This window comes from Artibeus jamaicensis, unplaced genomic scaffold (assembly GCF_021234435.1).
Source record: "Artibeus jamaicensis isolate MK-2021 breed Jamaican fruit bat unplaced genomic scaffold, CSHL_Jam_final contig_687, whole genome shotgun sequence".
NCBI lineage: Eukaryota > Metazoa > Chordata > Mammalia > Chiroptera > Phyllostomidae > Artibeus > Artibeus jamaicensis.
This window is the reverse complement of record NW_026521925.1, coordinates 15965-156675: the sequence shown is the minus strand read 5'-3', so window position 1 is coordinate 156675 and position 140711 is coordinate 15965. Positions and strand designations below refer to the sequence as shown.

General features: G+C 39.6%; 1 protein-coding gene across 5 annotated transcripts; it reads right to left on the bottom strand.

The window, feature by feature from the left end:
* Positions 1–28230: 28230 nt before the first annotated feature.
* On the bottom strand, positions 28231–90605 carry ZNF25 (zinc finger protein 25). 5 transcript variants are annotated; one of them, XM_053671436.1, is made up of 7 exons: positions 90030–90605; positions 88307–88419; positions 41396–41504; positions 37615–37741; positions 37229–37324; positions 33764–33824; positions 28231–32392 (listed from the first exon to the last, which is right to left on the bottom strand). In XM_053671436.1, exons 3-7 carry the CDS (start codon positions 41405–41407, stop codon positions 31336–31338), a joined length of 1353 nt encoding a protein of 450 aa, XP_053527411.1. In that variant the 5' UTR covers positions 41408–41504; positions 88307–88419; positions 90030–90605; the 3' UTR covers positions 28231–31335. The 5 variants fall into 5 exon arrangements, with proteins under 5 accessions (XP_053527411.1, XP_037014212.2, XP_037014211.2 ...); XM_037158317.2 differs by lacking the exon at positions 41396–41504 and having other exon boundaries at positions 90030–90237; positions 90461–90605; XM_037158316.2 differs by lacking the exon at positions 41396–41504.
* Between the last annotated feature and the right edge of the window lie 50106 nt (positions 90606–140711).

Genomic DNA, 140711 nt, shown 5'->3' with positions numbered 1-140711 from the left:
TAAACTAATATTTGCGATCATCTTTATAAAATGAGGGAAAAGCAAGCTAGCAATTTGGTATTAATACTAAAAATTGCCATTATGTAAGAAACTTTGTATAAATTGGAGGGCACACACCATTTCCTGAGACCAACTGAAATTTATCTGACACCAAATATATATTTTATGTGTACATCCTCCTGACATTTTAGCACGGTACAATCATGTGACCATATTACTATTTTTTATTATTTATTTTTAGAGAAGGGGAAGAGAGAGAAAAAAAGAGAGAAACATCAATATGTGGTTGCCTCTTGCATGTCCCCTACTGAAGCATGGCCTGCAACGCAGGCAAGTGCCCTGACTGGGGATCTATACCACACCCTTTGGTTCGCAGGCCAGCATTCAGTACTCTAAGCCACACCAGCTACAGTGAATTTTTATTGAATTTACTGAGGTGACATTAGTAATAAAATTATATGGGTTTAAGGCATACAATTCTATATTATCTGTATATTGTATTGTGTGTTCACCACTGTAAGTTCAGTGAACACACAATATGTTCCGTCACTCTCACCGCCTTTACCCTCTTCTACTTCCCCACTCACCTTTCCTTCTGGAAATCACTATACTATTGTCTGTGTCTGTGAGGGGTTTTTTTTTGGGGGGGGGCACATTTTATGATGAGCTTTCTATGAAACAAAATATAGTGAACTGTTTTTGGTCAATGTCATTTTTTAACTTTTTAAAAATTTTTTAATAACTGTAGATTTACAGAAAAGTTACAAAGCTAATAATTCCCATATGCTCCTTACCTAGCTTCTCCTAGTGTTAACATTTTACATAACCATGGCACATTTATCAAAACTAAGAAAGTAATCCAGGAATAATTATTGTAATTGTAAAAGGCAGTTAGGCATGAGCAGAGAAAAGAGGGATAAGCCAGGTACAGAAAGTCACCAGGGCAGAAAACTCTGGGTGCATAGCAGCAATAGGCAAAACTGGGAAAACAAGGACCTCACCCCTATGGTGACCTTTTTTCCCCTAGCATATCATGGGTCCAGCAGTTTAGACTTTCCCCTCACCTTTCACTGGCAGTCCTAGTCATGTGATAGATTCTCCTTAAAGGAGGAACCGAGCTGGAGAATAGCTTCGAATAACTCCCATATGAGCGTTGCATGACCACTCCCTTAAACACTAAGTTCTAGAGATAACATTCAGGCCTCAGTTGTGATTTTAGCTCCAGGTCCAGAAAAGTATCATGGCCAGATGGGGAAAGGACAAGTGGGATGATGACATGGTTGATATTAACACCAGTGTAGTAGACCGCTCTGCCTAATTTTAGCAACTGTATCTCTACCCCTTGTGGCTAAGGGTGATAGATGACCTTTGGAGTGCCAGCCGCAGGAGACAAAGCTTGTCTCTGGTAGCAAATGCTGCCTCAGTTCCTCTCCCTGTCCCCAAACCTTGGTCAGAAGTCAATGATGGGTAAGACCCCTCACAGCGGGGGACAACCTAAGCCAGTCTCGATCACTTGGGAGGCCTTCATGGAAGGACTTGGGGGGCTGCAACAAAGAGGGAGCAATGGACTCTCACCCCCTGGCTTTGACATAGCCCAAGTCCCCATGTTCTCTGGGAGTAGCACTTCCTGGCTCTAATCCCCTTAAGCTTGAATACCTGTTGGGGAGAGGTGCAGCTCCTTGCCTTGCTAGAGCGTGTCCTGGGGAAAAATCTGGCATCACAAAGACTTGCTGATAAACCTGGGAAATCTGCTCTGCTAACAGTGCTTTCATTCATATAATAAGGGTCCGAGAGGAAATGAGTATGTCTCCCAAAGTTTCTGCAACTCTCTTCCTGACAGACACTGACTCAGACTCTGAAGCCCCCAGATATCTTTGAAGTGTTATCTACTGTTTGATCCTTGCTGCCCTGTATTCCTGTGTATTACAACCCAATAAAAGGCTATGGAAGAGGACGCTCAGGGCCTTTTCCTCCTCAGAGAAACTGGCCACTGCTGGCCTTTGTCTCCCCAGGGAGACTGGCCACAGTTCACTCCTCCTCTCCAAACAGATCTCAGCATGCCTTGGCCATATTTATTCATTCATGCGTGTCCGTGGAACCAGGGGGACTCATGAAGAAGTCGCCCCCACACACCAGCTGCAATGACAAATGCCCCCTGCCCTGGCACCAACCAGTCAGTGGAGACTACAACCCGAAAGGACATACCTGGAATGCTGATGAACATTCTACTGTGCTTTTCCGCTGGAACTACTTCTATGTACCTGCCTTTGGAAAGCAGATAAAAACCCTCAAGACAAAGGATTCCATGCACTCCTTTTCTCTCTGGAACATTTCAGTACCTTTCCTCTCCCTCCTCCAGGAGTGTTCTCTCTGCCTTTATTTTTCCTAAGCTCCAAGGACTCTTGCCTCTGTAATTTGTTTTCTGAGCCCATGTAGCCCAGCTGGCTTACTTCTTCCATGGCTCATTTCTTCTACCTCTGTGACTTTCTACATAAACTATTGCTTGTATTTGAGTCTTGGCTCTGAATTCTTTCTTAGCCAGAACACAATTACCAAGGCTGCTGAGCTGAGGTATGGTAATGTCTGGTGCCCTTTCCTGCTAACATAACTAAACATTATAGTTTATTGAGATTTCACCATTTTTTCCACGAATATCCTTTTACTGATTCAGGATTCAATGCAAAATATCACATTTACACGATCTCGTTTTAGTCTCCTCCAACCTGTAACTGTTTGTTCTTTCCTTGACTTTCATGAACATTAGATATTTGAAGAATAATGATCAGATATTTTGAAAATTACTGCATCTGAGATTGATGTTTTTTCCTAATTAATCTCAAAATTACAAATTTTAGGAGGAATACCACAGGAAGAATGTTCTCTTTCCCTCTCTCACTCTCTTTCTCATGATATCATGGGGACATACAATATCAACATGAGTTGTCTTATTAACCTTGGTTACTTGGCTAAGATGGAGTGAACAGCCAACAGAATCCCAGATGATATGAAGTTTGGAAGCCAAAGTGTGCAGAGGATGCTTAAAAGCAGAAAGTAAGGAGATTTTGTAGGCCAAGGGGAAGGTCCCCTGGCTGTGCACCAGAGATCACAGCTACTGCGGGAGCATTGGAGGAGATCCAGGTCAGTGAAAGCCACCTAGCAGCTCCCTTTCCTCCCAGAGTGGGGACGTCCCAAACCTATTAGAAAACAGAGGTGTGGGGGGGCAATATTTGGCCCACCCAGGGATGCCAAAAACTGTTATAAAACAACAGGGTCCCCTCCCAAGGACGGTATACTAATACCTACTGGGCTCGTCTGTCCGCCGCCAGAGGAAAGACATCTCTCAATGCCAGAGATTTGTGAAAAGGAAAGGTAAGGTTTAATTAAAGCTATACACAGACTTAAAGTAGTAACCCAATGCCCCCCATTAAAACATCAAAGTCCTTTAGGATAACCACAGATGCCCACAGTCCTTCCTTCTCCCTCCTGCCCTAATTTGGGGTACTGTAACTCAAGAAAAGAAGCACATTTCCATGTTTCAGGCTGCTGGCACCGTCCAGTGGGTCGCTGTCCAGGCAGGACCTCTAATTACTCCAAAGCCATGTGGCATCTTCTCATGGTCTACTGGCAAAGAGTTCTTCCATCCTTTTTCCAGGCAAAGTCTCTTCTTTCCTTCACCAGAGCTGCAGAGAGGGTAGGGTTGCCACTCTGGCAAAACCATATGGTTCTTTCCTTCACATGGCTGCAGGGGTCCCCACTCTGCCAGAAGCACATGGCTTTCTCTCTGCACTGTCACAGCCACTTGGTCCTCACTCTGGCAATACGGGGTGGTACTCCTCCAATGGCTGCCATGTCTTCGTTTAAATCCCTGCGCCAGTCCTCCTTTGCAGCCCCATTTCTGACTCCTCCCACAACCAGCTACATCTGCCAGCACTCCCATATATTCCAAGTTTACTGGGCTGCCATTGTGAGTCTTGGCAGGCACAGCCTCATGGTGTGGAGCCAATCATCTCCAAGCTCTCATGCAGGCACTGTAACCAGGGGGTGTTGCCTCCCAGTTACATCCTGGGTGGAAGTCATCCCCTTCTCCCTGGCTCGAAGCATTGCCACAGCTATTTAACATATCTGTGAAACCAGTTAAAGGTTATAGATATGTTAAATGACCATTCTACAGGTTATCTGTGAAACCGTTGCTATGCAAAACAGCTCTCAATGGCCCCTCTCCATTTGTCCCTACCCCCAACTGGTACCTGTGGGGGGCAGGGGTAAGGGGTGTGGACATCTTATATGTCTTTCTAATATTTCCTGGACACCCTGAGTTCTGGACCCCATTCCAAATACCTTTTTGGGGGCCCCCTCTTGGCTGCACCCTGTTATTAACCCACACCAGGAGAGACCTGGACTTGTAAAGTGACTGGAGGGATAAAAAGGCAGTATGCAATGCATAGCCAGCAGTGTACACCATCTGGAGCAGTGATAACCTGATGGGACAGTACTAGAGAAATTAGGGAGATGGTGACACCTGGAGCTGGGAGAAGAGATGGGCCATGACTAGCCATGGCCAGATAGACTCTGGACTGGTCAGGGAGTTGGACAGTGTGGAAAGCTGGGTGCTTATAGGGAGCAGCAGGAGGTACCCAAGGGGATTTTTCTCCAAAGTGGAACTTAGCCCCTGTGCAGGGACCACACACACAGCAGCCAGGCCAGTGAAGACAGAGAAGTGTGGACACCATTTGCTCCCACTCAGGGTGCCTCACAGATTGATCAAGGGGGTAACAGGGGCTCAGAGAAACAGTGGCACCCAGAGATATTTTTTAATAGGGGAAATGAGCCACCCTGCAGGGATTTAGCACTTTCCCAGTGGCATGAACAACAAAGAAGGAGGAGGGTGGGGGTCAATTTACTCCCACTCAGTGCACCTCATGGACTGATCAAGGGGTTGTAAAACAAGGTGGATTATCGACTCTGGCTGGCAAAAATGCACAGAGTGGACAGTGTGGACCACAAAGTGCTCTGAGGGTGTGGGCTGGAAACTGGGCACCTGTGATTATTGTAGCCCAAATTGAGCCCCCACCCCACCCCTTGAAGAATCACAGGAAAGGAACAAATGGAACCCAGCCCCCTTCTGCCTTAAGGATCCTGGAACACCAGCAAAACTAGCTTAGAAGGTGCAAAATCAGTAGGAGGCTTCTTTTTTCTTTTAAGTGTAAGACAATAAGACCTTCAGCTGTGAGAAAACCAGAGACAGATCCAGAAAGAAGTCAGAAGGCAGACACCAACTGAGTCAAATATCACTTTGCTATCCTTCAGAGTATAAATATTTTTTATTTCCCTTTTTTCTGTGTATTTAATTTTGTTTGTTTTTTATTTAATTTGTTTTTTCTCCCATTCATATTGCATTTTCTTGTTATTTCTTTCACTTCACTCATATTCCAAATAACACACTATACTGGGTCTTCTACTTTTTATTCTTTTTACTTAGATTATATATTTCTTCTCATACTATTGTTATTCCAAATGCCACATATCACCCTTCCCTGCTCTTAATCCATTTCACCATTTTCCAGAGCTTTATTACTGTTGTGGTTAACTTTATTTTCTCTCACACTACGCCAAGTTTCTATCCCTTACTCTCATAATTTCTCCTCTACACAACCTCACATAAGCACTCATTTCTTAAGTCAGCTCACATCTCTTTCCCTTCTAATAAGAGTCTTATTTCTTTTTCACAGTGGCCAGGTGGTGAAATACCATGGTTATTGCTCTACTTCTGTAAAGGAACACCTACTTGTTCAATGGCTGCTTGTACTTTAAATCCCATAGAATAACCTGCTGTCTTACTCCACTTTGCCTTTGCCATGCCCCTGATCAGTTGAGTAAGGAATTTTATTTCAATATTTTCTCCCTTTTTCTCTCTTTTCCCCCAAATTTCAACCTGAGTTTTACTCATCACTCTTATTAAGTTGTTTCCCCCAGCCACTCAAAATCACTTTCTTTACTGTAGACATCTCATATTTAGTTTTGCTTTTCCATAATATTCTTATTCTCATTCCACCTGTATTACATTTTATTCAGCTGTCATTGCTACAGACCCTGCTGTGATTTTTCTGCAATTTTGCTCCCATTGATCCAGTACCACTTCAATTCTACTTCCAACTTCATAGTATATTCTTCCTTCTTCTTACCCTATTGTTCTCATCACCTTTTCATGTTTTACTTACATTGTAAATTTTTCTCTCCCCCTTTCTTCACATCAGTTCTATCCCAAATCTTATCAATTCTCCTTCCTCTTCCAACACATTTCCCCCTTTTTTAATTATCATATTCCCTTTGCTATATCTTATAATATCCACAATCTTTCTTCATCTTTATTAATCTTAGTTCAATTGTGGTTGAGATTGCTGATGTGTTAGGGGGGTTTCTTTGCTGGAGTAGATTTGGTTGTCTGGTAATACTGCTTTGTTAACCAAAACAAGTACAACAGAATACAAGACTAGGTGGGAATTGTCAATACCAATAAGTCAGCTGGAGAGGAGAACCCACCAACAAGGGAGCCACCATCACATATACCTAAGTACAGCAAGAGAGCCCACACAATTGGAAGAAAAGGCAACCTTAGATCATCCAGATAAGAAGATAAAAGAGACCACTCCACTGAGTCCCACAGAAGTCCCACAGAACCCTACCACAGAAGTTCGCCATGCCAAAACAGCTGACCAGAGTATCTGCAATCGCAGAGACAAAGTCACCTAAAATGGGGAGACAAAGAAGGAACCTGCAACCTGCAACCAAAAGGAGTGGAAGACTCCCCACTAAAAAAGCTAGATGAAATGGAGGCAAGAAAACTATCAGACACAGAATTCAAAAGAATGATTATAAGGATGCTCAAGGAACTCACTGACAACTACAAGAACCTGAGCAGAACTACATCAGTATGAAAAAGGAAATAGAAACTATAAACAAGAACCAGGAAGAAATTAAGAACACAATATCTGAAATAAAAAATAGTCTACGGCCATACCACCCTGAACACGCCCGATCTCGTCTGAAATAAAAAATACACTAGGAAGAGTTACAAGCAGGCTGGATGAAGCAGAGGACCAAATTATTGAGCTGGAAGAGAAGGTAGAAAGAAATACCCAGGTAGAGCTGCTGCATGAAAAACGACTAAAACTAATATGAAGATAGCTTGAGGAAACTGCAAGACAATATGAAATGTAACAACATTTGAATAATAGGAATACCAGAAGGAGAAGAAAAGGAGAAAGGGATAGAAAATCTGTTTGAAAAAATAACAGAAAATTTCCCTAACCTGGAGAGGGAAAAAGCCACAAAATTTTGAAAAGGACAGAGGGTCTCAAACACAATGAACTCAAAGAGGCCAACTCCAACAAACATCATAATTAAAATGGCAAATTTTAAGGACAAAGAGAGAACCTTAAAGGCAGCAAAGGAGAAACAGGAAGTAACATACAAGGGAGCTCCTATAAGGCTGAGTAATTACTTCTCAACAGAACCACTATAAGCCAGAAGGCAATGGCAAGAAATATTCCAAGTAATAAAAAACAAGGGCCTGCAACCAAGACTACTCTACCCAGCAAGGATGTCATTTAAAATGAAGGATAACATAAGGAGTTTTGAGGTAAAAAGTGGACTAAAAGAATACACCTCTACCAAACCAGCATTGCCAGATATACTAAGAAAATTGCTTTAAGAAAATGAATGTATAGAGTGTGTGAGAGAGAAGAACATGGGCACAAAGGGGGAAAATGGCAATGAATAAGTACCTATCCACAATTACCTTAAATGTCAATGGATTAAACACTCCAATCAAAAGAGATAGGGTAGTTAAATGGACAAGACAACATGACCCACACATATGCTGCCTATAAGAGACCCACCTCAAAAATAAAAGGCCTACACAGACTAAAAGTGAAGGGTTGGAAAAAAATATTCTAAGCAGGACTTCAGCCAAGATGGAGGTGCAGGTAGATATACTTCACCTCCTCATACAACCAAAAAAAGGACAAAAATTTTAAAAATAGCAACAAGAAATGCCAGAAAATCAAACTGTATGGAAGTCCAACAACCAAGGAGTTAAAGACAAACATTCACTCAGATAGGCAGGAGAAGTGGAGATAGGCAGCAAGGGTTGTGACCATGTGTGACAGGGCGGTGACTGGTGCACCAGAAAGGCAAGGTGGAAGCTCTAGGACTGGGCATTCTGACATTTGTGTGTTGATGAACCAGGAGGAAAAACTGGAGAGTAAGACAAACTGCACAACTCAAGTTTCCAGCATGGGGAAATGCATCCTCAAAACCTCTGGCTGTAAAAACCTGGTAGAGTTGCAGTGGTCAGACAAACTTCTAGCCTCACGGGAGAGCTTCTTGGAGAGACCCACAGGGTCCTAAAAGTAAACAAACACACCCACCTGGGAATCAACATTAGAAGGGCTGAATTTCCTTGTGGGTAGCAGGGGAAGTGAGCGAAAGCTGGCCAAGAGCCTAACAAGCAGCATTGTTACCTCTATGACCACTCCCCCAAATACAGCTATGCGAGAGGCAAAGAGGATTGCCCTGCCCTGATGAATACCTAACACTCCACCCATTACAACAAAAAAGGCATGCCAAGACAAAGAAATATGGCCTAAATGAAAGAACAGATCAAAGCTCCAAAAATAGAACTAAGTAATGAAGAGACAGCCAACTTATCAGATGCAGCATTCAAAACACTAGTAATCAGGATGCTCACATGGTCCTGAAATAGAGGGAAAAGTGAAGGCTATGCAAAGTGAGATAAAGAAAAATGTACAGGGAACCAATAGTAATGGGAAGGAAACCAGTACTGAAATCAACAATTTGGAGCATAAGGAAGAAATAAACATTCAACCAGAACAGAATAAAAAAACAAGAATTCACAAAAATGAGGAGAGGCTTAGGAACCTATGGGATAACTTTGAACACTCCAACATGTAAATCATAGGGGTGCTAGAAGCAGAAAAGGAAGAACAAGAAGTTGAAAACTTATTTGAAAAAATAGTGAAGGAAAACTTCCCCAATATCATGAAAGAAATAGACTTCCAGGAAGTCCAGAGAGCTCAGAAAATCCCAGAGAAATTGTACCCAAGTAAGCACCCACCAAGGCACATAATTACATTAGCCAAGATTAAAGATAAGGAGAGAATCTTAGAAGAAGCAAGAGAAAAGGAGACAGTTACCTACAAAGGAGTCTCCATTAGACTATCAGCTGATTTCTCAAAGGAAGCCTTATTTGCAAGAAGGGGCTGGATAAAAATATTCAAATTCTTAAAAGGCAAGAGCCTACATCCCAGATTACTCTATCTATCAAAGCTATCATTTAGAATGGAAGGGCAGATAAAGTGCTTCTCAGATAAGGTCAAGTTAAAGGAATTCATATCACCAAGCCCTTATTATATGAAATATTAAAGGGAATTATCTAAGAAAAGGAAGATGATCAAAAATATGAACAGTAAAATGGCAAGAAACTCACAACTATCAACAACTGAACCTAAAAAAAACATAAATAAACAAAGCAAACAACTAGAAAAGGAACAGAATCAGAGAAAGAGAGATCACATGGAGGGTTATCAGAGGGGAGTGGGAGTAGGGAGAATGGGAGAAAAGGTAAAAGTATAAGAAGCATAAATGGTAGGTACAAATAGACAGGGGGAGGTTAAGAATAATGCAGGAAATGGAGAATCCAAGGAACTTATGTGTCCAACCTATGGACATGAACTAAGGATGGAGGACTGTTGGTGGGAGGTGTGGTGCAGGGCAGAGGGTATTAAAGGGGAGAATAAATGAGACAACTGTAATAGAACAATCAATAAAATATACTTCAAAAAGGAAAGAAAAAGTAGTCCAAGAAAATTGGTGGAAAAAGAAGGTGGGGTAGCATACTTACACCAGACAAAAGTTACTACAAAACAAACTCCATAAAAAGAGATTTAGAAGGGCACTAACAATACTCAACAGAAGAATCCTTCAAGGAGACATAAATATTGTAATCATATATGCACCCAACATAGGAGCACCCAGACATATATGGGAAATCTGATAGGAATTCAAGAAAAATATAGATAGCAACAAACATACAGTAAGGTATTTTAACACACCTGTGTCAAGAATGAATAGATCTTCCAAACAAGGATATCAGCAAGGATATTGTGGAACTGAATGAAGCACTAGATCAAATTGACTTAACTGATATATATAGAACCTTTCTTCCCAACATTCTTTTCAAATGTCCATGGAACATTTTCAAAGATAGATCACATGATAGGACACAAAAACAGCCTCAACAAATTCAAAAAATAGAGGTCATATCAAGAATTTTCTCAGACAAGCAAGGGCCTGAAACTAGGAACCAACCTAGTTGGGAAAAAAAAAACCACTCACACTCATGGAGATAGAATAGAATGGCATTAAACAATGAATGGGTTAATGATGTGGACCCTGGCTCCTGGGGTCCACAACATTGTGGATGAGATCCGAGACAAATTCACACAGACTAAGTCCTGTGGAGGAAAAGGGATGGTGCAGTCACTCTCTCAAGGGGGGAGTGCTTGGACTCTTGCCTTGAAAGGCTTTTATTGGGTTCAGTTTGCACAGGAATAAAGCTCATTAATCATTGTCAGGCAGAAATGATTAAACAATAGGTAACATTCAAAGAACTCTGAGGGCTTATTCTGAGTCAGATAAAGGGCCATAAAACTTTGGGGGACAAACTCACTTCCTGCTTGGTCCCTTATTTAAATCGATGGTATTAGCAAAGTAGTTTTCATAGGATTATATGTGTTCTTTCTTAGGCCTGGTCACCCTAGGGAACCCACCCTTTCCAGCACAGAGTGGCACCTACCTCCAGCTTTGTTTCAGGCTTAAGGCATTGATTGTTTCAGGCTGAAGTCAAGCAGGGGAAGTAAGGCAGCCAAAAGACTAGGAGACTTCTTGCAGACAGAATGAGGACTCGGGCTATGTCAAAAAAAAAGGGGCAAGGGTCCATCACCCCCTTTTTTCTATAATCCCCCAAGTTCTTCCCTGAGGGCCTCCTTATGATTGTGCCTGTCTTACATCGTCCCTTCTTTGAGGAATCTTACCAGTCATTGGCTAACCAATCAAGCACTGGGGGCCAGGCAGGGTGAAGTAAAAAGAGCAGAGGTGGTGCCCCTGCCAGGGAGATAAGCTTTGTCTTCTTAGTGGCTTATGGTCCCAAGGTTGCTCACTCAGCCTTAGCTATGGCAGGGTTACAGCTTCTGAAACCAGGCAGGGCAGTTCCCAACAGTTAATAATGAGATCAAGGAAGAAATCAAAATCTTCTGGAAACAAATAAAAATGAACACACAAAAGTCCAAAACTTATGGGACGCAGTGAAGGCGGTCATGAGGGGGAAGTACATTTATGATAAAAAACACTCATAAATAGGTAGTAAAGTGGGAGAAAAGGGAACATACATCAATATAATAAAGGCCATGTACAAGAAAACTACACCCAACATCATACTCAACAGGCAAAACTTAAAGCTTTCCTACTAGGATAAGACAAAGACAACAGGGCCCCCCTTTCACCACATATATTCAGTCAGACAAGAGAAAAAAAAGGCATCCAAATTGGAAAAAAGGAAGTAAAACTGCCACTGTTTGCAGTTGACATGATGGTGTATACAGAAAACCCCCCAAATTCCATAAAATAAACTACTCAACCTAATAAGCGAATTTGGCAAAGCAGTGGAATACAAAGTCAATATTCAGAAATCAAAGGCATTTTTGTATATGAACAATGAATCAGCAGAAGCAGAAATCAAGAAAAAAATCCCATTCCATATAGCAAAAACAAAAATAAAATATCTGGGAATAAACCTAACCAAGGAGGTAAAAGACCTGTATGCAGAAAACTACACAGCCCTGAAGAAAGAAATCAGGGAAGACACAAACAAATGGAAACGTATACCTTGTTCATGGATTGGAAGAATTAACATCATCAAAATGTCCATACTACCGAGAGCAATATACAGATTCAATGCAATACCTATTAAAGTACCAATGGCATATTTCACAGACATAGAACAAACACTTCAAAAATTTATATGGAATCATAAATGAGCCCGAATAGCAACTGCTCTTTTGAGAAATAAGAACAAAGTAGGAGGGATCACAGTACCTGATATCAAACTGTATTACAAGGCTACTGTAATCAAAACAGCCTGGTACTGGCATAAAAACAGGCACATAGACCAATGGAATAGAACAGAGAGCCCAGAAATCAACCCAACTCTCTACAGCCAATTAATATTTGACAAAGGGGGCAGTAACATAAAATGGAGTAAAGATAGCCTCTTCAGCAAAAGGTGTTGGGAGAACTGGACAGCTACGTGCAAAAAAATGAAACTTGAGCACCAACTTACACCATACACAAAAATAAATTCAAGGTGGATAAAAGACTTAAATATAAGCTGTGACACCATTAAAGTCCTAGAGGAGAACATTGGCAAGAAAATCTCAGATATTCCACGCAGCAACATTTTTACCGATATGTCCCCTAGAGCAAGGAATATAAAGGAAAGAATGAACAAATGGGATCTCATAAAAATAAAAAGCTTCTGCATGGCTGAAGAAAACAGTATTAAATTAAAAAGACAACCAACTGTATGGGAAAACATATTTGCCAATGATACCTCAGACAAAGGTTTAATCTCCAAAATATACAAAGAACTTACATGACTCCACTCTAAGAAGACAACCAACCCAATTAAAAAATGGGAAAAGGACTTCAACAGACACTTCTCCAAGGAGGACATACAGAAGATCCAGAGACACATGAAGAGATGCTCAATATCGTTAGCTATCAGAGAGATGCAAATTAAAACCACAATGAGATACCACTTTACACCAGTCAGGATGGCTATCATAAACAAAGCAACAAACAACAAATGTTGGAGAGGTTGTGGGGAAAAGGGGACCTTAGCTCACTGTTGGTGGGATTGCAGACTGGTACAACCATTGTGGAAAACAGTATGGAATTTTCTCAGAAAAATAAAAATCGACCTGTCTTTTGACCCAACAATTCCACTGCTAGGATTATACCCCAAGAATCCTAAAACATCAATTTCAAAGAACCTATGCACCACAATGTTCATAGCAGCACAATTTACAATAGCCAAGAGTTGGAAGCAACCTAGGTATCCATCAGTAAACGAATGGATCAAAAAATTGTGGTACATATACACAATGGAATTCTATGCAGCAGAGAGAAAGAAGGAGCTACTACCCTTTGCAACAACATGGATGGAACTGGAAAGCATTATGCTGAGTGAAATAGGCCAGGCATTGAAGGACAAATACCATATGATCTCACCTTTGACAGGAAGCTAAAGAATAAAACAAACAAGCAAACAGAATAAAAACAAAGACACTGAAATAGAGAACACATGGGCAGCGACCGGAGGGGAGAGAGAAGAAAATTTAAGGGGAAAAATGGGGACGGATTTTGATGAACAAGTATGAAAGACACAGGGATGAGGACTGGGGGTGGGGGGAATGGGAGAGAGGGGGGAGACAGGGCGGGGGGGACTGGGATGGGAGAAATAGACAAAAATGTACTTGAAAAATAACTAAATAAAAATTTAAAAAAAATAAAACACTGGTGATCAGGATCCTCACAGAACTGGTTGATTATAGCCACAAATTAGAGAAACATATGAAGGTGAAACTAATTGAAATGAATGCAATTGCACAGGAAACCAATAGCAATGAAAAAAAACTGGGACTCAAATCAATGGAGTGGACAAGAAGAAAGCAAATAATGGCCAAACAGAAAAGAGTGAAGAAGCAAGAATTAAAAAAAAAAATGAGGAGAGTCTTAAGAACCTCCAGGACATCTTTAAATGCTCCAACATCCGAATTATAGGGGTACCAGAAAGGGAAAGGAACAGCCACCAGTGGAAAACTTATTTGAATAAATAATAAAGGAGGATTTCCCCAATCTGGCAAAGGAAATAGAATTCCAGGAAATCCAGGAAGCTCAGACAGTCCCAAAGAAGTTGGACCCAAGAAGGAACACACCAAGGCACATCATCATTACATTAGCCAAGATTAAAATGAAGGAGAGAATCCTAGAAGCAGCAAGAGCTAAGGGGACAGTCACCTACAAAGGAGTTCCCATCAGAGTGTCAACAGATTTCTCAAAAGAGACCTTACAGGCAAGAAGGGGCTGGAAAGAGGTATTCCAAGTCATGAAATCCAAAGACCTACATCCAAGATTGATCTATCCAGCAAAACTTTCATTTAGAATGGAAGGGCAGATAAAGTGCTCTCAGATAAGATCAAATTCAAAGAGTTCATCATCACCAAGCCCTTATTATATGAAATGTTAAAGGGTCTTATCTAAGAAAAAGAAGATACAAATATGAACAGTGAAAGGACAGCCAACTCACAGTTATTAAGAACCACACCTAAAACAAAAGCAAACTAAGAGGACAGCTAAATCAAGAGTGGAACCATAGAAATGAAGATTACATGGAGGGTTAGCAACAGGGGAGTGGGAGAAGGAGAAGGGGGAGAAGGTACAGAAAATAAGTAGCATAGATGATAGGTAGAAAATAGATGGGGGGAGGGCAAGAATAGTATGGGAAATATAGAATCTAAAGAACTTGAGACATGTGTTCAGAAACTAAAGGGGGGAATGGTGGGGGAGGGGTGTGCAGGGTGGAGAGGAATTAATGGGGAAGTAGAACAATTGTAATGGCATAATTAATAAAATATATTTTAAAAAATAAAAAAAATTTTGACAACTGGAAAAAAAATGAAAAGAAAAGCAAGAAGAAGGAAAGCGAGGATAGTGTAAAGAGCCTTTGGGACAACTTCAAACATATCAATATTCACATCATAGGGTGCCAGAAGGAGAAAAGAGAAAGCAAGAAATTGGAAACCTATTTGAAAAACTAATGACACAAAACTTTTCTAACTTGATAATACTCATCTAGGAAACACAGACAGTTCCAAACAAGATCACCCAAAGAGCCCACACCAAGATGCATCATAATGAAAATGCTAGAGGTTAAAGACAAAGAGATAATCTTAAAAACATCAAGGAAATAGCAGTTAGTTACCTACAAGAGAGCTCCCATAAGTCTTTCAGCTGATTTCTCAAAAGAAACTCTGCAGGCTAGAAAGGAATGGCAAGAAATATTCAAAGTGATGAAAAGCAAGGACCTACAACAAAGATTATTCTACCTAGCAAAGCTATCATTTATAATCAATGGATGGACAAAGAGCTTTTCAGACAAGCAAAAACTAGAGTTTATCACCACCAAACCAGTGTTATATGAAATCTTAAAAGGTCTTCTTTAAGAACAAGATAAAATATATGAACAAAAACGGCAACAAATACATATCTATGAACAATTGATTAAAAAACAAAATAAACAAACGAGCAGAAGAGAAACAGACTAAAAATACAGAGAATATTTTGATGGTTGTCAGTAGATGGGCCAAAAAGGTGAAGGGATTAAGAAGTACAAATTAGTAGTTACAGAATAGTCATAATGATACTAAAGTACAGCATAGGGAATAGAGTAGCCAAAGAACATATATGCATGACCCACAAACATGGACAATGGTATGGGAATTGCCTGAGGTAGTGGGGTGTTGGGTGAAGGGGAGCAAATGGGAAAAATTGGACAACTGAAATAGCATAAACAATAAAATATGACTTTTTAAGAAAGAAAAATAGAAAAAGGAAAAAGGAAGGAAACAAAACAATGAAGTATTAAAAGATATGAGTTAAATAAAAGATATAAAAATTAGAGGATTAAAAATAGAAAGGAAAAATAGAAAAATATTTAAAAGGCTATGAAAATGTAAGAATAACAAAAATAATGAGAAAGAACAAAGTGGAATTTGTCTTAGCAGAGTTTAGTGCTTGCTTGCTGGGTTCTCCCTTTGGATACAGCTCTGATAGTTTCTGAGGCTGGTGTAAACCAATGTCAGTTACTTTCAATGTCTATCCCTTGGCAACCTGTTTGAGGTTATGAGCCATCCACAGTTTATGACCAGATCCTCTGGGCTCGGCTGTGTCCAGTTTGGGCCAAGCTGCTCTGCAAAGTTGGGTTTTATCAGCACTGGGTGCAGAGGTGTATCAGCAAACGATCTAAGCCATCACAGGATCCATTTCTGCCTTTTGCCTGCTGGTCTGCTGTTAGTTTTAGACTAGTCACAGACCCATCTGTTTCTGAGAGGACTTCTGGTAGAATCAGGGGGTGTGGAGAGATGGGAATTCTAGATCTTCCATATCAGACTTTAAGGAAGATGGTGTGTGTGTGTGTTCCCCTGCCCCTGAGTGACTAGCCTGAGTCTGTCTGGGAATTTCCTCCTGTGCTTGGCAGGGCAGGGCCTCTAGTAGGCTAATGGGTGGGGCCTCTAAAGACTAGGTTTTGGGTCTGCTGGAAACTGAGATAGTGTTTCTATGGCTCTTCCATGAGTGGGGATTGCCAGTCTATTTCCTGGGAAAGTGTATGGTATGGTTGCACCCTATAGCCCAATTCTGACACCTCCTGCATTTGTGTATGTTGCTGTCTCAACAGGGATTAAGGTGCAGGATGGGAGAAAAGCAAAAGGAAAAGATAAAAACAGGAAAAAAAGACAAAAACCAGAACTAAAAAGAAAATTTAAAAAGATGGAGGTTGGGTTGAACAGGATTCCACAGGTTGGGGTGGTACACTATCCCACAGGTTAAATGCTTTCCCCCTGGGATGGGCTTGTCTTTCTAAGGAAAGATGGCTACTGGAACTCCCAGTATATTCTGGTACAGAAAGCCACATGACCACTCCCTCCATGTCTCTTCCAAGTGTCTCATGCTGCAGACTCTTCTCACACAACTCCAGTTCATACTGCCCTCATTTCACTAGGTCCTAAAGTGAGTAGTTGTGAACACAAAACCTGTGCTTTGGCACCTTTAAGAATAAAAAAAATAGTGGCTTTGTCTCTAGCAGACTTGTCTCTCTCCAGCAGAGACTGCCATCTTTTGCCTCTGGATGCTACATGTGTTACAGAACAGACCCAGGGCTGGGGGTGAATGATATACTATTACAAAATGGACCCACCCAGTGCTCCAGGGGTCCCCCATCCTGTACTAGGTTCACCTTGCCCACCACCAGGGAAAATGTCTGTCAATGGTAGAGACTGATGAAAAAGGAAAGTGATTATTTATTTAGAGAATTATTCAAACTTCAGAGTAATAACTTAACATCTTCATTGAGATCCCAAAGTCCTTTAGAATACCCACAAATGCACAGTCCTTCCTTCCCCCTCTTCCCAGTCCAGGGTACTGCATCCCAGAAAAAGAAATAGAAGTCCGTGATTCTTCTCTGGGAAAACTGTATGGTACCAAAAAGATGCTGCATGGCTGATGGCCTGGGTTTAAATCCCAGTGCCAATCTTCCTCTGCTGCACCATTTCTAATTCCTCTCACAATTGACCACAGCTGCCAGCATTCCCATATTTTTCCAGCTTTACTGGGCTGCTATATTAAGTCCAGGCAGGTGTGGCCCTGTGATGTGGAGCCAATCACCTCCAAGCTTTTATGCAGGCTCTGTAACGAGGGCGGGTTGCCTCCCAGTTACATCATGGGTTGAAATCACTCCCATTCCCTGGCTCAAAGCATGGCCACAGACAGCTGTGAAACCAGTTAAAGGTCACAGATATGTTAAATGACTGTTCTAGAAGTTATCTGCAAAACCGTTGCTATTCAAAACAACTCTCAATGGACCTGCTCCATGCATTCCATCCCCCAGCTCAGACTTGTGGGGGTGAAAACATCATTCATATATATATTCATATAGGTATAAATATGAATTCAGCATTCATATATATAAATATTATATATATAATATTTCCTGGGCACTGAGTTCTAGACCCCCTTAAAAATCCCTATTTGCCCCCTCCCCTGGCTGCACCCTGTTACACATGGTCTGTTGGTCCCAGCACTGGTGTGTTGGGTGTTGTCCTGCCTGTTTTCAGGGACTATAGTCTCATTAATGGACAATAGGGGTCCCATGGCTAGAGATGAGTGAGAAGGCCTTGGGCACATGAGTCACTAAGGAGACAGAACACTTCTCGGCAGGAGTGCCCCCTGCCTCCCTCACTTTCCCCTGCTTGGCCCCGGGCAGATGACTGGTTATCCAATGACAAGAAAGATCTCTCAAGAGGGAGGTGCAACCTAAGACAGGGACAGTCATGATGGGCCATCCGGGAAGAATTTAGGGGTCTTCAGAGAAGGGGCAGAAAGACCCTCACCCCTTGGCTTTGTCATAGCCTGAGTCCTCAGTCTTTCTGCAAAAGTCTTCTAGTCTCTTGGCTGCTTTGCTCTCCCTGCCTGACTCAGCCTGGGAACAGTGTCAGAGGCAGCTGCGACCTTGTACTGGAACAGACAACTCCCAGGGTGAATCTGGCCAGAAAGAATACATTGTTTCCTTTAAGGTTTGCTCTGTCCTATTGCTATGAAACAGACACTTGAGCTAAAGCCAACCCTGTCCAGAGACAATTCCTGCGTTTCTTCAACTATTATCTGTAAATGATGTCAGTTTCTCATGACTAGCTTTTTGAGCATTGGTTGATCAGCTTTATGTGCATACTATGTATCTCTGTGTAAGGTGAACTCAATAAAGATGCAGGGAAGGAAATGTTTGGGGCCTTTCTTCTTTGAGAGACTGGTCACTTTCCTCCCCAAGCAGATCATGTCTTGATAGATTTATTCTCATCTGAGAGGACCCAGGGGAGCTCTGTGGGAGGACAACCCCACCGCTGGTGCTCTGTGCTTGGGAGCCAGGTTTATGGTCCCAGCTTCTCTCCTTTTAAGGGGACACTTGCACAGCCATGCCACCACCTCAGCCAACTGCTCTTGTGGTTGGGTCTGGCCCCTTTAGCAACCTCACCTTTCCTACCAGTCATGGTGTTCTTTTTCCCCCATCCTTGGTTAAGTGTCTTTTTCAGGTAATCTTTGGTTTATATCAGGTGTCTAGTCCTCTCTTTCACTTTATTTCCAATTTGGTTCTGAGAGAAAGTGCACAATATATCCTCCTACCCTGCCACCATTTTGTCCCTCTCCACTTGCAGTCTTTTTTGTGCATTTGGAATTAAGGAGGGAATGTAAGAAAGATCACATAATCTGGGGAGAAAGCAAAGTAGAAGAATCTCTATTATTGGATTATAGTTAACAAGATTATGAGCTCTCCTGAAGGGGATTAACAATCCCCAGGGATTTTAGACAGGGGTATTTCAAAGTTGTGTTAACCTAGATGCACAAAACAATGGACAGGCCTTGAATACTGCAAAGACAAATATTTTAGTAAAGAAATTGTATGCCTGGAGCATGACTATACATCATGACCTGACCAATTATGATTTTATGATCAGATCACCATGTAAGGTTATTTTATGTCACTGAATTTGTACATAGCTTTTTTTGTTCAGACTATCTTTGACCACCACACTAGTCAAAGGAGTGCTATACCTGTAAATCAGTCAAAAAAAGAAATTATACAGTTTTGAGAAATGAGGAGTTCAAGCATTTGGAGGGATTTTAAAAGCAGGAGTATTGCAGGCTGACTGAATGACTGGCTGTTGTAAAAGTGTAGTTATTGGAGTCAGGGTGTAGCTGATTTGCTGACCTTGCCTAGTATGGTCAGAACGCAGTGTTGATTGGCTTTTGGAACTATGGAAGTCATAAATTGGTTGATCATCATAAGCATGTGTACTCCTGAAATATTGCTTTGTTATCAATGTCTGATCAGTTGTTCCTGATCCATCAATTCTAGTGCCTACTAATTCATGGTTTGAGGTTATGTTGCCAAGAACAACCAGTCCTAAACTTTATTAAATTTGGAGACTAGGAATATTTTATTACTATCATATCATTTATTTTTAAAGTATTTTATTACAGGCTTTATGCTTAATAACATATCTTTTAGTTATTGGACTGTCCCTGAAAAGTACTAATTTTTCCAGCAATGTATTCTTATTTTTATTTTTTACTGTTTTTAAAAATAATTTTATTTAGTTATTTTTCAAGTACAGTTTTTTGTCTATTTCTTCTATCCCAGCCCCCCCCCGCCCCGTGCTCCCCACCTTCCTCCCATTTCCAACCCCTTAGTTCTCGTCCCTGTGTAATTCATATTTTTTCCTCCAAATCCCTCCCCTTTTTCCCCCTTAAATTCCCTTCCCTCTCCCCTCTGGTCACTGTCCCCTTGTTCTCTATTTCAGTGTCTTTGTTTTCATTCTGCTTGCTTGTTTGTGCTGTTGTTTAGCTTCCTATTAAAGGTGAGATCATATGGTATTTGTCTTTCAACCCCTGGCCTATTTCACTCAGCATAATGCTTTCCAGTTCCATCCATGTTGTTGCAAAGGGTAGTAGCTCCTTCTTTCTCTCTGCTGCATAGAATTCCACTGTGTATATGTACCACAATTTTTTGATCCATTCATTTACTGATGGGTACCTTGGTTGCTTCCAACTCTTGGCTATTGTAAATTGTGCTGCTATGAACATTGTGGTGCATAGGTTCTTTGAAATTGATGTTTTAGGATTCTTAGGATATAATCCTAGCAGTGGAATTGCTGGGTCAAAAGACAGGTCGATTTTTATTTTTCTGAGAAAATTCCATACTGTTTTCCACAATGGCTGTACCAGTCTGCAATCCCACCAACAGTGAACTAAGGACCCCTTTTCCCTACACCCTCTCCAACATTTATTGTTTGCTGCTTTGTTTATGATAGCCATTCTGACAGGTGTAAAGTGGTATCTCATTGTGGTTTTAATTTGCATCTCTCTGATAGCTAATGATATTGAGCATCTCTTCATGTGTCTCTGGATATTCTGTATGTCCTCCTTGGAGAAGTGTCTGTTCAAGTCCTTTTTCCACTTTTTAAAATTTTTTAAATTAAATTTTATTTAGTTACTTTTCTTTTTTTTAATATTAAATTTTATTTAGTTACTTTTCAAGTACATTTTTTTTAATCTATTTCTCCCATCCCACCCCACCCCCCCGCCCGGTCTGCCCCCTCCCTCCCATTACCCCCCCCCCACAGTCCTCATCTCTGTGTCTTTCATACTTGTTCATCAAAATCCCTCCCCCTTTTTCCCCTTAAGTTCCCTTCCCTCTCCCCTCTGGTCGCTGCCCACTTGTTCTCTATTTCAGTGTCTTTGTTTTTATTCTGTTTGCTTGTTTGTTTTATTCTTTAGCTTCCTGTCAAAGGTGAGATCATATGGTATTTGTCCTTCAATGCCTGGCCTATTTCACTCAGCATAATGCTTTCCAGTTCCATCCATGTTGTTGCAAAGGGTAGTAGCTCCTCTTTCTCTCTGCTGCATAGAATTCCATTGTGTATATGTACCACAATTTTTTGATCCATTCGTTTACTGATGGGCACCTAGGTTGCTTCCAACTCTTGGCTATTGTAAATTGTGCTGCTATGAACATTATGGTGCATAGGTTCTTTGAAATTGATGTTTTAGGATTCTTGGGGTATAATCCTAGCAGTGGAATTGCTGGGTCAAAAGGCAGGTCGATTTTTATTTTTCTGAGAAAATTCCATACTGTTTTCCATAATGGTTGTACCAGTCTGCAATCCCACCAACAGTGAGCTAAGGTCCCCTTTTCCCCACACCCTCTCCAACATTTGTTGTTTGTTGCTTTGTTTATGATAGCCATCCTGACTGGTGTAAAGTGTTATCTCATTGTGGTTTTAATTTGCATCTCTCTGATAGCTAATGATATTGAGCATCTCTTCATGTGTCTCTGGATATTCTGTATGTCCTCTTTAGAGAAGTGTCTGTTCAAGTCCTTTTCCCATTTTTTAATTGGGTTGGTTGTCTTCCTAGAGTGGAGTCGTGTAAGTTCTTTGTATATTTTGGAGATTAAACCTTTGTCTGAGGTATCATTGGCAAATATGTTTTCCCATACAGTTGGTTGTCTTTTTAATTTAATACTATTTTCTTTAGCCATGCAGAAGCTTTTTATTTTGATGAGATCCCATTTGTTTATTCTTTCCTTTATATTCCTTGCTCTAGGGGACATATCGGTAAAAATGTTGCTGCGTGGAATATCTGAGATTTTCTTGCCAATGTTCTCCTCTAGGACTTTAATGGTGTCACAGCTTATATTTAAGTCTTTTATCCACCTTGAATTTATTTTGGTGTATGGTGTAAATTTGTGCTTATTTTATGTTTTTGTACATAGCTGTCCAGTTCTCCCAACACCATTTGCTGAAGAGGCTATCTTTAATCTGTTTTTGTTACTGCCCCCTTTGTCAAATATTAATTGACTGTAGAGAGTTGGGTTGATTTCTGGGCTGTCTGTTCTGTTCCATTGGTCTATGTGCCTGTTTGTGTGCCAGTACCAGGCTGTTTTGATTACAGTGGCCTTGTAATACAGTTTGATATCAGATATTGTGATCCATCCTACTTTGTTCTTTTTTCTCAAGAGTGCAGTTGCTATTTGGGTTGTTTATGGTTCCATATAAATTTTTGAAGTGTTTGTTCTATGTCTGTGAAATATGCCATTGGTACTTTAATAGGTATTGCATTGAATCTGTATATTGCTTTCGGTAGTATGGACATTTTGATGATGTTAATTCTTCCAATCCATGAACAAGGTATATGTTTCCATTTGTTTGTGTTTTCCTTGATTTCTTTCTTCGGTGCTGTGTAGTTTTCTGCATACAGGTCTTTTACCTCCTTGGTTAGGTTTATTCCCAGATATTTTATTTTTGTTTTTGCTATATGGAATGGGATTTCTTTCTTGATTTCTGCTTCTGCTGATTCATTGTTTGTATACAAAAATGCCTTTGATTTCTGGATATTGACTTTGTATCCTGCTGTTTTGCCAAATTCATTAATTAGTTTGAGCAGTTTTTTGGTAGAGTCTATGGGATTTTCCATGTACACTATCATGTCATCTGCAAACAGTGACAATTTTGTTCCCTCTTTTCTGATTTGGATGCCTTCTATTTCCTTTTCTTGCCTGATCGCTGTGGCCAAAACTTCCAAAACTATATTGAATAGAAGTGGTGAAAGTGGACATCCTTGTCTTGTTCCTGATCTTAGTGGAAAAGCTTTTAATTTTTGCCCATTGAGCATGATATTGGCTGTAGGTCTCTCATAAATGGCCTTTATTATATTGAGAAATTCTCCCTCTCTTCTCACTTTGCTGAGTGTTTTTATCCTAAATGGGTGTTGTACCTTATCAAAAGCTTTTCCCTCATGTATTGATATGATCATGTGGTTTTTGTCTTTGTTTTTGTCTATGTGATGTGTTACATTTACTGATTTGTGAATATTGAACCATCCTTGCATCCCTGGGATGAATCCCACTTGGTTATTATCTTTTTGATATATTGTTGGATGCAATTTGCCAATATTTTGTTGAGGATTTTAGCGTCTATGTTCATCAGCAATATTGGCCTGAAGTTTTCTTTCTTTGTTGTGTCTCTATCTAGTTTTGGAATTAGGATGATGCTGGCTTCATAAAAAGAATTTGGGAGTTTTCCAACCTTCTGGATTTTTTGGAATATTTTGTGAAGAATAGGGGTTAGCTCTTCCTTAAATGCTTTGTAGAATTCTCCTGTGAACCCATCTGGTCCAGGGCTTTTGTGTGATGGGAGTTTTTTGATTACTGCTTCAATTTCTTTTGCTGTTATTGGTGTGTTCAGATTTTCTGTTTTTTTTTCATTAAGTGTTGGAAGATTATATTTTTCTAGAAATGTGTCCATTTCCCCTAGGTTTTCAAATTTCTTGGCATACAGTTCTTCATAGTAATTTCTTACAATCTCTTCTATTTCTGTGGTACCAGTTGTAATCTCCCCTCTTTCATTTCCGATTGTGTTTATTTGAGTCCTCTCTCTTCTTTTCTTGATGAGCCTGCTTAAAGGCTTGTCTATTTTGTTTATCTTTTCAAAGAACCAACTCCTGGATTCATTGATCCTTAGAATTGTGCTTTTAGTTTCTATGTCATTTAGTTCTTCTCTGATCTTGGTTATTTCCTTCCTTTTACTTCCTCTGGGCTGTTTTTGTTGTTGTTCCTCAAGTTCTTGCAGGTGTAGGGTAAGGTGGTTTGTTTGAAATGTTTCTGTCTTCTTTAGGTAGGCCTGTATTGCTATAAACTTCCCTCTCAAAACTACCTTTGCTGTGTCCCATAAGTTTTGGGTTGTTGTGAGATCATTTTCATTTGTTTCCAGGAACTTTTTGGTTTCTTCCTTGATTTCATTCTTGACCCATTCATTTTTTAATAGCATACCATTCAGTCTCCATGATTTTGGGTGTTTTGGTTTTTTTACCTTTGGGGTTGGTTTCCAATTTCAGTCCCGTATGGTCAGAGAAAATGCTTGGTATGATTTCAATTTCTTGAATTTGTTGAGGCTCATTTTGTGTCCTATCATGTGTTCTGTCTTTGAGATTGTTCCATGTGCATTTGAAAAGAATGTGTATTTAGCTTCTGTGGGATGAAGGGCTCTGTATATATCAGTGAAGTCCATTTCATCAAGAGTGTTGTTTAATGCCGCAATATCTTTGTTGATATTTTGTTTGGAAGATCTGTCCATTTTTGATAGTGGGGTGTTAAAATCCCCTACTATAATTGTGTTGCTGTCAATATCTTTCTTGAAGTCCTCTAAGATTTTCTTGATATATTTGGGTGCATATATATTTACGATGTTAATGTCTTCTTGGTGGATTCTTCCCTTGAGTATTGTGAAGTGACCTTCTGGGTCTCTCTTTATGGCCCTTTTTTTGAAGTCTATTTTGTCTGATATGAGAATTGCTACCCCGCTTTTTTTTTTTTTTTGTCTGTTTGCTTGGAAAATTTGTTTCCAGCCTTTCACTTTTAGTCTGTGATGGTCTTTTGTCCTGAGGTGGGTCTCTTGTAGGCAGCATATGTGTGGGTCACGCTGTCTTATCCATTCACCTAGTCTGTGTCTTTTGATTGGAGCATTTAATTCATTTACGTTTAAGGTTATTATTGATAGGTACTTATTCACTGCCATTTTTGACCCTGTGGTCCTCTCTGCCTCTTTCTTTTCCTTCCTTTCCTTAAAGCAGTCCTTTCAGTATTTCTTGTAGGGCTGGCTTGGTGGAAGCATGTTCTTTTAGACTTCTTTTGTCTTGGAAGCTCTTTATTTGGCCTTCTATGTTGATTGAGAGCCTTGCTGGGTGAAGTAGCCTTGGTTGTAGGCCTCTGGTTCTCATTACTTGGAATATTTCTTGCCATTCTCTTCTTGCTTGGAGTGTTTCCATTGAGAAGTCAGTAGCTACCCTTATTGGGACTCCCTTGTATGTTACCTCTTTTTTCTCCCTTGCTGCCTTTAAGATTCTCTCTTTGTCTTAGAATTTTGCCATTTTAATGATGATGTGTCTTGAAGTGGGCCTCCTTGGGTTCCTCTTGATTGGGACTCTCTGTGATTCCTGAATTTGTGTGACTTTTTCTCTTATCAAATTACAGAAGTTTTCCATCTTTACTCTTTCAAATACGTTTTCTATCCCTTGTTCTTCTTCTTCTGGTATTCCTATTATTCGGATATTATTACATTTCATATTGTCTTGCATTTCTCTTAATCTCTCTTCATTCTTTCTGAGCCTTTTTTTCCTTTCCTGTTCTTTCTGCGAGATGCTTTCTACTTTGTCCTGCAAGTTACTAATCCGATCTATGTCTCCTTAACTCTATTTTTAATACTTTCAAATGTGTTCTTCAATTCAGAAATTGTATTCTTCATTTCCTCTTGGCCCTTGCTAATTGTTTCCATTTACTTTTTCATGTTGATATAGTTTGCAGTGAGATTATTGTAGCTCCCCTGTAGTTTCTGGTAGCTCATTGTGAGCTCTTTGAACTTCCTGATAACCAGTGCTTTGAATTCAATATCTGATAGTTGACTTGCCTCTATTTCATCTAACATTCTTTCTGAGGGTTCCTCCTTTCCTTTCATTTGGGAATTGTTCCTTTGTCTTTCCATTGTTTGTGAGACTCTTCTTGTTAGCCTCAGCTTCTAAAATTGATCTGTTCTGACTCCCTGGGTTTATGGTGTGAACTTTTGTGGTGGAATGCCTGTGAAATTCAGTGGTGCAGTCTCTTTAGGTTATCCTGTTGTTCTGTGCTTTCACCTACTCAAATATGCAGCCACTTGTGGCTTCTTTCCTGCAGCGAAGTGCAATTTGTCTCTCTGACTCTACTGTTGGGAGGCCTCTTCTATGGGTCCAGCTCTGGCCTTTTCATATTTTCAAGTTGTTTGTGTCTCTTGTGGGTACAAGAAAGAAAAGACAAGGAAAGAAATAAAAGGAAGACAAAAGGTAGGTAGGGGAATGGAGGAAAGAGTGATAAGTTTGGAAAGAAAGGAAGAAGGAATAAAACAGAAAATCCGAAAAAAGAGGACTAAAGTATCGAAAGATAAAACAGTAATAAACTTTAAAAGAAATAACAGATTATTCTAAAAAAGCAAAAAGATAAAGAAAAGGAAAGAAAAAAGAAAGAAAAATTTTTAAAAGAAGAAAAAGAAAAAATAAAATGAAATAAAATAAAATAAAGTAAAATAAAATAAAAAAGAAAAGATAAATTTAAAAAAAAGAAAAGAGAGAAACAAACAAAAAGGAAATGTTGTTTGTTGTTTTCAAACTGGTCTAACTGGTTTTTCTGGCTGCAGTTGGCTGAGGGTGGATTGTTCTGAGTTTTCTGCCAGCCCTTGCTCAGGAGCCAGACCATTGGCACCTCTTCCGAGCTCCCTACGATGGGGAATTAGGACTTCCTCTCAGCGCTCTTTTCCCAGGGGTTACTGCTGTGGGTTGTGTTGCAAGGCGCGCACAGGTGCTTGTGCTGGCCAAGTTGCCTGGTTCCCAGTGCATCGAGCACAGAGCACAGACCTGCCCCTGTTCTGTGGGGAAGCTCCAGGCCCTCCGCCCAACCTCCAGGTTGGGTGTGGTGCCCACTGGGCAGTTGTGTCTATTGGATTCAGATCCCCACACTGTACTTATCAGATCTCCGGGGTCTGGCAAGCAGAGAGTCCTCAGCACCCTCTCTGTAAACTCTAGCAAACAAGTCTCTCCTGGCACCCAACCTTGCTTTGCCAGAAAGGGAGGGAGTTGAGGATCTCAGCTCTTTCCCCAGGACCCCTAAGCAGGCCCATGGCTTCCAGATAGTCTGAGGGAGATGAACTGAAAGCTGGGAGCCCATCTGAGGGCTGGGCGCAGGCAAAATACTGTGCGCACGCATGTCAAGGCGCGCTGCAGGTTGTGTACTGATCCCCCCGAACTGTGTGCTGGCTGAAATTCCTTCTGCTCCTGTATTTGGGTCCCCAGACAGGCCCAGCCGCAAAATCCTAGGGAGGGAGCAGCCCTGGTGGACTGTCCCGGGCACTGAACGTTAGCCCAAGCGCGCCCGGCAATCGCCCAGACACACTGCGCACCAGGCACGGGACACCCGACCTGTGCGCTGGCTGAAATCCCTTCTGCTCCTGTTGTTATTTGGGTCCCTTGGCAGGCCCCGGCCCAAAAATCCTAGGGAGGGAGCAGCTCAGGGCACTGGCGCAAGCGTGCCCGGCAATCGCCCAGATACACTGCACACTGGTGCTGGTCCCCCAACCATGCACCAGCTGAAACCTCTTCAACTCCTGAGTTTGTTTTGGGAGGCCACAGCCTCCAGACGAATGCAAAATAGGGGTTTGCAAGGGTCACTGGTCCAGAATGCTGGGCGCAAGTCAAGGGGCGCCGTGCACCGAGCACTGGTCCCTGGACTGTGCACCCCTTGGATTCCCTGCTGTTCCTCTCTTTGCTCCCTCCCGGAGACTCTGCTGTACCGCTGCTGTCTCCCTACTCTCTGGTTCCTCTGTGACCATGGAGATTTCTGGTCCCTTATTTTCATATATGCTGGGCAACTGCTGGCTTGCTGGCTTCTCCTCCGCCCACGGGTTTCTCTCCCTTGTGTACAAGGAACTGGAATCTGCTCCGTCCTACTCCGTTTCCATCTTGCCTCTCCTATTTTTTACTGTTTATACTATTACAATTGTTCTTGATTTTCTTCCCCTGTATCACTTCACCCAACACCACCCTCTCTCTTGCCTCTTTCAATTCCCATATGTTGTCTGTGTCCATGAGTCATGCATAAATGTTCTTTGTTTAATCTGTTCACATCTTTCATCCAGTCCCCAACCTCTCCTCTCACAAAATAGAAACAGAATCATAGATATATGGAAAGTACTAATTATTTTTTATTTAGTTTTTGATTGAGAAGCCTGAGGAAGTTATATATGTATTTGCTTTCACAGCAGGTTGAAACAAAGAACAACTAAAGGCATTCAGGTTCCTCTTAAACCTGTATCAAGATAGTACGCTCACATCAGAGCTGAGTAGAATATTGGTAACAATATTTTACCACAGAATATTCACAAGTTATATAAATATAAAGTATACTTTATTCTTAAGATACAAGCAATCACTAAATATCATCATACCAGGTGATCACTAAAGTTAAACATCAGGCAAATCAGAATAAATCATGCTTAAAAAGTTGAACAATATTGAAAGTCATCTTCATTAACAAGAGGGAGTAGGATGGCAGGATTTAGACTGAAGCATCATTTGACAATTATATGAAGAACAGTCAACAAATGTTTTATTAGTGATATAATACTAATAATGTAGATTACTAGTAATATAAGTGGTGGAGTTGTGCATTGAATTTTTTGAGTGTCATTGGGTTACATTAGTTAATATGACCTGAAGATATTATTTTACCACGAGATAATGAAAAAATTATAAAATGATAACGGGAAATCTGGCCACTGATTTGGAATATTAATACTTTGGAGAGGGATCAATTAATGATTCAATTTAGACTGTTTATTTTGTATCTTTACTGCTATACTACACAAGTAAAATTCTTAGTGTTATGAAAAATCATCAAGTAAAGTACATTCATTTGAAAAAATTCCAATGCTTAAATATTTCTCATATAAATAAACTGCACAAAACAAATATACAGCACAAACTACCCAACCATAAACTGATGTATGCATCATTTCTGAAACACATGCCAAATATGGAACAAAAAAAGGAAAAAGGACTCATGGACTTGGACAGCAGAGTAATAATTGCAGTGGGTGGGGGGGATTATAAAAGGACTAAATGGTAATGGGAAAAAACACAATGAAAATTAAAAAAAAAAAAGAAAACAAGTATAAAAGTGTACCTCTACAGTCATTGTGATGTTTTTAGCTCTAAGTAACAGAAAAATGTAACTTTGTAAAGTGCCAGATAGTAACTATCTTAGACTCTATGGGTCATAAGGTCTCGGCTAGAAGTACTAAACCTTGCTCTTACAGCATGAAAGAAGCTACAGGTAAGACAGAAATGAATGTTTTTTTGCATCCATGTTCTAATAAAACTTTATTAATGGGACACTGAAATTTGAATAACACACAATTTTCACATCACAAAATATTTATTATTTTTTCAATTATGTAGAAATAGTTTTTCAGCTAAACATGGGCATTGGGTCCATTCTGAACCATTCAAAGAAAAAATGTACAACCAAACCAAATGACAGCACAGCAATAATGTAGAGGGTAAATATTGGCAGCTGACCTTTTTTTCTGTTTTGCAGAACAATTCCAGAAATACAAATGATAATGATGATAACATCTAACATATAGCTCCCTTTGTGTATCAGACACTATTATAAGTGTGTTAAAACTAACTCACTTGTGCCTCAAAGAAATCCTAACATATTATTATCACTTATCCTAAACAAGGAAACTGAGGCATAGAAAGGTTGTATCATGTTCCATGATGGAATGAGTGTATACCATATTGCTTCTACCAGAAAAAAAAATAGCAGAGAACACTTAGGACTCCCCTGCAAAATACAGATGCAACAATTCTGCACTTTACTGAAACATCAGCAGTAAAACAAATAACATTTTTTTACATAGCATTATGTTTATTCTATAGACTATTTTCAGGTGTTTTCAAAATAAACTCAGGCTTTTCCTATAAATAAATGTGAAATAAATAAATTCCTTAATGTAAAATTTAGCTGATAGTTGAAAACTTTGCAAAAACATTTTTAACTTCTTTCTGAAAGATTAGTTCAACATACATATCCATTTAAAATGATAGAAAACAAGATAAAAGATGCATTATAATGAATAAAATATTGTATTAAGTACACATTATAGCCATGGCTGGTGTGGCTCAGTGGACTGAGTGCTGGCCTGCAAAGCAAGGGGTTGCTGGTTTGATTCTCAGTCAGGGTACATGCCTGGGTTGTAGGCCAGGTCCCCAGTTGGGGGTGCATGAGAGTCAACTACACATTGATGTTTCTCTCCCTCTTCCTCCCTCCCTTCCCCTCTAAAAATAAATAAAAAAAATATTTTAAAGTAAACAATAAATACACATTAGATTAACAATAGGAATCACTGCTGAAACTTAATATGTAATATCTTCATATGCATAAAAGTTACTGAACTAATGTTACATATTACCTATGTATAATTGTGGATGGACTCCACATGCACACCAAAAACCACAATCTGTATTCTGCAGCATAGTCACATACATGCAAAAGTTTTACATACTACCAGAGTCTCCATATATTAGCAATGTTACTAATCACTCAATTTATTTGTACTTTTCAAAAGTTTCACATATCTAAACATTTGCAGTTTTTTAAAAAAAACACCTTACAATCAGATCTCTGTAACATGACTTCTAGAATAACTATTTCCCTCAGTACAGATTCTCTTTGAATTTCCTTTTAAAAAGCTTTCACATACATAAAGGTTCTATCCCAGTAGCAATAATCTGACATTCACTGAAACATCATTTCTGATAAAGGCTTCTGTATCTGTTCCAGGCTTTACAGCTACCCTCTTTGAGTGTTCTAATGTGAGTCCAACTAGTGCAGAAAGACTTTTGAATGATCAGGGCACTGATAGGAGTTTCTCATTCATGTGAACTTTTGAATGTCTAGTCATAGCTGCCCTGGCAGAAAATTTCCTGTTATTCATTTTACCTACAGGATTTTTCTCCTGTGTGATTTCTATATTGTACAATAAAGTATGCCTTCTGAAAGTTTTCCTCATATTTTATCATTTTTAGTGTTTCTGCCATCTACACTGTCTGATATTTAGTAAAATCTGACATATGGTAAAAATTTTACCCTTATAGAGTTTCTCCGTGATGACAGATTGTGGCTAAATTTTTCCATATTGATGATATTCATAAGGTTTTTGTCTTATGGGAATTATCTAATTATTCTGAAGGATGCGTTCAGACAAAATTCCCCAATTCATACTACTTATAAACTCTTTCCCTCTGTGTGTGTGTCTTCTGATGTGCAGTGAGTTCTGATTTCTGGATAAAACTTTTCTTACACTCTTGACATTCATAGGGTTTCTCCCCTGTGTGCTTTCTCTGATGTATAATAAAATGTGACTTCTGAGAAAAGAATTTCCCACATTCCTTACATTCATAAGGTTTCTCTCCAGTGTGAGTTCTTTGATGTAACTTGAGGACTGAATTCACAGAGAAAGATTTACCACAATCATGACATTCATAGGGCTTCTCCCCTGTATGTTTTCTTTGATGTTTAGTAAGGTCTGATTTATAGTAAAAGTTTTTTCCACATTTATTACATTCAAAAGGTTTCTCTCCTGTGTGAGTTCGCTGATGTACTGTGAGGGCTGACTTCTGGTAGAAGCATTTTCCACATTCACTACATTCATAGGGTTTCTCTCCAGTGTGAGTTCTCTGATGAGTTTTAAGATGTGAATTTCTAGAAAAGAATTTCCCACATTCCTTACATTTATAGGGTTTTTCCCCTGTATGTGTTCTTTTATGTACTGTAAGGTGTGATTTCTGAGAAAATGATTTCCCACATTCCTTACATTCATAGGGTTTTTCTCCTGTGTGTGTTTTCTGATGTACCATTAGGTATGCCTTAACATAGAAAAACTTCCCACATTCAGTACATTCATAGGGCTTCTCTCCTGTGTGTGTTTTCTGATGTTCTATGAGGTGTGGCTTCTGGTAGAAAGACTTCTCACACTGATTACATTCATAGGGTTTCTCCCCTGCATGAGTCCTCAAATGTCTACTGAGAGATGACAGGTAGTAGAAAGTTTTCTTACATTCTTTACATTCATAGGTTTTCTCTCTGGTGTAAGTTTTCTCATGTCTTGAGAAGTCTCTACTCCTAGAGACAGATTTCCCACACTCACTGGGTTTATCCTTTGAATGGGTATGCTGATGTACTATTAGGGCAGACTTCTGGCAGTAGAACTTCCCACATTCATTGCATGTATAGATTTTTGCTCTGCTGTAAATTTTCTGATTTGTGAGTTCTCCAGTCCTACAGAAAAATTTCCAAATTCATTAATGAATAAGATTTTTTTTGTCCGCTGTATTTTCCAAAGAACTCTAAGAGTGGTGGGCAGTTAGAAAGACATGAGGAGAGCAAGGATGATGGGCCAGTTACAGAAGTTACCAGGACAGAAAGCCCTAGGTATCTAGCAACTGGCAAAGCTGGGAAAACAAGGACCTCACTCCCAGGGTTACCTTTTCTCCCATACCATATCACTGGTCATGAAGTTTAGATTTCCTGGTATTTCATATCACTGGTCATGTGGCTCTGACCCTCCCCTTGCCTTCCCTCCTTTGGCATATTGCTGGTCATGTGGTGCACCCCCTTGAAGGAGGAACTATGGGCCAAAGAATGGCCTCATGAAAATCACATAGGGACCTTGTATAACCACTCCCTTAAGCATTAATCCCCGGTAATAACACCTAGATCTCAGTAGTGTTTCAGCTCCAGGCCAAGAAAGGCAGCAAAACCACATAAGTGATGCCATGGCTTACATCAGGACTAGATAGATGTATTTACTAATGACTTCCTGCCCTGATGTGACCAAATCAGTGGAGACTACAACCCTGAGGGGACACACATAGAAGGCTGATGAATATTCTATTGGAATCCTCCTCTGTGACCTCCAGAAAAATACCCTCGAGATGAAGTACCTAGCTAGGCTCTAAGGAACACGCCTGTGCCTTTTTCCTACACCTCTTATTTTCTCCAAGTGCATTACCTTTACCTTCTTCTCTCCCAAACCCCAAATACCCCTCTTTTGCCTCTGTAGCTTGTGTCCTGACCCGATTCCTCTTAGGGCTCACTTCTGCTGTCTCTGTGACTTTCTAAATAAACATTCTTTTTAGTTTGAGTTGTGTCTCTAAATTCTTTCTCAGCCATAACTCAACAACTGAGATTGCTGAACAAAGGTCCAATCTGATTTCACTAGTTTAACACCTGGTGCCATTCTCACCGCCAACATAAGAACTAATTTCTACAGATTTTCCCATATTCATTAGATATATAGGGTTTCTCCACACAAGTGTTCTCTGATGTACATTGTGGTTTAACATTTGGTAGAAAGAACCTTCACTTGCATTATATTCACAGAGTCTCTCACTCAACTGCCCAAACTACACTTTGTATAAAGAAATCTCCCTTATTGTACAACTCTTAGGACTCAGAAGACTGCTTCAATATTTGAATCTCCTGATCCATTATGATAAAGGGCTTTCCCATTTGCATTATTTTGTTTGGAATTTGACCATTGCTAACTTGTTTACATTTAGTATTAACTAGTACTCTCCCAATTCTAGTACTCTCATGAAGACTCTTTCTTACACAGCTTCTAATCTTAAAATTAAATTTTGAACTTGCCTTGAATTCTCAGCTTGGTTTTCTTGGTATCTTGCTCCTCGATCACTAATATTCCATAGGTCTACAAAGGAATACAAATTTATTACTATATAAATCTTAATACATTATCATGGTTCTAGGATTGCATTGATTCTTAGGCTTCAGGTCAATGTCCACAAATTAAGGTATTTATTCTCAAATATAAATTTCCTTTACTTCATTGGTATAGAAAAAAACACTAAAAATTGTTATAGCAGAAAGGGGAATGAATGTGGTTCTAAACCCAAGTGCCTCTGATACTTTCCAAATATGACCTAAAAAACTTGGAGGAGAGAGTTAAGACAAAAAAAAAAAAAAAAGAACTGGGAGCAGAAAACAAAAAAATATTTAAAGCGTTGCTGAACAGGAATGTGAGATTCATAGAAAATGCTGCGAGCCTAAAGGACAATGAATAGCAAGTAGAATGATAAAAATTAGTGGACAACTATGTTCACTTGAAATACCAGGGCAAAGATTAAATTGGATTAAGGAGCTAAAATGTTAAAATTATAGGTCTTTATCTGCTCACACTTAATTTATTGTGTTAGGATTCCTAGTAATTAGCAAAGTACGAACTTCTACTTTATTTCCTCTTTACTCATACACAACAATCTAGTTGTCAATACTAAAATGACTTTCAGATCATCAATTTCCTCATGTTTAAAGGAACAGCCCGACAGTTTAGGCTTTCACTCTACATTTAATTGGCTTAATTTTAATTGGGACAAAGGACCCAGGAACATATACGTCCATAAAGAAAGAGTTTTAAAAAGCATGGTGTAAGTAATCTATATAACATGATGAATTTCCCAGTTATAGCACCTGAGATAGTCAATCCTGACTACCAAATACTGCATCTCCAAAGCAATGTTACCAATGACTCAACAATAGTCTTATTCTAGTTTTATATATTGGCTCACAAATCTCTGCTTCAATTTACTACATGGTCTTTAAAGACTAATTATTCAACATCATTCTAGAACCTTTACTGACCTTTATATATATTCATGTTTAAATGCTTATAAGAAAGTCAGTGGGTGTAAAAGACAGAAAACTGTACTTGAACAATAATTAAATTTAAAAAAAAGTCAAAGATGATAATCAGAGGCTTGGGGTTGAAAGATCATGGCACTTTTAGGGGAAACAAAAAAGTTATTTGATAGGGACTTATGCAAGGTTAACTTCAATACACATGAAATGATTCGATTTATGAAAGACACCTAAGAGATCAATGAGGTAATGATTAGCATGTGTTTGGGCCACAAGAAGAAGTGAGATGCAGTAGGTAAGAAAGGGCCAGATTAGTTCCTGACAGAAAATTAACTGTGCTTTGTAATAGTGAGTTAGTATAAGTTTTCAATATTACAGAACTCCTACTAGAATTTAATTAAAAATTAGTTTTTGACCCTGAGAAAGAAGAAATTTAGATCATTGGAACTATTCTATAAAATGGTAAAATATGGTATCAGAATACAAATAAGATAAAAATACTTGGAGATGTCAATTTTAGGAGTTCTCAGCCTAGAAAATAAAACTTTGATCTAGAATAGGTATGTAAACCATTGCAGAACTTACTATAAAGGGCAGAAGATATAAAGTGTCTGTCTCTTGTTAACAAATATCTCGTGAACAATCAATATATACCAGGCATTGTTTCTGCATGTGAGTGTACAAGTCAGAAAATACCTGAAAAGCATTTAAGGAAGCAAAGTGAGATTACTTTTTCATTTGTTTTATTTTTTTTATCTTAGTGTTATTTTAGGAAGGATAATGACTACTTTGTGTACAAGACAAACACCATCCAGAAGAAAGTGTCAACTCTGAAATAATAAAATTGACGAATGGCATAATTGTGATAGGGTGCAGCCAGGAAGATCCCCCACAGAGGGATTTATAATAGGGTCCAGAACTCAGGATGCCCAGGAAATATTAAAAATGTAGGATGTCCTCACCTCCACAAGTCTGAACTGGGGGATAGAACACATGGAGCAGGGACCTTGAGAGTTGTTCTGCATAGCAACAGTTTTGCAGCCAACCTCAGGCATGGTCATTTAACATATCCATGATGTTTATCTTGTTTCATGGATATATTAAATGCCTGTGGCTATGCTTTGAGCCAGAGAGATGGGAGTGACTTCCATCTCATGACATAACTGGGGGGCAACTCCCCCTGGTTACAGTGCCTGTGTGAGAGCTTGGGGATGATTGGCTCCATGCCACAGGGCCATGCCTGCCCGGACTACTATGGCAGCACAGTAAAGCTGGAGAATATGGGAATTCTGGCAGGTGTAGCTGAGTGGGAGGAGTCAGAAATGGGGGTGCAGAGGAAGATTGGTGCTGAGATTTAAACTAGGCATGGCAGCCATGGGAGGGGGTACTGACACAGCTTTGGTGATAGAAGGGGAACCACATGGCTTTGGGTGCTCCCTCTGCCACACAGTTTAGGTAGCTGGAAAGCAAGATGTAGCAGTGATGCAGAGCTCTCTCTTAGCAATTTGGAAGAATGCAGGAGAGACTCAGAGGGAAAGAAAGGGGTGAAAGGATTTTTGCTGGTGGAACAGGAGAAGGTGCCATGCGGGTTTGGATTAAAAGCTGGAGGTCATGGAGGTGACATGGCTGATGGTGCTAGGAACCAAGGAAGGCCTGCCAGCTGAGCACAGATTACTAGGAACAACTGGAGCTATGTGAGCCTCAGACTTCTATTTCTTTTCCTGAGATACAGTACCCCAGACTGGGCAAAGAGTGGAAGGAAGGACTGGGTGTGTTTATGGGTGTTTAAGGGACTTTGGGATTTTAATGAAGACATTAAGTCACTACTCTTAAATCTGTATAACTTTTGAATAAATAATTCCTTTCCTTTTCACCAATCTCTGATATTGAGCGCTATAATTCCCTGGCAGTGGGCAAGGTGAACCTAGCACAGGGGGACCCTGGAAAGAAGAAGGGATCCATTCGGTAATAGTGTTTTGCCTCCCCTGGTCCTTTCTGTAATATAATGACTTATAATCTAATTTCAGAGTTTAAAGAGTGAATAGGAAGTTAAACTAGTACAGAAAGTAATAAAAACATTTTGTTATTAATAAAAGAAGGAAAATGGCATTTGAAAAAATGTATAAGTCAGACTTATAAATACTTTAGGATGATAGTTGCATACTTTGATGGTAGAGACTAACTGGAAATTCTAGAAAAAAAGACAAAATAAAAGTTTAAGTCAAGGCTGGTATATAAGAGAGATAAACCTATAAAAATATTGAGCATGGGGGAATTCCAGTGGAAAGCATGGAAATTGGAGGTGTAATTTATGTTGCTTACATATGCGTATCAAGTGTCCTCATCCATTTCCAGACATGTAAGGCATTTAAAAAAAGACTCCTGAAAAATATTTCAAAAGGCAAATGGCACCAACTACCTCAATACTAATAACAAGGGCTATACTTTTTCACTTACCAGGGTAATTCTGATGTGGAAATTCTACTTCTAATATCCATGGCTCCTTTCCTTGCTTCAACTTGAAAAGTGCATTTGGCTTATTCACACAATAACCTATTAATGGAAATAAGGAAAATAAAAATTGCTTGGAATTTTTATTGCTTGGAATAGGGCCTCTGAAAGACAAAAAGTACAGTTTGCAGAGCAGAACAATGAAGATCCCATTAGGCTTAGCAAATTTAGATTCTTAAATTGGGAGGGTGGAGACACATTTTTTCTGATACTTAAAATGGATTAATCAATTTTGACCCCTGAAACAAAACAAATATTCAAACTTACATGTTTCACAACTGGGGAAGAAAATTGAAACTACTGGGAGTTACAGAGAGGGGAGTTTCTCTCACCCACTGAGACTAGGTGACCATAGTTCTCTTGCATCACTTCCCTGTACAGAGTCCTCTGAGCAGCGTCCAGTAATTGCCACTCCTCCTGGGTGAATTCCACAATAACATCCTTGAATGTTACTGGTCCCTGTAACAACATATTTCAGTTCAAACTGAAGTAATCAGAATAGAGTACCATTTATAGAGTACCATTGAAGAGATATGTATAAACTAGGTCTTACTGAACCAACTATTGAATTTATTCTGGAAAGTTAAGATACAGTGCTACTCTGTACCCTGCTTTATATATAGATAAAATATTTATTCAGTATATATTTACTAAGATATCACTCAGTGTCTGGATTTCTGCTGGAGATACAAAGATAAATGAAAACAACTATTATCAAGAAGCTTACATTCTGGACAGGGATGTAAATTCTTAAATGTAGTACACATAGCAGGTGCTATGACAGAAGTAAGTATAAGATATAAGATGTTCATAAATGGGGCAGATGTTTTGCATTTTGTATTAAGTTAAATTTTATTAGGTGGTCAAACTTACTATGCAAACTTCAGGAATTAAGGAAACAAATGACAAAGGCATCAAAAATGCTTTTACAAAACTACAAATAAGACAGTATAATATGAGAACATGGTATAGAACCAAATGAGTATGTGATAATCAAGTCAGGTTACAAAAGATGGAGTAACTCTGAATTTGTCATTTTGGATATTAAAATATATTTTGCATACATAATAAATGTAAAGAATATATCATATATTTACATCTATAAGTCTTTTATTAAAAATTGACAAGTTTTTATTTATATGAAAGAAAAATATGAATCAATATTCTATTTCACACTATGTGGACTATTTTATACATCTTTGAGATGTTCACCCTTTCACTGTATAGATGCAAATACAGATAATGGGGAGTCACTGAAGAGACAGATGTAAGCACTAGAGTTATAAAAGGAGATTAATAGTTTAGAAGAAAACTAAAATAGAATGGAACATCAGAGAATTGCTAGATTTACAGAAATATAAACAAACATTTACATCAAAGTAGCAGCAGTGGGGGAAAGAAACATAATACAACTTTTTAATTGAAAATCAATAACTACTGGAAGAAAGGGGAAGGGTAATTCACATTGTCTCTGTATGATTTGTTAATGGCTAAAAAGTTATATTGCTAATTATTTTCATTCTTACATTTTGGTTGATAGAGTTGTTTAAAACTATAAAACTTCCTCTTATAATTGCTAGAATCTGAAATGTAGTATTTCCAATTGAAGAATATATTGGCTAGATATAAATTGTAGTTTCATAATTTTTTTCTTGAAAACACAGTTCTACTATTGTTTTATTTATTTCTATGTTGCTAACAACTATGGCACCAACTGTATCTTCTTTCTTTCTTTCTTCCTTTCTTTCCTCTTTCAGATTTTATTTATTTATCTTTAGAGCGGAAGGGAAGGAGAGGGAGAGAAATATCAATGTATGGTTGCCTCTCATGCATCCCCTGCTGCGAACTGGCCTGCAACCCAGGCATGTGCTCTGACTGGGAATCAAACTTCGATCGTTTGATTCACAGGCCTGCCCTCAATCCACTGAGCTATGCCAGCCAGGGCTATTTTCTTTTTTTTTAAAGATTTTATTTATTTATTTTTAGACAGAATGACAGGGAGGAAGAAAGAGAGGGAGAGAAACATCAATGTGTGGCTTGCTTTTGCATGCCCTCCACTGGGACCTGTCCCACACCCAGTCAAGTACCCTGACTGGGAATGGAACTGGTGACACTTTGGTTTGCAGGCTGGTGCTCAATCCACTGAGCCACACCAGCCAGGGCTCAATTTTATTTTCTTTCCTTGACAAGTGACATAGACCTTTTCTCTTGAAACCCAGAGGACTTTTTTCTCTTTACTGTTTTTACATTTTTAAATTTTATTTTAATTGTTGTTCATGTACAGTTTTCTGTCTTTTACTCCCATCCCAGCCCATCCCCCAGTGCTCCCCACCTCCCTCCCATTTCCACCCACCTTAGTTTTTGTCCATGTGTCCTTTATAGTTGTTCCTGTAAACCCTTCCCCCTTTCCCCTAAAATTCCCTCCCCTATCCCCTCTGGTCACTGTCCACCTGTTCTCTATTTCAGTGTCTTTAGTTATATTTTGCTTGCTTGTTTGTTTTGTTATTTAGGTTCCTGTTAAAGTTTAGATCATATGGTATTTGTCTTTCGACACCTGGCCTATTTCACTCAGCATAATGCTTTCCAGTTCCACCCATGTTGTTGCAAAGGGTAGTAGCTCCTTCTTTCTCTCTGCTGCATAGAATTCCATTGTGTAAATGTACCATAGTTTTTTAAATTTATTTTTTATTTTTTAATTTTATTTAGTTATTTTTCAAGTACAGTTTTTTGTCTATTTCTCCCATACAACCCCCCCAGCCCCGTGCTCTCCATCTCCCTCCCATTTCCACCCCCCTTAGTTCTCATCCCTGTGTCCTTCCTATTTGTTCCTCCAAATCCCTCCCCTTTTTTCCCCTTAAATTCCCTTCCCTCTCCCCTCTGGTCACTGTCCCCTTGTTCTCTATTTCAGTGTCTTTGTTTTTATTCTGCTTGCTTGTTTGTTTTGTTATTTAGGTTCCTGTTAAAGGTTAGATCATATGGTATTTGTCTTTCGACTGCTGGCCTATTTCACTCAGCATAATGCTTTCCAGTTCCACCCATGTTGTTGCAAAGGGTAGTAGCTCCTTCTTTCTCTCTGCTGCATAGAGTTGCATTGTGTATATGTACCACAGTTTTTTGATCCATTCATTTACTGATGGGCACCTAGGTTGCTTCCAAACTCTTGGCTATTGTAAGTTGTGCTACTATGAACACTGGGATGCATAGGTTCTTTTGGATTGGTGTTTTAGGGTTCTTAGGATATAATCCTAGCAGTGGAATTGGTGGGTCAAAAGGCAGATCCATTTTTAGTTTTCTGAGAAAATTCCATACTGTTTTCCACAGTGGTTGTACCAGTCTGCAATACCACCAACAATGGATTAGGGTCCCCTTTTCTCCACACCCTCTCCAACACTTATTGTTTGTTGCTTTGTTTATCATGGCCATTCTGACCAGTGTAAAGTGGTATCTCATTGTGGTTTTAATTTGCATCTCTGTGATAGCTAGCAATACTGAGCATCTTTTGAATACATCCAGTTTATTGGAATCTCTCTTGGTGTTTACCATTCTGGGTCAACTCTCTGGAACAAAGACAGCATTTTCAGTATGTACACTCAGTTTTTCTTTTCTTTATACAAAGTTTCCTTGAATCATATTTTTAAATATTAGTTCTCTTCACTATTTAATATTTGTGTTATTTAGAGATTCTGCTTTGTCTGTCATCATTTCTATTATTCCTCATCCTTGTTAATTCTTGTCACCACCCCCACTATACTATCTTTCCATTTCTATCTTGTATGATGTTTATTGTACTTTCATCCATATTGTGTCTCATTTACATGAACTATAATGTAATCTTTTAAAAAGATTATTTTTAGATCTATTTATTTTTAGAGGGGAAGAGTGAGAGAAACATCAATGTGTAGTTGCCTCTCATTTGCCACCTACCGGGGACCTGGCCTGTAACCCAGGCAATGTGTTCTGACTGGTAATCCAACCAATGACCCTTTGGTTTGCAGACCAGCATTCAATCCACTGAGGCACTCCAGCCAGGGCTATAATTTAATCTTTTTATCTGAGATAAATTTCTGTTTTGCTATTTTTTCCTGAGTTAACATGCCTATATTTCATACTTACTTGTTTTCCCATTTCTCTTGTGAATCTTCAGTCTCTGGTTTTTAAGGTTCTTTTCTATTTGAAATTACTTAATATTGGTGAGTAGTGTTTTCCACTACTTTGTGTTTGTCTGGGGAAAAAGTATTTATATTAATTGAAAGTGTTAATTCAAGAGAGAAGTTGTCAGCAAAGTAGGTGGAAGCTGAGCCCACTTGCTTGTGTACCCAACTGAGACACTTAGCTGATCTTCTGAAAAACAAAGTGAACAGCCTACAGAATCTTAGCTGATATGAAGTTTGGAAGCCAAAATGTGCAGAGGACAGTTCAAAATGGATGATAAGGAGGTTTTATAGGACAGGGAAAGTCCCTGGGCCTGATGCCAAAAACCATAGCTGCCACAGATACAACATCGAGGACGGCCAGGTCAGTGATGGCAGTCTAGTGACTCCCTGCCCTCTGAGGGTAGGGAAACAACAGACCTGCCCCAGGAGAGACTTGAATGCAAAAAGTCACCAGAGAAAAAGAGGTAGCACACATGCACACAGGTGGTGGCCAACTGGGAGAGTGCCAGAGAGTGTGGGGGATCCTGGTAGCACCTGGAGCTTAGAGAAGAGGTGGGCCGCCACAGGCTGTGACTGAGATGGACTCTTGAATTGCTAGAGTGGGGATATCATACCCATTTTTACCGAAGGCCACATCAGCCTCGCAGTTACTTCAAAGGGCCAAATGTAATTTTAGGACTGCATAAGTGTAATTACTCCTTAACTAGGGGCAAGGAGCTTGGTGCTGCCACTGGGTAGAAACATGGTGCAGGGCCATATAGGACAACGTAGAGGGCCGGATTCAGCCACTGGGCCTTGTGTTTGCCACCTGTGTGCTAGAGGTTTGGAGTATGTTGGAAAGCCAGGCAGTGGTTCTGGGTGGCAGTGGCACCCACAGAGATTTTTTTCAAAAGGGGAACTGAGGCATGCTGGGCAGGGACGTTGTGCATGTAGCTGCCCAGGCAGCAAGGAGGGAAGACTGTGGGTACAATTTGACCCCACAGCACACCTCATGGATTGATCAAAAGGGTGCAAAACAAGGTGGTTTACTGGCACCAGCCCCATGTAACTGCACAGAGAGGGGAGTGTGGGCCTCAGGGTGCTGGGAGGACAGTGGGCTGGAAACCGGGCAAATGTGATTATGTAGCCCAGACAGAGCCCCCTTCCTCGGCAGAAACAAGGGAAAAGGAAAACTGAGCCCAACACCCCATGACCTCCAGGAGCCTGGAAGAACTGCAAAGGCTTAACAACCAACATGGGGCTTTTTTTTTAAGGGTAAAATAGTAAGACCTGGAGCTGAGAGAAAACCAGGAACAGATCTAGAAAGAAGTCCGAGCGAGGGTTATTTAACATCAACAACTAAAACAAACTTCACATTGTTCTTTGTAAGAACTTGAGTGTCTTTTAAATTTTTCTTCTTTTCATTTTTAATTTAGTTTTTGTTTTTTGTCTGTTTTTTTGTTTTGTTTTTGCTCCCTTCATACTGCATTTAAAATTTTCTTCTTTCACTTCACTCATATTCCAAATAATTCACTACTCTTGGTCTTTTTTCTTCATTCTTTTTATTCAGATTATATATTTCTCATCATACAATTGTTACTCCAAATTCCACACAACAACCTTCTCAGGTCTTAATCCATTTCACCATCTTCCTGAGCTTTATTACTATTGTTGTAAACTTTATTTTCTCTCACACTATGCCCTATTCCTATCCCTAACCTTCACTATTTCTCCTCCATTTAACCTTGCATAAGTGCTCTTCTTAAGTCAGCTTACATTTTTATCCTCTTACAAGAATACTATTTCCTTTCCACATTTTATAATTAGTAGCTAGTTGGGCAAAATACCACAGTTATTGCTGTACTTCTTCAAAGGAACTTCCACTTGTTTGTGCTTCAAATCACATAGAATACTTTCCCCACTCTCACTCCATTTCACCTTCCCCTGTCCCTTACCAGTTGAGTGAGGATTTGTATTTCATTGTTTTTCCCTCTCTCAATGTAGGTTTTACTTTTTACTCTTATGAGCTTGCTCCCCCACCCTTTCAAAATCATTTTTTGTTACTGTAGACATCTCATATTCATTTTTCTTTTTTGTATAACATTCTTACTTGAGTTTCAACTTATTAAACTTCAAACATCTGTCATTGCTATGGACCCTGCTGTGCTTTTTCTGTAATTTTGCTCCTGTTGGTCCAATACTTTGTCAATTACACTTCAGACCTCATAGTATACTCCCCCCCCTTTTTTTTTTTTACCACATTGTTCCCATTGCACTTCTGTGTTTTACTTATGATTTAAATTTTCTTCTCTTCTTTTCTTCACCTTGGTTCTATCCTTACTCTTATCAATTCTCCCACCTCTTCCCACTCAAAAATATCCCCCTTTCAGTCATTGTTGGGAACTGCTCTGCCAGGTTTCAGGAATTGTAAGCCATCTCCCATAGCTAAGGCTGAGTGAGCGACCTCCAGAATGGGAGCCACAAAGGAGACAAGCTTGTCTCTAGTAGCAAATGCTGCCTCTGCTTACTTCACTGCACCCAAAGCATGGTCGGTAGTCAGAGACGGGTAAGACCTCCCAGCGGGGTCAACCAAACCCAGACACAATAACTTGGGAGGCCATCATGGAAGGACTCAGGGGGCTGTGACCCTCGCCCCCTGGCTACTCTGACATAGTCCAGTCCCCATGTCCTCTGGGAGAAGCACTTCCTGGCTCTAGTCCACTAAAGTGTGAAAACCTATAATAGGAAAGGTGGTGCAGCTTTTATGAGCTACCAGTGGGGTCCGGGGTAATCTGGCAAGAGAAAGAATTCCTAACAATCCTGTGAAACCTGCTTTGCTAAGAATGCTTTTAGTTAATTTTTAAAAAATTTTTCACAGTTTTATAGCCTTTTAGTTGACAGACCCTGATTTAGAAGAAGCCCTAATAGTTCTTTGTGTACTATCTACTGTTTACTGTCTAACAATGATTAATAGGTTGTACCTGAATTCTTGTGCAAAAAAACCCAAACAAACAATAAAAGCCTGTCTAGGCAAGGGTTAGTGGCGCTTTCCCCTAGAGAATGGCCTGCCCCTTTTCTCCACAGGACTCGGTAGCCCATGTGAATTTGTCTTAATCATCCATAACTCTGTGGGCACTGCTGGTCAGTGCATGTGTCAAGTCATCTCATATTCCCTTTGTCATATCTTATAATATTCATAATCTCTCTTCACTGTTATTAACCTTTACTCAACTGAGGTTCAGATTGCTGATTTGGTGGGGGGGTTCTTTTTGCTAGGGTCGGTGTGGTTCTCTGGTAATACTGCTTTGTTGAACAACACATGTACAAGAGCATACAAGACAAAGTGGGAGTTTTGACTACCAGTAAGCCTGCTGGAGGGGAAAATCTATCAGCAAAGGAGCCACCAACAAGTAAAACCCAAGTACAAGAAGAGAGCCCACACAAACAGAAGAATGGGAAACCCTAAAGGATTCAGATGAGGGTATCAAAAAGATAATACCACTGAGTCCCACAGAACTCCTATCACAAAAGTACACCCACTGAAGACAGTCAGGCAAAGCAGAGAACCCTGAAAAGCAGAAAAAAGACAAAAAGATTGACTGAAAATGGGAAGACAAAGAAAGACACCCCAGTTGAAAGAAATGAAAGATTCCCCAGTAAAAAATGTAAATGAAACTGAGAGAAGCAATAAATCTGACACAGAATTTTTTTAAAAAAAGGTCATAGGGATGTTCAAGGAATTCAGTGACAACTACAAGAAACAGTGGGAATCAGAACAGCATGAAAAAAGAAATAGAAGCTATAAATATTTGAACAGCAATAGAATTTAAAAGTTTTTTTAAAGAAACTATAAACAAGAACCAGGAAGAAATGAAGAATAAAATATCTGAAATAAAAAAAAATACACAAGCAAGCTGGATGAAACAGAGGACCAAATTAGTGAGTTGCAAGACAAGAGAGAAAAAAATACCTAGCTGGAGCAGCAGCATTAAAAAAGAGTCAAAAAGCATGAGGATAGCTTAAGGGAACTGCAGAACAACATGAAACATAACAACATTTGGATTATAGGAATACTAGAAGGAGAAGAAAAGGAGCAAGGGATAGAAATGCTGTTAGAAAAACAAAGACAGAAAATTTCCTGAACCTGGAGAGGGGAAAAACCATGCAAGTTCAGGAAGCACGGTGGGTCCCATTCAAGCTGAACCCAGAGAGGCCTATTCCAAGACATATCATAATTAAAATGCCAAATTTTAAAGACTATGAGAATATCTTAAAAACATAAAGGGAAAAACAAGAAGTAACATACAAGGGAGCTCCGATAAGACTAGCAGGTGATTTCTCAACAGAAACACTATAAGCCAGAGGGAATGGCAAAAAATATTCCAAGTAATGAAAAGCAAAGGCTTGTAACCAGCAAGACTCTCAATTATACTGGAAATTATACTCTCAATTATACTCTCCTACAAAAAATGAACTGAAGATGGATAAAATATTTAAATATAAGAAGCAACACCATAAAATTCCTAGAGTGAAACATAGGCAGGAAAATACCAGATATCCCATGCAGCAATGTTTTCACTGATACATCGTGTAGGGCAAGGGATATAAAGAAAAGAATAAACAAATGGGCCTACATCAAACTAAAAAGCTTCTGAATGGGTATAGAAAGCATCAACAAAATGGAAAGGGAACCAACTGTATGGGACAAAATTATTTGCCAATGATACCTTGGAAAAGGGTTTGATCTCCAAAATATATAAAGAACTCACATGACTCCACACCAGAAAGACAAACAATCCAATTAATAAATGGGCAAAGGACCTGAACAGACATTTCTCCAAGGATAACATACAGAAAGTCCAGAGACTTATGAAAGGATGCTCAACATCACTAGCCATTAACAATATACAAATTCCCTTTCTAAAAATAAATAAACTCTTTTTAAAAAAGATCTCCCTTAAAAAAAACTGTGGTTCATTTACACAATGGAATATTACATATCAGAAAGAAAGAAGCAACTCCTACCCTTCACAGCAGCATGGATGGAACTACACAGCACTATGCTAAGTGATAAGCCAGGAAGAAAGGACAGATACCATATGATTTCACCTGTAAGTGGAACCTACTCAATAAAACAAACAAATGAGCAAAATAGTACCAGAGACTTGGAAATAAATAGCAAGCTGACAGTGACCAGAGTGGACAGAAAAGGGAATAATAAGGGAAATAAGGGGAAAGGGCAAACAAAGGACATGAATAGAAGACACATGGGCATGGACAGTGAAGGAGGTATTGACTGTGCCTGTGGCAATGGACAGTGTAGAGATGAGAAATGGGGATAAAGGCAGCATAACTGTAACTGAACAACAAAAAATAAGAAAAAGCAACACATAACAAAGTTGGTTTTCTGAAAAATAATGAAAATTGATAAAGTTACACCTAGACTGAGCAAAACCCTATGAAACAGATGTTAATATCAGGTATGAAAGGGGGACAATTCCTACAGACATTACAAACACTAAAAGGATAATAGGCAATAAAATGAACTGTTCTACACCTATAAATTTGAAAATGTAGGTAAAATGGACCAATTCCTTTAAAGAAATATACTATCAAAGCTAACTCAGGAAGAAATACTTAAGCTTAATGGTTCTATAACTATTAATGAGACTCAATTTATAGTTAAAACTTTTCAACATGAGTGATATCATAAGAAATAGTGAAGTAGGACTTTTCTAGAATTTTTCCCTCCTCTGAGGCAGTAATAGGAAAAACAGAGAATCAACTTTTCTGGAACTCTAGGAGTTAATGAAAAACTTATAGAAATGAATGAAGTGTCTATGGCCATACCACCCTGAACGCGCCCGATCTCATCTGATCTCGGAAGCTAAGCAGGGTCGGGCCTGGTTAGTACTTGGATGGGAGAAATCAATGAAGTACTTAAAAAAGAGGCTCCTAAGTTTGAAAAAAAGTATCATATCATTTGTGCTTACACTCCTACTACCATTCCTCTCAACCCAGTTCAGCAGGTTCAATAAGGAAAAGACCCATATTCGTGGTGGTTTGCTGTCCCAGGGCAGAATCATAGAGACCTTTTTCTGAAAAGACTGCTTTGTATTTTTATTTGTCTGGTGGTTTCCTGATAGGCAAATGTAGAAGTTTGCCTTTGTTCTGCCCTTCTAGTGCTGGACTGGCTTCCTGGGTGGGGCTCAATTAAAATCATTTAAGGGTATATACTATACATGGCCATGGAGTCAAGGAACATTGATGGGCAAGCAGCAGACACTCCAACTCCAAATATCTGGGAGTGAGGAAGATGAAAAGGAAAATACAAGGGACAGAAAAGGTGTTAAAGGAACATGGAGTATAAATCTAAAAATTCAGGGAGCAATATGCATGCCAAGGACTGAATACATACTCAGAAAACACCTGAGAAGTCAGTAGGCTGGCACCTCTGGATAATTTTAGGACTCTTGAAAAGCAAGAGGTAAAGTAAAATGTAAATGTACATTTCCTAGCTAAGTATAGAAGAAGTAAGTGCCCCAGCTCAGAGCTAGTATTTAAAAACAAAGTGAATACTTCATTTTTCTGTTTTGAATATTTTATCAAACTTGTTCCAAAAGTTTAAGGAAATCTCTGTTATATCACTGACCATTGAGATAATGGGACTGAAACAGCAGTGACCACACATGACAAGGAATATCATCTTTGAAATAAAGTCTGGAAGTCCTGACAAGGAATAAAGTCTTCGAAAAATAGTTTGGAATAGTAAACAAATAATCACAGCCTTCAGCAATCAACAACAGCAAACCTGGAGGAGGCAGATAATCTGTTGTCCAGAGTAACCACATCAAAATATTCAAAAACATCCAGATTTTCACAAAAAAATTATAAGGCATACAAAGAAACAGATAAGTACAGCCCATTCAAAGGAAAACAAAAAAGAAACTGACAGCACTCATCCTTGAGATAGCCCAGACATTTGTTTACTAGATAAACAATTTAAATCAACTCTTTTAACTATGCTCAAAGAGCTAATAATGGAGACCATGCACAAAGAACTAAAGGAAACTGGAAGAATAATGTATGAACAAATAAAGAGTATCAATAACGTGACAGAAGTTATGAAGAAAAAAAGAATTATAGAGCTCAAAGGGGCAATTACTGAAATTTTAAATCTACTACAAAGAATGAACAGCAGATTTGATCAAGCAGAAGAATCTGGACAATTGAAATGATCCACTCTGAGGAGCTGAAAGAAAAAAAGAATGAATAAGAGCAGAGCCTAAAGACTTACCTATAGGACACCATTAAGCATACTGACAAAAGTAAAATGGGAGTCCCAGAAGCAAAAGAGACAGGGAAAGGGACAGAAATAATATTTCAAGAAATAATGGTCCCAAACTTCCTAAGTTTAATGTGAGGCATCAATCTACACATTCAGGAAGTACAGTGAAATTCAACAGGGAAAATTAAGGAGTTCCATACTCAATATATTAGTTATATTATCAGAAGCCAGAGAGAAAGAATGTTAAAAGTAGCAAGATCCTTAGTAAGATTAAAGCAGATCTCTCAAGAGAAACCATGGAGGCCAGAAGGTAATATTATGACATATTAAAGTGCTGAAATGTAAAGATTGTCAACCAAGAATTCTACATCCAGCAAGTCTATCTTTCAACAATGCAGGAGAAATTAAAAGACATTCAAAATAAACAAAAGTTGAGAGAGTTTGTTGCTATTGGCCTGGCTTACAAGAAATGTTAAGGAAATCCTTCAGCCTGAATTACTAGACAGTTATTCAAGGCCAAACAAAGAACACATGTGAATGTAACTACATAGGTAAATATAAAAGCCTGTATTGTTGTATTTTGTGGTTATAGTTCCCTTTATATTTCCTATATAACTTAAAAACAAATGCATAAAACAGTAACTATAACTCTATGTTAACTAACAATATAGAAAGATAGTTTTTTTATAAGAACAACATAAAGAGGGGTAAGATGAAGGTGCATAGCAACAGTTTTTATGCTACTGAACCTAAGTTGATATGAATTCAAACAAAATTATTATAAATTAGGGATGTTAATTGTAACCCCCAAAGTAGCCACCAGAAAATAATTTTAAAAATACAGAAAATGAGGAAGAAATCAACAGGGTACACTAGAAAAAAATAAGCACAAAAGGAAAGCAATTTTGGAGGTGTTATATGAAAAGGTATGAGACACATAGAAAATAGATGTCAAGTTGAAGAAGTCTTTATTCATCATAAATCAATTTCAATAGAAATGGATAAAGACAGAGATTGGCACATGGGTAATAAAAAACATGACCCAAATATACAGCAAACCCTACTACAAATCCAAAGTCACACATAGCTTGAAAGACATGAAAAACATAGCTCATAAAAACAGTAATTAAAAAAAAGGTAGGCTGACTACATTTAATAAACAAAAAACTCTTGTGTAAAGAATTGATACAAGGGACAAAGGAGAGCATTATACAATATATATTGATAAAAGGGTACAAATGAGATCTAACATTTGTAAACATACTCACTGGAACTCCAAAATATATAAAGTAAACTGACAGTTTTGAATAAAGAAATAGTTCTAAAATTATAGTTAGAGACTACAAGATCTCGTTTTCAGAAATAGTCTAGATAGAGGATTAAGGACACAAAGGTCTTAACACTATAAACCAATTAGATCTAACAAACACATATATGTAGAACACTCTACCCAACAATAGCAGAATACATACTCTTCTCAAGTACACATGATATATTCTCCCAGATAGAACTTTGTAAGGACACATATCTAATCTCAATTTAAAAACACTGAAATCATCTAGCGTATTTTCTCCAAACACAAGGAATGAAGGTTGAAAATGAATAACAGAAGAAAAACTGGAAAAAAAGAAAATTAATACAATCTTAAACAATCAAAGGGCTAAAGAAAAACACAAGGGAAATTAGAAAATAGAGAAAAATGAAAATTAAAAATAAATTAGCCCTGACTGGTATGGCTCAGTGGGTTGGGCATAGTACTGCAAACCAAAAGTTTGCCAGTTCAATCCTCAGACAAGGTACATGCTTGGGTTGCAGGACAGGTCCCTGGTTGGGGTCTTATGAGAGGCAACCAATCAATGTTTCTCTTGCTCATTGATGTTTCCCTCCTTCTCTTTCTTGCTCCCTTCCCCTCTCTCTTAAAATAAATAAACAAGTAAATAAAATATTTTAAGGTATATTTTATTGATTATACTATTATAGTTGTTTTACTTTTTCTCCCCTTTAACCCCCTTCTCCCTGCACAGCCCCCCACCACCATCCAGCATTTCCTCCCCCCTTAATTCACGTCCATGGGTTGTACATTTGGCTTCCACATTTCCCATACTATTCTTAGCCTCCTTCTATCTATTTTGTGGCTACTTATCATGCTTCTTATTCCCTGTGCCTCCCCACCATCCTCTCTTTCCCCTCCCCACTGATAACCCTCCATGTGATCTCTATTTCTGTGATTCTCTTCCTGTTCTAGTTGTTTGCTTAGCTTGCTTTTGTTTTTAGGTTCATTTGATACTTGTGAGTTTGTTGGCATCCTACTGTTCAGATTTTTTATCATCTTCTTTTTCTTAGATAAGTTCCTTTAACATTTCATGTAATAAGGGCTGGGCTATAATAAACTCCTTTAACTTGACCTTATCTGGGAAGCACTTTATCCGCCCCCTCCATTCTAAATGATAGTTTTGCAGGATAGATTAATCTACGATGTAGGTCCTTGCCTTTCTGACTTCAAATAATTCTTTCCAGCTCCATCTTGCCTGCAACGTTTCTTTTGAAAAAGCAGCTAATAATTTTACGGGAACTCCTTTGTAGGTAACTCTCTCCTTTCCCCATTCTGCTTTTAAGATTACCTCCTTATCTTTAATTTTGGGTAACTCAATTATGATGTTTCTTGGTGTGTTCCTCCTTGGGCCCAATTTCTTTGGGACTCTCTGGGCTTCCTAGATTTCCTGGAAGTCTGGTTCCTTCACCAAATTGGGGATGTTTTCATTCATTATTTGTTTAAATAAGTCTTCAGTATCTTGCACGCTGTCTTCTCCTCCTGGCACTACCATGATTCAGATACTGGAACACTTAAAGTTGTCCCATAGGTTCCTAAGCCTCTCCTTATTTTTTCTGCATTCTTGTTTCTTCATTCTGTTCTGGTTGGATGCTTATTTCTTCTGTTTGTTCTAAATCATTGATTTGAGTCCCAGTTTCCTTCCTTTCCCTGTTGGTTCCCTGTGTATTTTGCTTTATTTTACTTTGTGTAGCCTTGGTTTCTTCCTTCATTTTGTGACTGAGCTCAGTCAGTTCTGTGAGCATCCTGATAACAACTGTTTTGAACTCTGCATCAGATAAGTTATCTTTGTCCCCATTGCTTAGTTCTTTTTCTGGAGTTTTGATCTGTTCTTTTATTTGGGCTATATTTCTTTGTTGGTGCACATTTTATGTGTAATGGGTGGAGCCTTAAATATTTGCCAGGGCAGGGCAACAATCTTTGCTGTGTCTGTGGGGTGGGGTCAGAGAGGGAACAATACTGCTTGCTCCACTCTCATTCCACTTTCTGTCATTTCCCTTGCTTCCCACAAGTGAATTGTAAACTGTCCTTTGAGGCTGGATATTTCCCCACAACTGCAACCCTCCCACACACACATTTTTAACATCCAGGGGTTTTGGTCTTTAGTTTCCTGTGCTGAAACCTTGGGTTTCACAGTATGTCTTGCTTCCCCACTATTGTTCTTCCCAACTTGTCTGCAGCTTCCACCTTGCTTGCCTGGTCCTTTAGCTGTCACCTTGCTGTGTGTACTCTCAGCCTCTCCTTCCAGTCTGGATGAATGTTTCTTTAACTTCTTGATTGTTGGGCTTCCATGCAAATTATTTTCTGGCAGTTCTGGTTGTTCTTTGCTTTCAAATTGGTTGTTATCCTTCTTTTGGTTGTGTAAGGAAGAGAAGCATTTCTCCCTATGCCCCTATCTTGGCCAGAACTCAATAAAATCCTTTTTTTAAGTATACCAAACAATGGAATACAATAAAAACCATAGAGACAAATTTTTAGTAGTGAATGCCTAGTTTAAAAAAGAAGATGGATCTCCAATTAATAACCTAACTTTATGTCTTAAGGAAGAAGAAAGTTAAGAATGAACTAAACCCAAAGCTGTAAAAGGGAGAAAATAATAAAAAGTTACAGAAAAGATCAGTGACAGAGAATAGAAATACAATAAAGATCAACAGAACCAAAAGTAAGTTCTTTGAATAATCTAGAGAATTGACAAACCTTTACCTATAATAATTAAGAAAAAAATACACATATAATTTAAATCAGAAGTAAAAGGAGGGACATTGTTATGAGCCTTTCAGAAATAAAAGTATTATAATTGTATACTAATGAATTACATGTTCTAGATGAAATGGACAAGTTCCTAGAAAGACATAAGGTATCAAAAGTGACAAAAGAAGAAATGAAAAATCTGAATAGATCTATAACAAACAAATAGATTGAGTTAAAAATCAAACATCTCTCAACAAGAAAAACATAGGTGGGAACATTTTCTAAGTCATTTTATTAGGCCAGCATTACCCTAATTTAAAAGCCTGACACAAACATCAAAGGATAAAATAACTGCAGAGTAATATCTTTTATGAACATAAAGGTAAAATCCTTAACAAATAACTAGCAAATCAAATCCAGCAAAATAAAAAAAATAGATTATATATCATTACCTTAAATGATTTATGCCAGGAATACCAGGGTAGTTCAACATACAAAGAGTAAATCAATCAGATGAGTCTGGAGAGCATAATGCTAAGTGAAATAAGCCAGTCAAAGACAGACAAGTACCATATGATTTCACTCATATATGGAATCTAATAAACAAAGTAAACAAACAAAATAGAAACTGACTCATAGACAGATAACAGACTGACAACTGTCAGGGAGGAGGGGGTGTGGGGCTGAGTGAAAAACTTTAAGAGGTTAAGAAAAAAAACTCATAGACACAGATGACAGTATTGTGATTACCAGGGCAAAAGGGAGTGAGGTAAGGTAGAAGAGGGCGTAGAGGGAATAAAAGGTGATGGAAGGAGAATTGACTTAGGATGGTGAACATACAATGTACAAATGATGTATTAGAGAATTGTACACCTGAAACCTATATAATTTTATTCACTAATGTTGCCCCAATAAATTCAATAAAAAGGAAAAGAAGTAAATAAAATATACTATAAAGTAAAATAAAGTAACAAAAAAGGAATGTATTTGAATTTTTCACTTAAATGCTGTTGTTTGTATTGATGTAGAAGACCACACCACCTACAAAGTATTTTGAATATCACCTTTGCATGTATGTGGCCTCATGCTTTTTTTCCTTGCAGCCCCTCATTTAGAGGTAGAACAGGTTCTGGAAGTCAGGATAGATTCTTTTCAGTTCTCAGTTGGTTCCTTGATTCCTTATTAGGATTTATCCTATTGCAACTACATTTTTAACTCTTTTGAGTGCCCAGAAGCAGGGGGTAACCTACTCTGTATGAGCTGGATGGTAAAACAAGCAATAGTCTCCAGCGTTAGGTCGCAACCCTAGACCATCTTTTCCTCTCCCGCTGCCAATCCCACTCCACAATTTGCCAATGATTAATAATAGACTTTAGGCTCCTTTCATCTGCCATCAGAGTCCATCAGACCCATGGAGATCAAATGCTCTGGATTTTAAGGGATAGGTCTGATTACATCTAGTCTTTTATCATTTTGAAAAGTGCAATTTGTTTAATGTGTGGAGAAATGTGATTCAATATTATATCTTTGTGAGGACCCACATGACTACATTCACAAATCAAAATAAAGTTTAAAAATCAGAACATAAATCCTATTTATTGCATGATCTTAGCCATCTAAAACATGCATATTTACAGAACTTAAGAGGGAAACAAATATATGTTAATACAAACAATGGGAATTTATGATGATGAGATAATATCTATCCTCTATTTTTGTTTCCCTAAATTATCATATACTTTTGTTATTTTTTAACAGTGAGAAGATATTTTTATTACCCATGTATTTATGTATGTGCTCTGGGGTATTTTAAATCTGGAAATAAAACATTGTAATTTTGGCACAGCCAGTGTGACTCAGTTGGTTGAGCATTGTCCTGCAAGCTGAAAGGTCACTGATTTGATTCCTGGTCAGGGTACATGCCTGGGTTGCAGGCTCCATCACCGGTTGGGGCACCTGCAGAAGGCAACCAGTTAATGTTTCTCACATCAATGTTTCTCTCCCTCCTTTCCCTTGTCTAAAATTTTAAAAAAGAAAAAACTTGTAAATTTATATTATAAAAGGTAATTAAAATTAAGGAAATCAATCATATTAATAAAATAGATGAGGAAAAGTAGATAATCATTTTAATTGATGCAGGAAAAATTTAACTTAAACATTATTTCATGATAAAAATACTCAGGGAACTAGGAATAGAAGGGAACTTCCTTGACATGATGAGTAACAGTTTTAATTCACTCCTCCCCAAGCTAATAGTATACTCAATAGTGAAAGATAGAAAATTTTCTCTCTGTGACCAGGAACAAGACAAGGATGCTTGCTTTTTTCACTGTTTTTCAACATTGCACTGAAAGTTCTAGTTAGAACAATTAGAGAAGAAATAGATAAAATAGCATCAAAATTGGAAAGGAAAAAAACCAAGATTCTCTATTTGCAGAATGCATGAATCTACATAAAAGAATATCCCAACGAATCCACAACTCAGAGCTAACAGAGCTAATAAAGTCAGTAAGTTGCAAAATATAAGGTCAAAGTTCAAAGTACAAAAAACACTTGTGTTTCTATATACTAGCAATGAAAATGTAAAAATAAGACAATTTCATTTAAGGTAGCATAAAAAAAATGTGCCTAGTGATAAAGTCACTCAGGGAAGTTTAAGACATGTCACTGGAGACCACAAATAAATAAATAAATAAATGCTGAAAGTATTAACACTTAAATAAAATAAATTACATTCTTTCTTCACAGAATGTAATACTTAATATAGTTCAGGTGACAATACTACCCACAGGAATCTAGAGATTGGATACAATCTCTATCAAAATACCAATTGCTTTTGCACACAAATAGAAAAGCCAATCCTCATTAACGTGGAATTGCAAGGAGTCCCTCCTAGCCAAAGCGACAGTAGAAAAGAAAAAGTTGGAGACCTCATACATCCTAATTTCAAATCCTATTACAAGCTCCTCTCATCAAAACAGTATGGTATTGGCATAAGGATAGAAATTTTGTCCAATGTGACAGAAATGAGAGTTAGAAATAAACCCATGTATACATCTATAGCCACCTGATTTTAAGCAAAGAAGCAAAGACTAACCATTCAATGGGGAAAAAACAGTTTCTTCAATAAATGATAGTTGTAACTGGAGATCAATGTATAAGAATAAAATTGGACCTCTATCTTATCCCATATACAAAAATTAACTCAAAATAGATCAATGACCTAAATATAAATGTTATAACTATGAGGCTCAAAAGGGCCATGTAGTCCAGATATGACACCACAAGCACAAGCAACAAAGATAAATAAATTGGACTTTATCAAAATTTAAAACTTTTATGCATCATGTGACACTATCAAAGTAGGAAAAAAGACAACCCATAGAATAAAATATTTGAAATATTATATCTAAAGAATTATCTATTTACACATACTACTCAAAATACATTAAATACGCTTACAATTTAATAACAAAATGACAACCCAGTTAGAAAATGAGCAAAGTACTTGAATGGACATTTCTCCAAAGAATATATACCAAATTCTAAACAGCACATAAAAACATACTCAACATTATTAATTGTTAGGGAAATACAAATCAAAACCATGATGATACCACTTTATATTTACTCTGATGAGTATTTTTAGAAAATGGAAAATAGCAGGTGATGAGGATGTGGAAAAACTGTAAACTTCATACATTGCTGGTGGAAATGTAAAATTGTACAGCTGTAATTCTACAGCTGCTATGGAAAAGTTTTGAAGTTCCTCAAAAAGTTAAACATAACTACCATACAACCTAGTACTTCTACCTCTAGAAATATACTCAAAAGAATTGAAAACAGGTACTCAAATACTTGTACACAAAAGTTCATAGCAGCACCATTCAAAAGTCAAAAAGTAAAAACCACCTAAATATCCATCAGTGAATGAATACATAAACAAGTTGTGATATATGAGGCCTGTCCAGAAGGTATCTTGCCATGTAATATGAAAAATAGAGACATTTATTGAAGATACAAGATATAAGAAACAGACTGAAGATGGCAGTGAGGTAGGTGGGAGCAGAGCCCAGTTCTCCCTGTGCCCAGCTGGAACACCTAGCTGATCTTTTGAGGAACAGAGTGCACAACCAATGGAATCCTAGCTTATATGAAGTTTGAAAGCCCAAAAGTGTAGGGGACATTGAAAAATAGATGGTGAGGAGATTGCATTGGGATGCTAAGTTCCCTGGGATCTGTGCAGGGATCCCCAGGGACCTGCCTGGTGCCTGCCACAGGATAAAGGGAGGAGAGTTAGATCACCAGCTGCCTCCCCTATCACAGCAGGGAGGAAAGCCCAGCAACAGGAGGGACCTGGATGCTGGAAGTTGCCGTGGGGGGGAATAGAGATGAAGTGGGAGACAAACAGAGGTGGTGTACATCCACTGGGACTGTGAATGTCAGCTAGGTCATTACCAGAGAGCCAGGTGACACCTGTAGACGGGAGAAGAGTTGGGTCGTGTGGGATCCTGACCTGGATAGTTTCCAGTCTGGTTAGAAAGTTGGGCTGTATGAAAAGCTGGGTGCTTGTTAAGACCTTTGGGCTTAAACAAGAGGCTTTCACTAAAAAAAAAAGGGGCTCCCAGCCACTTTGTAAGGAACTTTTGCAGTGGCTGGCTCACTCTGAGGGTGATTTGAGCTGTGCACCTGCACTTGGCTCAGGTCTCTTGCCTGACAAGTAGATTCAGTGAACCTCCCCAACTTGATGCTCCTCCTACTTGATTCAGACAGCTTGCCAGGCAGCTGATTCTCCCTGCTTGCTCTGAGGCTGATTTGAGCAACTTGCCAGCTCTTGACTCTGGCCCCTAGCCTAGCAGCTGAGTCACTCCACTCACCTGGAGGCTGACAGGGGCCGCTTCCCCTGCAGCTGACTATGGCTGCTGGTGGCACCAGTCACCCCGAGGCTGATATGAGCTGCACTGCTGAGTTCGACTCTTGCTGCTTGCCCAGAGGCTGAGTATCACGGCACACCAGGTGGCTGACTGGTGCTGCTGGGTGGCCGGCTCTGGCCACAGTGCAGTCAAAAAGAGCAGGAAGAGCCACACTGCACAGACCTTGTTGCAACTGGTAGATTAAAGGTTCAGGCCTGGGCAGATATACAGTGGGGGCCTGGCAGCTCACAGAGGACCTGTGCTGGAGGCAGGGCAACTGTGAATATTGCGGCCCAGACCTGGTCCCCATCCTCTCCAAACCATAGGAAAGGAGAAAAGCGAAGCCCAAGTCCAGTCCTCTCTTTCTGTGGCATCCAGGAAGATCAGAAAACATGCTCAATGGGTATAAAGTCAGCAGGAGGCTGATTTTTTTCTTTCCTCTCTCTCTTTCTTTTTCTTTCCCCAAATGAGACAATAAGACCTGGAGTTGTGAAAGCTCCAGAGACAGGGCCAAAGAGGGAGCACAAGGCTATCCCCCAAAACTGACAAATAGAAACAAATGTCACTTTGCTATCCCATAGAACTGGCATTATATTGTTTATTTGTATTATTATTTTTTTCATTATTTTTACTTCTCTTATTTTATTAGTATTTTTTATTTCTCTTCTTTCTGTTTACTGTTCTCTGTTTTGTTCCTCTGTTTAACTGCATTGTTTGGCTGGTTTTCCTTATTCTCTCTTTGATATCATATTTTAATTTTCCTTCTTTCACTTCACTTGTGTTCCAATAACACACTACTCTTGATCAGGTACTTTCTTTTCTTGTTATCCAAATAATATATTTCTAGTCATATTATTGTTGTTCCACTACTACGTAAACAATTGTGGTTCCATACAATTGTAAATACCACATAACACCTCTCTCCGATCTGAGCCCATTTCACTTTGTTCCTGAGCTTTATTGTTGTTGTGGTTAACTCTATTCTTTTGCACACTATGCCTACTTTCTATCCTTTACTCTTACTATATCTCATCATCTAACCTTGCACAAGTGCTTCATTTTGTGGATTCAGCTCACAATTCTCCTCCTGTCTAACAAGAGTCTTATCTTTCTTCCACCTTTCATAAAAAGTGGCAAGCTGGGTGAAATATCACAGTTAATGCTATGCTTATACAAAAGACCTTCTATTTATTCTCTGCTTGTTGGTACTTTAAATTTCATAAAATACTCTCCTGATATCTTAATCCATTTTGCCTAACCCTTACCACTGATCACATACAAGAATAGGTGGAAACTGTGAACATCAGTATACCTGCTGGAGGAGAGAAACCACCAACAAAAGAAACACCAAAAGGTAAAACCCCAAGTACAAGAGAACCCACACAAACTGAAGAAATGGCAAACCTATAGCATCCAGAAAAGGAAATCAAAGAGACCACACCACTGAATCCCATAAAATTCCTACCATAGAAGCTCATCCTAGCAAAGCAAAACATCAGGAAGCACAGAAACAAACAAAAAGAGTCACCTAAAGTGAGGAGACAAAAAAAAAAGAACCTGCAATCAAAAGGAATGGAAGACTCCCCACTAAAAGAGCTAAATGAAATGGAGGTAAGCAAACTATCGGATATAGAATTCAAAATAATGGTTATAAGCATGCTCAAGGAACTCACAGACAACTACAAGGAACTGAGTGAGAATGACAACATAATGAAAAAGGAAATAAAAATCATAAACAAAAACCAGAAAGAAATGAACAATAAAATTTAGGAAATAAAAAACACAAGAAATGGAATTATAGGCTGCATGAAGCAGAGGACTGAATTAGTGAACTGGAAGACAAGGTGGAAAGAAAAACCCAGGTAGAGCAGCTGCATGAAAAAAGACTAAAAAAATATGAAGACGGCTTAAGGGAACTCCAAGATAACATGAAATGCAACAACATTCAAATTATAGGAATACCAGAAGAAGAAGAAAAGGAACAAGGGATAGAAACCCTCTTCGAAAAAATAATGAGAAAACTTTCTGAACATGGAGAGGGAAAAAACCATGCAAGTTCAGGAGAATCAAAGTCCCAATCAAGATGAACCCAAAGGTGCTAACTTTAAGACATATCATAGCTAAAATGCCAAGTATTAAAGACAATCCTGGCTGGTGTGGCTCAGTGGATTGAGTGTGGGCCTGTGAACCAGAGGATCGTGGTTTGATTCCCAATCAGGGTACATGCCTGGGTTGCAGGCCAGTTCCCAGCTGGGGACCCATGAGAGGCAACCATACATTGATATTTTCTCTCTCTCTCTCCTTCCCTTCCCCTCTAGAGAAAAACAAGTAAAATATTTTTTACAAAAGACAATGAGAAAAGCTTAAAAGCAACAAGGGAGAAACAAGTGACATACAAAGGGGCTCTGATAAGGCTAGCAGCTGATTTCTCAACAGAAACACTTCAATCCAGGAAAGAATGGCAAGAGATATACCAAGTAATGAGAAACAAAGTCCAGCAACCAAGATTACTTTACCCAGAGAGGCCAACAATTAAAATGGAAGGTGAAATAAGGATATTTCCAGACAAAAAGAAGGTTTAAAGAATATATTTCCATCAAACCATCCCTACAGGATATATTAAAGAGACTACTATAAGAAGAGAAAGGAAAGGAGTGAAAGACAGAGGAACACAGGTACAAAGAGGAAAATACGAACAAATATCTATCAATAATAATCTTAAATGTTAATAGCTTAAATGCTCCAATAAAAAAAATAGAGTAGCTGAATGGAAAGGAAACATGACCCACACATATGCTGCCTACACAAGACCCACCTCAGAAAAAAGGACATACACAGAATGAAAGTAAAGGGTTGGAAAAAAATATTCCAAGCAAATGGACAGGAAAGAAAAGCCAGGGTAGCAATACTCATATCAGACAACATAGACTTCAAAAGAAGGGCCATAAAAAAAGACCCAGAAGGACACTTCATAATACTCAAGGGAAAAATCCATCAAGAAGACATAAACATTGTAAACATATATGTACCCAACATAGGAGCAACCAAATATATAAGGAAAATTTTGGAGGACCTCAAGAAAGATATAGACAGCAACACTATTAAAGTAGGGGATTATAACATCCAACTATCACAAATGGACAGATCTAAATAAAACATCAACAAAGATATTGCAGCACTGAACAATGTCCTAGATCAAATGGATTTAACTGAAATATATATATATATATATATATATATATATATATATATATACAACCTTTCATACCAAAGAAGCTAAATACACATTCTTCTTAAATACACATGGGACATTTTCAAAGACAGACCACATGATAGGACACAAAACAAGCCTGAACGTATTCAAGAAAACTGAAATATCAAGCATTTTCTCTGACCACAAGGGACTGAAACTGGAAACCAACCTCAAGGAAAAAAATGCAAAAAAACCACATTAAAGCTCATGGAGATTGAATAGCATGCTATTAAATAATGAATGGGCTAAGAATGAGATCAAGGAAGACATCTAAAAGTTTCTGGAAACAAATGAAAATGAACACACAACAGTCCAACAACTATGGGACACAGCGAAGGCAGTCCTGAGAGGGACGTTCATAGTTATATATACAGGCCTATCTAAAAAAGATTTCTATCTTTTTTAGATAAACATTTCAAATAAACAACCTAACCCCAAACTTACAAGAACTGGAGGAACAACAACAAAGACAGCCCAGAGCAAGTAGGAAGAAGGAAATAACCAAGATCAGAGCAGAACTAAATGACATAGAGACTAAAAGCACAATTCTAAGGATCAGTGAATCCAGGAGCTGGTCATTTGAAAAGATAAACAAAATTGACAAGCCTTTAAGTAGACTCATCAAGAAAAAAAAAAGAGAGAGGGCCCACATAAACACAATCAATAATGAAAGCAGAGAGATTACAACTGATACCATGGAAATACAAAGAATTGTAAGAAATTACTCTGATGAACTATATGCCAAGAACACTGAAAACCTACATGAAATGCACAAATTTCTAGAAAAATATAATCTCCCAAAACTAAAGGAAGAAAAAGGAGAAAGCCTGAACAGACCAATAATTGCTGATGAAATTGAAGCTGTAATAAAAAAACTCCCATCATACAAAAGCCCTGGACCAGATAGTTTCACAGGAGAATTTTACAAAGCATTTAAGGAAGAACTAACCCCTATCCTTTACAGACTATTCAAAAAAATCCAAGAAGATGGAAGGCTCCCAAACACTTTTTAAGAATCCAGCAGCATCCTAATCCCAAAACCACATAAAAACATAACAAAGAAGGAAACTTAAGGCCAATATTGCTAATGAACATAGACACTAAAATCCTCAACAAAATCTAAGCAAACTGCATCCAGCAGTACATTAAAAAGATCATTCACCATGACCAAGTGAGATTCATCCCAGGAATGCAATGATGGTACCATATTCACAAATCAGTAAATGTAATATATCACATAACAAAACCAAAGACAAAAATCACATGATCATATTAATAGATGCAGAAAAAGCATTTGATAAGGTACAGCACCCCATTTATGAAAAAAACACTCAGCAAAGTGGGAATAGAAGGAGCATTCCTCAACATAATAAAAGCCATATATGAGAGACCTATAGTCAACATCATACTCAATGGACAAAAACTAAAAGCTTTCGCACTAAGATGAGGAAGAAGACTAGGATGTCCACTCTCACCACCCCTATTCAACATAGTATTGGAAGTCTTCACCACAGCAATCAGACAAGAAAAAGAAATAAAAGGCATCCAAATTGGAAAGGAGGTAGCAAAACTGTCATTGTTTGCAGATGACATGATAGTGTACATAGATAATCCAACCGACTCCACCAAAAAACTGCTTGACCTAATAAGTGAATCTGGCAAAACAGTGGGATACAAAGTCAATATTCAAAAATCAAAGCATTTTTTTGTACACCAATAAAGACTATCAGAAACAGAAATCAGGAAAAAAATCCCATTTGTAACAAGAAAAAAACAAGAAAAATTAAGTATCTAGGAATAAACTTAACCAAGGAGGTAAAGACCTATACTCAGAAAACTACACAACACTGGAGAAAGAAATTAAGGAAGACACAAGCAAATGGGAGCATGTACTATGCTCATGGATTGGTGAATGAACATCATCAAAACGTCTATACTACCCAAAGCAATTTATAGATTCAATGCAACTTCTATTAAAGTACCACTGACATATTTCACAGATACAAACAAATATTTCAAAAATTTATAAGGAGCCATAAACAACCCTGAATAGCTGCAGCAATTTTTAGAAAGAGGAACAAAGTAGGGGGGATCACAATACCTGATATTAAACTGTATTACAAGGCCACTGTAATCAAAATAGCCTGGTACTGGCACAAGAACAGGCACACAGGCCAATGGAACAAAATAGAGAGCCCAGAAATAAACCAAATCTCTATGGTCAATTAAGTATTTGACAAGGGGGTAGCAGTAAAATGGGGTAAAAGTAGTCTCTTTAACAAATGGTGTTGTGAGATCTGGACAGCTCCATGCAAAACAATGAAACTCCACCTCCAACTTACACCATACACAAAAATAAATTTAAGGTGGATAAAATACTTAAATATAAGTCATGACATCATTTTAAAAAGTCCTAGAAGAAAACATAGGTAAGAAAATCTCAGACATTTCACACAGCAATATTTTCACCAACATGTCCCCTAGAACAAAGGGACATAAAGGAAAGAATAAACAAATGGGAGCTCATGAAATTAAAAAGCTTCTTCACAGCTACAGAAAACAGTATTAAAATAAAAAGAGAACCAATCATATGGGAAAACATATTTGCCAATGGTAGCTTGGACAAGGGTTTGATCTCCAAAATATAAAAGAACTCACATAACTCCACTCCAGGAAGACAAACAACCCAATTAAAAAGTGGACATAAGACTTGAACAGACACTTCCTCATGGAGGACACACAGGAAGCCCAGAGACATATGAAAAGATGCTTAGCATCACTAGCTATCAGACAAATGCAAATTATAACCCCAATGAGATACAACTTCACACTGGTCAGAAGGGCCATCATAAACAAATCAACAAACAACAGGTGTTGGAGAGGATATGGAGAAGAGGAAACCCTAGTGCACTGTTGGTGGGAATGCAGGCTGGTGCAGCCACTGTAGAAAACAGTATAGAATTTCCTCAGAAAAATAAAAATGAAACTGAGTTTTGACCTGGCAATTCCACTACTAGGATTATATCCTAAGGACCTGAAACACCAATCCAAAGAACCCATGCACCCCAATGTTCACAGCAGCACAATTTACAATAGCCAAGTGCTGAAAGCAACCTAAGTGTTCATCGGTAAGTGAATGGATGAAAAAACTATGGTACATTTACACAATGGAATACTATTCAGCAGAAAGAAAGGAGCTCCTATCCTTTGTAACAGCATGGATGGAACTGGAGAGCATTATGCTGAGTGAAATAAGCCAGGCAGTGAGGGACAAATACCATATGATTGCACTTTTAAGTGGAACCTAATCAATGGTACAAATAAGTAAACAAAAGAAAGCTAGACATATTGAAATTAATAACAATATGACAGTAACCAGTGGGGAGGTGAGAGGAGGTAATGGAGAGGAAGGGTTTTCAGGAACATGTATAAAGGACACATGGCCAAAACAAAGGGGGTGTTGAAGCAGAGGAGGGAGGTGGGGATGGCTGGGGTGGGGTAGACAAGTGGGGGAAAAAGCTGACAACTGTACTTGAACAACAATAAAATTTTAAAAAGTGGGAAAAAAAGTTACAAGAAACACTGTACATAGGACAATGACACCTCTGTCCCCTTCAAAGTATGCACTTTGGGACCTCACACAGTGCCATCAGCTGTTCCCCTCATATTTTCCTGAATCTCATGACAGTCTGAAATCTCTTCCCTTTTAAAGGTGATTTTAGTTTTAGAAGAAACCAGAAGTCTCAGGGTGTGAACTCTGGGTTGTAAAGGGGCTGAGTCACATGGGTGATTTGATGTTTAACCAAAAAACTGCATGAGATGTGATGCATAAGCAGGCGTATTATTGTGATGAAGCTGATAATCTCCACTTGCCAATAGTTGCAGCCTTCTGAATCATACAAGTAATTTCCACAGAAGAATGTTCAAGCTTAATGCAAAATTTGATGCAGATTCATTGCTCTACTCAGTCATTTTGAATGTGGTGGCCACACAGTACACATGCTCACTCAATGGCATATACCATCACCACTGATTAGTACAGCAAAATTTTCTTTGTTCACGCATATGCTTACAGTCCACTCTCTTTGGCTGTCAGGTTATATCAATGCTGTGCAAACTGTTTTCATTATGTTAACAATGGCTGTAATTTTTCAAGGCAGACCTCATATACATACATATTATTTAACCATAAAAGTGAGGGTAGTAATTGATATATGATACAAGGTGGATGAACTTGGAAAACATTATGCTAAGTAAAAGAAGTCAGATAGGAAAGATCACATATTATATAATTTCACTTATATAAAATAGGTAAATTCATAGACAGAGGAAACAGATTAGTAATTGCCAGGGGCTAGAGGGAAAGGAAATAGGGACTGACTGCTTAAGGGTTATGGGGTTTTTCCTTTAGAACTACGTATTGTGGGGAAGAAGGTGGTGACGGAGTAGGACGGAACGTACTCCAGCTCCCCGTACACGTGGGTGAAAAGCCTGGCCAAGCTACTGAGAAACAGCGTAATTAAGTAATAGATCCACAGCATTTATGAAGTTGGGAGAGCAGCGATTGTGACGGACGTTGAGACTCCAGTCAGCGGCAGGTTAGTGGCGCATAGGGGAGTTGAGTGGGGACAGGAACGGCGGCAAGGTCAGCATCCATGGCCGGGTGGCCCCAGTGCTACAGCCGCTGCAACAGGGCTGGGACCAGCGCAGGAGGCATCCTCCTCGGGAGCAGGGGTACCGAGAGGCCCTGGTAAGTGACCAGCGCGGGGCAACAGTGTTCTCTGCCCCCCCCCCCCCCCCCCCCCGTCTGGGCAGGGTCAGGCAGAGGCCTGTGTGACTGAGTTTACACAAAGAACAGAGAGCAACTCTGGAACAAGGGGCCGAGCTCATCTTTGGATCCTGCTCTATGGTGGTCGGGCTCAGAGACATTGGTCTGGGACCGGCGCAGGAGGCGTTCTCCTCGGGAGTGGGGGTAACAGCCCTGGTAGGCAACCAGTGCAGGGGCAACAGTATTCTCCCCCCCACCCCCTATAAAAACGAAGGGCCGTGTTCATCTGCAGACTCTGTGGTTGCCAGCCTGGAAGAATTGAGAGACGCATTGTTGCTACTGGTCTGGCTGGAGATCGGGCTGGGCGGAGAGGTAGGCTGTCTAGGGAGGCTTTTTTATTATTATTATATCCTTTTTGAAAGTTGACTGAGGTGCCCTCCTGCCACGGCTTGGCATGCTTACCACCCAGCCTGGCAGCAAGAAAGTATTGCGCCAGAGAGCAAGGGAATCAGGCAGACTGGTGGGAGAGCGGGCGCCCGCATCCCAGGCTAGTAGCCTGGCTGTCATGCACTGGCAACACAGCCAACAGACAGGTCCTGCTACAACCAGAAAAAACTGTTTGGACAGTTTAAAACCAACAAGGGAAGTTTTTTGTTTTGTTTTGTGGGTTGATTTTTTTTGGTAATCTCATGTATTTTGAATTTTATTATTGCTTTATCTTTCAATACTTTGATCCTCTTCTTTTCTTTTTCCTGTTTTAGTCCTTCTTCCCTTCTTCCCAAACTTATCGCTTTTTCCTCCCTTCTCTTGCCTTTTTTTGTGCTGTTTTCTTTTATTTGTTTGCTGCTGCATACTTGTATTATTTTTCTTTTATTATTCTCACTTTTCTTATATTCTAACAATATCTTTGTATTCCTCCTCCTCCTGTATAGGCTTCTTAGTCTTGGCGGGTTATATTGTATTATCTGACAGGTCTCCTCTGTTCTTTCCTCCACTATGTATTTCTAATTTTCTATACCTTACACCTCTTGTTTTCCTTTAGCACACTACCCGAAGCTCTACACTCCCTATTCAGACTGACCTCATAGAGGTGGTCACAGGATTGTTGCTCTAATACTACTGTAAATAATAGCTGTTCTATATAACTGTAAATACTTCAAAACAAATCTACCAGAACTTAGCCCACTTTACAAGTTCCTTAATTCTATTACTGGAGTAATTAACTCTATTTGTTCACACAATACACCTATCTACAATTCTGTACTCTCAATTTACCTCAAAATCTGACCCTCTGCAACCTCACTGCTTCTAGTCTCAACTCACAGGCGTTCCCTCCCCAACAAGAAGCTTATCTTTTGTCTATTCTTTCGAAAAGTGGCAGGTTGGGTTGAAGATTATGGCTAACATTATATATAGCCTAAAGATCGTCTATCTCTTCCCTACCGGATGTGATTGCAACTATTATAAAATACTCCTCTGCTGTCATAAACCATTTGGCCTCCCCCCTCCAACTGATTACACACATATGAAAAAAGGAGTAGGTGGAAACGAAGAACATCAAGATACCGGCAGGAGCCTGCACCACTAAAATTCACAGGTATTCTACCACAGAAGTTCACACCATAAACCAAGGGAGTCAGAACAGACCAATTTTAGAAGCTGAGACTAACAAGAAGAGTCTCAAAAACGATGCGAAGACAAAGAAACAATCCGCAAATGAAAGAAAAGGAGGAGCCCTCAGAAAGACTGACAGATGAAATAGAGGCAAATCAACTATCAGATATTGAATTCAAAGCACTTGTTATCAGGAAGTTCAAAGAGCTCAAAATGAGCAACCAGAAACTAGAGGGGAGCTACAATGAACTCTCTGCAAACTATATCAATGTGAAAAAGGAAATAGAAACTATCAGCAAGGGACAAGAGGAAATGAAGAATACAATTTCCGAATTGAAGAACACAATAGAAAGTTTCAAAAGTCGAATAGTGAAGCAGAAGATAGGATCAGCGAGTTGAAGGAAAAGTAGAAATCATCTCTCAGAAACAGCAAGAAAAATACAGAGGCTCAGAGAGAATGAAGAGTTATTAAGAGAAATGCCAGACAATATGAAACATAATAATATACAAATAATAGGTATACCAGAAGGAGAAGAAGAAGAACAAGGAATAGAAAACCTATTTGACACAATAATGAGGGAAACTTCCCTATTTTGATGAAAGAAAAAGTCAAACAAATCCAGGAATCACAGAGAGTCCCAATCAAGAGGAACCCAAACAGTTCCACTTCAAGACACATCATCATTAAAATGGCAAAATTCCAAGACAAAGAGAGAACTGTAAAGGCACCATGGGAGAAAAAAGAAGTAACATGCAAGGGAGCCCCAATAAGGTTAGCTAGCTACTGACTTCTCAATGGAAACACTCCAAGCAAGAAGAGAATGGCAAGAAATATTCCAAGTAATGACAACTAGAGGCCTACAACCAAGACTACTTTACATAGCAAGGCTCTCAATCAAGATAGAAGGCAAAATAAAGAGCTTCCAAGACAAAAGAAGTCTAAAAGATTATGCCTCCACCAAACCAGCCTTACAAGAAATACTAAAAGGACTGTTTTAAGGAAAGGAAGGAAAAGAGAGAGACAGAGAGAAACACAGGTACAAAAATGGAAATGAATAAGTACCTATCAATAATAACCTTAAATGTAAATGGATTAAATGCTCCAATCAAAAGACGTAGAATAGCTGAATGGATAAGAAACCATGACCCACACATATGCTGCCTACAAGAGACCCACCTCAGGACAAAAGATCACCACAGACTAAAAGTCAAAGGCTGGAAACAAATTTTTTAAGCAAATAGACAAGAAAAAAAAGCTGGGGTAGCAATTCTCATATCAGACAACATAGACTTCAAAAAAAGGGCCATAAGGAGAGACCCAGAAGGTCACTTCATAATAATCAAGGGAAGAATCCACCAAGAAGACATTAACATCGTAAATATATATGCACCCAACATAGGAGCACCCAAATATATCAAGAAAATCATAGAGGACTTCAAGAAAGATATTGACAGCAATACAATTATACTAGGGGATTTTAACACCCCACTGTCATAAATGGACAGATCTTCCAAACAAAATATCAACAAAGATATTGTGGCATTAAACAACACCCTTGATGAAATGGACTTAAATGGTATATATAGAACCCTTCATCCCAAAGAAGCTAAATACACATTCTTTTCAAATGCACATGGAACATTTTCAAAGACAGACCACATGATAGGACAAAAAATGAGACTCAACAAATTCATGAAAATTGAAATTATACCAAGCATTTTCTCTGACCATACGGGACTGAAATTGGAAACCAACCCCAAAGGAAAAACCCAAAACACCCCAAATCATGGAGACTGAATGGTATGCTATTAAACAATGAATGGGTCAAGAATGATATTAGGGAAGAAATCAAAAAGTTCCTGGAAACAAATGAAAACAAACTCACAACAACCCAAAATTTATGGGACACAGCGAAGGCAGTCCTGAGAGGGAAGTTTATAGCAATACAGACCTACCTAAAGAAGACAGAAACATTTCAAACAAACAACCTAACCCTACACCTGCAAGAACTAGAGGAACAACAACAAAGACAGCCCAGAGCAAGTAGAAGGAAGGAAATAACCAAGATCAGAGAAGAACTAAATGACATAGAAACTGAAAGCACAATTCTAAGGATCGATGAATCCAGGAGTTGGTTCTTTGAAAAGATAAACAAAATAGACAAGCCTTTAAGTAGGCTCATTAAGAAAAGAAGAGAGGGGACCCAAATAAACACAATCAGAAATGAAAGAGGAGAGATTACAACTTATACCACAGAAATAGAAGGAATTGTAAGAAATTACTATGAAGAACTGTACGCCAAGAAATTTGAGAACCTAGGGGAAATGGACACATTTCTAGAAAAATATCTTCCAAAACTCAATTAAAAAAAGAAGCAGAAAACCTGAATAGATTAATAACAGCAAATGAAACTGAAGCAGTAATCAAAAAATCCCATCACACAAAAGCCCTGGACCAGATGGGTTCACAGGAGAATTCTACAAAGCATTTAAGGAAGAGCTAACCCCTACTCTTCACAGACTATTCCAAAAAATTCAAAAGGATGGAAAACTCCCAAACTCTTTATGAAGCCAGCAGCATCCTAATTCCAAAACCAGATAGAGACACAACAAAGGAAGAAAACTTCAGGCCAATATTGCTGATGAACATAGACACTAAAATCCTCAACAAAATATTGGCAAATCGCATCCAACAATATATCAAAAAGATAATAACCAAGTGGGATTCATCCCAGGGATGCAAGGATGGTTCAATATTCACAAATCAGTAAATGTAATACGTCACATAAACAAAAACAAAGACAAAAACACATGATCATATCAATACATGCGGGAAAAGCTTTTGATAAGGTACAACACCCATTTAGGATAAAAACACTCAGCAAAGTGAGAAGAGAGGGAGAATTCCTCAATATAATAAAGGCCATATATGAGAGACCTACAGCCAATATCATGCTCAACGGGCAAAAATGAAAAGCTTTTCCACTAAGATCAGGAACAAGACAAGGATGTCCACTCTTACGACTTCTACTCAATATAGTATTGGAAGTTTTAGCCACAGTGATCAGGCAATAAAAAGAAATAAAAGGCATCCAAATAGGAAAGGAGGAAACAAAATCGTCACTGTTTGCAGATGACATGATTGTGTACAAGGAAAATCCTATAGACTCTACAAAAAAACTGCTCGAACTAATTAATGAATTTGGCAAAACAGCAGGTTACAAAGTCAATATGCAGATACCAAAAGCACTTTTGTATATCAACAACAAAACAGCAGAAGCAGAAATCAAGGAAAAAATCCCATTTGATACAGCAAAAACAAAAATAAAATATCTGGGAATAAACCTAACCAAGGAGGTAAGAGACCTGTATGCAGAAAACTACACAACACAGAAGAAAGAAATCAAAGAATACACAAGCAAATGGAAACATATACCGTTTCATGGACTGGAAGAATTAACATTATCAAAATGTCCATACTACCGAAAGCAATATACAGATTCAATGCAATACCTATTAAAGTACCAATGGCATATTTCACAGACATAGAACAAACACTTCAAAAATTTATATGGAACCATAAACAAGCCCAAATAACAGCTGCACTTTTGAGAAAGAAGAACAGAATAGGAGGGATCACAATACGTGATATCAAACGGTATTACGAGGTCACTGTAATCAAAACAGCCTGGTAATGGCATAAAAACAGGCACATAGACCAATGGAGCAGAACAGAGAGCCCAGAAATAAACCCAACTCTTACAGTCAATTAATATTCGACAAAAAGGGCAGTAACATAAAATGGAGTAAAGATAGACTCTTCAACAAATGGTGTTGGGAGAACTGGACAGCTATGTTCAAAAAAATGAAATTTGAGCACCAACTTACACCATACACCAAAATAAATTCAAGGTGGATAAAAGACTTAAATATAAGCTGTGAAACCATTAAAGTCCTAGAGGAGAACATAGGGAGGAAAATCTCAGATATTTCACGCAGCATATTTACAGATATATCCCCTAGAGCAAGGAATATAAAGGAAAGAATAAACAAATGGGATCTCATCAAAATAAAAAGCTTCTGCATGGCTAAAGAAAACAGTATTAAATTAAAAAGACAACCAACTGTATGGGAAAATATATTTGCCAACGATACCACAGACAAAGGTTTAATCTCCAAAATATACAAAGAACTTACACGACTCCAATCTAAGAAGACAACCAACCCAATTAAAAAATGGGAAAAGGACTTGAACAGACACTTCTTCAAGGAGGACATACAGAGGATCCAGAGACACATGAAAAGATGCTCAATATCACTAGCCATCAGACAGATGCAAATTAAAACTACAATGAGATACCACTTTACACCAGTCAGGATGGCTATCATAAAAAAGGCAACAAACAACAAATGTTGGAGAGGTTGTGGGGAAAAGGGGACCCTAGTTCATTGCTGGTGGGAATGCAGGCTAATGCAACCATTATGGAAACAGTATGGAATTTTCTCAGAAAAATAAAAATCGACCTGCCTTTTGACCCAGCAATTCCACTGCTAGGATTATATCCTAAGAATCCTAAAACATCAATTTCAAAGAACCTATGGACCACAATGTCCATAGCAGCACAATTTACAATAGCCAAGAGTTGGAAACAACCTAGGTGCCCATCAGTAAACGAATGGATCAAAAAATTGTGGTACATATACACAATGGAATTCTATGCAGCAGAGAGAAAGAAGGAGCTACTATCCTTTGCAACAACATGGATGGAACTGGAAAGCATTATGCTGAGTGAAATAGGCCAGGCATTGAAAGACAAATACCATATGATCTCACCTTTAACAGGAAGCTAAACAATAAAACAAACAAGCAAGCAGAATAAAAACAAAAAGACACTGAAATAGAGAATAGGGGGACAGTGACCAGAGGGGAGAGGGAAGGGAATTTAAGGGGACAGAAGGGGAGGGATTTGGAGGAACAAGTATGAAGGACACAAGGACAAGAACTAAGGGGGGTGGAAATGGAAGGGAGGTGGGGAGCACAGGGCAGGTTGGGCTGGGATGGGAGAAATAGACAAAAAACTGTGCTTGAAAAATAAGTAAATAAAATTAAAATAAATAAATAAATAAGAGAACTACATATTGTATAGGTTCTACTACATTGCAAATGTACTAAATGCCACCCAATTGTATAATTTAAAAGGCCAATATTATACTATGTGAATTTCACTTCAATTAAAACAAAAACAGCCCTGGCTTGTGTGGCTCAGTGAATTGACCACTGGCCTGTGAACCAAAGGGCTGCTGGTTCGAATCCCAGTCTAGGGCACATGCCTGGGTTGTCGGCCAGGTCCCCAGCAGGGAGCACAAAGAGACAACCACACAGTAATGTTTCTCTTTCTCTCTTTCTCCTCTACTTCTCCATGCCTAATAAATAAATAAAAAATAAATAAATAAATAAATAAATAAATAAATAAATAAATAAAATGTTAAAACAAAAACTTCTAATAAATAAACCTTGAGGTCTAAGTGCTTTCACTGATAAATTCTACCAAACATTTAAGGCAGAAACAATAAGAATTATATGCAATCTCTTCCATAAAACAAAGAGGAGAGAACCATTCTTATTTTATGAAACTTACATTACACTGATATCCAGAGCTAACAAAACCATTACCAGAAAACTATAGTGATGGCTGGCACCATTTTGCAACAGATCAGGAGTGCTGATTGTTAAATTTTTAGGAATTAGTTGACATCAATGGTAGTTAAAATTAGCAATGGTAGGAGGATTTATTTATATCACTGAAACTGGTAAGTAGTACTAATCAGGCTTCTTTCCCAATCCCCAAAATCTGATCATTAAACATTTTCTGGCATATTAATTACTAATCAATATCTCCCATGGTTCCAAAAGCAAAAATTCTCAACAATATATCAGCAAATCCATTACTTGAATTCCAGAGTTATTCAAAAGTACAGTAATTAAGGCACAGTTATTAGTAAAAGGATAAATGCACAGATCTATGGTACCAAACAGGGTGTCCAGTAATAAAACTACACATACAATTCTGACAATCATTTAAAGAAAATTTGGTGGATAAAGGATAGTCTTCAAAAACTAGTAATGAAACAAATTGCTATTAAGTAAAAAGACTTTAATTGAATTTCACTAGTTTTTCCCCTAATGTCCTTTTTTCTATTCCATGACCTAATTTAAAATATTATATTGCATTTAGTTGTCATGTGTACTTAGTCTCTTCTAGCCTGTGACATTTGTTCCTTGTTTTTTTTATAACCTTGACAATTTTGAGAAATATTAGTAAGACACTTTTTAAAATGGCCTTTCACTTATGTTTGTCTAATGTTTTCCCTCTTGTTTAGACTGAGATTATAGGCATTTGGGGGGGGGATTGGGGGGTGTTGTTAACCCTGCTAAGAATACACCTGCTGCCCTGGCTGGTGTAGCTCAGTGGATTGAGCTTGAGCCTGTGAACTAAGGGCTTGAGGTTTGATTCCCAGTCAGGGCACATGCCTGGGTTGCAGGCCAGTTTCCAGCGTGGGACACACAAGAGACAACCATACATTGATATTTCTCTCCCTCTCTCCTTCCCTTCCCCTCTAAAGATAAATGAATAAAAACTTTAAAAAAAAAGAATTCACCTGCTAAGAAGGACTCTTTGTGGTTAATTGGGTCTAAATTCATAACCAGCAGCTACTGTAGCTACTGTTTGCAGAGGTCCCTCAGACCTGCTGTGTTTCAGGGAAAGATCACAGGCTGTGTGGCCCGCCTCCTGCACCGTGTTTCTGCCATCTAAATCAGCTCTTGTAAGAGAGCTTCTAGGCCTGAAATTCAGCCAGTAGGACTGAGACTTTCCCTATCCAATTGGAGCTGCACAGCTATAGCCTCATATGCATCTTTACTGACCAATCAGGGTGGGCTCATTCTAACCAATAAGAACAATGCTTTTTGAACCAATCAAATTGTGACAATTTAGAGTCCTCATTTGCACAAAAACAGACCAGTCAGGGACTGGACACAGTAACCCTTCTCTATATATGCCAGCTTCGCCTATCTCAGAATAGCACATTTTCAGTTTCCATTGAAGACTGTGTTTCTCCAGAGGGAGCTACAACACTGAAGCTAGGGCTGTAATGCCAGCTGAAGCTGTAGCCCTGGAAAGGAGCAGAGCATCTTACAGAGCTTCCTCACTAAAATGGAGCTGTCTTGCCAGAGCAGAACTGTGACACAGGAGTTGAAATGATACTGGAATCTCCTTACCTGGGTGACCTCACCCCTAGCTGTTCCACAGTTGAGCTTGTTTCATAATTGAGCTATTTGCACTGAATAAAGTCTAACCCCACCCCTCTATAAACATACCCCAAATTGGAGATTCCTGTGGACATTAAATTGTCAATAATCTTTAGTTTACAGGGGAGGAAAGCAAAAAGCCCTTCTCATCATAATATATAAGGGGTACATAATATATTGTCACTGGTGATGTTAACCTGGATCACTCTGTTAAAATAGTATGTGCCACTTCACTGTATGTTTCTTTTTCATACTTTATTCTTTGAAAGCAAATTTCTAAGTACAGTATGTACTCAAAGATGGAGAGAATATGCCTTGGCCAGGTAGGTCAGATGGTTAGAGCATCATCCCCATATGCCAAGGTTGTGAGTTCAATCTCCATTCAAGGCACATACAAGAAATAAACAATGAATGCATAAATTAAGTGGAACAATGAATTGGTTTCTGTCTCTCTCTCTCTCTCCCTTCCTCCCGCTTCCTTGCATTAATAAAGAATTTTTTACATATGGAGGGAATAAGCTCCACCTCCAAGAAGAAACAATATCTATGTATATTATTTGGAATTTGTCATAAAAAGGAGGAATCCCGTCTTTTCTTCATTTATTTATATATTCAACCATTTACTTACATCAATATGGCCTTAGATATTTAATGCTTTGGGTTAGAATCCAATACCGCTTTACTTTGTTGCCCAAATTGTTTCAGCTTTTCCCATGAGAAGCTCTTTGAGGTTTGCTCTTGTGACCATTTAACACATCCTCATTACTTTGTTTTTGAGCATGCCTTACTTTCGGATACTGCAACATGATCTGTACTTATTTTGCATTTTCCTTGCCTCAACCCTTGAATCAATCAGTTCTCTGTGGAATTCTTATTCATTTTATTGGAGAATATTTAAAAATTAGATTTGTGTGCTGAGTATACTCATTGCTACTGTGGTGTCAGTGTTTACATGCCTTGCCAGCAAACAGAATTAGAAAATCTATGTATTGTATTGACTCATGTATATACATCTCTATAATTGTTTCTGCATCTATCTGTGTATTTGTTAATCTAATACTTGCTAATTAATGGTACTGGAAAAAAAGAGTATCCTTATGCAAAAAAATAAACCTTAGCCAATAACTTACACCTTTATACAAAATTAACTCAAAATAGATAGACCTAAATATAAAATGCAAAAACTACAGAATATTTTAAGAGATAGAAGACATCTTTATGACCTTGAGTTAAGCAAGATTTTTAGACATAACACCAAAAGAAAGTAAAAAGAAAAAATATGGAGCTCATCAATATTTGCTTTCTGAAAACTGAGTCAAAAGAGTAGCCACAGAGAGTGAGAAAAATATTTGAAAATTACAAATACAGGGTAGGGCAAAAGTAAATGTACAGTTGTTAATATACAAAATAATATAATTATTAATAAATAATACAAGAATAAGTTCTGTTCTGTGTAAACCTACTTATACCTTGTATGATAAAGTACATACAAAAAACTCTCAAAATTCAATGTGAAAATAAGCCAGCTAAAAAATGGACCAAAGATTTGAACACTCACAAAAGAAGATAAATGGATAATAAACATATAAAAGACTTTCATTATCATTAATTATTAGGAACATTCAACTTAAAACCATACTGTGATACCATTACTCACCTATCAGTATGATATTAAAAAAAATGACAATACCAAGAAGTAACAAGAATGTGAAGCAAGTGGAACTGCTATAAGTACAAAAATAGTTTAACAACTCTAGAAAACAGTTTTGGCAGTTTCTTGATAAGTAACACCAGCTGTATTACAGTATGACTCAGCAAGCACACACAGAGTTATTTTCCCAAGAAAAAAGAAAATCTGTGTATTTTATTTATTTATTTTTAGGGAGAGGGGACAGGAAGGAGAAAGAGTGGGAAAGAACCATCAATGTGTGGTTGCCTCTCATGTGTCCCCTAATGGGGACCTGGCCTGCAACCCAGGCATGTGCCCTGACTGGGAATCAAATCGGTGACCCTTTGCTTCACAGGCCAATGCTCAATCCACTGAGCCACATGAACCAGCACAGAATGCAAATATTTTTAACAGCTATTTTCATAATTGCCAAAATACCAAAACAACCCAAATGTTTTTCAATAGGTAAATGAATAAATAAATAGGGTACAAACACACAACTGAATACTATTTAGCAATAAGAAGAACAAAGTTGATACATGCAACATGATCAAGCAAAATTATAGGGGTGAAGAACAAATATATAAATTAGTGGTGGGGGAACAAAGGGAATTTTGAGGTGATGAAACTGTTGTAAATCTTGGTGATGATTACATGCCTTTATGCATGTCAAAACTCATTGAAATGTACACCCAGGGTAAATTTTGCTGCAACTTTAAAAAGTAAATAAAAATACACTGTATAAATCAATTACCACTTCAGACTAATTAGAATGGCTATCCTCAAAACAAAACAAAACAAAAAATACCAAGTATTGGCAAGGATGTGGTGAAATTGGTACCCTTGTGCACTGTTGCTGAGAATGTAAAATGGTTCAGCCACTATGAAAAATAGTATGGCAGTTCCTCAAAAGATTAAACATAAAATAACCATATAATTCAGCAATTTCACTCCTACTTAATATATCCCAAAGATTTTAAAGCAGAGACTCAAACAGATACCTGTACACCGATGTTCACAGGAGCATTATTCACAATAGCCACGAGGGGCAAGCAATTTAACGTCCAGCAACAGATGAATAGAAAAACAAGAGGACTTCCGCCAAGATAGAGACGTAGGTGGAGGAACCACCTTGCCTCTGTGCACAACCAAATCTAAGAACAACTATTTTTAACAAAAATCACAACCAAGCCACATGGAAAATCGATAATACAGAGTCCAAAGCCAACTAAATACTCAGCTAAACCGGTAAGAGAAGCGAAACCAGCAGCGGAGCAGGTTAGCAAGAAAAAATTCCCGGGTGGTGCACGGTGCGCAAGCTGCTGAAGGCGCTGATCGCGAGCTAGCTACGGGAGCGCACAGGGAAGAGGCGCTGCGGGCTGTCTGCGTTCGATCGGTCGCGCATCTGCGTGCGGAGAAACCAGTGAGAAGGGAAGCCTGCTCGGGACAGCAGGCTCGCACAATTCCCATCGGATAAACAAGCCCGGGGGCGAGTGGTGTGACTGGATGGGCTGGGCTAGCCTGACAGCGCCCCCAGATACAGCATCACAAACCAGCGACCTGGGTTGCCCGGTCCTGGTAAACAACTAAGGCTTCGCTCCGCTTACTTAACAGCACGAATAGACCAAAAATGGCTCTAGGACAACTCAGAGCCCCAGAACCAATAGATCTAAGCGATGAAGAAATAGCCAGTCTTTCAGATGCACAGTTCAAAACACTGGTTGTCAGGATCCTTACAGAACTGGTTGATTTTAGTCACAAATTAGAGAAACATATGGAAGCTAAACTAATTGAATTGAATGGTAATACAAAGGAAACCAATAGTAACGGAAAGAAAATTGGGACTCAAATCAAGGGAGTGGACCAGAAGGAAGAAAAAAGTGATCAATCAGAAAAGAATGAAGAAATAAGAATTCAGAAAAATGAGGAGAAGCTTAGGAACTTCCAGGACATCTTTAAACGTTCCATCATCCGAATTATAGGGGTACCAGAAGGGGGAAAGGCACAGCCACCAGTGGAAAACTTATTTGAACAAATAATAAAGGAAAATTTCCCCAATTTGGCAAAGGAAATAGACTTCCAGGAAATCCAGGAAGCTCAGAGAGTCCCAAAGAAGTTGGACCCAAGAAGGAACACACCAAGGCACATCATCATTACATTAGCCAAGATTAAAATGAAGGAGAGAATCCTAGAAGCAGCAAGAGCTAAGGGGACAGTCACCTACAAAGGAGTTCCCATCAGACTGTCAACAGATTTCTCAAAAGAGACCTTACAGGCAAGAAGGGGCTGGAAAGAGGTATTCCAAGTCATGAAATCCAAAGACCTACAACCAAGATTGCTCTATCCAGCAAAGTTTTCATTTAGAATGGAAGGACAGATAAAGTGCTCCTCAGATAAGACCAAATTCAAGGAGTTCATCATCACCAAGCCCTTATTATATGAAATGTTAAAGGGACTTACCTAAGAAAAAGAAGATAAAAAAGATGAACAGTGAAAGGACAGCAAACTCATAGTTATTAAGAAGCACACCTAAAACAAAAGCAAACTAAGAGGACAGCTAGATCAGGAGCAGAACCATAGAAATGAAGATCTCATGGAGGGTTAGCAACAGGGGAGTGGGAGGAGGAGAAGGGGGGAGAAGGTACAGAAAATAAGTAGCATAGACAGTAGATAGAAAATAGATAGGGGGAGGGTAAGAATAGTAGGGGGAAATACAGAATCTAAAGAATTTGAGACACGTGTTCATGAACTAAAGGGGGAAATGGTGGGGGAGGGGTATGCAGGGTGGAGGGGAATGGAGGGGGGAATAGAGCAAATGTAATGGCATAATCAATAAAAAATAAATTAATTAAAATAAAATAATAAAAAAAGAAAAACAAGATGTAGGGGGAGGGCAAGAATAGTATGGGAAATATAGAATCCAAAGAACTTGAGACACATGGTCATAAACTAAAGGGGGGAAATGGTAGGGGTGGGGGGTGCAGGGTGGAGGGGAATGAAGGGGGGAATAGAACAAATGTAATGGCATAATCAATAAAATAAAAATAAAAAAAGAAAAACAAGATGTGGTATATACAAACAATGGAATATTATTCAAGCTTTAAAAGGAAGAAAAAGGAAATCCTGTCACATGCTACGACATAGATAAATCTTGAAGACTACACAGAGTGAAACATGCCAGTTTAAAATAAAACAAATACTGCATGATTTCACTTATATAAAGCACCTACAGTAGTCAATTTCATAGAGACAGAAAGTAGAATGGTGATTCCCACAGAATGGAGGAAGGGGAAAATGGGGAATTAGTGTTTAATGGGTACAGAGATTTCATTCTAACAATGATAATAAGGCACTAACCTAGAAAATTGTATGTTTTCTAAAATCTACCAGAGATTTTACAATCCAAAGATTAATAAAGAAAAAATCAGAAGAGATAAATACCTCAGAAGAGAAAAGAAAACCACAGATTGCGTTCATTCCTGGGGGAAAGTATGGGAAAGAGAGAACCAGTTCAACTTTTAACAAGCTTTCAGTGTTTTCTTGTGGGCCAGTGTGATGTATTAGAATCCCTAAGAGCCCCAATCACATAGCAAGTCAACACCCAACTGCCTTTGATACTATCTGGTCACTAATGGAGGTCTCATATTAATGAGGTCTCCAAAAAGCAGGCTAGAATTTGCAGGATGTCTTTTACTTCCCCCCAAATGTCTCAAAGTGGTCAGTTTATTATAAGTTGGAGAAGCAGTTTTTGGAACTGAACAGGAAGTCCATTGCAGATACAAATATTCTGAAATACAAACACCAGTTTTTTTTTCCTTCCACATAGGCCTTTCCGAAGTACATGAAAACAAATCTCCAAAGGCTAGGAGCAGAATACCAGGCGAGGAAGAGATGTCTCAGTTCATAGAAGCTCTGCAGGGCCAGAACTCCTTAGTCACCCAAAAGAAAGTTAGTGACTAGATTATAAACCACATCAAGAGAACCTTGTTGTTACTCAGATCCCAATCCTGCTGAAGGGAAAGCCTAGATCTTGCTATCAAAGTATAATATTTGAAGCTAGTGGTGAACTGAATCTAACTAAAGCCCAGGACCAGCTGAACTATGTACATATTAGACTGACTTAGTAGACAGACAGAGGAAGGGATGTGCCTTTTTCTGGAGGAATATTTATTTTAATCTCTACTATACTTTTACACATCATGCCCAACACATGATATAGAATTAAGAGACATGCAAAGAAGCAGAAAGTTTTGACTCATTTGAAAAAAAGCCTTCTGAAGCAGGCCCACAGATAACCTAGATATTGGAATTAGCAGTTAAGAACTTTAAAGTAACTATGATAATAATTTTAAATGATCTAGTGAAAAAATAGACAATATAAACGATGATAATGAAAGGATGGTGTAATTTCAGCAAATAAAGAAAAACAAAAGAAAAAGGGAATTTTTAAAATTAAAAGTTACAATATCAGAAGTGAATTTTATGAACTTATGAGTTAAGACAATTGAGAGAGCAAAAGAAGGAAGCCATGAAGTTTTAAAAAAAGGCCAACAGAAACATGAAAACTAAAAAGCAATAAAAACCCTGCCAAATTAAATGGAGCACCTGAGACATGTGGGACAATATGTACATAGTCCAAAGTTTGTGTAATTTGAATTTTATAAAGAAAAAAGGAAATGGGGCAAAGAAAATATGTGAAGAATGCCCAAGAATTTTCCAAAAAGATAAAAAGCAAGAACCCACAAATTTTTATCATCCTTCAAGATGATACAAAACAAAACATACATGAATGTATACCATAGACTAACTGTGGAATACTAAAGATTAAATGAAAATCTTAATCACAACCAGGGGAAAAGACACATTATATTCAGGTGAATAACAGTAAGATGAAGATTGGCTTCTCATCAGAAACAACAAAAGCCAGAAGACAAAGACATCCTGAAAATGCAACACAAAGAAAACTCTTGGTATAGCATTTTCCATCCAGCAAAAATACCCAACAAAAATCATGGTGAAATAAAGACATTTTCAGAAAGACAAGTCAAATGAATTTGTCACCATCAGCCCTGAGCTACATGAAATTATAAAATAAGTTACTCAGCCTAAAGGGAAAATATAGAGAAAATCCACGGTGTGTAAAAAAGAATAAGAAGCACCAAAGCAGAGATAACACAAAAAATTACTTTATTTACACATACATATACACATACTTAAATCTTTTTGAAAGAGTAATAACTGTTTAAAACAAAAGTTACAAGTATTTATGGTTAAAAGTATATGTAGAAATGGAACATAAGACAAGGACCACAAGGATAGGAAGGGTGAAAACAAAATTATACTGACAAAAGTTTATGACATAATTTATGAGTAAGTATAATATTTGAAGATACCATGACAAATTAATGGTGTATATTGTAATCTTTAGACTAAGCAATAAACAAAGTAACACAAAAAAGTACCCCTAAAAAGTTATTAAAGAAGACTTCTGGCCAAGAGAGAGACATAGGTAGATACACTTTACCCCCTTGCACAACCAAAAGAAGCATAACAACATATTTACAAACAAACAATAACCAGAACTGCCAGAAAATCAAACTGTATGTAAGCCTGACAATGAAAGAAAAAATCATCCAGACTTGTAGGAGGGGCATGTAGACAGGTAACCAGGGCAGAGAGGACTCTTGGAAAGGTGGTGGTTGAGGACTGGGGCAGGTGAGGCTGAGGATGGTGGAGCAGGTGGTGGCTAGTGGACGAGGGGTCTGACATCTGTGTGCAGATAAACTCGGAGGAACATCTGGGAAGAGAGACAGACCACGCAACTCACGGTTCCAGCATGGGGAAATAAAGCCTCGAATCTATGACTAAAAAAGCCCGTGGGGGGTTACTGCAGTGGAGAAAACTCCCAGCCTCATAGAACAGTTTGATGAAAAGACCCACAGGGTCCTAGAACATAGACAAACCCACCGACCCAGGAAGCAGCACAGGAAGGGCCCAATTTGCTGCTGGGTAGTAGAGGAAGTGACCAAAAGCCAGCTAAGAGCCTAACAAGTGACATTGTTCTCTCTCAGACCCCTCCCCCACATGCGGCGCCACAAGTCAGCAACATGGGTTGCCCTGCCCTGGTGAATACTTAAGGCTTCACCCCTTACTGCATAACAGGAGCACTGAGACAAGGAAATATGACCCAAATGAAAGAACAGATCAAATCTCCAGAAACAGAACTAAGCAATGAAGACATAGCTAACTTATCAGATGCAGAGTTCAAAACACTGATAATCAGTATGATCACAGAAATGGCTGCATATGGTCTCAAAATAGAGGAATAAGTGAAGGCTACACAAAGTGAGAAAAAGGAAAATGTATAAGAAACCAAAAGTGAAGAGAAGGAAACCGGGACGCAAAAATCAATGATTTGGAGTTGAAGGAAGAAATGAACATTAAAGCAAAACAGAATGAAGAAACAAGAATTTTAAAAAATGAGAAGAGGCTTAGGGACCTCTGGGACAACTTTAAACACTCCAACATCCAAATCATAAGGGTGCCAGAAAAAGAAGAGGAAGAGCAAGATATTGAAAACTTATTTGAAAAAACAATGAAGGAGAACTTCCCCAACTGGCAAAGGAAATAAAACTTCTGGAAAGTCTAGGAAGTTCAGAGAGTCCCAAAGAAGTTGGACCCAAGGAAGCACACATCAAGGCACATCATAATTACATTAGGCAAGATTAAAGATAAGGAGAGAATCTTAAAAGCAGAAAGAAAAAAGAAGACAGTTACCTGCAAAGTAGTTCCAATAAGACTATCAGATGATTTCTTAAAAGAAACCTTGCAGGCAAGAAGGAGCTGGAAATAAGTATTCAAAGTCATGAAAGGCAAGGACCTAAATTGAAGATTACTCTATCCAGCAAAGCTATCAATTAGAATAGGAGGGCAATAAAATGCTTCCCAGATAAGGTCAAGTTAAAGGAGTTCATCATCACCAAGCCTTTACTATAGAAAATGTTGAAGGGACTTACCTAAGAAAAAGAAGATGGTCAAAATATGAACAGTAGAATGATAACAAACTCACAAGTATTAACAACTGAACCTAAAAACAAAAACAAACTAAGCAAACAACTAGAGCAGGAAGAAAATCACAGGAATAGAGATCATATGGAGGGTTATCATTGGGAGTGGGAAGAGAATGGGGGAAAAGGTAGGGGGGATAAAAAGCATAAATGGTACATACAAAATAGGTAGGGGGAGGCTAAGAATAGTATGGGAAATGGAGAAGCCAAAGAACTTATGTGTATGACCCACAGACATGAGCTAAGGTGGAGGATTGCTGGTGGGAAGGGGGTGCAGAGTGGAGGGCAAGGAGAGAAAAGAATGGGACAACTATAATAGCATAATCAATAAAATATATTTTAAATATAATATAAGCATATATTATATTTAAAGAAGATACAATATAATACTCAAAAGATTCAAATGTTCAACCCAATGGAAATACAAAAATATCTCATTAGGATAAAGAGGAATCCATACATAAATGTATTAGAGTAAAATCTATTGTTTTATTGTTGTTCAAGTACAGTTGCCTGCCTTTTACCCCCACCACTGTCCCCCCCAGCCATCCCCACCTTCCTCTTCTGATTTCACCCCACCCCTTTTTTTTGTCCATGGGTCCTTTATAGTTGTTCCTGAAAACCCTTCACCCTTTCCCTCCTATTTTCCCCTCCCATCTCTCCTCTTGTTACTGTCAATTTGTTCTTAATTTCAATGTCTCTGGTTATATTTTGCTTGCTTGTTTTGTTGATTAGGTTCCATTTATTTAGAGTAAAATGTAATTTAAAAGTTGCTACTGCAAAACAGACAAATTTACTTCAATTGTCTGAAAAATCAACAGGTGAATTTTCAATAGCATCAGTAATAGAAGACAGTGAATGCTTTTCAATGTTTTGAAAGAACTATCAACCAAGAAATCTATACACTGTGAAAAAGTTTGTGAATATTTCAGATAAACAAATCTGAGAATTTTCCACCTGCAGACCCTCACTAAAACAAACAAGAACACAGAATAAAAACAAAAACTATAAAGGCTGTTTTCAAACACAGGAAATGTATGTCAATAGGACTCGAGAAATGCAAAAAAGAAATAAAAAGGAGATCTTCTAATCTGGTCAAAATGAATATGAACATACAAAAAATTCTAAAATCTGCATAAAATAAACTTTTACAAGAGTTGGCAGTGATGACTGCACACAAAATTACTTAAAAAAAAAACAAAACCCAACAGGCTCACTAGTCATTTCTGCCACCCCAGGATGACCATTCAGGAGTTAGTTGCAGAGGACAAGGTCGGGAAAATAACATGTGTCATCCCTGAATGAATTCTGGATAAGGAGAATTTCATATAAGAGATATAAATATGTTCAAGATTGACATACAACTGTACAATAGGTTATTTTTTAGCTTCCTCCTACTTCATTTCTCCCTCCTTCTTAAGTCTCTTTCTCTCTACCAATATGTCCAAAGACTAAGGTTTTTAATTAGTGACAGATAATGCCCACAATGAAAATTTATGATGTGGTAATAATAACACTTCAAAAGGTGGGTTTGGGACTTTTGGCCAAGATGGAGGTGTAGGTAGACACACTGTGCCCCCTTGCACAACCAAAATTAAGGACAACAAAAATTTACAAACAAAAAAATAACCATATATGACAGGAAACTGAACTGTACAGAAGTCTGACAACCATTCATCCAGACTGGTAAGAGAGGCAGAGTTGGCAGCCGGCAGAGAAGGGTTGCAGCAGGAAAGCAGTGGTGGGCAGACTCCAGGTGCACAGGAAGTGTCTGGGAGACCCCAGGCATGGGGTGGCAACAAGCAGTCCCAGTGAGGCTTGCAAGGCAACTGGCTGACTGCAGACACACATTCAGGCACAGATAAACCAGATGAAAACAGGCAGCGAGCTAGACCACGCAACCCAAGGCCCCAGCACCAGGAAATAAAGCCTAAAAGCACCAATTGAAAACACTTGTGGGGGTCGAGGTGCAGGGAGAGACTCCCAGCCTCACACGAGAGTTCATTGGAGAGACCCACAGGGTCCTAGAACATACACAAGCCCACCCACCCAGCACCAGAAGGGCCCAATTTGCTTGTGGGAAGTGGCGGAAGGGACTGAAATCCGAGAGAGCAGAGCAAGCACCATAGTTCCCTCTCTGACCCCACCCCCACATATAGCTTCACAGAGACTAGGTTGCCTTGCCCTGGTGAACACCTAAGGCTCTGCCCCTGATATATAACAGGCATGACCAGACCTCCCCCCCACCGCAAAAAAAATTACTCAAACAGAAGAACAGATCAAAGCCCCACAGCCAATACTTCTAAGTGACAAAGAGATAGCCAGCCTATCAGATGCACAGTTCAAAGCACTGGTAATCAGGATGCTCACAGAATTGGTTGATTTTGGTTGCAAATCAGAGGAAAAAATGAAGGCTACATTAAGTGAAATGAAGGAAAATGCACAGGGAGACAATAGTGATGGGAAGAAAACTGGGACTCAAATCAATGGAGTGGACCAGAAGGAAGAAACAAACAACCAAACAGAAAAGAATAAAGCAATTCAAAAAAATGAGGAGAGACTTAGGAACCTCCAGGATATCTTTAAACATTCCAACATCCAAATTATAGGGGTACCAGAAGGGGAAGAGGAAGAGTAACAAGTGGAAAACTTATTTGAACAAATAGTAAAGGAGAACTTCCCCAACCTGCCAAAGGAAATAGACTTCCAGGAAGTCCAGGAAGCTCAGAGAGTCCAAAAGAAGTTGGACCCAAGGAAGAACACACCAAGGCACATCATCATTACATTAGCCAAGATTAAAGATAAGGAGAGAATCTTAAAAGCAGCAAGAGGAAAGGAGACAGTTACCTACAAAGGATTTCCCATCAGACTGTCAGTTGGTCACTCAAAAGAGACCTTACAGGCAAGAAGGGGCTGGAAAGAAGTATTCCAAGTCATGAAAGGCAAGGGCCTATATCCAAGATTGCTCTATCCAGCAAAGCTTTCATTTAGAATGGAAGGACAGATAAAGTACTTCTCAGATAAGATCAAATTCAAGGAGTTCATCATCACCAAGCCCTTATTATATGAAATGTTAAAGGGACTTATATAAGAAAAAGAAGATAAAAAATATGAACGATATGAACAATAAAAAGACAGCAAACTCACAGTTATTAACAACCACACCTAAACAGAAAGAGAACCACAGAAATGGAGACCATATGGAGGGTTAGCAACAGGGGAGTGTGAGGAGGAGAGAGGGAGAAAAGGTATAGAGAATGAGTAGCATAGACGGTAGGCAGAAAATAGGGGAAGGGAAAGAATAGTATGGGAAATGTAGAAGCTAAAGAACTTATGACACATGGACATGAACTAAAGGGGGGAATGTGGGTGGGAGGGGGTGTGCAGGGTGGAGGGGAGTGAAAAGGGGAAATGGGACAACTGTAACAGCATAATCAATAAAATATATTTTAAAAAGGTAGCTTTGATGATTATGTAAAACAGACTATGTGAAGTGCTTGCAAAGGGCCGGGCATTTAATTAATTGCCAAATGAGCTATTTTGTTGTTAAAAATTAAATTTAAAAAGTAGGAAATGATTGCCACAGAAAGGAGGGTCACATAGGGACTTCAAAGGTACTAAAAATTTTTGTTTAAGCCAGAGGTGATACACTGTTTTTTACTTAATCAGTGTTCCCTAAATTATACATGAAGGTTATGTACATTCCTTTTTAATGAACCAATAAATAAAATCAAAATTCAATGTTTTCTACAACATACAAGGTCCTACATATTCTAGCTCCTTTTACCTCTTTGATTTTACCTCTTACCTTTCTTTCCCTAAGTCACTTCTCTCTAGCTCCCATGCCCTATATACTGCTTCTGGAACATGCCTCAGGGTGTTTGTACTTGGTGTTTCTCCTATCTAGAATGCTCTTCTGCTCTATTTGTACTTAGCTCCCTGTCTCATTTCATTCAGAATTTTCCTCAAATATTACCTTTTAGAATGGGCATTCCCTAGCCAACTTATTCCCTGTTCCTCACTTCACTGTATCACTCTGTTATTATAAACTGCTAGAGTTTGTTTCTCAGCACACATATCAGAAATATTGCTCTTGAACAACAATAATTTAAAAAAGAGATATTACTCAAAAGTTGACACATGTAATATAAAAAGATCACATTTGTTATACTGTCACCTCTCTCATCAGAAAAGTCTGTATGAGAAGTTGTCAAGTTGATAGTGAAGGATACAAGTTTCTCAAAATTCTAATTTTCACTTAAAGCTTACATTTTAACATTGGCAACAAATAGTGACAGTTATTTTCAGTGACAGGCTCACTGCATTGACTTTTGAGAAAATTTTTGTTAAATACCCAAGTCTGAATTACCAGTTTGTCTGCCAGTTGCTCTTTCAAGTAAAAATAGTATTCCATAAAAGAATGGCTAGATGAACTCACAAATCAAACAAGTGCCTTTTTTCTCCAAGACAACCAGCCATCATACTTCAGGGTGCAACAAAAGTACTTTGTGTGAACTTGCCATTTTGTCACACTGAATATTAAAAAGAGATGTACTCAAGGGTAAAGATTTAATAAAATTAATTTTTACTATTTCATCAAAGATATCCTTAAGGTGAGCATATTGCAGAGGAATGCAATGTCATCGATGTTACTATCTTAATTTATGTCAAACAGGCAGCAATCTATTCATCATTTTTACACCATCAGTGCGAATGTTGACACTATAAGCTGCAAGTTTCATCTTAATATTCATTCTGACACATGTTCATTGAAAAGGTCTTAGGTCTTCCAGGAACCTGAGGACCACACTTTGAGAACTGCTGTTCTAGTCAAATAGTATTTTCCCTGAAGGTGATGTTTAACTGTTTATTTTTTTAATTTAAATATGGGCTCTTTTTCATAAAACTCATTGAAAATACACACACACACACACACACACACACACACACACACAGTGAAAGAAAGTAAGGACAAAGTAAATGACTCACCCGGAATTTGTTCATTTTCTACTGCTCTTGGGAAAGGATACGCTATGAAGCTAGCACAGGGAAAGTTGAAAAACAGAAGTCATGAGACCTTATCTTGCTGCCTCAGGAGTCACCTATGAAAAATTTCCAGACGACAGTTTAGTAAAAGGTAAACCTCTGGAAAAACATTCTTCTGAGACATGAGAAGAAATAGGAAGGGTCATAATAAAGGAGTAACCACCTGTTCACTGGTGACTCTGAAAAAAAATCTTGATGACTTTGGGATATTTTTGAGTGAATCTAAACATTTCTTTCTTATTGGCTGTTTTGAAAATTATGTGTCTTTACTAAATAATTCAAAAGAATTGAAAACTCAAACATCCAATAATAGATTAGCTAAGCAAGGCACATTATATCCAGAGTATGGAAACCTATGTTGGTATTACAAAGAATAGTGAAGAGAAATGTTTAAATTACAAGTCATAACAATTTTTTCCTATTACTATTGCAAACCCCGCAAGTTTTAGAAAGTCTCCGAAGCTCTCAAAAATAAGACGTTTATTCTCTCTAAATTGGAGTTTCTCAAAAAATCAATTTCTTCTTCAAGAATCCTGTGTTGACTTAAATACAATATAGTGGAACTGTTCCGTTTAGGCTCTGCTATTAACAAATGTAGTGATTGTCTTATTTTCAATGTTATCTTTAACATGAGAAAGAATTAGGTCATTTTGAACAATCCTTCATGCATTATTCTGCTTCTTTAAGTCCTGACCCAGTGCCACGAATCCAGCCAGTACCATGGAATTCACTGTCCCCTCCAAACTTTGTCTAGGCCTAAGGTAAAATTTAATTAGGCCTTAATGAATTTTGACATGGCTATCTAATCTGCTTACAAAGACACAAATCTAACTTCTAAAATAATGGCTTGGTGCCATAATCCCAAAACATGCACTTGGTGCAGGTAGCAAAAGTTAACTAGATGCCAGGATGCCAATAATGCTCAGATCCTTCCCACATGTAGCAAAAACCACTTCTAGTTAGTTGGCTTGGTGCTTACAAAATGCTTAATTAGTAAGCCCAGCCAATCATAGGCGTTATGATATCACTTTCATAATATGGGGCATGGATAAAATTGCAGTTTTCATTTTTTAAAATGTCTGTCTCATTTCCCATCTTGCCTGGATAGTATGGATTCCCAGCTTCTCCAGTAAAACTTAAAAGTCAGGGCTTAAGTTATGGTTTCAATTTACATATTTAGCAATTTTGTGAGAATAAAAAGAGGTTGGGGAATTCAGGTATAATGTTTTGCCACAAGAATTCGGAGGAAGTCTCAAAAATTTTTGGAAATAAAACACACATGGTAAAATCAGGTTGCCCTAATTCACTGCAGTCCACAGTTACTGTAGCAATTACTGTGGAGCAATTACTGTACTAAATACAATCCAAGACTTGATTTTAGTGTGGGAAACAGCATGAATTACAGAATAAAACAAGAAGAAATTTAAAGCCTATACGCTAATGCTGGATTAAACAATTTCTGTCTCTGAACTTTTACTATTCAAATTTATTAAAATGGAGGTGGTTAGTACCAATCAAAGGATGGTTATGATCATCACAACAATTAAATGAGCCAATAATATCATCATACCTTGTAACAATAAAAGCAGCTTGCCTTTACTGAGTCACCACACTTTAAGTATTCTACCCTATTTAATGCAGAAAACAACTGAAAGGTTAATATTACCAATTTACAGAAGAGTCACTGAATCCTACTACGGAGATTAATCGCCTGGTTAGTGACAGGCACCAGATCTGGGCCCAAATCCCTGGAGCTTCACGACGACGCCGGGCTCCGGGGATATGACACAGACAGCCGCTCCCGGGCGCAGTCCCTGCGATTCCCCGCAGCTGGACCTTCTGGGTCGCTCCTTTCTCCAGGTCTAGAAAGGCCGCTACCGGGGAGAAGCGGGCAGGCCGTTAACCGGCCTTGCTCCAGCCACAGCCCGGCTCCCTCCTCAGGGCCCCTCCGAGGCCAGCCTGAAGCTCAGAGTGGGTGGCAGCTCCACTTTCTCCGACTTGACGCGCATCTGCGGACACAAAGCTCCCCCTTCCCGGGCTGGATGCCCTAGACAGGCCTTTGACACACCTGCCCTGGGCTTAGCCTGCACTACCGACCTGCCACGCCGAGTCCAGGCCCCGTCCTGTGTTGCTCCCGCGGAACTGGAAGCCTCGAGTCCCCACCCCGCTGGGGCGCCACAGAGAAAATGGCGACCCCTGAAAGGAGGTGGAATTGATGAAGCCCAGTCTTCCCACGCCCCGCTCTGGACTACCATCCCCCTAGCTGCCAACTCATTTTATATGACGTAAGGAGGCTGGCTTTCTCTAAGGACCTGAGTGTCTGCTGCTGGCATTTGTAAGCAGCCTAGTCCTACCACTCCTTACTCATACTAATAGCTGATCAGAACTAGCAATTCGCAATCAAGTACCCTGTGGTGGTGCAATGAATATTAATAAGTTAAAGAAAGTACTTGAGACTAAGTAAATTAGACCACACAAGGAATAATACCCTGTAACAGCTGACTTTATCTTAGGAACGCTAGCTTTTGAAGTTATTCAAATGATACGAAAAACATGTAATAGAGAAAATTTTGTGTAAGCGAAATCAATACTAGTGCCATACATACTGAAACCAGAAAAGCCAGTGTTGGTGCTACCTGTCATCTACCAGACCCAATAAGCAAAGACAGGAATTGGGTCTTTATAGGTCCTTTATTCAGATGGCCAGACATCTGAGAAGAGGGTTGGTTTGTACCCTCACAGACCGTCTTACCTTTCCTTTCAAGCTGGCCTTCTTTTTTTATGGGGGCAAAAGTATAGGTAAGAGATTTGGAATTCAGGAAAGAGGTTAATCAGATAAAAGCTGTAGCCTGGCAATTTCCCTAACATCCTTTCATCCACTGACAGTTCATCTTCTTTATCCATGTCCTGAGGGTTGACTGTCTCTCCCTGGAACACAATGGCTCAGATACCACCTTGATTTCTTATGGTCTCTTCTGGAGCACAAAGGTCAATAGCTTGTGATCTCCTGGAGCCAGTGTGGGCCCAACTTGCAGTTCCTGAAACAATGCATTGACTTCTTGGCTTATTAACTATTACATTAAACTAAACTTTTCCAACTCTTGAGTCCCCCATCATTCCCCCACTGTTAATTTATACAACCTTATTTCTATAAGATCTGTTTCATATGAAAGTACTCATTTTGTTGTTGAATGCGTATCTTAGTATTAGACTGATACTGGTAGTAGGAATACATTTAATTGCAGATCCACATAAAAGGGCTCTTTGTATGCAAAAACAAGCTATGATGAAGCAAAACAGTTTTTAGCAGAGTCAACAAAAGTTGCACTCTCTCCAGCTCGGAGCTCCATTGGTGGTCTTTAAGGAAAACATTCCCCTGTCCTTTGGAGTTACCACAGGTCCCCAACTACAAATATATGATTAGGTTATTTTCTTGTTGATATGCTTAAAGAAAGTATAATTTCAAAGGCTTTTAGGGGACTACGAACACCATAAGACATGTAGTGCAAGTTTGTTCAACATAAGCTCCTCCTGCGAGACAAAATTCAGAGATGTTTAGAATATTTTGCCAAATATACCCAAATATTTTTATCTCATTTGAAAGAACGAGTTCTCCATAACATATGGTTAAAAAATAAGTAATGAAAATAATATGTCATTTGTTTTTGAAAGATGACTTTCAGGTCTTCTTGAGGTTCGGCAGTCCATTGTTCCTCTGGTGATTTCTTTACTCTGGTGTGATGAATACAAGGATTTATTTCTGCCAATTTCACCATGGTGGGAGATGGTGAGGAGTACATCCCAAGGTTTAGTCTACTTTTCCTCTAGTTGGCTTTCTGGAAATCCTGTCATCCAAGTCTTGAGTGTACCTTATCTCCAGTTTCAAAGGAATGTAGCCATACCTGTGGGAGAGAGGTCTCCAATACAAGCAAGGTCATAAGTTATAGGTAAGTTCTGACTTAAATGCTATAAATAGTTCTTTACCTTCATTTCTTGATCTATATACGTATATTCCACCCAATCATAATCTGAAATTGTTACCTGTACACAATTTTATAAGGATTCAACTGAACCCCACTTTGAGGAGCCACCCGTATCCTGAGCAGGGCAATAATACTTGATTCCAATAATTTCTTAACACAGCTTAGCTATATTTTTCTTCAAGGTGTAATTCATCTTCTCTATGTTCCCAGAAGCCTGAGGTCTCCATGCTGTTATTAAGTCTCCACTTGATTTTAAAAATTTTACTAACATCCTGTGTAATTACTGAAAAAAAGCAGGTTCATCATCACTCTGGATGCTGCCAGGGAGACCCAAGCAAGGGATTATTTCTTTCACTAAGGCTTTCACTATTTCGATGATATCTCTGTTTTAGTAGAATAGAGACTTCTACCCATCCTGAACAGGTGTTAACAAAGACTAACAAATATTTCCCTCCTTGGACCCTTGGCATCTAGGTAAAGTTCATTTGCCAGTCTTCATATGCTCTCTGTTCTTGGTATTGTTTACTTTCTTTCTTTTGATGTGGATCTGTCTTGCGGTTATTCTTCTGGCAAACAACACAACTGACAACTATTTTTTTTGTGGCACACCAAGATATATATTTTTACAAGTCTTATAAAAATTGGTATAATTTTAATTCATAGCTAGCTATTGTGCTGGCTGTTGTCTTTTTATTTTTTAATAAAACATTTTTAAATTGTATTGTTGTTCAAGCACAGTTTTCTGCCTTTTCCCTCAACTTCTCACTCCGCACTCCATCCATCCCCACTCCTCTCACTTGATTCCACACCCCCTTGTTTTTGTCCATGTGTCCTTTATAGTTGTTCCTGAAAACCCTTCACCCTTTTCCCCACATTATCCCTTCCAATCTCCGCTCTGGTTACTGTCTGTTTGTTCTTACTTTCAATGTCTCTGGTTATAGTTTGCTTGCTTTTTTGTTTTGTTGATTAGGTTCCTGTTAAGGGTGAGATCGTATGCTATTTGTCTTTTAACACCTGGCTTATTTCACTCAGCATAATGCTTTCCATTTCCATCCATGCTGTTGCAAAGGGTAGGAGCTCCTTCTTTCTTCCAGCTGCATAAAATTCCATTGTGTATATGTACCATAATTTTTTCATATATTCATTTACCGGCAGGCACCTAGGTTGCTTCCAACTCTTGGTTATTGTAAATTGTGCTGCTATGAACATTGGGGTGCATAGATTCTTTGGGATTGGTGTTTCAGGGTTCTTAGTATGTAACCTTAGCAGTGGAATTGGTGGGCCAAAAGGCAGATCCATTTTTAGTTTTCTGAGAAAATTCCATACTGTGGAATTCTCCATAGTGGTTGTACCAGTCTGCAATCCAACCAACACTGAATTAGGGTCCCCTTTTCTCCACAATTTCTCCAGCACTTATTTGTTGCTTTTTTTATGATGGCCATTCTGACCAGTGTAAAGTGGTATCTCATTGTGGTTTTAATTTGTATCTCTGATAGCTAGCGATATTGAGCATCTTTTCATGTGTCTCTGGGTCCTCTGTATGTCCTCCTTTGAGAAATGTCTGTTCAAGTCCTTTTCCCACTTTTTAAGTGGGTTGCTTGTCTTCTTAGAGTGGAATCATGTAAGATCTTTGTATATTTTGGAGATTAAACCCTTGTCTGAGGTATCATTGGCAAATATGTTTTCCCATACAGTTGGTTCTCTTTTTATTTTAATACTGTTTCCTTTAACCATGCAGAAGCTTTTTATTTTGATGAGATCCCATTTGTTTATTTTTTTATTTATGTCACTTGCTCTAGGGGACATATTGGTAGAAATGGTGCTGCATGAAATATCTGAAAATTTCCTGTCAATGTTCTCCTCTAGGACTTTAATGGTGTCACAGCTTATATTTAATTCTTTTATCCACCTTGAATTTATTTTTGTATATGGTGTAAGTTGGTGCTCGATTTTCATTTTTTTGCACGTAGCTGTCCAGTTCTCCCAGTACCATTTGTTGAAGAGGCTATCTTTCCTCCATTTTATGTTGCTGCCCCATTTGTCGAATATTAATTGCCCCTGGAGACTTGGGTTTATTTCTGGGCTCTCTGTCCTGTTCCATTGGTCTATGTGCCTGTTTTTATGCTAGCACCACGCTCTTTTGATTACAGTGGCCTTGTAATACAGTTTGGTATCAGGTATTGTGATCCCTTGGTTTTCTTTCTCAAAATTGCAGCTGCTATTCCGGGTCATTTATGGCCCCATATAAATTTTTTGAAGTATTTCTTCTAATTCTGTGAAATATGCCATTGGTACTTTAATAGGTATTGCATTGAATCTGTAAATTGCTTTGGGTAGTATGGACATTTTGATGATGTTAATTCTTACAATCCATGACCACAGTATATGTTTTGATTTGTTTGTGTCTTCCTTGATTTCTTTATTCAGTGTTGTGTAGTTTTCTGCATCCAGGTCTTTTACCCCTAGGTTAGGTTTATTCCTAGGTATTTTATTTTTCTTTTTGCTATATTGAATGGTGTGGGGGAGACTTCCTCGAAAGTTCCCGAGTGCCATGGGTGAGAATGAATATGACAGAGATATGATGTTGCTTGGGGAGGAGAAGTGGGGAGTGGCCAGTTTCTCAGGGGAGACGAAGGCCAGCAGTGGCCAGTTTCTCCGAGGAGAAAAAGGCCTCAAGCCCCCTGCTCAAGGGCTTTTATTGGGTTGTAATACACAGGAATACAGGGCAGCAAGGATCAAACAGTAGATAACATTTCAAAGAAATCTGAGGGCTTCAGAGTCTGAGTCAGTGTCTGTCAGGAAGAGAGTTGCAGAAACTTTGGGAGACATACTCATTTCTTCTCGGACACTTATCATATGAGTGAAAATACTCTTAGCAGAGCAGATTTTACTGGATTATCAGCAAGTCTTTGGGATGCCAGATTTTTCTCCAGGACACTCTCTAGCAAGGCAAGGAGCTGCACCTCTCCCCATCAGGTATTCAGGCTTAAGGGGATTAGAGCCAGGAAGTGCTTCTCCCAGAGAACATGGGGACTCGGGCTATGTCAAAGCTGGGGCTCGAGAGTCCATTGCTCTTTGTTGCAGCCCCCCGAGTGCTTCCATGAAGGCCTCCCAAGTGATCAAGTCTGGCTTATGTTGCCCCTCGCCGTGTGGGGTATTACCTGTCATTGACTTCTCACCAAACTTTGGGGGCATGGAGAAGAACTGAGGCAGTGTTTGCTACCAGAGACAAGCTTTGTCTCCTGTGGCTCACATTCCAAAGGTCATCCCTTGCCCTTAGCCACAAGGGATTGAGATAAACTCCTAAAACCAGGCATAGCGGTCTACAGCAAAACGGGATTTTTTTTTCTTGATTTCTGCTTCTGCTGTTTCATTGTTGCTATACAAAAATGCCTTTGATTTCTGGATATTGACTTTGTATGTTGCTATTTTGCCAAATTCATATATTAGGTAGAGCAGTTTTGGGGTAGAGTCTATAGGATTTTCCATGTACACTATCATGTCATCTGCAAACAATGACAGTTTTGTTTCCTCCTTTCTGATTTGGATACCTTTTATTTCCTTTTCTGATCACTGTGGCTAAAACTTTCAATACTATATTGAATAGAAGTGGTGAAAGTGGACAACCTTGTCTTGTTCCTGATTTTAGTGGAAAAGCTTTTAGTTTTTGCCCATTGAGCATGATATTAACTGTAGGCCTCTCATATATGGCCTTTATTATATTGAGGAATGCTCCCTCTATTCCACTTTGCTGAGTGTTTTTATCATAAATGGGTGTTTGTGCCTTATCAAAAGCCTTTTCCCACATCTATTTATATGATTATGTGATTTTTGTCTTTGCTTTTATTTATGTGATGTATTACATTTACAGATTTGTGAATATTGAACCATCCTTGCATCCCTGGGATGAATTCCACTTGGTCATGGTGTATGATCATTCTAATGTATTGTTGGATGTGGTTTGCCAATATATTGTTGAGGATTTTAGTGTCTATGTTCATCAGCGATATTGGTCTGAAGTTTTCTTTCTTTATTGTATCTTTATCTGGTTTTGGGATTAGGATAATGCAAGCTTCATAAAAAGAGTTTGGGAGTCTTTCATCATTTTGGATTCTTTGCAATAGTCTGTGAAGAATAAGGCTCTTCCTTAAATGCTTTGTAGAATTCTCCTGTGAAACCCTCTGGTCCAGGGCTTTTGTGTGAGGGGAGTTTTTTGATTACTGCTTAAATTTCATCTGCTGTTATTGGTCTGTTCAGGCTTTCTGCTTCTTTTTCATTGAGATTTGGAAGATTATGTTTTTCTAGAAATTTGTCCATTTCACCTAGGTTTTCAAATTTCTTGGCATACAGTTCTGCATAGTAATTTCTTGCAGTCCGTATTTCTGTGGTATCAGTTGTAATTTCTCCTCTTTTCCGATTATGTTTATTTGGGTTCTTTCTGTTCTTTTTTAAATTTTCTTTAATTTTTAAAAAATATTTTATTGATTATGCCATTACAGTTGTCCCATTCTCCCGCCTTTATTCCCCTCCACCCTGCACACTGCTCCCCCACCATTCCCCCCTTTAGTTCATGACCATGTGTCTCAAGTTCTTTAGATTCCATATTTCCCATACTATTCTTGCCGTCTCCCCTATCTATTTTCTACCTACTGTCTGTGCTACTTATTCTTTGTACCTTCTCCCCTCTTCTCCTCCTCCCACTCCCCTGTTGCTAGCCCTCCATGTGACCTCCATTTCTATGATTTCACTCTTGATCCAGCTGTCCTCTTAGTTTGCTTTTGTTTTAGGTGTGGTTGTTAGTAACTATGAGTTTGCTGTCCTTTCACTGTTCATATTTTTCATCTTCTTTTTCTTAGATAAGTCCCTTTAACATTACATATAATAAAGGCTTAGTGATGATGAATTCCTTGAATTTGATCTTATCTGAGAATCACTTTATCTGTCCTCCAATTCTAAATGAAAGCTTTGCTGGATAGAGTAATCTTGGTTGTAGGTCTTTGGATTTCATGACTTGGAATACTTCTTTCTAGCCCCTTCTTGCCTGTAAGGTCTCTTTGTGAAATCAGCTGACAGTCCTATGGGAACTCCTTTGTAGGTAAATGTCCCTTATCTCTTGCTGCTTCTAGAATTCTCTCCTTCATTTTAATCTTGGCTAATGTAATTATGATGTACCTTTGTATGTTTCTTCTTGGGTCCAACTTCTTTGGGACTCTCTGAGCTTCCTGGATTACCTGGAAGTCTATTTCCTTTGCCAGATTGGGGAAATTCTCCTTTATTATTTGTTCAAATGAGTTTTCCACTGGTTGCTGTTCCTCTTCCCCTTCTGGTACCCCTATAATTCGGATGTTGGGATGTTAAAAGATGTCCTGAGGTTCCTAAGCCTCTCCTCATTTTTTAATATTCTTGTTTCTTCATATTTTTCTGTTTGGTCATTTTATTCTTCCTTCTGGTTCACTCCATTGATTTGAGTCTGGTTTTCTTCCTATAAGTATTGGTTTCCTGTGCATTTCCCTTCATTTAAACTAGTTTAGCCTTCATTTGTTCTTCTAATTTGTGACTAAAATCAACCAGTTCTGTGAGCATCCTGATCACCAGTGTTTTGAACTGAGCATCTGATAGGTTGGCTATCTCTTGGTCACTTAGAAGTATTGGTTCTGGGGCTTTGAGCTGTTCTTCTTCTTGACCATAATATTTTGGTCTGTTCTCACCTGTTAGGTATAAGGGGTGGCATTTTAGGTGTTCACCAGGGCAGGGCAATGCAGTGGCTGGGTTGTGACACCGTACATGGGTGCGGGTTCAGAGAGGGGCAATGGTATTTGTTCTGCTCTCTCTCAGATTTCAGTCCCCTCTGCTGCTTTCCACAAGCAAATTGGCCCCTTCTGGTGCTGGTTTCCAGGTGTGTGGGGTTGTGAACGCTCCAGGACCCTGTAGGTCCCTCCAACAAACTCTGTGTGAGCCTGAGAGACTCTCCCAGCACATGGACACCCGAAAGTTTTTCCAGTTGGTGCTTTTAGGCTTTAATTACTGTCGCTGGGGCCCTGGTTTGCTTGGTCTATCTCACTGCTTGCTTTTTGCCTGGTTTATCTGAGTGTGAATGTGTGACCGCAGTCAGCCAGCCACCTTGCAACCTCACTGGCTCCACCCATTGCCACACCATGCCTGTGATCTGCCAACTGCCACCTCCTGCGAGACCCTGCTCCACCAGCCTCTGACTTCGCCTCTCTTACCAGTCTGGCTGAATGGTTCCTTGTTGTTGGACTTCCGTACAGTTCAATTTTCTGTCTGTTTTGGTTTTGTTCTTGTTACTAAAATTTTGTTGTCTTTAAACTTGTTTGTGCAAGGAGGAACAGGGTTTCCACCTACACCTCCATCTTGGCCAGAGTTCTAAATCTTTTCTCTTCTTTTCTTGATGAGCCTGCTTAAAGTCTTGTTTATTTTGCTTATCTTTTCAAAAAATCAGGTCCTGGATTCATTGATCATTAGAATTGTGCTTTTAATCTCTATATCATTTCATTCTGCTCTGATCTTGGTTATTTCCTTCCTTCTACTTGCTCTGGGCTGTCTTTGTTGTTGTTCCTCGAGTTCTTGTAAGCATAGGGTTAGGTTTGTTTGAAATGTTTCTATCTTTTTTAAGTAGGCCTGTATTGCTATGAACTTCCCTCTCAGGACTGCCTTCACTGTGTCCCATAAGTTTTGGGTTGTCATGAGTTAATTTTCATTTGTTTCCAGAAACTTTTTGATTTCTTTCTTAATTTCATTCTTGACCCATTCGTTGTTTAATAGCATGCTATTCAATCTCCATGATTTTGAGTGTTTTGGGTCTTTTCCTTTGGGGTTGGTTTCCAGTTCCAGTCCCTTGAGGTCAGAGAAAATGCTTGGGATGATTTCAATTGTCTTGAATTTGTTGAGTCTTGTTTAGTATCCTGTCATGTGGTCAATCTTTGAAAATGTCCCATGTGCATTTGAAAAGAGTGTGTATTTAGCTTCTTTGGGATGAAGGGCTCTATATATTTTAGTTAAGTCCATTTCATCTAGGACGTTATTCAATTTCACAATATCTATGGTAATATTTTGTTTGAAAGATCTATCTATTTTTGGCAGGAGGATGTTAAAATCTCCTACTATAATTGTGTTGCTCTCAATATCTTTCTTGAAGTCCTCTAACATTTTCTTGATATATTTGGGTGCTCCTATGTTGGGTGCATATATATTTACAATGCTTATGTCTTCTTGGTGAATTCTTCACTTGAGTATTATGAAGTCACCTTCTGGGTCTCTTTTTATGGCCCTTTTTTTGAAGTCTGTTTTGTCTGATATGAGTTTTGTTACCCCAGCTTTTTTCCCTGTCCATTTGCCTGGAGAATTTGTTTCTATCCCTTCACTTTTAGTCTCTGTAGATCTTTTGTCCTGAGGTGGGTCTCTTGTAGGCAGCATATGTGTGGGTCATGGTTTCTTATCCATTCAGCTATTCTATGTCTTTTGATTGGAGCATTTAATCCATTTATGTTTAAGGTTATTATTGATAGGTACTTATTTGTTGTCATTTTTATACCCGTGTTTCTCTTTGTCTCTCTCTTTTCCTTCCTTTCCTTAAAGAAGTCCTTTTAGTATTTCTTGCAGAGCTGGTTTGGTGGAATTATATTCTTTCAGAGTTCTTTTGTCTTGGGAGCTCTTTATTTGGCCTTCTATCTTGATTTAGAGCCTTGCTGGGTAAAATAGCTTTGGTTGCAGGTCTCTGGTTCTCATTACTTGGAATATTTCTTGCCATTCTCTTCTTGCTTGGAGGGTTTCCATAGAGAATTCAGCAGCTAACCTTATTGGGGCTCCCTTGTATGTTACTTCCTTTTTCTCCCTTGCTGCCTTTAAGATGCTGTCTTCGTCTTGGAATTTTGCCATTTTAATGATGATGTGTCTTGAAGTGGGCCTCTTTGGGTTCCTCTTGATTGGGACTTTGTGTTTTCTGAATTTGTGTGACTTCTTCTCTTATCAAATTAGGGAAGTTTTCCATCATTACTTTTTCAAATAGGTTTTTTATCCCTTGCTCTACTTCTTCTCCTTCTGGTATCCTATTATTTGTATATTATTACGTTTCCTATTGTCTTGTATGTCTCTTAATCCCTCTTCATTCTTTCTGAGCCTCTTTTCTTCTTCTTTTGGGGAGTTTTTTCTACTTTGTCCTCTAACTCGCTAATCTGATCTTCTGCTTCATCCATCCTGCTTTTGATTCTTTTTACTGTGTTCTTCAGTTCCGAAATTGTATTCTCCATTTCCTCTCGGCCCTTGCTGATAGTTTCTATTTCCTTTTTCATGTTGATTTTGTTTGTAGTGAGTTCATTGTAATTCCCCTGTAGTTTCTTTGAAGTTCCTGATAAGCAGTGCTTTGAATTCAGTATCTGATAGCTTACTTGCCTCTAATTCATCTAGCATTCTTTCTGATGCTTACTCCTTTTCTTTCATTTGGGGATCGTTTCTTTGTATTCCCATAGTTTGTGAGACTCTTCTTGTTAGCTTCATTTTCTTAAATTGATTTGTTCTGGCTACCTGCGTTTATGGTGTGAACTTTTGTGGTAGAATGCCTGTGAGATTCAGTGTGTAATCTCCTTGATCTCCCAGCTCACTGATTTTGGGCTTTCCTTTATGTTGGCTCTGAGTTTGTCTTTGGGTTTTGGTTGTTTGGGGGGGGGGTCTTTCTTTTGTGGGTCCTTCCCACCAGCTGCTGAACTGATGGTCCCTCTGTCCACCACCCATTTTAATTTATTGTGCTGGTAAGGGCAGGTTGTGTTGAAGCTAGTTCTTCTGTGTGTTTTGAGGATTTTCTCTTGCTCTTGTTTAGTTGTTTGCGCTGCATAGTTTTTCCACTGTTTAGTTGTATTTCCAGATAGGTCTTAGATTGAGGCTTGTATGGTTTCCACTCTCTCCTTCACCTTCTTCTGTTGTTATCTGTTGGTGGTTTCTTTGTTGTTGGGTTTTCTCTTCTGGTGGGTAGTCTGGTGTTCACCTCTTCCACCTACTCTTTTTTTTCTTTGTGATCAGTTGGAGGGGAAGGCAAAATGGTTTATGACAGCAGGAGTGTATTCTATGATTTTTTTTTACAGTAGCAGCCGGTAGAGGAGATATAGGAGATCCTTTGGCTATGTATAGTGTTAACCATAATCTTCAAGCCAACTAGCCACTTTTTAGAAAGGATGGAAAGAAGATAAGACTCTTGTTGGGGAGGGAAGGTTTGTGAGTTGGATCTAGAAAGCAGTGAGGTTGTGGGAGGTCAGATTCTGAGGTAAGGTGAGAATAAAGGATAGTAAATAGGTGTAGTCTGAGAGAGAATAGAGTTAACCACTACAGTAATATAGTTCAGGAAACAATGAAGTAGGCTAAGATCTGGGAGGGATGTTGTGTCGTATTTACAATAGTATGGGACAGCTATTATTTACAATAATATTAGAGCAACAATCATATGGCAGAATGTATGAGATACCAAGAATAGGCAGTATTGGACCTTCAATAGTGTGCTAATGGAGCATAGGTGAAGGAAGGTACAGTAAATTAGCAATATGCTATGAATGAGAGGACAGGGGGAAAAGTGTCAAATAATACAATAGAACCAGCCAAGGCTAAGAAGACTATACAGAAAAAGGAGGGATACAAAGATACTTTTAAAATAAAAGATGTAAGAATAATGAAAAAAATAATAATACAAATATCCAGTATCTTGTAGTCTCTCTGCTGTAGCAAAGTGAAAGTTGTTTCTCTGTCTCTACTGTATGGATGCCCCCTCTTTGGGTTCAACTCGGTTTTTTTTTTTGCAGTTCCAAGTTTTTTGTCTCACTTGTGGGGGGAAAAAAGAAAGGTAGCAGAAGGGAGGAAAAAATGGTAAGTTTGGAAAGAAAGGAAGAAGGAATAAAAAAGAAAGAAGGAAAGAGAGGAAAAAGGTATTGAAAGATAAACCAATATTAAAGTTAAAAAATAAAAGATTACTTAAGTAATGAAAACAAAAACAAAACAAAAAACACCTCTTGTTGGTTTCTAGCTGGCCAAACCAGTTTTCTGGTCTCACTCACTGGCTGCAGTGGGCTGAGGGGCAGTTGGTGTGGCCTTTCTCCCTTCCCAGTGTACTCGTCCAGTCTCACAAGCACTCTCCCAAGATCCAGTCACCGCCGTGGGCTGGGGTGCAGATGCACGTGCCTAGCCAGGCTTACCTGGTTCCTCAGGCTTGGGCGTGAACCTTTCCCAGTGCTATGGGGGAACGCAAGGCCTTCGCCCAACCTCAGGATGGCTGCCAGGCTGGGTGGGAGTGGCTGTCTCAGGAAGGTCCCCAAGCAGTTTACTTTCAAGAAATTTCTCCCAGTCAATCCTGCCGCACAGCTTAGCCCAATTCTCCAGCCAGACTCGTGACAGTTGGGGTCAGAGCCCGATACTGTGACTCTCAATTCTCCCAAGCCGGCAACCACAGACTCCACAGGTGATCAAGACCCCCGTGTTTGTCTCCTTGTGCCCATTCCCTTCTCTAACACTTCAAGCAAACAGGTCTCTCCCAGTGTTTTTCAAATCACGCCTGGCCAGGTAGGGAGGGAGCTCTCTCCCAGGCACCCTGCTGCCCGCCCTCAGCTCCCAAGGGGTCTATGGTAGACCCTGTGCTGGGTCCCTGGAGCGTGGCGCTGTAGAAGCGGCAGCCTCAGCCTGCCGCCTCCATGCTGGTCCCTGGGACCTTATTGACCCGTAGCCATATCCTCACTGTCTGGTCTTTCAGTGTCCATTACAGTTTCTGAACTCCTATTTTCCTATATGCTGGGGCACTGTTGGCTATTTGCTGTGTTCCTCCACAGATCGGCCAGGTTTTTCTCTCATGTGTTGGGGGAAGTGGAATCCTCTCCAACCTACTCCACCACCATGTTCCCTGCTCCTAGGAGTTTTTTGATTAGTGCTTCAGTTTCACCAGCTGCTATGGATCAATTCAGGCTTTCTGCTTCTTCTTCACTAAAATTTTTCCAGAAATTTGTCCATTTCACCCAGGTTTTCAAATTTCTTGGCATATATTGCTTGTAGTAATTTCTTACTATCCTTTGTATTTCTGTGTTAACAGTTATAATCTCTTTTCTTTCATTTCAAATTTTGTTTATTATGGTCCTCTTTCTTTTCTTGATGAGTCTCCTTTAAGGCTTGTTGAATTTGTTTGTTTTCCAAGAACCAGCTCTTGTGTTTATTGATTTTTTGAATTGCTTTTTAATGTCTATGTCATTTAATTCATCTCTGCTCTTTGTTATTTTCTTCCTTCTACTCACTCTGGGCTTTGTTTACTGTTTTTCCTCCAGTTCTTATAGATTTAGGGTTAGGTTGTTTATTTGAAATGTTTCTATCTTTTTTTTTTATTTTATTGATTATACCATTACAGTTGTTCTATTCCTCCCCTTCATTCCCCTCCACCCTGCACCCCCCACCCCTATCATTCCCCCCCCTTTAGTTTATGACCATGTGTCTCAAGTTCTTTGGATTCTTCTATCTTTCTTAAGTAAGCTTGTAATTTTATGAACTTCCCTCTCAGGACCACCTACATCTGTTCCATAGGTTTTGGGCTTTGTTGTGTTCATTTTCATTTGTTTCCAGAAACTTTTTTATTTCTTCCTTGATCTCATTCTTGATCCTTTCATTGTTTAATAGCATGCTATTGAATTTTTCATGAGTTTGAGTGTTTTTTTCTTGAGGTTGGTTTCTAGTTTTGTTCCCTTGTGGTCAGAGAAAATGTTTGATATAATTTCTTTTCTCTTACATTTTTTGAGGCTGGTTTTGTGTCCTATCATGTGATCTATCTTTGGAAATATTCTATGTGCATTTGAGAAGAATGTGTATTTTGCTTCTTTGGGATGAAAGGTTATATATATATATGAAGTCCATTTGTTTAGGGCATTGTTCTATGTCACAATATCCTTTCTGATATTTTTTGGAAGATCTATCCATTTTTGACAGTGGGTGTCAAAATCCCCTAACATGAGGGTTTTTTTTTTTTCTGTCTTTATCTTTTTTGAAATCCTCCAAAATGTTCCTTATGCATTTGGGTGCTTTATGTTGGGTGTATACATGTTTATAATGTATTGGGAACTGCCTTGCCTGGTTTCAGAAGCTGTAATCCACCCATGGCTAAGGCCGAGTGAGCAACCTTGGGACCATAAGCCACTAAGGAGACAAAACTTATCTCCCTGGCAAGGGTGCCTCCTCTGCTCCTTTTACATCACCCTGGCTTGCCCCCAATGCTTGATCAGTTAGCCAGTGAGGTCTTTCTCAAGGGAGGGAAGACCTAAGACAGGCATGATCACAGGAGACCCCCGGGGGGGACCTGGGGGGCTATAGAAAAAGGGTGTAATGGACCCTCACCCCTTGGCTTTGACATAGCTTGAGTCTTCATTCTGTTTGCAAAAAGTCTCCTAATCTCTTGGTTGCCTTACTTCCTCTGCCTGACTTAGCCAGAAACAATGCCTTAAGCCTGAAATAAAGCTGGAGGTGGGTTCCACCCTGTGCTGGAAAGGGTGGGCTCCCTAGGGTGATCAGGCCTAAGAAAGAATACATAAAATCCTATGAAACCGACTTTGCTAATACCCTCAATTTAAATAATGAGGGTCCGAGCCTGAAATAATTTTGTTTCCCCAAAGTTTTATTGCCCTTTAGCTATCTGACCCTGACTCATAATGGGCCCTCAGAGTTCTTTGAATGTTATTTACTTGATCATTACTGCCTGAAAATGATTGATGGGCCTAATCTGAGAATGTGGGTCTTTAGAACTGCTGGTTCCTTACTGATTATAATAATGCTCTGTGTACTTTGATGCATTTGCAAAGTATTTTCCCAGGATCATGTGAGAGACCAGCAAGCAGCAAGCTTTGTGGGATCTATAGCGGTCCTAACTAAAAACAAAGAGGGAAATATAGGAGACTGTCCTGTGTGGCATGGGCCCAGCTCCCAGTGGAAAGCAAGGTTCGATGCACAGGACTCATGCCCATGGATAGGTTCTCCTATGGGGAATCATGCCTGCATTGTACCTGGACTGCTATGAGACTTGCTTGTGCTAAAATTCCGTCACCCTGAATTGATCTGCATCAACATTTACTGCATATCTTTAACTTCCTAAAACCGGTGCCAAACCTTCCAAGGACAAGTGTAACCAGTTCAACCACTTTTCCCTTTGCATTTGCAAATATCCTTCTTCTGTGATGTGATTAGCAGCATCCTCTCCTTTTTTTCCTGTAAAATGTAACCACCTAAAGTGAACCTGTGCATAGTAAATGAGGACCATCATGTCATGTGCCCAGAAAAGCAATAAAAACTTATTAAGGGAAGGGTCAAGGCGTTCTCCCCTTGGAGTGCCCTAGGTGCTCCAAGGCTTTTTATCCTCTTGAGAGAGAAGCCATGCCATCCCTTTTTCTCCACAGAACTATGTAGTACATGTGAATTTCTCATATCTCATCCCCATGCCACAGACCCCACAAGCGGGGATCCACATCAATAATGTTTATGTTTTCTTGATGGATTCATGTCTTGATATTATGAAATGTCTCTTTCTATGGATTTTGTTTTGAAGTCTATTTTATGTGATATTAGTATTGCTACACTGTCTTTTATTGTGTGTGTCCATTTGCTTGGAATATTTTTTCCCAACCCCCACTTTCAGTCTGTGTAGGTCTATTTTTCTGAGCTGATTCTCTTGTAGGTAGCTTTTGTGAGGGTTATATTTTTTTATCCACTCAGCTACCTATGTCTTTTGATTGGAGCACTTAACCCATTAACATTTAAGGATATTATTATGGGTTCTTATTCACTTTCCTCTGTTTGTACCTGTGTTTCTCTCTCTAACAGTCCTATTCTTCCTCTTCTTAAAGCAGTCCGTTGGCCATATCTTGCCATGCTGGTTTGGTTCACATGTATTGTTTCAGCCTACTTTTGTCTGGAAAACTCTTAATTTCACCTTTCATTTTATATTAGAGCCTTGCTTGGTAGAGTTATCTTGGTTGTCTTGGTAGAGCAAGAATACTTCTTGCTTTTCCTTTCTGGCTTTTGGTGTTTCTGTTGAGAAGTCATCTTCTAGCCTTATCAGGGCTCACTTGTATATTACTTCTTGTTTCTCCCTTGCTGCCTTTATATTCTTTGTATTTAAAAATTATCATTTCCATTATATGCTTTGGAGTAGGCCTCTTTGGGTTCCACATGATTGTGATTTTGTTTTCTTCCTTAACTTGTCTGGCTTTTCACCTCTCCAGGTAAGGTAAGTTTTCTGTTATTTTTGCAAAGAGTGTTTTTATCACTTTCTCCTTTTCTTCTCCTACTGTTGTTCCTATAATTGGAATGTTGTGTTTCAAGTTGTTTTGAAGTTCCATTAAGCTGTTGTCATATTTTTTGAATCTTTTTTTTGCAGCTGCTCTACCTGGGTATATCTTTCTACCTTCTATTGCAGCACAATAATTCGGTCCTCTGCTTTATCTAGCCTGTCTGTAACTCCTTGTAGTGTATTTTTTCTAATATTGTATTCTTCGTTTCTCCCTGGTTCTTATTTATAGTTTCTATTTCCTTTTCATGCTGTTGTAGCTCCCACTCAGGTACTTGTGGTTGTCAGTCAGTGCCTTTAACATTCTTTAGATCTTTTTTTTGAATTCTATGTCAGATTGATTGCTTGACTCAATTTCTTTTTTTTTTTTTGACTCAATTTCATTTAGCTCTCTTACTGGGAAGTCTTCCATTCCTTTCAATTGTGGGTCTTTTTCTTTGTTTTCCAAATTTAGGTGACTGTTTTTATTTGTTTGTTTGTTTCTGTGATTCCTGATGCTCTGCTTTGCCAGATGTCTTCATAGGGCGAACTTCTGAGGTAGGGGTTCTGAATGACTCAGTGGTGTGGTTTCTTTGATCTTCTTGTATGGCTGCTCTAGGCATTGCCCTGTCTTCTATTTGTGTGGGCTCTCTTGTTGTGCTTGGTCTTTACCTGTTCTTGGTTCCTTTATTGGTGGGTTATTCCCTCCAGTGGGTTTACTGGTATTCATAACTCCCACCTTGTCCTGTATGCTGTTTGTTAACAAAGCAGACCACCAAATATACATTAGCAAAAAGAACTCCCCTACCACATCAGTTGTCTCAACCACAATAGAACTAAGATCAGTAAATGTGAAGGAGGATTTTGGATATAATATAATATGACAAAGGGAATATGAGGTGACTAAAATAAGAGAAAGTATTGTTGTGTGGTAAGAGGGAATAGGATTGATAAAAGTTAAGATATAAATGAAGCAAAGAACACAATTTACCATGTAAGTAGAACATGATAGGGCAATGGGAATAATGGGGTAAGAAGAGGGAAGTGCATAGTATGCAGTTTGAAGTAAAATTGAAAAGGTACTGGATAAATAGGAGCAAAATTGCAGAAAACCCACAGCAAGGTCAATAGCAATGAGAGCTGAATAAAGTTTAATAACGGTAGAACATATTTAAGAATATTAAACCAAAAGTTGAATATGAGATGTCTACAGTAAAGAAAAATGGGGCCCAGAGGCTGCTGATCCTACCACAGCAGTGGAGGCAGAGCACTCATTCCTGCAGCCCCAGGGAGTGGAGTGTGCCTGACCCGACCACCCAGAGGCACTGGGCGCTGGAATTCACTGCCCTGACCAGAGCAGCAGAGGAGGTGTGCATCCACATCCACTGCCACAGTCACAGTGGTGCCCCCTCCCCTGCCAGCTGACTGGCTCACTGAGGAAGGCAGAGACATCCCCTGCAGAAGAGAGCAGCAGGGCTAAGGGAGTCAGCAATCCCCAGAAAGACTTAACTCAGTGGGGGAGCTGAACTACCCTGAATAGACTCTGAGAGTCCTTAGCATCTAGGATGGCAAAAGGTGAGAAGGTAGTATATGAGCTACCACTAATTGGTGCACCTAAAAGGCAGCACAACTGGTGAACTAAAGGTTTAGGTCTGGCCCAGCAGGGAACTGAGGAACTGGGATGGAGTCTGGGTAACTGTGAAGAGTGTGGCTTAGACCTGGCCCCCATCAACTCAAAATCGCAGGAAGGAAGAAAAGCAAAATGCAACTCTCCTCAGCCTGTTGCAGCCTGGAAGACCAGCAGAACTTGGTTGGCCAGTTTAAAGCCAGCACAAGGCTTTTTTAAAAAATTACCACAAGTGAGACAATAAAATCTGCAGCTGTGAAAGGACTGGGATTAGACCCCAAAAGGGGTCATCCCAACAACTGAGACACTGAGACAAATTTCACTTAGCTATTCCAGAGAACTTGCAAGTTATTGTATATTTGTATTTTTATTATTTTTAATTATTTATACATCTATTTTATTAGTAGTTTTATTTCTTTTTTTTCTGTTTAGCCTTCTTCACTTTGTTAAATGCACTGTTTGACTAGTTTTCCTGGTTCTCTGTTTCATAGTGTATTTTTAATTTTCCACTTCACTTGTGTTCCAATAGCACACTACTCTAGCTCCTGTACCTCCTAGTCTTGTTATTCAGATCACATAGATTCTGTCATATGACTGTTGCTCCATTACTATTGTAAATAATTACTGTTTCATACAACTGTAAATAATACGCAGCAACCTCCCCCCCCCCCATCTTAGCCTGCTTCACTGTTTCTGGAACTTTATTACTATTGTGGTTAACTCTATTCTTTTGCACACTACACCTATTTTCTATCCTTTACTCTCACTTTATCTCATAATCTGAACTCCCACAAGCTCACTGCTTTATAGAATGAACTCACAATCCTTTCCTGTTGAGAGGTGTCCCCCCTGGTTTCTGGGAATGTACACTTTTGTCCCAGAGCTAGAGCTGAGTGAAAATGTTTTGGGGACATTAGTCACTAAGGAGACAAGACATTACCTCCTGGCAGGACCACAGTCCCTGACTAGCTCACTTTCTCCTGCTTGGCCTGCCAGATGACTGGTTAGCCAATGACAGGTAAGATCTCTAAAATAAGGCGGGACAACCCAAGACAGAAACTGTCAAGATAGGCCATTGGGGAAGTATTTAGGGGTCTTTAGAGAAGACCCAAACCCATTGGCTTTGGCATAGCCTGAGACCTCAGTCTTTCTGCAAAATTCTCCTACTCTCTTAGCTGCTTTGCTTTCCTTGCCTGCCTCAGCCTGGGAACTATGCCAAAGACCTTGTACTAGATCAGATGGCTCCCATGGGTGAATCTGGCCAGAGAAAAAATATACATTGCTTCCTTTGAGACCTACTTTGACCTGTGGCTATGAAACAGGCACTTGACCTCAAGCCAACACTGACCAGAAATAATGACTGTGTTTCTTCAACTATTATCTGTAAATGATGTCAGTTTTTCATGACTTTAGCTTTTTGGATATTAGTTGATAACTTTTATGTGCATACTATGTATCTCTGAGCTGAATCCAATAACAATACAGGGAAGAAGGTATTCAGGACTTCTCTCCTTTGAGGGACTTGTCACCTTTCCTTACCAAGCAAATCAGCATTCAGCATTTTTATTTCACATCTGCAGCAAACAGGGGAGTTCTGCTGGTGGAGCCCCCCATCACTTCCACTTCATAACAACAGTCTTATCTTCTTATCTTTTTTCAATCCTTTCCAAAAAGTCATTGGTTGGGTAAAAAATCACGATTAACACTATACATATCCAAAGATTCTACTATCTGTTCTCTATAGGTTAGTACTTTAAATACCATAGAAACACTCCTGCTGTCTTAATCCATTTTGCCTTCCCTCCCCAACTGATCACATAAAAGAGTAGGTGGAATCTGTGGACACCAATATACCTACTGGAAGAGGAAACACACCAACAAAGGAACCACTAACAAATAATACTGGAAGCAGGTGAAGGAGGGAGTGGAAGCCACACTAACCTCCACCCAGGACCTATCTGATATATAACTAAATGGTGAATAAATTACCCAGAACAAACAACTGAACAATAGTGCGACAGAAGCCTCAAAACCTCATACAGACAGAAGAACAAGCTTCAACGCAATCTGTCCACACCTGCACAACAGAATACAAGATGTGGTGGATAGAGTAACCCTCTATTGACCAGCTGCGGGTAAGAACCCACCAAAGAAAGACCCAACAACAATCAAACTCCAAAGACATACACAGAGCCAACAGAAACAGCAGCCCAAGATCAGTGAGCTCAGGAGATCAAGGCGACTGCACAACTAAGTCTCACAGATCTTCTACCATAGAAGTTCACACCATAAATCCAGGGAGTCAGAACAGATCAATTTAAGAAGCAGAGGCTAACAAGAAGAGTCTCACAAACAATGGGAAGACAAAGAAACAATCCCCAAATGAAAGGAAAGGTGGAAGCCTCAGAACAAATCCTAAATAAAACAGAGGGAAGTCAACTATTAGCTATCAAGTTCAAAGAAATTGTTATAAGGAAGATCAATTAGCTCACAATTACCAGAAACTACAGGGAAACTACAATAAACTCACTGCAAACTATATAGAAATGAAATAGGAAATAGAAACTAGAAATAAGGGCCAAGAGGAAATGAAGAATAAAATTTCTGAACTTAAAAATGCAATAGAAGGGACTTCCGCCAAGATGGAGGTGTAGGTGGAACCACCTTGCTTCCGTGCACAACCAAATCTAAGAACAACTACTTTTAACAACAAAAAACACAACCAAGCCACACAGAAAATTGACAATATGGAGTCCAAAGACAACGAAATGCTCAGCTAAACCGGTAAGAGGAGTGAAGCCAGCAGCGGAGCAGGTTGGCAAAAAAAATCCCCAAACGGGTGGTGCACAAGCAGCCGAAAGCGCAGATCACTGGCTAGCTACGGGAGCACACAGGGAAGAGGTGCGGCGGGCTGTCTGCGGTCGTGCATCTGTGTGCAGATAAACCAGTGAAGAGGGGAGCAGGCGCGGGGCAGCAGGCTCGCACAATTCCAATCGAATAAACAGGCCCGGGGCGAATGGTGTGACTGGACGGACTGGGCTAGAGGACCGCCATTGCTCCCTCTCTGACCACGCCCCCACACACAGCTCACAAACCAGCGACCTGGGTCGCCTTGTCCTGGTAAACAACTAAGGCTTCGCTCCGCTTACTTAATGGCACGAATAGACCAAAAATGGCTCAAGAACAACTCAGAGCCCCAGAACCGATCGATCTAAGCAATGAAGAAATAGCCAATCTTTCAGATGCACAGTTCAAAACACTGGTTATCAGGATCCTCACAGAACTGGTTGATTTTAGTCACAAATTAGAGAAACATATGGAAGCTAAACTAATTGAAATGAATGGTAATACAAAGGAAACCAATAGTAATGGAAAGGAGGTTGGGACTCAAATCAATGGAGTGGACCAGAAGGAAGAAAAAAATGATCAAACAGAAAAGAATGAAGAAATAAGAATTCAAAAAAAAATGAGGAGAAGCTTAGGAACCTCCAGGACATCTTTAAATGTTCCAACATTCGAATTATAGGGGTACCAGAAGGGGAAGAGTCACGAGTGGAAACCTTATTTGAACAAATAATAAAAGAGAACTTCCCCATTCTGGCAAAGGAAATAGACTTCCAGGAAATCCAGGAAGCTCAGAGAGTCCCAAAGAAGTTGGACCCAAGAAGAAACACACCAAGGCACATCATCATTACATTAGCCAAGATTAAAATGGAGAGAATCCTAGAAGCAGCAAGAGATAAGGGGACAGTCACCTACAAAGGAGTTCCCATCAGACTGTCAGCTGATTTCTCAAAAGAGACCTTATAGGCAAGAAGGGGCTGGAAAGAGGTATTCCAAGTCATGAAATCCAAAGACCTACAACCAAGATTGCTCTATCCAGCAAAGTTTTCATTTAGAATGGAAGGACAGATAAAGTGCTTCTCAGATGAGACCAAATTCAAGGAGTTCATCATCACCAAGCTCTTATTATATGAAATGTTAAAGGGACTTACCTAAGAAAAAGAAGATAAAAAAGATGAACAGTGAAAGAATAGCAAACGCACAGTTATTAACAACCACACCTAAAACAAAAGCAAACTAAGAGGACAGCTAGATCAGGAGCAGAACCATAGAAATGAAGATCACATGGAGGGTTAGCAACAGGGGAGTGGGAGGAGGAGAAGGGGGAGAAGGTACAGAAAATAAGTAGCATAGACAGTAGATAGAAAATAGATAGGGGGAGGGTAAGAATAGTAGGGGAAATACAGAATCTAAAGAATTTGAGACACGTGTTCATGAACTAAAGGGGGAAATGGTGGGGGAGGGGTATGCAGGGTGGAGGGGAATGGAGGGGGGGAATAGAACAAATGTAATGGCATAATCAATAAAAAAGTTAAAAAAAATGCAATAGAAGGGATCAAAAGCAGGCCGAATGAACCAGAGGATCAAATCAGCAAGCTGGAGGACAAAGTAGGAAAAAAACCCAGATAGAGCAGGAAAAGGAAAAGAGACTCAGAAAAAACAAAGAGTGGTTAAGGGAACTGCAAGACAACATGAAGCATAATAATATCCATATAATAGGGATACCAGAAGGTGAAGAAGAGGAGCAAAGGATAAAAAACCTGCTTGAAGAAGTAACAATGGAAAACTTCCCTAATTTGATGAGAGAGAAAGTCACACAAACCCAGGAAACAGAGAGTCACAACCAAGAGGAACTCAAAGAGGCCCACTTCAAGACACATCATCATTAAAATGGAAAAATTCTAAGACAAAGAGAGAATCTTGAAGTCAGTAAGGGAGAAAAAGGAAGGAACATACAAGAGAGCACTGGTAAGACTAGCAGCTGATTTCTCAGTGGAAATGGTCCAAGCTAGAAGAGATTGGCAAGGAATATTCCAATTAATAAAAAAATTCCTACAACCCAGACTACTGTATCAAGCAAGGCTCTCCATTAAAATGGAGGGCCAAATAAGTATTTTCTCAGACAAAAGAAGCCTCAAAGAATACACCTCCTCTGAACAACCCTGTAAGACATGTAAAGGGTCTGCTTTAAGAAGAGGAAGAAAAACAGTGAGAGAGAGATGGACACAGGTACAAAAAAATGGTAACGAATAAGTACCTATCAATAATAATCTTAAATGTAAATAGATCAAATGCTCTAATCAAGGCATAGAATAGCTGAAGGGATAAAAAAATCATTACCCACATATATGGTGCCTACAAGACAACCACCTCAGAGCAGTAGACATACACAGATTGAAAGTGAAGAGCTGGAAACAAATATTCCAAACAAATGGAAAGAGAAGAAAAAAGCCAGGGTAGCAATACTCATATCAGACAAAACAGACTTCATAAAAATAGATCCAGAAGGTCACTTCATAATACTCAAGGGAAGAATCCATCAAGAAGATATAAACATTGTAAACATATATGCACCCAACATAGGACCACCCAAATACATAAAGAAAATCTTGGAGGACTTCAAGAAAGATATTGTTCAGCAACACAATTATAATAGGGAATTTTAACACTCCCCTGCCAAAAATAGATAGATCTTTCAAACAAAATATCAATAAAGATATTGCAGTATTGAAAAATGCCCTAGATCAAATAGAGTTAAATGATAATATATATATTATCATATATATTGTATATATTATATACAGTATATATTATAATATATTACATATTATAATATGTATATACATATATATTCTTTCAGCCCAAAGAAGCAAAATACACATTCTACATTCTTTTCAGCTTGCAGGCCAGCACTCAATCTGCTGAGCCGCACAGCCAGGGCTACATCCTACATTGTTTTCAAATGCACATTCAATATTTTCAAAGACAGAACACATGATAAGACACAAAACAACCCTCACCAAATTTAAGAAAATTGAAATCATATCAAGCATTTTCTCTGTCCACAAGATTGAAACTACAAACCAACCTCAAGGGAATAACTCAAAAACACTAAAACTCACAGAGATTAAATAGCATGCTATTAAACAACGAATGTGTCAAGAATGAGATCAAGGAAGAAATCACAGTTTCTGGAAACAAATGAAAGTGAACCCACAACAATCCAAAATTTATGGGACAAAGTGAAGGCAGTCCTACAAGTAAAGTACATAGCAATACAAGCCTACCTTAAAAAGGTAGAAACATTTCATATAAACAATCTAACTTTATACCTACAAGAACTTGAGAAACACCAACAAAGACGGCCCAGAGGAAGTAGAAGAAAGGACATAACCAAGATCAGAACAGAATTAAATGACATAGAGACTAAAATCACAATTCTAAGGATCAATAAATCCAGGAGCAGCGTTCTTTGAAAAGATAAACAAAATTGGTAAGACTTTACACAGATTCATGAAGAAAAAGATAGAATGAAAATAAACATTCAGAAGAGGGATTACAAAGGATTGTAAGAAATTACTACAAAGAACTACATGCCAGGAAATGTGAAAACCTGGGTGAAATGTACAAATTTCTAGAAAATATAATCTCCCAAAACTGAATGAAGGAGAAAGCCTGAACAGACCAGTAACAGCTGATGTAATTGAAACAGTAATAAAATAACTCCCAAACACAAAAGCCCTGGACTAGATGTTTTAACAGGAGAATTTTAGAAAGCATTTAGGGATGAGAATTTTGGAAAGCATTTAAGAATTTTAGAAAGCATAGAAAGCATTTAACCTCTTCATAGATTATTCCAAAAAAATCCAAGAAGATGGAAAACTTCCAAAGTCTTTTCATGAAGCCAGCATCATCATCCCAATTCCAAAACCAGATAAAGACATAACAAAGAAAGAAAACTTTTGGCAATTATCACTGATGAACATAGACGCTAAAATCCCCAACACAATATTGGAAAACTGCATCCAGCAATATGTTGAAAAGATCATACACCATGATCTGATGGGGAGGCTCCACCAGCAGAAACCCCCTGGTGGTCACAAATGAGAAATAAAAATGCCCAACGCATAGGGCATTTTGTTTGGGGAGGAAGGGTGACTAGTCCCTCAAAGGAGAAAGGTCCTGAATACTTTCTTCCCTGCATTTTTGTTAGGTTCAGCTCAGAGATAAATAGTATCCACATGAAGTTCATCAACCAGTACTCAAAATGCTACTGACATCATTTACAGATAATAGTTGAAGAAACACAGTCATTGTCTCTGGTCAGTGTTGGCTTTAGCTCAAGCATATTTCATAGCACCTTGGCATAGCAGGTTTCAAAATTAACATTGTATATTTCTTCTCTGGTGAAATTCATCCCATGGAGCCATCTGACCTAGTAAAAGGTTTTTGGCATAGTTCCAAGGCTGAGTCAGGGAGAGAGAGCAAAGCAGCCAAGAGACTAGTAGACTTTTGCAGAAAAACTGAAGGCTCAGGCTCTGACAAAGCCAAGGAGTGAGGGTCCTTCTGCCTTTTCTCTGAAGACCCCTAAGTCCTTCCCTGATTGCCCATCATGACAGTGCCTGTCTTATGTTGTCCCTCTCACTTTGAGGGATCTTAGCCAACATTGCCTAACCAGTCATCTGCCTGGGTCAAGCAGAGGGAAGTGAATAGTCAGGGGCTGTGCTCCTGCCAGGAGGTAATGTCCTGTCTCATTAGTGACTCATGTCCCCAAGGCCTTTTCACTCAGCTCTACCTCTGACACAAAAGGCTACAGTACCTGAAATCACGTGGGATGGCTCCCAAAAATAATCAGGTGGGATTCATCTCATGGATGCAAGTATGGTACAATAATTGCAAATCAATAAACATAGTATATCAGAAAAACAAAATGAAAGACGAAAATTACATGATTATATCAATAGATGCAGAAAAAGTATTTGACAAAGTTCAGCTCCCATTTATGATAAAAACACTTAGCAAAGTGGGAAAGAGAGAATGTTCCCAAACATAATAAAGACCACATACAAGAGACCTACAGCCAACATCATACTATATGGACAAAAACTTAGAGCTTTCTCACTAAGATCAGGAACAAGACAAGGATGCCTACTTCTACCACTCCTGGTAAATATAATATTGGAAGTCCTACCCACAGCAATCAGACAACAAGAAAAAATAAAAGGCATCCAAATTGGAAAGAAGGAAGCAAAACTGTCATTGTTTGCAGATGACATGATAGTGTACATCCTATACACTCCACCAAACAACTGCTTGACTTAATAAATAAATTTGGCAAGACAGCTGAATAAAAAAATCAATATTCAGAAATCAAAGGCCTTTTTGAACGCCAACAATGAAATGTTGGAAACATAAATCAGAAAGAAAGTCCCATTTGATTAGCAACAAGAAAAATAAAGTACCTAGGAATAAACCTAACCAAGGATGTAAAGGACCTGTCCTCAGAAAACTATACAACACTCAAGAAAGAAATAAAGGAAGACACAAACAAAAGGAAGCATGTACCATGCTCTTGGAATGCAAGAATTAACATCATCAAAATGTCCATACTACCCAAAGCAATTTACAGATTCAATGCAATTTCTACTAAAGTATCAATGACATGTTTCACAGACATAGAACAAACATTTCAGAAATTAATATGGAACCATAAATGACCCTGAATAGCTGCAGCAATTTTGAGAAAGAAGAACAAAGTAGGAAGGATCACAATACCTAATATCAGACTGTATTACAAGGCAACTGTAATCATAACAGCCTGGTACTAGCATTAGAACAGAATCATAGACCTATGGAACAGAACAGAGAGCCCACAAATAAACCCAAGTCTCTATGGTCAAGTAATATATGACAAAGGGGGAAGAGGCATAATATGGGGTAAAAACAGCCTCCAACAAATGGTGTTGTGAGATCTAAAGAGCTGCTTACAAAAAAACTGAAACCCGATCACCAACTTACACCATACACGAAAATAAATTTAAGGTGGATAAAGACTTAAATATAAGTTGTGACACCATAAAAGTCCTAAAGGAAAACATCAGCAGGAAAATCTCAGACATTACACATAGTGACATCTTCATCTATATGTCCCCTAAAGCAAGAATAAAGGAAAGAATAAACAAATGGGAGCTCATCAAATTAAAAAGCTTCTGCATGGTTAAAGAAAACAGCATTAAAATGAAAAGGGAACCAACTATATGGGAAAACATATTTGTCAATGGTACCTCGGACAAGGGTTTGATCTCCAAAATATATAAAAACCTCACACAACTCCACTCTGGAAGGACAAACAACCCAATTAAAATATGGGCAAAAGTCTTGAACAGACAATTCTCCAAGGAGGACATACATGGGCCCAGAGATATATGAAAAGATGCTTAGCATCACTAGCCATCAAAGACATGCAAATTAAAACTGTAATGAGATAACACTTTAGACTGGTGAGAATGGCAATCATAAACAAATCGAGAAACAACTAGTGTTGGAGAGGATGTGGAGAAAAAAGGACCCTAGTGCACACTGGTAGGAATGCAGAATGGTGCAGCCACTGTGGAACATAGTGTGGAATTTCCGTACAAATCTAAAAATAAAACTGTGTTTTGACCTGGAAATTTCACTTTTAGGATTATATCCTAAGAACCCTGCTGAAACACCAATCCAAAAGAACTTATGCACCCCAATGTTCATAGAACCACAGTTTACAATATCCATGTGCTGGAGGCAACCTAAGTGCCCATCAGTAAAAGAATTTATCAAAAATCTATGGTCATTTACACAAAGGAATACTATGCAGCAGAGAGAAAAAAAAGGAGCTGCTATCCTTTGTGATGGCATGAATGGAACTGGAGAGCATTGTGTTAAGTGAAATAAGCCAGGCTCACCTTCAACTGAAACCTAATTAAAAAAAAAGCAAGCAAAATATAACTAGAGACATTGAAACTAAGAACAATCTTACAGTAAGCAGAGGGGAGGTGGGAGGGGATAATGGGGGTAAGGGTTTCCAGGAACTACTACAAAGGGCACGTGGACAAAATCAAGATGCTGGTGGAAGCCAGGGAGGGAGGTGGGTTTGACTGGGGTTTGGGGGGTGGGGTATGTAAATGCACACAACTGTAACTGAACAACAATAAAATAATTTAAAAAATTATTTTGAAATGATGGGGAAACCAACTAATAAGATCAAGGAGTAAAGTCCAGGTTGAGAGAGATTGAAAAATGAACCAAGGGAAAAAAAAAAGAAAGAAAGAAAAAGAGACAGGAAAAAAGGGGGAAGAGAAAAAAATAAAAAAAATTCTTTCCTCGACTGATCAGAGGCAGGGCAAAGGCAAAATGGAACAAGAGAGTGGGAGAGTCTTTGATGGGATTTGAAAGTAATAGCAAGAAGTTAACAAATAGGAGAACTGGGGAGCTAATTGGAAAGTACTGGCTAAACTTGGCCCAACAATAGTTTTAGCTCTGCCTCAAGTTCCATATACTAATATGTGGTGGGAGGGGCCCAGTAGGGGGGCACCTATTATTATAATTGTTTCTCCCAACCACACTAGCCCTTGACGTTACAACATGGAAAATGAGCTTGCCTTTTATTGCTAGAAAATGCCTGTATAAAAAAATTTTCAAAAGCCTCTATCAGGATGGCCCTCTAAAACAAGATTGCGTCACAGTTTGTACCTCTCACCCTTAATTGTTTTGGGCAACTCCAGGGACAGATCAAGTCTTTTATAAAAAATTAGCAAAAATTTGTTCTTTGCCTGTTCTTGCAGGCTCCATATATGCCAGCTGACTTACTCATCTCCTCACTATAGTTTATATAGTAAGAAGACAAACTCAGATATGGGTGCTAGTTAATGTAACCAGAGAATGGGAATATCCCCATGGCATAATAGTGCTTAACAATGTGCTGGCCTCTAAGAGTTCGATGGTTTGTTGGCACTTTGATTGCATTTATTGTTTCTGCCATAGTTGTGGCTACTGCAGCCACAGCAACCACTGCCCTCATTGAGTCAGTTCAAACTGCTCATACTGTTGATATTCTCTTAACCAATTCCACTTCAGAAATGTTTCAGCAGGCCCAGATTTATCAAGAAATTCTGACTTGACTTTCTGCAGTCGAATCAGTGCTCAACTGGATCAGTGAACACTAGGATGTGCTCCTGACCTGTCAGCAGCTGACCTGTGATCCTGGTTTCTCCAAACTGTGTGTTACCTCACTTCAACAGAACTCTAGCCCATACTCTGGAGTGATATTCAACATCATCTAAGACTACATTAAGGGGACAAATCAATAAATTGCAACTGGAGTTACACCAACAGTTGTAGGACATTCAATGCTTAACTGAGCAGGAGACCGATTTTAATAATGTTTTGTATATTACAATACATTTACAAATTATTTGCCCAGGGTCGCAAAAGAGACCAGCAAGTAGCAAGTCTTGTGGGATGTGTCACCACAACAGCCTTAACAAAAAGAAAAAAGGTGGGGGGGGGTGTTGTAGGGGACTGGTTTGTTTTGGTCTGGCAAATGTGACTCAGTTTCGTATGGAAAATCTATGGAAGTGAAGTGGTGGGCAGGAGCCAGAACTTCAAACTGAGTTTTCCTGTGGGAATCATGCCTAGAAAATGCATATAAATTGTTATGGCTTGCTCTTGCTAAAACTCCATCACTCTGGTCTAAAACACAAATGCGTATTGTCTGTCTTCAAGGTAATATCCACAGCCTGTATGAATTTGCCCAAGGACAAAACTAATCAGCTCATCACCATTCCTCTCTGCATGTTATTTGCATTTTCTTGATTGTACCTAAAATGTGGACAATAATATTCTATGTAATAGATAATAAATCTTTCTCTGATGTAAGACTCCAAGAAAACAATAAAAGCCTGTCTAAGCAAGGGTCAAGGTGCTCCCCTCTTGAAGAAGTGACCGAGGCATCCATAGGCAGTCTCCCCTTGAGAGAGTAGTTATGCTGTTCCCTTTTTCTTCACAGGATTGTTGTCGCCTGTGCATTTATTCTTACCATCAGCCACAACAAGTGGATTCTGCTGGGCAGTGTCTGCCACACCTATGATTCAGATGTTGTAACTTTTAAAGATGTCCCAGAGGTTCCTAAGCCTCTCTTCATTTTTTAAAATTCTTGTATCTTCATTCTGTTCTGCTTGAATGTTCATTTCTTCTTTTGGTCCAAATCATTGATTTGAGGCCTAGTTTCCTTCCCATCACTGTTGGTTCCCTGTGCATTTTCCTTTAATTCACTTTTCATAGCCTTCAGTATTTCCTCTACTTTACAACCATTCTGAACCATTATTGTGAGCATCTTGACACCAGTGTTGTGAATTGTGCTTCTGATTGGTTGACTATCTCTTCTTTGCTTAGGTGTATTTTCTCTGGAACTTTGATATGTTCTTTAATTTGGGCCTTTTTTTTTTGTCTCAGCAAATCTGTTACATAGTAAGGGATGGAGCCATAGGTATTTGCCAGGGTGGGGCAATCTGTTTTGCTGCATTGTGGTGCTGTATGTGAGTGAGGGGCCCAAAAGGGACCAATACCACTTGCCGAGCTCTTGGCTAGCATTCAGTAACTTCCCTTCTACCTACAAGCAAATTGGTTCATTCTGATGCTGATCCCAAGATGGGCGGGTCTGTGTGTATTGTAGGACCCTATGGATCTCTCCAACGAATTGTCCTGTGTGGCTGGGAGCTTTTCCTGATGCCACAACCACCACAGGTTTTTTCAGTCAGAGGTTTTGAGGCTTCATTTCCCCATGCTGGAACCCTGGGTTGCATGATCTGTCTAGCTCCCCAGTTGTACCTCCCAGTTTATGTTCATGTAAATTTAGGACTTCCTGGTCTGTAAGCCGTAGCCTTGCTGGTCATGGTCCTCCAGCCACTGCCCTCCCTGTAAGTCCTCCCTGCCCTGGCCACCTTTCTATGCCACCCCTACTGGTCTGGATTTCTCCTTTAACTCATTGGCTGTTGGACTTCCATACAGTTCAATTTTCTGGTAGCTCTGGTTTGTTTTTGTTTTTAAATTTGTTGTCATTCTTTTCATTGTGCAAAGAGGCACATTATATCTACCTACACCACCATCTTGGCCAGAGGTCCTTTTTGGTACTTTAAATGCCATAGAATACTCTCCACCATCTAAAACCATTTTGCTTTCCCCCAGCACTGATCACATACAAGATTATGTGGGAGCTATGAACATCAATATTCCTGCTGGAGGAGAGAGCCCATCAACAAAGAAAACACCAACAGGTAAAAAATCAAGTAAAACAAGAGAGCCCACACAAACTAGAAAGGGCAAAAGTAGAGAATACAAACAAAGAGATCAAAGAGACCACACCACTGAATCTGAATGGGACCAATAGAATTCCTAACATAGAAGTTCACCCTGCAAAAACAGCCACCAAAGTAGAACCTCAGGAAGCAAAGAAGCAAACTAAATAGAGCCACCTAAAATTGGGACACAGAAAAAGAACCTGCAATCAAAAGGAATGGAAGACTCCCCACTAAAAGAGGTAAATGAAATGGAGGTAGCAAACCTTCAGATATAGAACTCAAAGAATGGTTATAAGGATGCTCAAGGAACTCACAGACAACTCCAAGGAACTGAGAAAGAAATTGAAATCACCCAAGAATGAGAATATTTCACACAAAGCAGATTTTCCAGAAAACCAATCTGCAGCATTTATAATGGCACATAAAGGTAATCATGTCAGTATGAGATAAATACTATTGGTGCCTGAGATAATTGGTAGTGAAGTGTATGAAGAAGTTAAAATCACTCGGGAATGAGAATGTTCTCAATGAGAGGGTTTTCAGAAAAACCCATCTGAAGCATTTATAGTACCATGTAAATGTACTCATTTTAATACAAGATGAATACTAGCAGTGTCTAATATAAAATGGTAGGGAAGTGTTCGAAGAAATCAAAATCACTTAGGAATGTGAATGGCTTCTTACAAAGCCAATTTTCAGGAAAACACATCTGCAGCTTTTATATTGCCATTGTAAATGTACTCATTTCAGTAGGAGATGAATACTAGTGGTGTCTGAGATAACATGTGCTGTTTTCAGCAGATCAGTTGAAGTATCTTTATAATATATAATTACTTCAGTGGTCAGTTTGATAGCCAAACAGCTACTGAAATCATTCTTCCATGTGCCAAAGAAAGAATGAGTGCATAGCACTATGTCAGTTTTGAAGTAGAATAAGTTTCTTGACTACATTTTTATGCAATGTATTCTTAAAAGTACAAAAGCATTCCTCAACTAGATTGTGAAAATACAGTGGATTATATGCCTTGGACTATTCAGGTTTGTGAATGTAAAAGTGAGTATTAACATAACAGGGAACTTGACATGATCCACTGGAATTTCACTTTGATAATAATGTAGTGATGTTTGGAGAACCTCAAAACCACTAGGGAATGAGAAAATTTCATGTGAAGTGGGTTTTCAAAAATATCCATCTATAGCATTTATTACAGCATGTGCATGTACTCATTTAAGTACGTAGTAAATTCTACTGGTGTCTCAGTTGATAAGTGCTGTTTTTGGCAGATCTGTTGAAGTATCTTTGTGAAATATGATCTTTTTAGTGGTAAGTTTGATAGCAACAGTACTACTGAAATCAATGTTCAATGTGCAAAAAAGTGACCAGCTGCATATGACTATGTCAATTTTGAAGGAAAATAAATTTCTAGACCTTTTTTTTGTGATCTATTCTCCCAAGCAGTAAAGAATAACCCAATAATGATATTCATGGTTTCCTATATGACTTGGAATATCTAGATTTGTGAACGTCAAAGTGAATATGAACCTAACAAATGTCTTGCCAAGCTCCAGGTGCATTTCACTCTGATAATACTGTGCTGAAGTGTTTGAACACCTCGAAAATATGGGGGAATGAGAAAATTTCTTAAGAAGCAGGTTTTCAGGAAAATCTATCTTCAGTGTGTATTACAGCATGTACATGTACACATTTCATTATGTGGAAAATTGTAGTAGTGTCTTAGTTGATAGTGCAGTTTTCAGTTGATCTGTTGAAGTATATTTGTGAAACATGATCACTTCAGTAGTAAGTTTGATAAGGAAAGTGCTACTGAAGTCACTGTTTCATGGGCATATGTATGAATGGATGCATAGGAATATGTTAGGTATGAAGTGGAATAAGCTTCTGGACCACATTTCTCTGCAGTGTATTCTTCCAAACAGAAAATCATACCTGCACTTGGACATGCATGCACAGTTTACTATGTAATTTGGTTTATCAAAGTTTGCAAATATCAATGTGAATATGAACATATCATATGCCTTGCCATAGTCCCAGTGCATTTCACTCTGATAAAAGTGTAGGGAAGTGTTTGAACACCTAGAAACCACTGGAGAATGAGAAAATTTCATACGAAGTGGGTGTTCAGGAAAAGTCATCTGCAGCTTTTGCAAAGCCAAAGGTAGGTGTTCATTTCAGTACCTGATGAATTATAGTGGTATCTGAGATGATAAGTACTGTTTTTGGCAGATTTGTTAAAGTATCTTTGTAAAACATGATCACTTCTGCAGTAAGTCTGAAAGTGAAAGAACTACTGAAATATCTGTTCCATGGCCAAAGGGGTGAATGGACACATAGGACTATCTCAGTTTTGAAGTACAGTAAGATTCTGTGGTACAGTTTTCTGCAATGTATTCTTCTAAGCAGAAATGTGTACCCCAACTAGGACATGAATGTACTGTCTCATATATGACTTGCACTATTCTGTTTTGTGAATGACAGTGTGAATATGAACCTAAGTTACTTGCCATACTCCAAATGCATTCATTCTAATAAAACTGCTCTGAAATGTTTGAACCCTTCAAAGTAAATGGGGAATAAGAAAATTTCATATGAAAACAGGTTTTTAGGAAAACCCATTTGTAGCATTTGTAATACCACATACAAATATTCATTTCAGTAAGTGACGAATTCTAGTGGTATCAGACATGATGAGTGCTGTTTTTGGCAGACCTGTTGAAGTAAATTTTTACAACACGATCACTCCAGTGGCAAGTTTGTTAGAGAAAAAGCTAGTAAAATCACTGTTCCAGAGACAAAAGAGTGAATGGATGCATAGGATAACGTCAGTTTGAAGTAGAAGGTGTTGGCAGGGTGAATTTTCTTTGTATGCTTCAGAACACTGCTAAAATTAATTACTGTGTTGCACTTGGTGCACTATTATTTCTCTTCATGTCATTGAAACTGCAGTTGCACAGAGGCATATGGGTCAGTCTTCTGTGTAGGTAATATTGGGAAGAACATGAGGAGAGGAACAATCACTAGTGGTATGGTTTGTAAAGGTGAGCACTTTTTTGTTTTGTTTTGTTTTTTAGATTGTGTGGTGACTTTTTTACTTCTAGAGTGGTGAGAAGCATAAAAATGAAGGTCTGTTTAGAAGTCAGATATGGTTAAGGGTTAGCTTACTAAATAGGAATAGGTTAGCATTATGGTTAAGGTTAGGTTTGGGATTAGGGTTATGGCTAGGGATAAGGTTAAGGTTATGTTTAAGTTTAGGATTAGGACTAGGGCTACAGTTGAGCTAGGGCTGGGGTTAGGGCTAAGGCTAGATTTAAGGTTAGGGTTAGATTTAGGGCAAAGGTTAGGGATAGGTTTAGGGTTAGGTACAGGGCTAGAGTTAAGGTTAGAGTTAGGTTTAGCATTAGGGTTAGGGTTAGTACTAGTGTTAGGGCTTGGTTTAGGGCAAGTGTTACAGCTATAGTTCAAGTTAGAGTTATGTTTATATTTAGGGTTATGGTTAGGTCTAGGGCTCAGGGTTAGGATTAAGTTTAGGGTAGTGCTATGGCTATAGTTAGGTTTTGGTTTATGGTTAAGACTAGGGCAAGGGGTAGGGCTAATGCTAGGGAAACATACAACTTCAAGGAGAGAACCACATTGTAGGCTAGAAACCATAAAGGGATATCTTAAATTACTTGAATTCTGGAAGTTGCTTAAATTTACAAAAAAAAAAAAACGTAGAAGTTACTGACCACTGTCAGCCTACTTCTCTTTCTCAGAAAGCCATAGTGCAGTGTTTGAACTCATCTAAGTTTAATGAATAGCAGGTGAGATTTGGAAGTGCTTATCAGCAGAGACTACAATTCACAAATAAAAACATCTCCTTGTTATGTAATGTACAATGTTGCCTTTACACAAGATAAAACATGTTGTTTTGGAACACTTTTGATGGTGTTGAGAAGAAGGTTTGATAAAACAAGAGCTATGATTCTGTAAAGCCATTTATATAAACTTTGTTCAGTGGACCACTGTAGGACTGAGCATGGATTGGAAGATAAATTTCTGGTTACTTATATACCTGAGAATGTTAATAGACAGACAAGGGAGTTGACAGGGTGAGTTTTCTTTGTGAGGTTTAGAACAAGGCTAAAATTAATACTGTCTTGCACTTGATGTACTGTTTTTGTCTTCATGTCATCAGAACTGCAGTTACACAGAAGTGTATGATTTAGTGGCCATGTAGGTAAAACTGGAAAGATCATGAGGTCAGTGTTGCATCCACCGTCACCAGAAACAGAGGTTTGGAGACTTTCAGAATTTTCAAGATGTTACTTTATTGGCCAAGTTTTACCTGCACAGGGGTGAGCTCTCTGAGTGTCCGAGGACACTATGCTCAGGAGAGCTGCAGATGAGAGCTGTGCCCCGGCGCTTACAGCTATGTCCTTATATAGGGGTATGCAAGCAAGCTTTGAACAGAAGCAGATGTGGCTGTTAGCTATTGGCTAGCTCTAAACAGCTGATTGCCATTGGCTTATTAGGGAAATTGGCGGTTAGCCCTTTTAGGAAGTAAAAATTTCCCTGCTCCTGGTCAGCCTAACTTTATCTGGGGCTCATTTGGGATTGTCCCTTTTCAACATCTGTTTTGGACCTCAACATTCCCCCATTTCTTTTGGTCATGGATCAAACCCTTGATTCCTCGTCTATGAGTAGGATTGTATAAGGTTGGGACAAAACCATTAGCTTTCTTTAATAAATGCAAGGAGTTTGTTAAGAAGTAAGGGTCCTAGACTTAGTATTAATATAAACAGTAAGAGGGGACCTGCTATAGCGGATATTAGCGTTGTCAGCCAAGGGGAGGTCTTTCGATTCCTCCCCATGGGGTCCAATGTCCCCTTGAGACTATTGTTTCACAACCCCAGCTTTTATAATAATAGCCACTAGCCCCTCCACAGTCCCTTGTCCATTTGCTGGGTGATTCTGGACACCCATATGCTCCTGAGTAGTATAAGTTCTTGTTCTTCTGAGATGCATCACAAGCAGGGCCTTTTCCTAAGGCCATCACAGTTTCTCCTCCCAGTGGTCCCTTATGTCCTTCACTGCCCCTATAGCCTAGGGTAGAGTCACAGATAGAATCACCAAACAGTTTAGACAGATCAGTCTTCAGAGTGATGGGTTTGCCTTCTGCCTCTGCCCACGTGTAGTTAGTAGCAACTACTGTTCCGTCAGCTGTTCTTTACCTGACACCCAACCGAGGAACAGTAAGTAGTCCTAAACACGCGAGAGAGTGAGCTTTAAGGGTTCGTCTGGGTTCCTCTTGGCACGCATTCTCTGGACATCTCACCTGGGTCTTCTGCTGGCTTTATATGAGAAAGGTGTATCCAGTATGATTTCTCAGCCACACGAACAGCAGTGGGGGTGCTTAACAGTACCTGGAAGGGTCCAATCCACCACGGCTCTAAGTTCTCCTGCCTGTGGTTAAGAATCCACACCCACTGTCCAGGATCAGGTGGCTCAGGTTTCTGCATGCCGGCCGCTGGGGTTGGTGCTGATTGGCCTTGCAGTCTTCTCACCTCGGCCCAAATTTGTTGCAGTGCCTGCAGGGACTTGAGGAAGTTATGGTTAGACACTTCTATCTCCTCTAGCAAGATGAGGAATAAGGGGAACAGGCTGGCCAAACATGATTTCATAAGGTGTCCACTTATCCGGGTATGGGGTACATCTTACTCTAAACAGGGCGAAGGGGAGTAGCTCTACCCAGTTCTTGCCAGTCTCCAATCTTAATTTTATTAAAGTTTCTTTGAGAGTCCTATTCACTCTTTTCACCTGGCCTGAGCTCTGGAGTCTATGTATGCAGTGCAGCTTCCATGAAATTCCTAACCTAGTGGCTAACTCTTGTGAGACCTTTGAGATGAATGCTGGGCCATTGTCTGATCCCAGGGCTACTGGGATACCGTATCTTGGCACTATTTCCCTTACTAGGGTTTTGCAAACTATGGAGGCCGTCTCCCCTTTAGTTGGGAAAGCTTCTGCCCAGCCTGAAAAGTGTCTATTAGTACTAACAGATACTTATATCCTGATTTTCCCGAGGTCATTTCAGTGAAGTCTATTTCCCATAGCTCTCCTGGTGTTTTTCCTCTGTATCTCACGAGGGGAGGTAGCCTTTTGTTCTGTGCATTCACTCTTGCACAAATGCCGCACCTAGAGACTATGGAATGGACAATGTCTCTGATGTTGGGACCTACATAATATTTCTTAATAAGTTGTTCTAACTTGTTTTGCCCAAAGCGAGTGCTGGTATGCAAATCTTGGACTATTTCTCTGACTATCCCCTGGGGTAGATAAAGCCTAGTATCAGGAAGTTCTATCCACCCCTGCTGATTTTTCTGCCCCTTAAGCTTCATCCCTTCTTGCCATTCCCCTGGGGTGTACCTAGGATCCGGAGGTAGTGCTGGTTGAGGTAGTAAGGGGAGGAGGCTTCCCTGTCCCTGGGTAGCCACCTCCCTAGCAGCTGAAGTCTGCTAGATTGTTGCCTTTTATAATAGGGCAACCCCCTTTCTGGTGTCCTTTACAAGGTATGATGGCAACTTTGGTGGGCAACAAAATGGCGTCTGAAAGGGCAAGAATCTCACCACGATTCTTAATGTCTTTTCCTCCTGCTGTTAAAAGGCCTCTCTCTTTGTAAATGGCCCCATGGATATGGGCGGTGGAGAATGCATAGCAGCTGTCAGTGTAGATGTTAGCTACCTTTCCCTCTGCCATCTGAAAGGCCTTAGTTAGTCCAATCAACTCGGCCCTCTGTGCAGAGGTTCTGGCTGGTAATCCTTTTTGCCACAGGACCTTATCTTCTGTGGTCACTGGGGCCCCTGCACACCGCTGTCCATCCTTAATAAAACTGCTGCCGTCTGTATACAGGGTCAGGTCAGCCCTTTCATATGCCTGGTCTCTTAGATCTGGGTGAGAGCCAACCACTGTGTCCAATATCTGTTTGCAGCTGCGGACCAAGGTAGGATCGAGTACTGGCAGTAGGGTGGCTGGGTTTAAGGCCGTTGTCTTGAGGAACTGCACAGATGGTGGGTTGAGCAGTTGCACCTGATATTGAGTCAATTGGGCATTGGATAGCCATCTATCAGGGGGTGCTCGGAGCACTTGTTCTATGTAATGTTCACCAATCACTTGTATATCTTGCCCTAAAGTCAACTTACTGGCCTCCTTGACCAGAATGGAGGTGGCTGCAAGGGCCCATAGACACATTGGCCATCCTGAGGCTACAGGGTCAAGCTTCTTGGACAGGTAGGCCACTGGCCTCTTCCATGGTCCTAGCTCTTGACTGAGTACTCCTAAGGCAACTCCCCTCTTCTCAGCTACAAATAACTGGAAAGGCTTGGCCATGTCTGGCAGGGCTAGAGCAGGGGCAGCTACTAGCGCCTCCTTGAGGGCTTGGAACGTCTGTTTCTCCTTGTCCGTCCATATAAACTGTTCCTCCTTCCCTTTAGTCAGTTCATGTAGTGGTCTGGCCAGCTCTGCAAAGCCTAGAATCCATAACCTGCAGTATCCTACTGCACCCAGGAATTCCTACACTTGCCTCTTGGTAGTGGGCTCAGGGATCTGCGGGACTGCCTGGATTCACTGAGAGGATAGGGTTCTCTGCCCCCCCCCTTGCAGGTTATACCCCAAATAACTTACAGTTTGTGTCACGATTTGGGCTTTCCTGGCAGAAACTCGGTATCCTATCTGCTTGAGGTCTTGTAGCAAGTCTATCATCGCTGCCTCGCACTCCTCGTCGCCTTCAGCAGCTATGAGGAGGTCGTCCACATACTGCAACAATACTATAGATGGATGGGCCAAGCAAAAAGCCTGCAAGTCTTTGCTTAGTGCCTCATTGAAGATGGTGGGGGAGTTCTTGAACCCTTGTGGTAACCTTATCCGCGTGAACTGCCCCACCAATCGATTCTCTGGATCATTCCACTCAAAAGCAAAGATCTCTTGACTTTGGGGTGCCAGTGGGATGCAGAAAAAGGCATCCTTTAAGTCTAAAACTGAGTAATAGGTATGGGTTGGGGGCAGAGAACTAAGCAGGGTATACGGGTTAGGCACCGTAGGGTGGATTGTCTCTACCCGTGCATTTACTTCTCGCAAGTCCTGCACGAGGCGGTAGTCCTGGGTCCCTGGTTTCTGGACAGGGAGCAATGGGGTATTCCAGGCTGATTGACACTCCTGGAGTATGCCCGCCTCCAGCAGGCTGCGCAGGTGTCCCGCAATACCTTGTCTAGCTCGAGTTGGGACTGGATACTGCCTGATCCTGACTGGGCTGGCGGTGCTCAGTAACTGCACCAGGACTGTTGGTTGGTGGGCGGCCAATCCTGGTTGATTAGTTTCTGCCCAGACTCCAGGTACTCTGGCAATTAAGGCATCCGAAACCCCCACCTTTTCCTCCTTACCTCCTTGGACAGTGGCAAGTAGGTATTCTTCAGACAGTGGGACAGTTATTTCCAGGCTGACCTCCTCCTCCTTGCTCTTTGAGGGGCTTTCTTCACGTCCGAAGGTGATGGTGGCCTGGAGCTTCTGCAATAAATCTCTTCCTAGCAATGGGTAGGGGCAGTCAGGAATGACAAGGAAGGAGTGGGTAATGGTGCCTCAGCCGAAGTTAGTTACCCTTGCTGTAGCCCATGGGTAGGCCTCCGCTTTGCCCGTTGCCCCAACTATTTTGGTCCTTGGGGTTGTTTGAGGACCAAGAAGGTGGCTCCCGTGTCGACCAGGAAGTCTATTGGCTTACCTTTGACTGTTAGGGTGACCATGGGCTCCTGGGAGCCAACGGGAATGGAGCCCTGGCCCCGTCAGTCTAAGGTTTGGAGCAGGACCTCAGGAGCCTGTCCCTGCTTACCGCCATCCGCTCTTCTTTGGACAGTCCCTCTTCCAGTGTCCTCTCTCCTTGCAGTAGGCACATTGGTCTTTGCCTATTCGCGGCCCCCTGTTATGGCCCCTTGGCTGTCCTCCTCTGTTCTTGTTCTCAGGGGTCTTCTGGGCAGCAAGCAGGATCCTAGCAACCTCTTTAGCTCTACCTACCTCCAGATCCTCCCTGTTTATGTATACTTTCTGTGCTATTTCTAGTAACTTACTCCCATTCTCTCCCTCAAATCCTTCTATCTTCTGAAGTTTCTTCCTAATGTCTGAAGCTGCCTGAGTCACAAAGGTGATGTTAACAAGTCTCCTATTTTCCTCCGCTTCAGGGTCCAAAGGGGTATATATCCTATAGGCCTCCATTAGCCTCTCCAGGAAAGCCACTGGGGATTCTTCCCTCCCCTGAATGACCTCACTAACTTTACTAAAATTAGTCGGCTTCCTCACCGCTGCCTTCAGCCCCCTAAGTAGAGCCCGGCGATACTGGAGTAGCGCATCCCTTCCCCCTGCAGTGTTGGGGTCCCAGGCTGGGGGTTGTGAGGGAAGGATGTCTTCCATTTCTCTTCTCCCTGCGGCCGTGTCTCCCTCCTCCCCCATTACGGCTTTTGTAGCCTCTCGATTAATTCTCTCCCTTTCTTCCGATGTGAAGAGGGTCTGCAAAATCTGTTGACAATCATCCCACGTGGGTTGATGGGTCGGAAAGATGGTCTTGAGGAGGGAGATTAAACCCTGGGGTTTTTCAGAGAAGGGTGGATTTTGATGTTTCCAATTATAAAGATCACTAGTAGAAAAAGGAACATATATCAACCAGGGTGGTGCCCGGGGCGGTGCATCGGGCCCTGGTTGCACTTCCCAGAGGGGCAAAATGGCGGCACCTTCCTGCGGAGGTAAAATGGTGGCCGTTCCCACCGGCGCCATTCCTCCTCCTCCGCCATATTGTGCTCCCCCTCGTGTGTGCGGGGGACTGTTGGGCCCACTACTGTCCTGCCTCGTTGAGTCTGGCTTCTCCCTGCGATGATATGGCGGAGGTGCATTAACTGGGTCTCAGGGGTCGTCTGGCTGCCCGGGCAGGACTGGGTAAAGTCGAGGTCTGGCCGGCAGCTGTTTTGTGGCCGGATCTTGACAAGGCCCTCGGTTCCCTCCTCGCTGGCCGTTTCCTGCAGCCAGGCAGATGGCTCTCTTCCCCCTCCTATTTCCCTGTATACATTGTCTAATATAACCTGGGCACTCCGTGGCGATATCTACCCAGACATCAATATACACAAATTGATCAGGGTGGGGGACTCGGTAGACAGTGGCTCAAACAGCAAAGAGGACGGGCAAATCAAAAGTGCCCTCGGTCGGCCACCGACATCAAAGGTCGGCCATTCAAGTTCGCTCAGGGTCTGGAGGAAATCGGGGTCTGGCGGTGGCCCACCATATCCCCTCGCTCGTCTCTGAAAGTCCGAGAAGTTGTTCAGCAAGCAGTCTAGCAGAGTGCCAGGCACGGATTCTTGCTGACCCATTTGTGCACACCGAAAAACCTCAGGGAGCTCAGAAACGAGAATGGTAACAACAAGGGCAGACACAAAGGCAAACAACAACACATACAATACACAGTCTCTTGACATAAAGCCTAACTCTGGTTTGGGGCGCAGTGCAGCGCAGAGGGAAACAAAACCTGACGTGACTGGTCACACTTTCTCAGAACTGAACTGAAACCAGATCCCGAGGGCGGCGTCCCGACCCTGGGATTCCTGGGTGGACTACCGGCCCATTCGCCTACCACCTCAGGCTGCCTTGCTCCGGAGCTCAGAAACCGAAAGAGGATCCTCGCATTTACTTACTCAGCTCGAGCCATCCTACTCATCTCCGACCTGAAACTCCCCGAGGGAACTCTCACTGGGGCCTCCAAAATGTTGCATCCGCCGTCATGAGAAACAGAAGTTCGGAGACTTTCAGAATTTTCAAGATGTTACTTTATTGGCCAAGTTTTACCTGCGCAGGGGCGAGCTCTCTGAGTGTCCGAGGACACTATGCTCAGGAGAGCTGCAGATGAGAGCCATGCACCGGCACTTACAGCTATGTCCTTATATAGAGGTATGCAAGCAAGCTTTGAACAGAAGCAGATGTGGCTGTTAGCTATTGGCTAGCTCTAAACAGCTGATTGCCATTGGCTTATTAGGGAAATTCAAAAGGCTCTTTGTGTAGTTGGCAGTTAGCCCTTTTAGGAAGTAAAAATTTCCCTGCTCCTGGTCAGCATAACTTTAGTTCCTGGTCAGCCTAACTTTATCCGGGGCTCATTTGGGATTGTCCCTTTTCAACATCTGTTTAGACCTCAACAAGAGTCTGATGGGAACTCCTTTGTAGGTGACTGTTCCCTTATCTCTTGTTGCTTCTAGGATTCTCTCCATTTTAATCTTGGCTAATGTAATGATGATGTGCCTTGGTGTGTTTCTTCTTGGGTCCAACTTCTTTGGGACTCTCTGAGCTTCCTGGATTTCCTGGAAGTCTATTTCCTCTGCCAGAATGGGGAAGTCCTCTTTTATTATTTGTTCAAATAAGGTTTCCACTCGTGACTCTTCCCCTTCTGGTACTCCTATAATTTGAATGTTGGAACATTTAAAGATGTCCTGGAGGTTCCTAAGCCTCTCCTCATTTTTTTTTTTGAATTCTTGTTTCTTCATTCTTTTCTGTTTGGCCATTATTTGCTTTCTTCTGGTCCACTCCATTGATTTGAGTCCCAGAATCCTTTCCATTACTATTGGTATCCTTTGCATTACCATTCATTTCAATTAGTTTAGCTTTCATATGTTTCTCTAATTTGTGACTAAAATCAACCAGTTCTGTGAGGATCCCAATAACCAGTGTTTTGAACTGTGCATCTGAAAGTTTGGCTATTTCCTCATCTCTTAGATTTATCGGCTCTGGGGCTCTGAGTTGTTTTTGAGTCATTTTTGTTCTGTTCACGCCGGTAAGTAAGAGGGGCGAAGCCTTAGTTGTTTACCAGGGAGGGGTCACCCATGTCACTGGTTTGTGACGCTGTGTGTGGGGGTGGGGTCAGAGAGGGAGCAATGGTGGTCCTCTCCGCTAGCCCAGTTTGTCCCGTTCCACCACTCGCCCCGGCCTGTTTATCCAAGCAGAATTGCGTGAGCCTGCTGCCCCGCGCCATGCAGTCTCAATGCTCGCCTCTTCACTGGTTTATCTGCACGCAAATGCGTGACCTACCACAGACAGCCAGCCGCGCCTCTTCCCTGTGTGCGCCCGTAGCTAGCCTCCGATTCGCGCCTTCGGCTGCTTGCCCACCACCAGGTCAGGGATCTTTTTGGTCAACTGGCTTCGCTGCTGGCTTACCCGTTTAGCTGAGCATTTCATCCTTTTTTTGGACTCTGTATTGTCGATTTTCTGTGTGGTCTGGTTGTGTTTATCGTTAAAATAGTTGTTCTTAGATTTGGTTGTGCACGGAAGCAAGGTGGGTCCACCTACACCTCCATCTTGGTGAAAGTCCCTATGTGATATTTGAATGACAAGAAGCTTCTAGCATAAATTTTTCTCATGTGTTATGTTGTTCAAAGAGAAAAGCATATCTCAATGAAGACATGCGAGTACATTCTGTGACATGCTTTATACAAAACAGTTCTGTGACTATTGAAACAAATGTGAAATGAATGGTCTCCTTTCCCTCACCCAGTTCATTTCCCTTGCAGAAAGTAAAAAAGCATTGTTTGAACCCTTGAAATCATGATGTGAATGCACTGGTCCTATACAACTAGTTAAGAGCAAACAACTTTTCTACAGTTTCTAAGTCCAGGGTAATAAAGTGATATTAGAAGAGCTAAAAGTGACTAATGTTCCTGATCACACAGAGTGCATTTATCACTTTTGCTCAAGTATTCCAGAATTGTTACTTTCCTGGTAAGTTGGAGAGTGAAAGAACAATGGAAATCACTTTTTCTTTCTGCACGGTGTGAATAGATGCATAAAATCGTGTCAGTTTTATTGTGGAATAGCTTCCAAGGCACAGTTTTCCCTGAGGAATTCTCTCTTGTAGAAAATAGGGAAGAATATAAGACATGCATGCATATTACAGTACATTTCTTGCACTAAACTGTTTGTGAATGTAAAATGAGGAAAGTGAGAACGGTCTATTTCTTTTAACCAAGTGAATTTTCTCCAGTTGGAAACCTTCTGAAGGGTTAGAAAACTTCGAAATCACTTGGGAATTGACAATCCCCTACAGGGTTTGTTTCAGCCAAAGTCTGCCTGAGGTGCATCCAAAGGAAAGGCAAGGAACTCATTTCAGTAGAACAAAAGCTCACTGCTTTTTCCAGTAACAGGCTTTGCGAGTGCATCCTTTGAAATGTTTTTCTATAGTGTCAATTTTCTCTTAAAATTACAAGAGAACTTCAGAATCATTTGTCTTCCAGCATATGAATGGTTGTACAGGCTACTGGTATATCTGAAGCAATTAGAAACCTCTAACCAACGTTTCCTATACGGTGTTGTTTAGGAGAAAATCATAGCCTAACTAAGAAATATAAGTAAGCTGTACTACATTAACTGGCCTCTAGATATTTGTTAGTGTTAAGTGAATATAAAGGTAATGGTACACGTTGGGGGCTCCTTGTGCATTGCATCTGATGACACAGGAGTGCTGAGGTTTTAGTCCTTTACATCACACAGTAAATGAACATTTCATACAAAGCATGATTTGAACTATTGCCATCAGCACTGTTACCATCATGTTTGTGTTCTAATTTGAGGAGAAGTGGAAATGAGAGGTGTCTCAGATTGTGCCATCATGTTTCAGCACTCAGTTGAAGAATCTTTCTCAGTGATAAATTTTGAGGAGTGTGTGAGAGAATCAGCCAGTCCCTTCCTATTTTAATAAGCAATTAATGAATGCTCCTGAGATACTATGTGATAATTGAATGACAAGAAGCTTCTAGGGTAGAATGTTCTTTTGTATTATTATTTTAATGAAAAAAGCATATGTTAATTAAGACATACTAGTACATTCTATGGAGTGCTTTGGACAAAACAGTTTTGGGACTGTCCAAATAAATGTGAAAGAAACGGTCAACTGCCCCTCACACAGTTAGTTCCCCTTGAAGAAAATAGAAAAGCACTGTTGGAACTCTTCAAAATCTCACTGGAAAAACACTGCTTCTACACAGCTGGTTTAGAGAAAACAACTTTTTCACTGTTTCTAAGTCCAGGACAATAGGCATTCCAGAAAAGCCAAAGGAGATGATTTTTTCTGATCATACAGAGTGCATTTATCACTTCTGCTGAAGTATTCCAGAAATGTCACTTTCCTGGGAAGTTGGGGAGTGAAAGAACAACAGAAATCACTTTTTCTTTCTGCAATGTGTGAACAGATGCAGAAGACCGTGTCACCTTTAAAGTGCAATAGCTTCCTAGGAACAGTTTCTTGCAAAGTGTACTTTGTAGGGTAAAACAATGAGTAAGATGAGACCTGCAGGTAATGTGCATTGCCTGATTTGGATCATACACTTTGTGAACACTTCTTTCTTCAGATTGCTACAGCTATTTGTGTTTTTTTTATTGTTACATATATATGTTTCAAATGGTTGTTGTATATCTGTGAAAAATGCCATTGGTATTTTTATAGGTATTGCATTAAATCCATCAATGCTTGGCCCTGGGAACACATGCTCCAATGCCAACATATCTCATCCCCATTAGCTCAGTATCAATGGCAAATGAATAAGTATTAATAAGTGTGAAGGCATGAGAACTAGTATAAGAAAAGAGAGAATTAACCTATAGTATAAATTCTAGTCACTTATTATGCACTAAATTGCTGGACAAGAAGTGAATGTTGAAAAGCTATGCAGGAAAGAAAATATCTCTAATCATTGGGAAGACCACAGTTGATTTTGTCTTGGTAGCCTTCAGTATTTAGCCCTGTTTTCTTTAGGGGGAGGGAGGTTTCGTGTTTGGTGAGGTGAGGGGATCTGCCTCTAGTGTTGTCAGATGTTGATCCTGTCTGACCTTAGGCTGCCTACTCAGACTTCCAGGTGTTTCCTGTCTAAAGTTGTCTATTTCAGCTGCTAATTAGTCACCTTACCCTCAGAAGTCAGTCTTAAGCCCCATAGGGTGAGGCAGAATTCCTCCTGGGGTTGTGGCTATTGTTTCCCCTCAGGCTGCTGCTGATTGGAGGAGAGTAGTCTGCCAGACAGGATGGCTGCTGAAGTACTGGAGTTGATTAAGCACCAGAATGCATGTGGCCAGTCTCTCAGTAATGCATATACTATTCTATCTCTTCTCCTGTATCTCTTGAATATTCATATTATTTTTCATATATTGAATCACATCATTTTTTTTCCTAAATATTGAGCCTTTCTTGTATCACTGGTATAATTCACACTTGATCGGGATGTACAATCATTGTAATATGTCATCAATGTGGTTTAGTGTATTTATGGAGAAGTTCAGAGTGTACATTTATCAGGAATATAGGCCTATAAGTCTCTTTGTTTTGCCGTGTCTTGCATTAATTTTGGTATCACAGTAATGCTGGCCTCATAAAAGAAATTTGTAAGCGAACTTCATCAATTTATGGAATAGTTGAGACAGATATGTACCTATCATGTTTTAATATTTGTTAGAATTCTTCTGTAAATCTCTCTGGGTTTTCTTTTGGATGTTTGAATTACTAATTCAAATATATTGTTAGTAATTTGTTTGTGTACATAATGTGATTTGTCATAATTTAGCCTTCAAAGTGAGTTTGATTTAAAATTTTCTATTTTACTAAATGGTCAAATTAATTGTATATAATTGTTGATGGTATTCTTTAGAAATTCTTTGTATTTTTTAGCATTGATTGTTGTTTCTCTTTTCCCTGATTTTATTTATTTTTGTTTTCTCTCTTTACTGCTTCACAGGTCTAATTAGAGGCTTTTCAAAGTTATTTACTGCTTCAAAGAAGATTACATCAGTTTTATTATTCTTTGCTTTTTTTCTCTACTTTCTTTACTATGGCACTGATCTTTGTTTTATTTATATTTCAACTTACTTTTTGGTTAGTTACTCGTTTTTCTGGATTAAGATCATACAGCTGATCATGCAAAGGCATTAGAAAAAAACCAGCAGTTAAAGTATAAAAAAAATGACAAAATGGCAAAAAGTTTAGAAAGGAGTTGGACCCAATTCATGGTACTTCCAGGCCCTCCTCCCCCAAAGTGTCATTCTTGTCTTTCAAGAACGTGTACTATAAAAATGGGAGGTGATTTATCTAGATTCTAAGATCACTAACTTATAGCTATTGCCTTGTGACACTTCACTCAAGACCACACTTGAAAAATGCCTCCAGATACAAAGAATGCTAAGAAGATACCACGTATGACATATGTGGAGAATACATCAAGTGACATGCTATTCAATGAGTTGATCATCTAACCAAAACTGAAGATCCCTTGTGTCTGCTCTTTTTATTGAGTTATAGTAAGTGTTTCAGAGTTGGCTTGCTTGAGTGATATATATAAAATACAGAACTGAAGGTGCGAACTGCATCCAAAATGATACCACAGAGGAGGAGGCAAGATGGTATCTGAGTAGGATGGAGCAGATTTCATTTCCTTGTACACATGAGAGAGGATCCTGACCAATCTGCCGAGGAGTAGCTCAGGCAGCGGGCAGTTCCCCAGCATATATGACAATAAGGGAACAGAAATCGTGAGCATCACAGAGGATCCAGATGGTAGGGAGACGGCAGCGGTACAGTGGAGTCTCAGAGACCAGAGCAAAGACAGGAGAAGCAGGGACTTCAGCCAGTACACAGCTCGGGGCCCAGTGCCTGGTGCACAGCACCCGGCACACCTCGATGGGTGCCCAGCCTACCTGGGTCGGCGCCCAGCACTCAGGACCGGCTCTCAGTGCATCTCCCTCAGACTCTTTGGGAGCCCTGGGCCTGCCGAAGGGTCCTTGGGAGAGAGCTGGGTTATCAGCTCCTTCCCTCCCCAGCCAAGCAAGGTTGGGCGCCAGAAGAGACTTGTTTGCTAGAGTTCGTAAAGAGAGTGCTGAGGACAAAGGGTGGCGGCCAGCACCTGAGAATTGAGAGGTACAGTGTGGGGCTCTGACTCTGATAGTCACCGGTCTGGCTGGGGGAATGGGCTGTTCTGAGAGGCAGGCTTTCTGAAGGAGAAAGTTTTTGTAATGTAAACTGAAGGTTCCTTCTACTACAGCCGCCGGGTCTGCTCCCTACCCAGCCTGGCAGTGAACCTGAAGCTGGGCGAAGGGCCTGGAGTTCCCCCACAGAACTGGGGCAGGTCTGTGCCTGAACCTGTTGCATCCACTAACTCAAGAGACAAATTGTCAGAAACTTTTAGGATTCAGAAATGTTATTTTATTGGCCAAAGTTTTAACCTGCGCAGGGGTGGACCCTCACAGTGTCCAGAGACATGGTGCTCATAAGAGCTGCAAACGAGAGCTGCCCTAAGCGCTTACAGCTGAGTCTTTTTATAGTCGAGAGTGAGCAAGCATTGTATAGAAGCAAATGTGGCTGTTAGCTACTGGCTACTCGGGTGGTGCGAGCATGACCTAAGCTTTCTGGGTTTTGAGTAATGGAAAAATTTTAACCTAGACACTTGAACAGGTGGTCCTCTACTTGTTCAGCCCCATTGGTTTTGTAGTTTTGCCTTCTCCACTCCCTATGTTCTTTCTTAACTTCCTTGTGGTTTCTGCTCTAAGTCCCTTGTTCCTCCAGGCCAAATCTCTTTGAGGCAGTCCTTATTTTATTCCCTATTTTTCTGGTTTCAACAAACCCACAGGAACCAGGCAGCCTGGCCAGCATGCACACAAGCCCTGCAAACCAGCCCTCGGTGGTAACCCCTGGGAAAAGAGCGCTGTGAGGAAGTCCTAGAACCCCTTCATAGGGTACTGGGAAGAGGTGCAAGTTTGGCTCTTCGGAGAGCCCTGGCAGAAATACAACACTAATCACCCCTCAGCCTGCTGCAGCCAGACAAACTGGATTGGCCAGTTTGAAACAGACAAGGATTATTTTAAGTAATCTTTTATCTTTTTAATTGCATTACTGTTATATCTTTCAAAACTTATCCCTCTTTTCTCTTCTTTTCTGTTTTATTCCTTCTTCCGTTCTTTTCAAACTTATCGCCTTTTCCTCCCTCCTCCTGCCTTGGTTAAAGAGGCCCACTTCAAGATATATCATTATTAAAATGGCAAAATTTCAAGAGAAAGAGAGAATATTAAAGGCAGCAAGGGAGGGAAAAAAAGAAGTAACATACAAGGGAGTCCCAGTAATGTTAGCTACTGACTTCTCAATGAAAATGCTTCAAGCAAGATCTTAATGAAAACGCTCCAAGCAAGAAAGGAATGACAAGAAATATTCCAAGTAATGAGAACCAGAGGCATGCAACCAAGACTACTTTACCCAGTGAGGCTCTCAATCAAGATAGAAGGCCAAATAAAGAGCTTCTAAGACAAAAGAAGTCTGAAAGATTATGCCTCCCTCAAACCAGCCCTACAATAAATACTAAAAGGATTGCTTTAAGGAAAGGAAGGAAAAGAGAGAGACAGAAAGGAACACAGGTACAAAAATGGCAATGAATAAGTACCTATCAATAATAACCTTAAATGTAAATGGATTAAATGCTCCAATCAAAAGACACAGAATAGCTGAATGGATAAGAAAGCATGACCCACCTATATGCTGCCTTCAAAAGACCCACCTCAGGACAAAAGACCTACACAGACTAAAAGTAAAGGGCTGGAAACAAGTTTTCTAAGCAAACAGACAGGAAAAAAAAGCAGGGGTAGCAATACACATATCAGGCAAAATAGACTTCAAAAACAGGTCCATAAAAAGAGACCCAGAAGGTCACTTCATAATAATCAAGGGAAGAATCCACCAAGAAGATATGAACATTGTAAACATATATACACCCAACATAGAAGCACCCAAATATATCAAGAAAATCTTAGAGGACTCCAAGAGAGATATTGACAGCAACACAATTATAATTGGGTATTTTAACACCCCACTGTCAAAAATTGACAGATCTTCCAAACAAAATATCAACAAAGATATTGTGGCATTGAACAGCAAACACCCTAGATGAAATGTACTTAATTGATATATATAGAGAGCCTTTCATCCCAAAGAAGCTAAATACACATTCTTTTCAAATGCACATGGAACATTTTCAAAGATAGACCACATGATAGGACACAAAACAAGCCTGGAAAAATTCAAGGAAATTGAAATTATGCCAAGAATTTTCTCTGACCACAAGGGACTGAAACTGGAAACCAACCCCAAGGGAAAATACCCAAAACACTCAAAATCATGGAGATTGAACAGCATGCTATTAAACAACAAATGGGTCAAAAATGAAATTAGGAAAGAAATAAAAACATTTC

Coding starts and splice junctions, on each gene's coding strand:
- ZNF25 (XM_037158316.2), bottom strand. Junction 37,325..37,614: donor TGGTCACCTAGTCTCAGTGG/GTGAGAGAAACT, acceptor TTCCATTAATAG/GTTATTGTGTGAATAAGCCA. Junction 32,393..33,763: donor AACCAAGCTGAGAATTCAAG/GCAAGTTCAAAA, acceptor ATTTTTCTGTAG/GACTGGAGAACTCACAAATC.